The sequence below is a fragment of the Ammodytes marinus genome (assembly GCF_949987685.1).
Source record: "Ammodytes marinus genome assembly, chromosome: 1".
Lineage (NCBI taxonomy): Eukaryota > Metazoa > Chordata > Actinopteri > Uranoscopiformes > Ammodytidae > Ammodytes > Ammodytes marinus.
Genome location: NC_137230.1, coordinates 3,526,047 through 3,647,942, shown reverse-complemented (window position 1 = coordinate 3,647,942; position 121,896 = coordinate 3,526,047). Strand labels below are relative to the sequence as shown.

The following is a 121,896-nucleotide window of genomic DNA, read 5'->3' as shown; positions in this document are numbered from 1 at the left end:
ATCAGCAGGTCAGCGATGTATTTAGGCCATAAACCATTTAGGGCTTTATAGACCAACATCAATATTTTAAAATAAATTATTTGAGTGACAGGAAGCCAGTGTAAAGACCTAAGAACTGGGGTAATGTGATCCACTTTTTTGGTCCTAGTGAGGACTCGAGCAGCAGCGTTTTGAATTAGCTGAAGCTGTCTGATAGATTTTTTAGGAAGGCCTGCAAAGACACTATTACAGTAGTCAAGTCTACTAAAAATAATTGCATGGACAAGTTTGTCTAAGTCCTGCTGAGACATTAGCCCTTTAATTCTTGATATATTTTTAAGGTGGTAGTAGGCTGACTTAGTAATTGATTTAATGTGTTTTTTGAAATTCAAGTCTGAATCTATAGCCCCTTTTACACAAAGATTGTGGCATATTGACGGAACAACATCACTCCAATATGCCGGCTTTGCTTGCATCTGTGTTATTTACACAGAACCAAGCAACGCCGGCCTGCTGGCGCAGCAGTAGCCCCTTTTACACAGCGTTCCGGAATGAAAGAGGTGCTTGTAAACAGCGTCAGGTGTGACGTAAACATTTAGCGCCGCGCCGGTCAGCTGCTTTACAACAACAACAATGGCCGGTGAATTGAGAGCAGAAGTGCTGGAGCTTGCAGTAAGAGGGCCGTATTTTACTGTCCCCACGATGTGCCGGTTGATCTCGCGATGTGCTGAGTCCAACAGCACTGGGACTGTTAACCAAACTGACAAAAATCACTCCGCTGCTCACTGCTTCACCTCTGTGTCTGTGTCTGTGTGTGTGTGTGTGTTTGTGTGACAGGTTGGCTGTGAGCGAGTCTCTTTGTAGGGCAGCGGTCTGCCAATCAGACACACACATACACATACACACAGTGAGTGAAGTCACGTTACTGTAGACAGAAATAAAGTGTGGATATACGCTCAGACTTAGGATAATAATAGCGGTGGCGATCCGGTCGCAGCCTAGCTTAGCCTAGCTTTCCCATTGTACAACTTCCCCTGGGCAGAAATAGACTCATACACTCTGCAAAATGAAGCGTGGGGGTTTGGATTGAGCAGCGGACCTTATGACCAGCTAGATTATACGCCATTCCTTTTATTTGGTGATTTTTACGGGACATCAGGCCGCCGTGGTTAATGTTAAACACACGTCCTTCAACTGCTAACATGGTCGCATGTTTAGAACGTAGGCTATGGAATGTCAAACGCCCCCCTGTTCCGGCATATTCCCGGCTTTCACTGGCTGTGTAAAAGGGGCTTATGACTACTCCAAGATTTCTAGCTTGGTGTGTGCTTTATAACATAACAGATTTAAGCTGTGCGCTGACTTTTAATTGTTCATCTTTGGCACCAAAGACAATGACTTCAGTTTTGTCGTTGTTTAATTGAAGAAAGTTTTGGCACATCCAGTCATTGATTTGTTCAATGCACTTACTTAGTGCTTGAATCGGACTATAGTCTCCTGGTGATATGGTTATGTAAATGTGTGTGTCGTCTGCATAATTATAGTAACATAATTTGTTGTTGTTCATAATCTGAGCTAGTGGGAGCATGTAGATGTTAAACAGAAGAGGCCCAAGAATGGAACCTTGGGGGACCCCGCATGTAATATTTGTTCTCTCGGATGTGAAATTGCCTATTGATACATAGTAGTATCTGTCCTTTAAGTATGATTCAAACCAGTTTAGTACAGTTACCGAAAGTCCAACCCAGTTTGCTAGTCGATACACACCTTTACTATTTACTATACTATACTATAATTTTTTTAATGTGAGTTCATTACTTCAATTACCTCATCTTATTACATCTTAAACATCTCTTTGTACATTGGCTAACCCCTGTTCATTTCATCTCTTTTTCTTCCTCTCACCACACACACACTCACACATACGCTGCACAAAACTGGTTGGATCCGACAAGCATCACAGACACCTCGCTTCCGGACATAAAAAATGTAACCAAATAACACACACGCAAACACGCACGCACACACACACACACACACACACACACACACACACACACACACACACACACACACACACACACACACACACACACACACACACATAAACAAGCACATACACACACACACACACACACACACACATACACACACACACACACACACACACACACACACACACACACACACACAAAGAGCCTTTCAACACCTTCAGCATATACTGTATGAAAGTGTGCTATGACGTACAATGACGTACTGGCATGTCCCCCACATAATGTCACGTCTTTCGCTTGTTTTGTCCTTTACTTGCTGAAGAAATAAAGTAAGACATTGTCCTAACACTGTTTTCTGCTGTTTTGTCTATCCAATGCTCTTCATATATCCACACACTACAGTTTTGCTCAATGTCTGACAGTCCCTGATACTTGCCGCTTGCCCAACCACCGTTCAGATGCATCCTATTTGTTTAGTGATGACTGATTGTCAGCAATTGTGTTCCATTCAAGGAAGTACAGTAATGTTTGTCCTTCGTGTTGGTTTGATGACTGAGAAGAATGTCCAATTAACTTGCAGCAATATCTATTTAGTATTAAGTATGATTCATGTTCAGGACAAAGCACATACATATAGAGCTGATAAGCGGAAGGGGCAGAATTCCAGGTCCTGGGACCTCTCGGCTGAAAAAAAATTAATGGGAGTCAATGGAAAGTAATCTATTATTTTCTGGTCCCAGTCATTAAATGCCTTGGATTACATATATGTTTTGTTTGGGTCTAAATGATCATTTTTCATGTGAACAGTTTGACGGTATGTTGTATGATTATTCGTCTAACGGCTTTTGAAAAAATGTTACGAGAACAACTACAAGTCTTGTCGCCTCTGTGACGTCACCTCAACACATTCCCTCCACTTCTCGACTGACAGTGCTAATGCTAATGCTGCGTCTTCCGCCGACAATCTCCCCACTCGAGAAATTTAAACTATCCACATGTCCACTTGTGTAGTGGTTTTCGCCACGCTGAAGACTTTTGTCTTGTCCTTGAAAGAAGGCGGTAAAGTGCATTAAAGACACAGCCATGTTTCTGAGCTAAGCGGGTGCGAGTGGTGATGTATATCATAAGTGTCAAGAGCAGCGAAGAGCTGTAGTCCACAAAAGCGCTCTGCACAAAACCTGACCGTATCCAGCTTCTACTCGCTAAATTGTTCCATTCTTTGCACGAAAAAATACCATCTAGACCCACACAAAACATATGTGTAATTGAAGGCATTTAATGACTGGGACCAGAAAATAATACATTTCTTTCCAAACGACTACCGTTGTAATTTTTCGAGCCGAGAGGTCCGATGTCCCGGAAGTAGGCGACTTCCGCTTATCAGCTCTATAGCGTTGACGTCTTGCATCTTATGTATGTTTTACTTCAGGCTTTGTTAAAACAGGAAAGGATGGATGGGTTGGTTCAAGACTGAACAATTTTATGTTTTTATTTATAATGCACTTTATATTCAAGAATCTCAAAGTGCTCTACAACAAGTAAAGGTCCTGCATTTATGGTACCCAAGTAGAAGTATGTTAGCCTGGTTCTACCAGACCATCATACTTAATTTCATTCGTACAGAAGGTCTGGAATCGCTCAATTGACAAACGTTAACTCACTTGAAAGCGGGTGTCTGTTGAAGTTTAAAACTATTGGATCTGCCCAGTGCCACTCTGGATCTGCCAACCAACCATGTCATGCGCCGGCTTCTCAGCCACTCCCTCTGTTCGCTGATTGGACCGGCAGAAATCTGTCCGGAGAAAACCTAAGAATATACCGCACACCCAGACTGACTACTGAAGGGAAATGAAAATTGAGCGGAAGTAGTAGGCGGGCGGTGCCAGGCTAGAAGTATGTAGGCTTGAACTAAAAGTTTTAAAGGCCTTGACATTTATGGCAAATTTGCATTTAAAATGACTTTCATAAAACAAGTCAATAGCCAATTCATTTTTGTCAGTGTTGGGTATATAGCCTACAATATTTTTTTTATAAACTCTTCATACTTTTTATGTGCAAAATTCCATATTCATAAAGTAACTTCATTTATCAGACAAATGTAGTGAAGTAAAATGTAGAATATTTCCCACTGGATTATAGTGGACTAGAAGTAAAAAGTAGCGCGAAAAGAAAAGATTCCAATAAAATAAAGTTGTACTTAAGTACAGTAATTGAGTAAAATGTTGTTCATTCCACTACACCTCTGGTATTGCATTATATAACTTAAGGGTTGAATAAGCTGCTTGACACACTGATGAAGATGACTGTCAGGTTTTTATTTAACAAGTAAAGGTCAAAAACTTAAGATATCGTAATTGAAGAAGTGCTAAGTAGTGGAGCTGCCTTATGCACACACTCTCTCTGTCTCTGTCTGTCTGTCTGTCTGTCTGTCTGTCTGTCTGTCTGTCTCTCTCTCTCTCTCTTTCTTACCTGAAGGATACGGTGTAGCTCCACCTTGACTGGTTTGCTTATAAAGGCATACTTGCTTCACCTGGGTCAGCATAGTGGGTCAGACCTCAGCAGCAAGATGGGGACCTCAGGACTCCAATCAACGATATGGCTCACATACTTGACGCTGCTGGTTGGCTCACTCTCTCAGACCGGTGGGTGATGCTACTGCAGATATGGGATAAAACATATTTTAGATTTTTTAGATTTTTGTAGTAGTCAAAAAAATGTAGTAAGAAACTCTAATCAACTTTAATTCAAAACTTTAGAATGGCAGCTGATTTCAAATTACAGATCATATGTTACCGTTACAATGTATGGCTTTTTAAGATAACTACAACAATAGAGTGACTTGTCTATAGCATGTGGGGGCTGGAGAAAGCATCACATAGCTTTAGTAAAGTGTCACAACAGGCCAATACAGAATATCTGATACATATTGTACATATTGTAGGATTTTTTTTCTCCCAAAATGAATATGTGATTGTCTCTTCTCTTTGCAGTAAACATAATCTCTTCGCAAAACCCATTGAACGTGAATTCAGGTAACTGCGTGCGAATGCTCCAATAAATCGAGTTGGGCTCAACTGTTCAAGAAAAGATGAAAACGTAAGTTCATTTATTTTATTTTATTATCATTTTCTTGCAGTTAACGCATCACACATCAGCCGAGTGTGCACGACTTGGGGACACTACCACTGGAAGAGCTTTGACGGCAACTTCTTCCAGCTGGCGTCCACCTGTAACTACGTCCTGGCCGCACAGTGTGAGCAGGACTTTGAGGACTTCAACATCCAGATGAGGCGCCGCACGGTGGACGACATCCCCACCATCAGCTCCATCGTCATGAAGCTGGACGGCACTGTGGTGGAGCTCTCCAGCAGCTCCGTCATTGTCAACGGCAAGACGTAAGTTTGTTCCACACATGCTACCTAAGACACTATCCCTGCATTCCAACTCGAATACTCTTTCTTTTTTCTATTCTACATACTACATCTGACCATAAAAAGAATCTAGGATGCAGTATAGCCACTTGGGACATACTTTTACTTATTTATTTCAACAGGCTCTGTCGATGTGACGCCACTTCTGGTGCGCAGTTGATTGTGGGTCAGGATCGCCCAAATAGCACGCTGTTTTCAACACTAAAAAAATCTCAGCCGGATGTAGTAGACATCCGGGTATTTCTAACCATACTAAATCTGGCCAAAAGAATCGGGACATCCTGAATCTTTTTTTCTACCATACTAAATAGTATATAGCAGTGCTTCTCAAATGGTGGGTTTTTTTTTTGTGCTAGCAAGCGCGATGTGTGCTTGTGTATGGTCATATCCGCGCGAAAGGCCGCGATTTGCAGTAAATAAATTTCCACATGTGTCTCCAAGTGTCTCTGTAGGCTATTTAAAAAGAAATCAAGCAAGTAGACTAATAATAACATTAATTAATTATAGGTTATCGCATCACAGAAGGCCTATTGGCCTATAATAATAAAAAACACTATGTTTTATGTATGTTTTACTATGTAAACTATGTTTACAGTTTATTTATTTTTTGAATGAAATGCAAACCTCAGTGAATCATTTGCTCTTGTTTCTCTGTCCTGAGATTCACACAGACTGAGCAGTCTTGTTTAAATGTTACAAATTGAGCTAATAAACTGAACTTTGCTGCAGAAGTTATCTCAGCTAATTTGTGTTATCTAATTTGATAATAAGGTGATTGTATGCAGAATGCTCGTGCCAGAAACTCATACAGTGGTTTTGTACTGATAAATAAGTAAATATTAGCAGGTTCTCAATAGTATTTCAATTTAGGGGGGGGCGCGAAAAAATTTCTGTCCCCTAGGGGGGGCATGACAGAAAATAATTGAGAACCACTGGTATATAGTATGGGTATTGGAACATAGCCTATATTTCAGAGCTTCTGTGGCACTTGTGGAATGTTTCTATGGGCTATGCTCTGCCCAGGCAGTACGTGTGATTTTCACACTCTATCTAATTATAGAGTTGCTCATTGCCTAGGCCATGTTCTATATTGTTGCCAAATAGTTTCACAGATAGTCAGTGGTGGTGCCTATAATGTGAATTCATGGATATTCCAAAAAAAATATCTTAAATGTTCTGTTGTGTCCCTGTAATATTTGTATTTAAGTATTCTGAAGTAGCAGATCACATTTAAGAGTTATCTGCTACCCTGTTTGCGTGACTGTAAGAGTGTGGAACCTTTTATCATAGGAGTTTTATCTTGCTTTCCGTGTTTATCACCCCTCTTTGTGATAATCACCTGTATGTACCTATTGTGTCCTATTTGCCATATCATGTACTGATGAGCCAATGCGCTCGGTGACGCATTGACGGACTATGGACTAGTTATTGTATGGTGGGTACCAGAGCCGGTGGGGCATGGACCAACATCCTGCTTCACCCTTCCCCACTAGAGATTGCTTCAGAGGGCAAAGAAAGAAAGAAAGAAAGAAAGAATGGCAGACATTGCAGTGCACTTTGGCAGATTAGCGGCACAAAGACGTTTTTATTCTGCGAGTTGATTTTCCACGCACAATTGAAGAGCCAACAAAGGGCTGTGTGGATATTGGGAAAGTCACAGTCACACCTGAGGAAAATGGAAAGTTTTCATGAGCAACAAAAGGCTCAAACAAACTTGTCGTAGTCAATCCTTATTATAATAACAGCTATTAAATGGAAGACACTCACTGGTCTCTGCAGCTCTGCCAAGCTTTAAGCTCACCTGTTTGGTTTTACCTTTACTGAAACCAAGCCACTATAATGTGCACGTTGAATGCAACATTATGCCACCTGTAATAGCAAATGGCAGTAAGACAGTTAGTTATCTGGATTTTGTATATTTTTGTCTGACCTCCTTTATCACTTTTGGAAAGATGGGGACTATCTAACATGATCCTACAGTCCCCCAAAGTGTGTTACTTTGTCTCTTAAAGTAATAAGGCTTTCAGCATGTTCACCCCAGCTCTCTGTGTTTACTGCAGGGTGTCTCTGCCATTTGTCACATTTGGTGTGACAGTCAAGGGGACCACGTCCAGTATCACAGTCGACTCCAAGCTGGGAATTAAAGCCATCTGGAACATGGATGACTCCCTGGATGTATGTATGGAGCACACCTTCACTAACACACACACACACACACACACACACACACACACACACACACACACACACACACACACACACACATACACACACACACACACACACACACACACACACCTGTCCTCAGTTTTGTATTCGGCTGTGTATGCATATGCAGACAAGGGAACACACTGACTATATAGCATTTGAAGTGTTTGAAGGCTGATTTGAACTTATTCTTATTCTTTATACATATTCTTATTCTTATCAAGTTCCATGAAAAGATCAAAACCACAATGAACTTCTATCAAGTCGTTGATGAAGCTTATCCTTCTTTGCCACAGAACCTTACTGTTACGAAACAGTGAGCCATAGTGTTACTCTTGGGGTGACATATTTTACAAGTGTGGTGATGAAAACTGCCAGTGTACAGTTCAATTGTGTCAGCTCGACAAACTAGTAAACTTATTTTTGTTTGGAGACCAACTGAATCAGTTGATTAAGAGTAGAATATGTTCCTTTTATGGTTGAGAAATAAACTCCTCATGGTGCATTCAATTCAAATCTTGCTTTTTCTACTAAGAGCAATTCAATCTATTTGTTTTCCGTCAATTCATTTGGACCTTCCGTAGTTCTCGGGCACTGTGTAGCACTTCAATACATTCTGTCTGATGAGCCATGACTACTGAACTACGGGCTATCTATATTTATCATGATACAATAGTGCAATTCATTTCATTTCTAGTCTTTTCAAAGCTTGATTTAAATGTATATCAAATAAGCCGGAGGTCCAGTGTTCTAACTAGGTGTCCAAAAAATCAGGTCTTCCTCGGCCCGTGGTGTAAGGTGAAAGCTCTCTGAGATTTGTTTTGAGGGATGAATTTAGGTTAAAAAGAATTCCTCTATGGCTGAGTTGATGGTGAGAAGCCTTACAAATATTGGTCAAGGCTTTACTGCCTAGTGGCAGTGAGTCACTGGCTGAGTGTGAGGGATATATGTCCTGGAGCAAACACGAATAAGCAAACAATTTGAATAAGTCTATAGACAAGGAACCACAATGCAAATATGGCGGCTTTAAGTAATCATGTGTAATGTCTTAACTGCAATTATTCATGTGGATGGATGTTATTAAAGAACATAAATAAATATACTAAATTATATTTGTTGATGTAGGGAAGGGACCATTTATCATAGCTCAACACCTCCTGATATGAGACATTGGTATGTGTGGAACTATGCAGTATAGTCACATGTATTGGAACTCACAGTTCATGCTTGGCAATGGCTTCTCTTTGTTTTGGCAGACTAAAGGACAGGTCATGCGCCAGCGGGGAAACAAAATAAGCTATACTCACCTGCTATAACAACTTCAAACCAAGCAGTGCTTAAGCTAAGAGTATACACATTTCAGAGCTCACAGACAGCACATTGCTATCTTAAAAAATTAAAAATGTTTCTGAACCAGTCTCATTTTTCCTCTGATGATCATAAATTTCATGTAACAGCAAAGGAGACCATCAGTGCAGAGAATGCTACTTTTATATAGTTTTTCTTGATGCCTTTGTCATGGGTACGCTCACCCAGGAACAACAGCTGGCATAGTAAAAACACTACTGCTTTTGTCCAAAGGGGGGCGCTAGAATGAACACAAACTGAAAGTCCCTCGTAGCCACTTTAAGTTCCCCTACATGATTTAGACCATATTTCTTGTTCACAAGTTTTCATTTGGAACCTTGAATTCTGATGATCTCAGAAAGTAGATCCACAGACAAGTTGTGATGTGAACTTACAGTAAATATAACCTAATAAAGATACACAAATGGATTATAGAAATACTTTCAAGACGTATATTAAAATGATAAAGCCTGCTTGAAATGTAACAAATGTATTACTAACTTGCCAAATGTGTTAATAGCTACCATATATGTTTGTGTTTGTGTTCACAGATTGAAGTAGATCAGAAATACGCGAACCAGACTTGTGGACTCTGTGGAAACTTTGACGGCTTAGCTAACGATATCACCAGCGACGGTAAGCTCCTCCTGATACGCAACTTACAGGAAATCATTTCAGATGGACATTACTCAATTCATGTCAATGTGTGTACAAACTGCTTAGTAATTGGCCAGTTGCATATAACGGGAGCTCAACATTGGGCTCAATTACAAAATGAATTCATTCACAAAATGATTGCATAAATACTCACCAATTTGAATGACTCTATAAGAGACACCTTTGATAACACTTTTCAGCTTGAAGTCAGTGTGGATTCATCTGTCAGTTTTAGTTTGCACGAGATAAATGTTTTACGACATTTCACCGTTGATTTTAAGATCTTTTTTTTAAAACACTCAATTAAATCAACTGCAAAATGACCCAAAAAAGGGATACAAAGTCAATTGCAATTTTATTTACGTAAGAGACACTGGGCCAAAATATTCCTAGTAACCAATGTTGTGTGCTTGACTGTACTGTAGGATATGAGCTGACAGTGCCAGACTTTGCTGAGATCCACAAGGTGAACGGCCCCATAGAAACATGTGGTGAACCCCAAGACTTCACCGACCGCAGCTGTGGCGATTGGGTAACTCCTCTCTCTTTTTTTTCAAATATTCAACTTTCTGTTATGATGGCTTTGTTCATTACCGTACCAACTACTTTTTTGCAATGTCCTCATTCCTACTATAAGCCAATCTTTCATTTTTGCACTGTGATCTAAAATCGTATTACACCGACATAATACACGCTACACACACACAGTTTCTGCCTGTAAACGTATAGGTGTATATGTATATAATTACATAAGGAACCGCTTGTGCTATTTCATTTTAATACATTATGTGTTATTCTATCCTGATTGAAATATTTGTATTTGGTCTTTGTGACTGAAAGTGTGACGGATAAAGGTTTACATTTCATTGTGAATTTCAATTTCAATAATAGTATAATATTGGTGGAACGGTTTGATTTGAATACTGGATTATTTGACCGTATCTGTATTATGTTGTCAGTAGTTCATCTTATCCAGAGACTTGCTTAATAACAAGAAAAAGATTTGTTCATCTGTTGAGTGGGAACATATTGCAATCGCATCGTATTTCAGGAATGTGAAATAGAGTTTGAATTGTTTTAATAAAATATGAAAATGCTGGGGGTGCCCTTAGCTCAGTTGGTAGGGCGTCCCCCCCATGGGCCTCGGCCAGCAGTGGACCCGGGTTCGATTCCAGCCCGCGGCTGTTCTCTGCATGTCACTCCCCTCTCTGCCCCATTTCAACTCTTTCTCTACACTATCAATAAAGCATAAAAATGCCAAAAAGATATCTTTAAAAAAATATATATATACAGTATATGAAAATGCTGGGCATCCCCTCAATGTGTATGTGTTCCCAAGGTTACGTGCGGTGCGAGAGCCAATCAAATGATCCATATATCTAAAGATTTCCCATGACTCCAAACTGGATTTTTTTATAACTGGAAGATTTCTTTAATTTAAATTTTTTTTTTTTTCAGGATTACTGTGAACAGATCTTCACCGCTGACGCATTCAGCAGCTGCTTGGACCTTGTGGATGTGGACGCCTTCATCAAAGTATGTCAGCAGGACATGTGCATCTCTGAAGACAACATTGAAGATCTTCTCTGCAAAACCATCTCAGAGTTCTCCAGGGAGTGTACCCATGCAGGTGGCCAACCCGATCAATGGAGGAATGCTACTTTTTGCGGTAAGGGTGCTAACGCCTACATATGACTAAAGTCATATGCAGTTCACTTCTTTGTTGTTTAGCCTAAATGTTTTGCAGATGTGTCATATTGTCACTGATATTCAATTCAATTCAGCTTACATATGATGATTAATAAATCAAAAGAATAAGACAGAGGTCAATCAATAGAGAAAAAAATAATACTAAACAACAGTGTACATACAAAGAAACACAGAGCATCTCATTGCACAAACCCTATACAGCCTCAAGAAGTATTATTCATCATTTGAATTGAAGCAGGCACAGATTAGTTTTTAAAGCGGTTCAGTCTGCATTTTGGGACTCTTGGGACTTTACAGCCGTATTAAAGTGTTTGTCTCCACAGACATGGAATGTCCGTACAACATGGAGTTTTTGGAGTGCAGCAATTCGTGCCCTGACAGCTGCTCCACCCCTCGGGCCAGCCAGACATGTGACTCCCATTGCCATGATGGCTGCAGCTGCCCCGCAGGTACGCACACACACACAAACACATTTCACACTTGTGTTAACACTTTACAACAAGGGAACATCAATTCAGTGTTAGTTAATGCTTAGTTAATGCTATTAAATGTTAGTAAATGCTTAATGAACAAATGCTAAGCTACCAAATGCTAAGCTAACATTATCCAATCAGTTATTAATGCTTAGTTAATGCTTAGTTAATACTTATTAAACATCAACTAATAATTCATTCATGTACACTTATTGTAAAGTGTTACCACAGTTGACTATATGCCAGTACACGCAATCTCATTTTAGATCTCAAGCACATGAATGAAACGAGGCAGCATTGATTTTGACATCTCTCCTCACCCATCTTAGGAATGATCTTTGACGACATCGGAAACACTGGCTGTGTTCCAGTGGATCAATGTTCATGTACTCACAACGGCAAGATCTTTACATCTGGAAACGGCTACGATCTCGGGTGTAAATCCTGGTAAGATTGGATGCCTTTCGGATTTTGTGTTTTTTTTAGTTTTTTTTTTAGCAAAAGAGTGAAAAACAAGTTCAATTAGTTATGTATTTGCTAGAATTGTAAATAATTAGTAAAATGTTGATTGTATTTAGTGTGGGCCTTTACAAAAGAGATAGAATAATTATGGGATGACTACAAAATATGAAAGGTATATTTACATATGACCATTCGTATTACTGTAATGCATCTTAAGGAATTCATGGCAACATGCTTGCTTTAGGAGTTTGATCAAATCATTAATAAGTCACAATGTGTGTGTGTGTGTGTGTGTGTGTGTGTGTGTGTGTGTGTGTGTGTGTGTGTGTGTGTGTGTGTGTGTGTGTGTGTGTGTGTGTGTGCGTGTGTTCCTATAGTATGTGTTCCGGTGGTCAGTGGCAGTGTCAGGAGAAGAACTGTCCAGGAAGCTGCTCTGTGGAGGGAGGATCTCACATCAACACCTTTGATGGAAAAGCCTTCACCTTCCATGGGGACTGTTCATACGTTCTGGCTAAGGTAGTAGGCCTACACATCTTCACATACACATCACAGTTAGAATGCTATTGCATAGCAGGAGCAGGGACTGATAACTGTCTGCCCGGAGAATGACAAAACATTATCCTCATGCTGCATGATATGAGGTATCACTTTTTGAATTAAAGAGTAAAATGGGCTTTTCCATGATATTCTAATCATTTGAGATGCACCGTACTATAAAATCAACATTGAGGTATTTGAGTGTGTCGACTGACCAGTGTTTGTGACATTAGTGTAACGTTTGGATTCTATATAATAACTGTCACTGTTTTGTCATGATGTTTGTTGCAGCACTATAATGACACCTCATACACTTTGCTGGTGGACCTGGTCAAGTGTGGTCTGGGTGATAAGAGGACCTGCCTCAGGGCTATAACTCTGGCCTTATACGGCAATTCTGTGGTAAGCTACGGACACACACACACACACACACACACACACACTCACAAATGCAGATTTCCTATTCACCAGTGCAAAAGAAAATACCACTGGACTCCTGTTTGATATCATTTCAAATGTTTCCTTCCAAAATCTCACAGATTGTCAAAATCCAAGCCACTGGACATGTCTATGTGAACCAGATTCAATCTCAGCTTCCACTGTTCATACGTGAGTGTGTTTCTTTGATTGATATTACCCAAGAGACAGCAAACAGCACTGCAACACCACCACATGTTGAGATTAAGAATTGCTACAATATAACAGTAATGTGTCTATTTTAGGGGTCTTTCCCCCTAAAAATGTACACAGTCTCATCTGATTGGTCAAGTCTTGCCTGTAGTCGACTAATAGTCAAATCATTTTTGTTTTCTTCCTGCTCATTGATCCATATTCTCATTGCCACATTGTCTTCCACACCAGACAAAGGGGCTGAAACACCCAGTAACAGTTTGTCTTTTTCACTTGGCATGAGAATTGATTTTATTCTGACTAAGTCTTTCACAGTGATTTCTTCACGCACCGTTTAGGAGATTGTTTAAAAGCTCATGAGTTATGTTCAACGTTTTGTTAACAGTAGGTTATTATAGGCTGATATTTATATCACAATAGGAGATTTCTCATTATTCATTAGATGAGACTAAGTAATTCCAATTTCAAAATTGGCATTGTCAAATTCAGCCCCCCTCCCCCCCATATAGATAGATGTAGAATAATCCTTTCTTCATAACCACATTTTGAGACTAGACTGAGAGATTGTAAATTATATCAGGCTCCTTTGATTATCAATTTTATGTTGCCTTATTATTAGTTTGTTTTCTTCTTTTTTTCTATACCGTTATGAGATTTTTTAAATGATTTAGGTGAAGGCTTCAAAATAAGCCCATTGTTCTTTTGCCTCTCCCTGCACTGTGCCTTGTTACCTTTGTCGATCTGTACATCTTAAATTGTGCAAATCATTCTCAAAAAAGTATATTTTTTTCGGTGACTGACTGAAGGAGTTGCCATAATAACATTGAGTTGTTCCATGTCTTGTGCCTTGCTGTAGCCGAGCTGAGTGTCTTCCAGCCTTCGTCCTTCTACATCCTGCTGAGCACCGACGTGGGCATAGACGTCATGGTCCAGCTGCACCCTATGATGCAGGTCTTCGTCACAGCCAGCCCCGCACATAAAGGAACCACTAGTGGTATGTGTCCACAATATGCTTTCTCTGTCTGGAAAACATTCAGCGTTGACTTGGTATTTACAAATGAAATCAACCAGGAACAAAAAAAGTGATGGAAAAGTTGTTTTGGCTTCAAATGACTTCATTTGTTGTTAAATGTTTTTATCTTTGTAAATGCGTTTCGCTTCTTAAATGTATTAAATTAAGTTTTTACATAGTGATATGTGGAATATACATGGAATATAGAATATGATGTAGAATGGTATGGTCATATTATGATATAAGATATATGCTGTAAAAAATTCAAGTAAGTATAATGCATGCTATATAATCAAAACTATATTCTGTCATCTATGGAACTTCTGGAACTTTTTTGTATAATGTTTTGTTTAATTGCCTATTGTTCTCTGTTCTTTTAAAATCGGGTTTTGCAACAGTTTTTGTTTGAATTAGATCATAAAAGAGTATGTATGGCATAATGAGCCTCGGCTTCAGACTACAACTTTTCGGCCAATGTTCTATTCATATACCTATACTGTGTGTACACTTCTTTGCACTCATGGACCACAATGAATGACATGCTTCCCTACTTACAGGTTTGTGTGGAAACTACAACAACATAATGACTGATGACTTCAAAGTGAACAATGGGCTTGTGGAGGGCACTGCTAATGCCTTCTGTAACACATGGAAGCACAGTGCCAGCTGCCCGGACATCTATTCACGCTTTGGACACCCATGTAGCCAGGGCATCAGCAAAGGTACAGGCCAACTCTCTCCTACAATGTCTTAGCACATGTTATCATCCATAGTTGAAACAAACTTTACCATACCACACTTTATAAAACTCTTTATTTATAAGTTTCTGAAGAACAATACACATGTGTTGACATAACCACAAAGGAAAATACATTTAGTGTGTATAGAAAAGAGGCAAAAAAATAAATATTAATAATAATATTACAATTAAATTCTATTTAATTTAAAAGCTAACAGAGAATAAAAAGCGTTTATATCAGTGCATATGAGCATTTGCAACACTTGCTCACAAACTTCATGTATACTTAAATCAATCTAACACCTTTCTTCTGTGTGTGTTTTTGTTTCAGAGAGTTATGCCCAGTACTGGTGCTCCAAACTTGACGATCCCCAGGGGTCGTTCGCTGACTGCCACTATGCCATCAGCCCCACCTCATACAAAGAGGTGGGTCCTGCACACGCAAAAGCTACAATGACAAATTGAACGGAACCACTTTCCCCCTCACTAACCAGTCCGTGCCCAATGTGTATTCTCCTTTACAGAACTGCATGTATGACAGCTGTAGCTGTGACAAGAGTGAGGACTGCATGTGTGCCGCAATCTCTTCATATGTCCACGCCTGTTCAACAGTGGGGATCTTTATCACTGGCTGGAGAGATACCGTCTGTGGTGAGTAAAAAGACCCAGGATAGGGTTTGGGTTCTATGGTAAGTATTTACCTGAGCATCGAGAGTTGTTTATTGATCTAGTGTCTTCTAGTCAGCTTAAATAAACCTCCACATGCTGCAGTGTTAATGGGCACTGACTGAGGCAAGCAGACACTGGCATATACAGACTGACAATGGCACTTAGCCCACCACCCAGTGACCACCCAATCATTATTATAATCTTGCACTTTATATAGTTAAATGACAGCCGGACTCGCACACAAGAATTTCACTATGCTTTTGCCCTGTGCAATTGTGTATGTGACAAATAATAAAACTAACTAACTAATAGTCATACAAAGTTCCTTCTATTCTATTTAAGGCCAGACACTGCAGGTGAATAGGGTAAGATGTTTCACTAGGGTAAGATGTTTCACTGGGGTAAGATGTTTCACTGGGGTAAGATGTTTCACTGGGGTAAGATGTTTCACTGGGGTAAGATGTTTCACTAGGGTAAGATGTTTCACTGGGGTAAGATGTTTCACTAGGGTAAGATGTTTCACTGGGGTAAGATGTTTCACTGGGGTAAGATGTTTCACTGGGGTAAGATGTTTCACTGGGGTAAGATGTTTCACTTACAGATATGTTCATAAAACTTTGCCTGTCGATTAAGACAAAAATCTCAAACTTGACAATGCTTGAAAAAAAAATGTTTTTGCCTGCAGTGTCTCACCCTAATCATATCTAGCTTACAGCATTTTACTTCTGTGATTAACCATGAACTGATCATGAAGGCCGTCCAAGACCTTTTCATTTCCTAACCCTTTTGCTATTGCATATTCGCAGCACCAAACAATTTACCTATGAGAAAAAACCATCTCATCCTTCTGTCAGATACTCATGCTACTTCTCAACTCTTTTGTCTCCCACTAGGCAAATTCAGTTCATCGTGTCCAGAGGGAACCGTGTACGGTTACAACATGACGTCCTGTGGTCGTACGTGCAGTTCACTCAGCCAGCCTGACTACTCCTGCCAGACAGAATTCCCCCCGGTTGACGGCTGTGGCTGTGCCCAGGGGACATATATGAATGAGAAGGCCCACTGTGTGCCCATTGCACAGTGTCCCTGCTATGTTAAAGACACCATCATTCCTGCTGGACAGACTGTCAGCAACGAGGGTGCCACATGGTAAATACACAATGTAGTAAAGTCAAGAGTTAGGGCAAGTTCCAGATAGCAACAGTTTACTTGATAGTGAGCAGTACTTTGAGATTATGGACCAGTACATTTTGTTGTTCCATTTCAGGGCTTTACCCAGCATGCATTTTACTATTTGAATGTAGAAATAATATGTTGGAAAGTAAGACATCAGTAAGGCAGTGGAACAATAACAAAAAAAAAAGAAGCTAACTCAGTCCAATTTTTCATTCACCTGGTGTGACCGCAAGCATCGCATTGGGAGTAAGTTAACCAACGTGGAAAATGTGATGACTGAAATTGGATAAGAGGTTTCCCCCTGCCAACATGACCTGAATACACCAGTACAATGACCAGTTTATCTCTAAGGAACAATTAGTCAAAAAACAAGGGGACAGTCAAAAGGCAAGCTAAGAGACATTGTAGCCAGTCTAGATCGCAGCAGCGCGTTACCAAGAGGCATAAGGAATTCTATTGGCGGACAAAAAAAAATGATTTCAGGATGATAGACCATGACCATGTTAACTCTGTTTCTCATGTCTCCTCGTTCCTGTTCTATCACAGTATCTGCAAACTAGGAGTTCTCAAATGCTCAGGAAGACAATGTAGGTTTTCCCACACAATACCTTACGCAAATAATTGTATAATATGATTATAAATATCAAAGAACACAAGTGGTTTGATTGTTCAGTGCAGTGCCAAATGACTTTAAATGACAGATGGATGATGCATGTGATCATAATACTCATTGAATCATGAATTTGTTATGTCACCTCTCTCAGTCTCACTGACATGCCAGTCCCCTATGGTTTACTTTGACTGCACCACTGCTCAACCCGGAGCCGCTGGCACTGAGTGTCATAAGAGCTGCTCCAACCTGGACACGGGTTGTGTAAGTAGTACATACTTGTAGCATTCACACCCTCACACACAGAAGTCAAACACTCAAACATACAGTATGTTACGAGAAAGTGAGAAGTAGTATACTGTTTTAAAGCAAAGTGTATTTAATCAAACAACAGAGGCTTCATGTTCTGATCCTAAGAACAGGTTCATCGGTTCATAACTGATCCAGGCAGCATATATGCTTCCTGGGTGAGAATGACAAAGTTCAGTACAGAAGTCAGCTTTCTTATTTACAACAAGGCGTTTAAGTTTAACATAAACACAACAGGGGGAGGCTCTGAGACAGTCTTATCAACACAGCAGGGTGGGTCTGAGAATAGAAGAGGTGTAGCCTGTCTGAAAGGTTGTTGAATACATTTGTCCTGTGGGGAGGGGGATGTGGGTGTGTTCGAAATGTAGACAATGTTAAGAACAGGACTCCAAGATAGATTTCAGTATTATACAAAAGAAATGCAATGTTTCTCATTACACTAATAAGCATTTGAGAAATGGAACATTTCAGTCAGGAGATATACAATATGCAATATTTCTTATTACATATACAAGCAAAGGCCCTGTTTTTCGCTCACATCCTGCCCTCCACTTTTGGTTGTGCAACAGGTCAGTACAGGCTGTGTGTCGGGCTGCATGTGCCCCGACGGCCTGGTGTCAGACGGAGCGGGAGGCTGCATCTTGGCCAACACCTGTCCATGCAGGCACAACGGAAAGGTCTACAAGCACGGAGAGAGTCTGACTATTGACTGCAACACCTGGTTTGTACACTGCATTTAATTCACATACACACTGTCAATACAACGTGTACCTGCTTTGTAAATGCACATACTAAATATTCCTCCAAAAGGTTGCCAACTTCACAGTTCAGATAACAGCTTGCATTTTAACTTGAAGCATTTCAAGGCAAATATTAAGAGATAACATGAGAAGATAACATGAGAAAAGACATCTTCTACATCAACATAAGAAGCTTTGCACTATTGTTTTCCCTTTGCCAAGAATGTATTTAAGATTGTGCATAACCAAAAATGATAACTGGAAGAAGCGTGTTTTTTTTCCTTATATAATCTCCAACATCTTGATGTCACAAATAGCACATGTGGTGAATGTACTGTTTGCCACCTATTGCTGATTTATGATCTCTTTCACACACTCTTAGCTTGTCCTCATTCTAAAATTGTATGAATGCATTTACTTTGTTAAAAAGTTTGTTGATTTGCAGGAAACAGGGCAATTGCCTCTGGTAGTGAGGTCAGATACAATGAGAAATTAAGACAATTTTGCTGATGATCTGTAACAAATAAGCACCCTAAACACCTGGGTGGTTATATGTTGGTATACAAAATGCCATTTCTTGTTTGTTTTTCTAGGCAGTTTGACGTGATTGGACGTTTTTGTCTGTTGTGTGTCTCCCCAGCCAATGCAATAACAGGATGTTCACGTGTACTGACAATATGTGCGATGGAGTGTGTGGTCTCTATGGCGACGGTCACTATCTCACTTTTGACGATAAGAGGTTTGACTTCAGTGGACAGTGTGAATACACACTCCTACAGGTAAAGATGGACTGTTGTATGTATAGACGTTATTTTCCTTAAAACATAGTCACGGAATTCTTTTGCAAAAAAAAAAAACTAAACTGGTGGCTAAAATGGTATGAGCCTAAAGGAATTAATACAACAGCAAGAGCAACTTGTGTTTTTTGTTTCTTGTGTAGCCAAATAAAACCCCCTCACTGTTTTGATAAAAAGTCAGTCAATAATATGCCTATTTCTATCTATGGACAGCCATTTTCTCATTTCATGGTGTACACAGCATGAGTAGTTTTCATCACTTGTTGAATGGACAGAACCCAGTCAAATGAGTTACTCCTTTTTCCTATTTTGTAGATGCATCTAGGATGATTGAGCGTTCCTCTTTCTGTGTGTTTTCTTCAAAATGAAAGCTGCTTTTCACCAGCTCATAACTTAATGTGAAGTAGTTGCAGGAGGAAATATTGCATTAATATTAGTTGTAACTTAAGGTAGAGGTACCGCTAGAGGTAGCATGCTTAGCTAGCATATTTCAATAAAGTGTTGGAATGGCAGACTAAGCTTCTAACCAATAAACACTACTCTGAATAGATATAGCAGAATACATTATTAGAGAAATGAGAAAAGCAAGGATTTGAACTTATTATGAGCTTAATGATGGTGTTCAGTAATTGCATCCTGTCTCTGTGCCTTACTCAGGACTTCTGTGGAGATGACAACGGAACCTTCAGAATTATCTCTGAAAACGTCCCATGTGGAACCACGGGAACCACATGCTCCAAATCCATCAGCATCTACCTGGAGGTAAACTCAACCCACCTGCACCTCACACACTGAATCACAATGTCAAATGAATATTGATGCTACCAAAGCAAGGGTCGGGTAGGATTAAGTAATAATCACTGAGGATATCAATCATAACTATACTTTATGATTGACAAGCCTCATTAATGCATTGGATAATAGCATAGTAGTTTTTCAGGTGATAACTCAATTTGAAAAAAATCCTCAAAACTATTTATTGAGCTATGGTGATTGATGATGACAGCATGTATATTTAATGTTGACACCCCCATAGGATGAGGAATTCCAACTCAAGGATGACGTCTTCCAAGTGGTAAAGGGCAACTCGGGGGCTCAGGTGCAGAAGATGGGTAACTTCCTGGTGGTGACGGTCAAGACAGGACTTGTGCTCATGTGGGACCAGAAGACCAGTCTCTTCATTAAAGTCAGCCCACAGTACCAGGTAAACAACCAAGTTTATTGCGTGTCATGGTTGACAAAATGGCTTTTTCGCAAAGCATAGCAAGTAGTTCAAGCCAGTTCATTTCAGTCTTGCTTATTGTCAGCATACACTTTCAGAATCCTCACAGACATGTAAGGACATTTCATTTTTGCTTTGATCAATATGTTTGATCAACATTTTGATAAGCATTGAGTAAATTAAACTATCTTTAAAAAGAGGTCTCATAGTGCATAAAGGTGTACTATGTAGTTCAGATGAGAGGGATTTGTTTACATTTGCAGAGCCTGCAGTTAGTTTACAAAACGTATTTTCTGACAATTCTTTAAAACATTTAGAGGAACCTGGAATCAATATGAATATGAATCAAACTGTGGGCCATGCTGCTCTAAACAACAACGGTGAAACAGTAACTTTTCAGAAAGCTTTTTCTAACTTCAAACAGTGTTCCAGGGATCACATTTTCCTGTTGGGAAAGTTTGTTAGTTCATTTATGAGAACATACCTTAAAATGACACACGCAAAATGACATAGTGCAACATTAAATCACACAGACAATGATGGAATGATATTCCAGTGACAACAAACAAGTACCATAAATCAGTCATACAATATAGCAGTAAAACAAGTTGGCTAATGGTTCCCTCTCCCTTAGGGTAAAGTCTGTGGTCTGTGTGGAAACTACGACGGCAACAGTAGGAACGACTTCACCACACGTTCCCAGGACACAGTGGCGGACGTGCTAGAGTTTGGTAACAGCTGGAAGGTTTCATCCAGCTGCCCCAAGGCCACACTACTGACCGATCCCTGTTCCTCCAACCGATACCGGGCAGCCTGGTCCCAGAAGCAGTGTAGCATCATCACCAGTGTCACCTTCCAGACCTGTCATTCACAGGTAACTATGGGGATTGCTAAATGTACCTGGGTACACGACCTGAAGGTTTTACGCACAAGAACACAAACATCTTAACTGCCATGCTATTTGGGAAATGATATCAATCTTGGTTCCCTTCTCCTTTACCACCAAGCCCTCATTGCTGAGTGTAATCGATCTGTTGGGTCGTCTGCCCATCTATTTGTCAAAATGCTGGTCAGGAGCGAAATATCTTAAAAAATCGACTTGTCAGACTGTCCATCATTTGACTAGCCTGTTTGTGATTCTTTGTGATTTTGACCCTGGACCTTCCAGCACTACAATCACTCAGATATTTCAACTATTAGCAGCGATAGTTAGATTAATACTTTGGTTACTAATGCCAGTGCTGCTAATAGTACTGCAAGCACAGGGCAACTCTCATGTTTTTTCTGTACCTTTATCATTCTGCAAAAAAGTAAATTTTTGTGTGTTCAAGGTGGACCCTGGACCATACTATGATTCTTGCGTGAGAGACTCCTGCGCTTGTGACAGCGGTGGGGACTGTGAGTGTTTCTGCACCGCTGTCGCTGCCTATGCCAAAGCTTGTAATGAAGCCGGGAGCTGCGTGAAATGGAGATCTCCAAAGATGTGCCGTAAGTTTGGTCCCCCATCACGGCAATCTCCACCACATGATTTAAAGATTTGAAGATTAAGATCTTGGGTGCTAAAACCAAAGCAGGAAATTGTGTCTTTAAAAAAATATTTGAATGTATTTGTCATATTAAGTAACACCCTGATTTCTGCAACAAGATCAAACAAGTACTTTGTTTTGCCTCTCGCAGCTATTTTCTGTGACTACTACAACGCCCCTGATGAATGTGAGTGGCACTACAAGCCTTGTGGAGCTGACTGCATGAAGACATGTAGGAATCCATCAGGAAACTGTTCCAACCTCATCACTGGCCTTGAAGGTACATAAGACTGACTACCAGCACACTTTTGATGGATATGCAAACATGTAATATGTATACATTGTAAGGAATTGAGCATCTTAAATCATTTAAATTAAACACATTCTGGTCAATGTGCGGTTCAGCTATAACTCAAACAGGGAAAAGACGGTATTCAAACTTGCTATGTATCATTCTAATAACTATACTTTCTGCTTTGTAGTATGTTAGAAAAACATTTAGGGTGTTCCAATTATTTTAATCAGTTTAAGTATGCTTAAAAATACCCGGATGTCTACTACATCTGGCCAATATTTTTAGTGTTGAAATCAGCATGCTATTTGGGTGCACAGGAGGTTAAGTCACATCGACGGAGTCTCCGTATGAAAACAAACGGGGATGCGATGGATATAAAAGCAAGAGGCAAGATCAAGGCGCAATGTTATGATGAAATTAATAAGTAAAAGTATGCCCCAATTGTATGCCTACTGCATGCTAACTAGATTATTTTTATGGTCAGATGTAGTATGTAGAATAGAAAAAAGAAAGAGTATAAGAAATGGAACGCAGGGTAGATTGGTTGAGGTGGTTGTACTTCAGGCGGTAGAGCAGGCTGTCATCACAGGGTCATTCATTCCTCCTGTCCACATGCTCCTGAGGATAAGGCAAGCACCTTGCATGGTAGCTTGCTGCCATAAGTGTGTGTGAATGGGCGAAGTGGAGGCACATTGTAAAGCAGTCTGAATAAAAGTGCCATATGAATGCAGCGTATTGCTATACTTGTATTTCGTCTGAGGTTAATCAAAATGTTTTACGGTGTTGCAGGCTGCTATCCACACTGTCCCCCAACACAGCCCTTCTTTAATGAAGATTCCATGAAGTGTGTTGCCTGGGACCAATGTGGCTGCTATGATGACCAGGGCAACCATTACACAATTGGAGAAAAGGTTCCATCTGACAACTGTTACACTTGGTATGGCTCAAACAGAGTAATTATATTTGCACTAAGAAATTAGCGCGCACACAGGAGGCAGTGACACATATATCACATTTGGATATGCACCGTAGTGATGTAGAATAACGAAATGAGTAGAAAATACTGAATTCTTTGAGTAATGATGATTACTTTGACCAATCTGCATATGGTATATTGACAGAATGGCCACTGACCTTTAAATAGTTGATTAATGATTAAGGTCGGAAAGCAAGAAACAACTGCCTTTACCAATGGCATTTAAAAACAGCAGCATATGGTGCTCGCGCTGGCAGATACACAGCACAGGGATTTCTTATGATAAGTTATTTCTAAAGGGAGTGTTGTATTAGCCTAATGAAGATTATTCAGCTATTGCCGTGCTGTCTTTAGGCTGTGGCTAACGCTGATTCTAACAATGCTAACGTTAGTTGTTATAGCTTTGTAAGTCTCCAAACTTTTAAAAGTCTTCCAACAGAAAGATGACACTTTTCAAATTCCAATTTTTTTTTTAAATAAAATTTAAAAAATAACTTTATTTGTCCCCAAGGGGCAATTGAAGGCACATAGAGCAGCAGCATTACAAAGGACAAAGGCCATGTTGTTAAGTTGATTTATTCATTTGTATGCAAGGCTGATACATCATTTGCATTACATGACTTTCGGCACCCGATAAAGCTGCTAACTAGCTCGGCGTCGGACCATAGACTGTAGGTTGTTGTTGCAGCCCACTGTTAGGTGAAGCTCTCTCCAACGTGTAAAAGCCTGTCCAATATCCTCTCTAGTCTGGCTTCTTGCTCGGTCACTTTTACTGTTTTTGTTCCTGGCTTCCTCCGTTACCGTTCTCCTCTGTCTCCATTGTACCTGATCTACACCTCTTATACGTAATAGGTCCATGATCTACACAGCTGAAGGCTGGTGTGTGAACTAACACTGCTAGTGCCGTAAAGCTCCGCACATTCTTGCGAGACTGCAGCGGCTCAGACACCATTCTCCCTGTTTACACATATTGGACTATTAGACTGACTTTGAAAATGTTTCATTAAAATGGAAAAGTTACCCATTGTTGCTTTTGGTATAAAATACCTAAGGCAGAAGACATGACCACCATTTCTTTCTATTTCAAAGCTCCTGTACAATGTCTGGAATACGTTGCAGTTATGATGTGACCAGTAAGTCACACACACACACACACACACACACACACACACACACACACACACACACACACAAAAATGGTTGACACATTGAAGGAAACCTGAATAACTGAGTCGAAAACAAATAGTTTAAATGCAAATTCTTAAACACATGCTACAATTAAGTAATTGTGTGGATTATTATAATCTGATTTAACCAGGTTAGTTTTATTGACATTAAGATATATTTTTCAAGAGAGACCTGGACAAGTAGAACAGCAGCAGAAAGTTACAGTTACAACACAGAAAACTTCACTACTGTCCAAGCATGAGGAACCGTCATAACCACAATGTCCTGCGAAATGAAACGCATGGAAGACACATGTTCGGGACGTATAGAATGAAAAATAACAGGGGAGTTGACCTGAAACGCATTGTAGATAAAAACATACCAGTAACTTACTTGTGTTGTATAAAAAAAGAAGGCCAGTTTACTTTGTAGCATGCAGTGATGAATTAAGACCTCGCAGTTGGTAAGGAACCTAGAGGTTTCATGATACACAGTATCAAACAAGTAAACAGTGAGCTGATGCATTTGTGTAATATTACCGTAATATGCATTGCCGTAATATAAACAGACAATAGCGTAGCTATAACCAGTCGTATATATATACATAAAACCAGGTATTTGTTTTATATTATGTTGATATACCGTATGTGAAAGGTGTAACAATTACACTGTCGATTTGCAGCTTGTAAATGCTACGTTCAGGGAAAAACCTACGAATACGGGGAAAGGATCTACAACACCACAGATGGGCTTGGAAACTGCATAACAGCAGAGTGCGGAACAGATGGGAATGTAACCAGGACCATGTACCCATGCCACTCTACAACCACCCTTGGCCCAACAACAACCCCTTTTATATTCAGTACCACAGAAGGAACGACTACAGGTACGAAAATACAAAAGGCATAACTACTGATCCTGCTTTCATATCTAGGAGAAAAAAATATCCTAACATACATTTCAATGGATATTGTATGTGAAACCATAATAAAGTAGTGAGAAAGTCTGCATGAAATGTTTTGTATTGAACCAATTGTCATCAATTCATGCAATGTTGGATTTCTTTACAGTTGTTCTGACAACGACAACTTCGACAACAACAGAAGAAACAACATCCAAGCCTGTAGAAACAACCACATCAGGAGGAACAACAGTAAGGATTGAGACAACAACACCCCCTCAAAGCACTACTGGGCCAGTAACAACCTCCACTACAACTATTGTTGAAACAACAACACCAGTTACGGAGGTTACAACAACAAGTCCAGAAACAACAACAACAGTTGTAACATCAACACCAACTGTTAGTACAACATCTACTGAAGTACCATCTACCACTACTGAGGGGACTACATCCAAGCCTGTAGAAACAACCACATCAGCAGGAACAACAGTAAGGATTGAGACAACAACACCCCCTCAAAGCACTACTGGGCCAGTAACAACCTCCACGACAACTATTGTTGAAACAACAACACCAGTTACGGAGGTTACAACAACAAGTCCAGAAACAACAACAACAGTTGTAACATCAACACCAACTGTTAGTACAACAACTACTGAAGTACCAACTTCCACTACTGAGGGGACTACATCCAAGCCTGTAGAAACAACCACATCAGCAGGAACAACAGTAAGGATTGAGACAACAACACCCCCTCAAAGCACTACTGGGCCAGTAACAACCTCCACTACAACTATTGTTGAAACAACAACACCAGTTTCAGTAGTTACAACAACAAGTCCAGAAACAACAACATCAGTTGTAACATCAACACCAACTGTCAGTACAACAACTACTGAAGCACCAACTTCCACTACTGAGGGGACTACATCCAAGCCTGTAGAAACAACCACATCAGCAGGAACAACAGTAAGGATTGAGACAACAACACCCCCTCAAAGCACTACTGGGCCAGTAACAACCTCCACTACAACTATTGTTGAAACAACAACACCAGTTTCAGAAGTTACAACAACAAGTCCAGAAACAACAACAACAGTTGTAACATCAACACCAACTGTCAGAACAACAACTACTGAAGTACCAACTTCCACTACTGAGGGGACTACATCCAAGCCTGTAGAAACAACCACATCAGCAGGAACAACAGTAAGGATTGAGACAACAACACCCCCTCAAAGCACTACTGGGCCAGTAACAACCTCCACTACAACTATTGTTGAAACAACAACACCAGTTTCAGTAGTTACAACAACAAGTCCAGAAACAACAACATCAGTTGTAACATCAACACCAACTGTCAGTACAACAACTACTGAAGCACCAACTTCCACTACTGAGGGGACTACATCCAAGCCTGTAGAAACAACCACATCAGCAGGAACAACAGTAAGGATTGAGACAACAACACCCCCTCAAAGCACTACTGGGCCAGTAACAACCTCCACTACAACTATTGTTGAAACAACAACACCAGTTTCAGAAGTTACAACAACAAGTCCAGAAACAACAACAACAGTTGTAACATCAACACCAACTGTCAGTACAACAACTACTGAAGTACCAACTTCCACTACTGAGGGGACTACATCCAAGCCTGTAGAAACAACAACATCAGGAGGAACAACAGTAAGGATTGAGACAACAACACCCCCTCAAAGCACCACTGGGCCAGTAACAACCTCCACTACAACTATTGTTGAAACAACAACACCAGTTTCAGAAGTTACAACAACAAGTCCAGAAACAACAACAACAGTTGTAACATCAACACCAACTGTTAGTACAACAACTACTGAAGCACCAACTTCCACTACTGAGGGGACTACATCCAAGCCTGTAGAAACAACCACATCAGCAGGAACAACAGTAAGGATTGAGACAACAACACCCCCTCAAAGCACTACTGGGCCAGTAACAACCTCCACTACAACTATTGTTGTAACAACAACACCAGTTTCAGAAGTTACAACAACAAGCCAAGAGACGACAGCTGGGGTAGTCACAGGAGGGATACAAACAACAACTGTAATTACACAACCTGTTGTGTTAAACACAACAACTGTTGCTTCAACCATAACTACAGCTGTTGTTGAAACAACAACACCAGTTTCAGAAGTTACAACAACAAGTCCAGAAACAACAACAACAGTTGTAACCTCAACACCAACTGTTAGTACAACAACTACTGAAGTACCATCTACCACTACTGAGGGGACTACATCCAAGCCTGTAGAAACAACCACATCAGGAGGAACAACAGTAAGGATTGAGACAACAACACCCCCTCAAAGCACCACTGGGCCAGTAACAACCTCCACTACAACTATTGTTGAAACAACAACACCAGTTTCAGAAGTTACAACAACAAGTCCAGAAACAACAACAACAGTTGTAACATCAACACCAACTGTCAGTACAACAACTACTGAAGTACCAACTTCCACTACTGAGGGGACTACATCCAAGCCTGTAGAAACAACCACATCAGGACAAACAACAGTAAGGATTGAAACAACAACACCCCCTCAAAGCACTACTGGGCCAGTAACAACCTCCACTACAACTATTGTTGAAACAACAACACCAGTTTCAGAAGTTACAACAACAAGTCCAGAAACAACAACAACAGTTGTAACATCAACACCAACTGTCAGTACAACAACTACTGAAGTACCAACTTCCACTACTGAGGGGACTACATCCAAGCCTGTAGAAACAACCACATCAGCAGGAACAACAGTAACGATTGAGACAACAACACCCCCTCAAAGCACTACTGGGCCAGTAACAACCTCCACTACAACTATTGTTGAAACAACAACACCAGTTTCAGAAGTTACAACAACAAGTCCAGAAACAACAACAACAGTTGTAACATCAACACCAACTGTCAGTACAACAACTACTGAAGTACCAACTTCCACTACTGAGGGGACTACATCCAAGCCTGTAGAAACAACCACATCAGCAGGAACAACAGTAAGGATTGAGACAACAACACCCCCTCAAAGCACTACTGGGCCAGTAACAACCTCCACTACAACTATTGTTGAAACAACAACACCAGTTTCAGAAGTTACAACTACAAGTCCAGAAACAACAACAACAGTTGTAACATCAACACCAACTGTTAGTACAACAACTACTGAAGTACCATCTACCACTACTGAGGGGACTACATCCAAGCCTGTAGAAACAACCACATCAGGACAAACAACAGTAAGGATTGAGACAACAACACCCCCTCAAAGCACTACTGGGCCAGTAACAACCTCCACTACAACTATTGTTGTAACAACAACACCAGTTACGGAGGTTACAACAACAAGTCCAGAAACAACGACAACTGTTGTAACATCAACACCAACTGTTAGTACAACAACTACTGAAGTACCATCTACCACTACTGAGGGGACTACATCCAAGCCTGTAGAAACAACCACATCAGGAGGAACAACAGTAAGGATTGAGACAACAACACCCCCTCAAAGCACCACTGGGCCAGTAACAACCTCCACTACAACTATTGTTGAAACAACAACACCAGTTTCAGAAGTTACAACAACAAGTCCAGAAACAACAACAACTGTTGTAACATCAACACCAACTGTCAGTACAACAACTACTGAAGTACCAACTTCCACTACTGAGGGGACTACATCCAAGCCTGTAGAAACAACCACATCAGGACAAACAACAGTAAGGATTGAAACAACAACACCCCCTCAAAGCACTACTGGGCCAGTAACAACCTCCACTACAACTATTGTTGAAACAACAACACCAGTTTCAGAAGTTACAACAACAAGTCCAGAAACAACAACAACAGTTGTAACATCAACACCAACTGTCAGTACAACAACTACTGAAGTACCAACTTCCACTACTGAGGGGACTACATCCAAGCCTGTAGAAACAACCACATCAGCAGGAACAACAGTAAGGATTGAGACAACAACACCCCCTCAAAGCACTACTGGGCCAGTAACAACCTCCACTACAACTATTGTTGAAACAACAACACCAGTTTCAGAAGTTACAACTACAAGTCCAGAAACAACAACAACAGTTGTAACATCAACACCAACTGTTAGTACAACAACTACTGAAGTACCATCTACCACTACTGAGGGGACTACATCCAAGCCTGTAGAAACAACCACATCAGGAGAAACAACAGTAAGGATTGAGACAACAACACCCCCTCAAAGCACTACTGGGCCAGTAACAACCTCCACTACAACTATTGTTGTAACAACAACACCAGTTACGGAGGTTACAACAACAAGTCCAGAAACAACGACAACTGTTGTAACATCAACACCAACTGTTAGTACAACAACTACTGAAGTACCATCTACCACTACTGAGGGGACTACATCCAAGCCTGTAGAAACAACCACATCAGGAGGAACAACAGTAAGGATTGAGACAACAACACCCCCTCAAAGCACCACTGGGCCAGTAACAACCTCCACTACAACTATTGTTGAAACAACAACACCAGTTTCAGAAGTTACAACTACAAGTCCAGAAACAACAACAACAGTTGTAACATCAACACCAACTGTTAGTACAACAACTACTGAAGTACCATCTACCACTACTGAGGGGACTACATCCAAGCCTGTAGAAACAACCACATCAGGAGAAACAACAGTAAGGATTGAGACAACAACACCCCCTCAAAGCACTACTGGGCCAGTAACAACCTCCACTACAACTATTGTTGTAACAACAACACCAGTTACGGAGGTTACAACAACAAGTCCAGAAACAACGACAACTGTTGTAACATCAACACCAACTGTTAGTACAACAACTACTGAAGTACCATCTACCACTACTGAGGGGACTACATCCAAGCCTGTAGAAACAACCACATCAGGAGGAACAACAGTAAGGATTGAGACAACAACACCCCCTCAAAGCACCACTGGGCCAGTAACAACCTCCACTACAACTATTGTTGAAACAACAACACCAGTTTCAGAAGTTACAACAACAAGTCCAGAAACAACAACAACTGTTGTAACATCAACACCAACTGTCAGTACAACAACTACTGAAGTACCAACTTCCACTACTGAGGGGACTACATCCAAGCCTGTAGAAACAACCACATCAGGACAAACAACAGTAAGGATTGAAACAACAACACCCCCTCAAAGCACTACTGGGCCAGTAACAACCTCCACTACAACTATTGTTGAAACAACAACACCAGTTTCAGAAGTTACAACAACAAGTCCAGAAACAACAACAACAGTTGTAACATCAACACCAACTGTCAGTACAACAACTACTGAAGTACCAACTTCCACTACTGAGGGGACTACATCCAAGCCTGTAGAAACAACCACATCAGCAGGAACAACAGTAAGGATTGAGACAACAACACCCCCTCAAAGCACTACTGGGCCAGTAACAACCTCCACTACAACTATTGTTGAAACAACAACACCAGTTTCAGAAGTTACAACTACAAGTCCAGAAACAACAACAACAGTTGTAACATCAACACCAACTGTTAGTACAACAACTACTGAAGTACCATCTACCACTACTGAGGGGACTACATCCAAGCCTGTAGAAACAACCACATCAGGAGAAACAACAGTAAGGATTGAGACAACAACACCCCCTCAAAGCACCACTGGGCCAGTAACAACCTCCACTACAACTATTGTTGAAACAACAACACCAGTTTCAGAAGTTACAACAACAAGTCCAGAAACAACAACAACTGTTGTAACATCAACACCAACTGTCAGTACAACAACTACTGAAGTACCAACTTCCACTACTGAGGGGACTACATCCAAGCCTGTAGAAACAACCACATCAGGACAAACAACAGTAAGGATTGAAACAACAACACCCCCTCAAAGCACTACTGGGCCAGTAACAACCTCCACTACAACTATTGTTGTAACAACAACACCAGTTTCAGAAGTTACAACAACAAGTCCAGAAACAACAACAACAGTTGTAACATCAACACCAACTGTCAGTACAACAACTACTGAAGTACCAACTTCCACTACTGAGGGGACTACATCCAAGCCTGTAGAAACAACCACATCAGCAGGAACAACAGTAACGATTGAGACAACAACACCCCCTCAAAGCACTACTGGGCCAGTAACAACCTCCACTACAACTATTGTTGAAACAACAACACCAGTTTCAGAAGTTACAACAACAAGTCCAGAAACAACAACAACAGTTGTAACATCAACACCAACTGTCAGTACAACAACTACTGAAGTACCAACTTCCACTACTGAGGGGACTACATCCAAGCCTGTAGAAACAACCACATCAGCAGGAACAACAGTAAGGATTGAGACAACAACACCCCCTCAAAGCACTACTGGGCCAGTAACAACCTCCACTACAACTATTGTTGAAACAACAACACCAGTTTCAGAAGTTACAACAACAAGTCCAGAAACAACAACAACAGTTGTAACATCAACACCAACTGTCAGTACAACAACTACTGAAGTACCAACTTCCACTACTGAGGGGACTACATCCAAGCCTGTAGAAACAACCACATCAGCAGGAACAACAGTAACGATTGAGACAACAACACCCCCTCAAAGCACTACTGGGCCAGTAACAACCTCCACTACAACTATTGTTGAAACAACAACACCAGTTTCAGAAGTTACAACAACAAGTCCAGAAACAACAACAACAGTTGTAACATCAACACCAACTGTCAGTACAACAACTACTGAAGTACCAACTTCCACTACTGAGGGGACTACATCCAAGCCTGTAGAAACAACCACATCAGGACAAACAACAGTAAGGATTGAGACAACAACACCCCCTCAAAGCACCACTGGGCCAGTAACAACCTCCACTACAACTATTGTTGAAACAACAACACCAGTTTCAGAAGTTACAACAACAAGTCCAGAAACAACAACAACAGTTGTAACATCAACACCAACTGTCAGTACAACAACTACTGAAGTACCAACTTCCACTACTGAGGGGACTACATCCAAGCCTGTAGAAACAACCACATCAGCAGGAACAACAGTAAGGATTGAAACAACAACACCCCCTCAAAGCACTACTGGGCCAGTAACAACCTCCACTACAACTATTGTTGTAACAACAACACCAGTTTCAGAAGTTACAACAACAAGTCCAGAAACAACAACAACAGTTGTAACATCAACACCAACTGTCAGTACAACAACTACTGAAGTACCAACTTCCACTACTGAGGGGACTACATCCAAGCCTGTAGAAACAACCACATCAGCAGGAACAACAGTAACGATTGAGACAACAACACCCCCTCAAAGCACTACTGGGCCAGTAACAACCTCCACTACAACTATTGTTGAAACAACAACACCAGTTTCAGAAGTTACAACAACAAGTCCAGAAACAACAACAACAGTTGTAACATCAACACCAACTGTTAGTACAACAACTACTGAAGTACCATCTACCACTACTGAGGGGACTACATCCAAGCCTGTAGAAACAACCACATCAGGAGAAACAACAGTAAGGATTGAGACAACAACACCCCCTCAAAGCACTACTGGGCCAGTAACAACCTCCACTACAACTATTGTTGTAACAACAACACCAGTTACGGAGGTTACAACAACAAGTCCAGAAACAACGACAACTGTTGTAACATCAACACCAACTGTTAGTACAACAACTACTGAAGTACCATCTACCACTACTGAGGGGACTACATCCAAGCCTGTAGAAACAACCACATCAGGAGGAACAACAGTAAGGATTGAGACAACAACACCCCCTCAAAGCACCACTGGGCCAGTAACAACCTCCACTACAACTATTGTTGAAACAACAACACCAGTTTCAGAAGTTACAACAACAAGTCCAGAAACAACAACAACCGTTGTAACATCAACACCAACTGTCAGTACAACAACTACTGAAGTACCAACTTCCACTACTGAGGGGACTACATCCAAGCCTGTAGAAACAACCACATCAGGACAAACAACAGTAAGGATTGAAACAACAACACCCCCTCAAAGCACTACTGGGCCAGTAACAACCTCCACTACAACTATTGTTGTAACAACAACACCAGTTTCAGAAGTTACAACAACAAGTCCAGAAACAACAACAACAGTTGTAACATCAACACCAACTGTCAGTACAACAACTACTGAAGTACCAACTTCCACTACTGAGGGGACTACATCCAAGCCTGTAGAAACAACCACATCAGGACAAACAACAGTAAGGATTGAGACAACAACACCCCCTCAAAGCACCACTGGGCCAGTAACAACCTCCACTACAACTATTGTTGAAACAACAACACCAGTTTCAGAAGTTACAACAACAAGTCCAGAAACAACAACAACCGTTGTAACATCAACACCAACTGTCAGTACAACAACTACTGAAGTACCAACTTCCACTACTGAGGGGACTACATCCAAGCCTGTAGAAACAACCACATCAGGACAAACAACAGTAAGGATTGAAACAACAACACCCCCTCAAAGCACTACTGGGCCAGTAACAACCTCCACTACAACTATTGTTGTAACAACAACACCAGTTTCAGAAGTTACAACAACAAGTCCAGAAACAACAACAACAGTTGTAACATCAACACCAACTGTCAGTACAACAACTACTGAAGTACCAACTTCCACTACTGAGGGGACTACATCCAAGCCTGTAGAAACAACCACATCAGCAGGAACAACAGTAAGGATTGAGACAACAACACCCCCTCAAAGCACTACTGGGCCAGTAACAACCTCCACTACAACTATTGTTGAAACAACAACACCAGTTTCAGAAGTTACAACTACAAGTCCAGAAACAACAACAACAGTTGTAACATCAACACCAACTGTTAGTACAACAACTACTGAAGTACCATCTACCACTACTGAGGGGACTACATCCAAGCCTGTAGAAACAACCACATCAGGAGAAACAACAGTAAGGATTGAGACAACAACACCCCCTCAAAGCACTACTGGGCCAGTAACAACCTCCACTACAACTATTGTTGTAACAACAACACCAGTTTCAGAAGTTACAACAACAAGTCCAGAAACAACAACAACAGTTGTAACATCAACACCAACTGTCAGTACAACAACTACTGAAGTACCATCTACCACTACTGAGGGGACTACATCCAAGCCTGTAGAAACAACCACATCAGGACAAACAACAGTAAGGATTGAGACAACAACACCCCCTCAAAGCACCACTGGGCCAGTAACAACCTCCACTACAACTATTGTTGAAACAACAACACCAGTTTCAGAAGTTACAACAACAAGTCCAGAAACAACAACAACAGTTGTAACATCAACACCAACTGTCAGTACAACAACTACTGAAGTACCATCTACCACTACTGAGGGGACTACATCCAAGCCTGTAGAAACAACCACATCAGGACAAACAACAGTAAGGATTGAAACAACAACACCCCCTCAAAGCACTACTGGGCCAGTAACAACCTCCACTACAACTATTGTTGAAACAACGACACCAGTTTCAGAAGTTACAACAACAAGTCCAGAAACAACAACAACAGTTGTAACATCAACACCAACTGTCAGTACAACAACTACTGAAGTACCAACTTCCACTACTGAGGGGACTACATCCAAGCCTGTAGAAACAACCACATCAGCAGGAACAACAGTAAGGATTGAGACAACAACACCCCCTCAAAGCACTACTGGGCCAGTAACAACCTCCACTACAACTATTGTTGTAACAACAACACCAGTTACGGAGGTTACAACAACAAGTCCAGAAACAACAACAACCGTTGTAACATCAACACCAACTGTCAGTACAACAACTACTGAAGTACCAACTTCCACTACTGAGGGGACTACATCCAAGCCTGTAGAAACAACCACATCAGGACAAACAACAGTAAGGATTGAAACAACAACACCCCCTCAAAGCACTACTGGGCCAGTAACAACCTCCACTACAACTATTGTTGTAACAACAACACCAGTTTCAGAAGTTACAACAACAAGTCCAGAAACAACAACAACAGTTGTAACATCAACACCAACTGTCAGTACAACAACTACTGAAGTACCATCTACCACTACTGAGGGGACTACATCCAAGCCTGTAGAAACAACCACATCAGGAGGAACAACAGTAAGGATTGAGACAACAACACCCCCTCAAAGCACTACTGGGCCAGTAACAACCTCCACTACAACTATTGTTGTAACAACAACACCAGTTACGGAGGTTACAACAACAAGTCCAGAAACAACAACAACAGTTGTAACATCAACACCAACTGTCAGTACAACAACTACTGAAGTACCAACTTCCACTACTGAGGGGACTACATCCAAGTCTGTAGAAACAACCACATCAGCAGGAACAACAGTAAGGATTGAGACAACAACACCCCCTCAAAGCACTACTGGGCCAGTAACAACCTCCACTACAACTATTGTTGAAACAACAACACCAGTTTCAGAAGTTACAACAACAAGTCCAGAAACAACAACAACAGTTGTAACATCAACACCAACTGTTAGTACAACAACTACTGAAGTACCATCTACCACTACTGAGGGGACTACATCCAAGCCTGTAGAAACAACCACATCAGGAGGAACAACAGTAAGAATTGAGACAACAACACCCCCTCAAAGCACCACTGGGCCAGTAACAACCTCCACTACAACTATTGTTGTAACAACAACACCAGTTACGGAGGTTACAACAACAAGTCCAGAAACAACAACAACAGTTGTAACATCAACACCAACTGTCAGTACAACAACTACTGAAGTACCAACTTCCACTACTGAGGGGACTACATCCAAGCCTGTAGAAACAACCACATCAGGAGAAACAACAGTAAGGATTGAGACAACAACACCCCCTCAAAGCACTACTGGGCCAGTAACAACCTCCACTACAGCTATTGTGGTAACAACAACACCAGTTACGGAGGTTACAACAACAAGTCCAGAAACAACGACAACTGTTGTAACATCAACACCAACTGTTAGTACAACAACTACTGAAGTACCATCTACCACTACTGAGGGGACTACATCCAAGCCTGTAGAAACAACTACATCAGCAGGAACAACAGTAAGGATTGAGACAACAACACCCCCTCAAAGCACTACTGGGCCAGTAACAACCTCCACTACAACCATTGTTGAAACAACAACACCAGTTTCAGAAGTTACAACAACAAGTCCAGCAACAACAACAACAGTTGTAACATCAACACCAACTGCCAGTACAACAATTACTGAAGTACCATCTACCACTACTGAGGGGACTACATCCAAGCCTGTAGAAACAACCACATCAGGAGGAACAACAGTAAGGATTGAGACAACAACACCCCCTCAAAGCACTACTGGGCCAGTAACAACCTCCACTACAACCATTGTTGAAACAACAACACCAGTTACGGAGGTTACAACAACAAGTCCAGAAACAACAACAACTGTTGTAACATCAACACCAACTGTTAGTACAACAACTACTGAAGTACCATCTACCACTACTCAGGGGACTACATCCAAGCCTGTAGAAACAACCACATCAGCAGGAACAACAGTAAGGATTGAGACAACAACACCCCCTCAAAGCACTACTGGGCCAGTAACAACCTCCACTACAACTATTGTTGAAACAACAACACCAGTTTCAGTAGTTACAACCACAAGTCCAGAAACAACAACAACAGTTGTAACATCAACACCAACTGTTAGTACAACAACTACTGAAGTACCATCTACCACTACTGAGGGGACTACATCCAAGCCTGTAGAAACAACCACATCAGCAGGAACAACAGTAAGGATTGAGACAACAACACCCCCTCAAAGCACTACTGGGCCAGTAACAACCTCCACTACAACCATTGTTGAAACAACAACACCAGTTACGGAGGTTACAACAACAAGTCCAGAAACAACAACAACAGTTGTAACATCAACACCAACTGTTAGTACAACAACTACTGAAGTTCCAACCTCAACTACAGCTGTGGTTGAAACAACAACTGTTGTTACTTCAACTGTAACTACAAGAACAACAGCTGAATCCACAACTTCTATAGCCCCAATAACACAAACACTTCCAAGTGCCTCAACAGTTTACACAACTCTTGGAACTACTACCCCAACCACAGTTGTTTCCTCATCGTCAGTATTTACCACAACCGCCCCTTTTTGCGTCTGCATTGTCAACGGAACTTCACATAATATTGGTAGGTGATTCTCTGCTTTAAATTTTCACAATTATCTTTTACTTTTTATGCTTTCACATTAAATTGTATCGGGCATTTTATTTGGCAATGCGCTTTTTAGATCTAAAAAACGGACTATGACATATATGAATGAATGATTAGAAATTACTTGTCGATAAAAAATTTTGAATTAACATTTTCTAACCACTGACATTATTCAGCCAACTCATTATATTCAATTCTTAATCATTAGTATTTTATTCGTACACCCTAAAGTGAGTCATCCTGCTGAGTTATTACCAACAAGTCCCTCATTGTTTAATGATTATCATATCATTACTCACCTTTTTGTGCATCCTCCAGAAATCTGGTAATTCACAGCTAAATTGCCACTTTGGGATTTAAAGAAATTCCTTCTTAATAGCGGAGCCAGTGGGACACTGGGTCACTATAGATTGAAACTACTTAACTATTAAATGTGTTTTTAGATGAATCTTTATATTGTATCTCTTGGCCCTACTGCATGTATAATCCCAATCATGCAAACACTCCCACCCCCTTGCAACTATAATACAGGGTGCTAGCCTATTTATTCGGGGCAATCCTGGGGTTCAGTGTCTTGCCTAGGGACACAAGAAAATGGGGATTGAACCCCAAACCTGGTGATCAGTGGACAACCCTCTCTACCACAGGCACCCCTAAGCTGCACTTCAGATTCATTTAGTAAAACCATTTTTACCAAATATAGGGGTTTGAACTGTTACCACAAATGCAGCAGCTTGTGTCCTTTTTTCCCGACGCTAAATGAGGTGGTATATATATACATTTAATAATACGTATTAGAATAATTGAATAATCAGTAATCCTTTAATTTTGTGCACTAAACATTCATCTCCACACTTTTCAGGGTCCATGGTATACAATGTCACTGATGGCTTAGGCTGGTGTTATGTTGCGTATTGCAATACATCTTGTAAAGTGGAGACACAATCCAGTCCATGTGTCTCAACATCTACTACAACCGAATTGCCTAGTACCACAACACCTGTCACAATTTCTAGCACAACTCCTACCATCAATACTACTCCTTCTTCCACTCCATCAACAACCCCATCTACAACTACGCTTGACTGCAATTATCTGTATCCACCAAGAAAGGTATGTAAAAATGTTCCCCCCCAGATTGTCAGGTATTATTTTTGCATATAACCCATTCGAATCAAACTAAATAACATTTTATGAATAATATCAGAAATTTAAAAATGAAATGCAAAATACTGGACGACATTAGGAATTGTATATATGACATTAGAGATAAAGTAAATTGCAGATGGTTATTTTACGGATCAATTGTGCAAAATAAAATTGTCTTACGTATATTACATGCTGGATCATCAAAAGGTCCAAAAACGTAAATTACGAGTCCTCAAATGCTCCTGGCAGTATATGTAATCTGCTGCATTGTTTTTGGAAAGCACACGCCCCAGAAACCAGTAAGTTTCCTCTGCGGAAAACTGTAAACACAGTTGGAACCTGGTTTAGAAACTTTTCGATTTCAGTCCGCCAAAGCGCTGCTGTCATGTAAACAAATGGCCCGACACGTCAAAATACTTTTGCTTATTAGGTTGAAACCTTTGCTATGTAAACGGCTCCATAATGTACACTAATCTTTCTGGTACCCCTCCCCCTAAGTGCACTACAGGTGTGCCAGGCTATATCTACAACAAAACAGTGCATTTGGCACAGCTTGTGCCCATGCCCTGGCCTGTTGTAGGAAAGTAGATTGAAGTATTAAAGCCTCTACACCCCTTTTCAGAATGGCGAGTCCTGGAAGGTCAACGATTGCACCAATGCTACCTGCATCAATGGCAACACCACACAGACAACTATGACCTGTGCTGCAGTACAACAACCCATCTGTGCCAATGGACGCAAAGCTGTCATAGTTTATGATAATGAATGCTGCTACCACTATGAATGCGAATGTAAGTTTACAAAGGAACCTTTCAACACTGCTTATCACTATTGACATGTGTATGCCGCAGATGAGTTTGTGTTAGTGTGCTTAGACTGTTGACAGTACGGGTTAGGCTATTCCTCTAAATATTTTTCTAATCTAGCCATAAATAATTTATACACTAGTGTTTAACTATTTTACTTTTTCAGTTCAGTTATGACCAAATGGTCACATGGTGGCAATCAGGGATCAAGAATGTATTTGTTTCTTTATTGGGCAATCACCTCACCATACACTTAATGCCATCAAAATTGCTTCAGTAGTAGCACGACAAAAGCAACTTGCTACTAAAGCGATTCCGCAGTAGATAACTTTGTTCTCCCTGTCCTGCAGGTGTTTGCAGTGTTTGGGGCGAAACCCACTACAAGACATTTGATGGAAAAACCTTCAGTTTCAACGAGAACTGCTCTTACTACCTGGTCAAAGAAATCATCAGTCAATATAACCTGACTGTTATATTAAATAACAATGACTGTGATCCGTCAGACAGTACTTTCTGTCCCAGGACTATCACTGTTACATATCAATCTTCCACGGTAGTTTTGAAGCAGTTGATGATTTCAGGAACAGCAACGAATGCGGTAAGCCACCATTCAAATTGCCACAACATATGTTGATTAAGTGTCTCTTTGTTGATCTGATCTTAATAGTTAATTTGACAATGAAAGTGGTGTAATGCCTGGCACAAATGGAGTCAGAATGAAGCGGTGCTTGGTTTCGTAGCATTCTGTAATGCGTTTTGTCTCTTTGCCCTCCAGGTTAACGTGAATAATAAACGGATCTTCCCCGCTTACAGCAATGCAGCCCTGAGCCTCATCAGTACAGATTTGTCCATCACGTTGGAGATACCTGAGATCAAGTTGAAAATAGTCTATACAGGCTCCTCATTCACCATTGCCCTTCCTTATTCCATCTTCAATGGGAAAACTGAGGGACAGTGTGGTGAGTTACCGGAACACTTGATCCCTATCCTAACCCTATTGAGTCACTTTTAGTAATAAATCAAGGGGGTTAAAGAAAGGAGAAACAATCAGGCACTGGTCTATGTATAGATTTAAATGTATAGTGCTACTAAGGAACACATCTGTTGCTACTGGTCTTGACTCCTTGTATGAGGCCCCAATGCTTTGGCTTCATCCTGCTGCTTTCCCTCTTCCAGGGACCTGTGACAACTCCCAGAACAACGACTGCCGTGCTCCAAACGGCGTGGTGGAGAGCTGCCCAGACTCTGCAGGCCAGTGGCTTGTCCCAGGAACACCCTGCGTCACCCCTACTACCTCACCAACAACTGCTTCCCCCTCCTCAACCACATCTCCATCCTCAACCTCAACACAGACCCCCTGCAAACCTGCCATTTGTGATACCTTAACTAGCAGGTGAGTGGACAGTCACCAATGTGGAGCATGAGGCATCAGGTGCCTACAGTATAACAGCTTGTCTCGATTGCTTTGGCACATTTCTTTTTCCATTTCACAGTTTACTTCTTCAAAGCACACAGTTTACTTCTTCAAAGCACACACTGCCCTTAACAGAAAACTAAATGACAAACACAGCACGTTGTCTGCACAATGACACCGTATTTTCAAAAACGTGTCACACACCGATCAAAACCAAACATTTCCATCAAAACCTATCATTTGTGCAGATACACTGTTGACATCTGATGGCTAAGGACAATTTGATAATGTCCATGCTAATAAAACGGGAGCGTATCTATGTACCCAGGGATCAAGGGGGTAATATGTCAGGGTAGTATGTGTGTATACTAACCACCCAGCTTTGATGCCTGAACATAATCGCACATTTTAGGAACACCCTATTTGGTGCAATATAAACCTGGGAACATTGAGCCTTGAGCACATTGGGATGACCCCATTAAAACTGTGTGACCGGAGAAATTAACTTCTAAACACTGTAATGCAGTACATAACACCACTACTAAATGTACCCACAAAATACACAATAGAACAGAATTGCACAACTGAAGCGGAAACCAACTAGCCTAGCTGTTTCTATTTCTCGTCACTCTGTGTATGCAAAGTCTTCTGATCCCTTTTCCTGACTCACTGTCCCGTCTCGTATGTATCTCCTCTAGTGTATTTGCACCGTGCCACCAATTCGTCTCCCCAGCACCTTACATTACATCCTGTACGACCGACAACTGCAATGGTGCCAATGACACGTGCTCCAGCCTGCTGGCCTATGCCACTGAGTGTTCTAATGCAGGAGTTTGTATCGACTGGAGGAACGCTACCAACGGAAAGTGTGGTGAGATAAACAGTCAATAATGTTCACAATACTACATTTGTTGCAGGGAGTTCTGAAACCTGTGTATAAACATGTCTCCATCTGACAGATCCCAAGTGTCCAAACAACAAAGTGTACATGCCCTGTGGGCCCAATGTCGAGGCTACATGCAACAACAGGTAATGTCAACAGTCCATTCTTTTTTATTTTATCAGATGACCAATAACGTATGCTCATATTTCTGATGTCATTGAAGCATTAAATTAAATAATGTTTAATTTCCCTTGGGGGGAATGCTGTATGTCTTGTCAGTGTGTTTGAAAAAAATACCTTTAAAAACATTCAACGGAATTGTGGGGTCAAACGGATGCCGATGTATACACAAGTGGTGTGTAATTTAAAGGTCACCTATTATGCAATGCACATTTTCATGTTTTTTCAACATTAATATGGTTCTTCAGTGCGACGAGAGACTCCCAAAGGATGAGAAATAACAACCTTCTCTCCATTTTTCTCCACCTCCACTTTCTGAAAACCTCTGGTCAAAAACCCTAGTCAGATTTATCGCCCCTTGTGACATCATTTTAGTTTTTTGGACACTACATCATGAAAGCCCAAAATACAAATCGGAACCTGAAAATTTGCTTAACATGTGACTTCTAATACCAAATTATCAGCGAAAGACACTTCCAAATATAAATATACTGTATATATTAATAAAAGACCAGTAATGTATTTGCGATGACAGTTTGGAGAATAATTCAGATTTCCACGCTCAGAACCCTGTTGTGTGACGTTTCCTAAAAACATTTTTAGTCTTCAATGCTCTGTTATAACCAGCCATTCCATTTCTGACAACAGATACAACGACAAGTACCACGCAGATAATGGGACTGCTAACAACACTAAGGAGGGTTGCTACTGTCCTACTGGCACCATATTATTCAATACAGTCTATGACACGTGTGTTACTTCTTGCGGTAAGATGAAATCCCATAGAAAACTTGGTTTGACTGGGTCATGGAATATTTTTCACAAAAGCATTAGCTGTCACACCTACAAATCTAAACAACGTATGTTTCTGTTTGAATTTCAGATTGTGTTGGACCTGATGGCAAACCCAAACTGGTGAGAACTCTGCCTGACTCATAGATTTGTGTACTCTAGCAAAGCATGAGCTGTGGGTCTCATCTGGTTCCTTTTCTCTTACTCAGCCTGGTGACACATGGAAAAGTGGCTGTGACACCTGTGTGTGTGACGAGGATTCTATGAGCATTCAGTGTGTGCAGCCCTCGTGCCCGACAACATCCACACCCAACTGCATTGAGACTGGCCAACAGCTGGTCTACACCAAAGACGCTTGCTGCCCAGAACCATCATGTGGTGAGTTGCCCTCTCACCGCACTAGATGTGATTTTGTCACCTTGTTGTTCATGTTCAAATTTTGCCACTTGCAAAGATTAACCCACATGCTTTCTCTTCATGGGATTGGTTTAGAACTTTTGATCTTAAACTCTATCTCACTCTCTATTGATTTTGCAAATGGTTATCTTATCTGCATTGAGAAAAAAACATGTTAATGCACCTGCTCATACACACAGAGCACACTGTCATCAGAATACCATCGAAAGACTGCCTTTAAGACAAGACAAGATGTATACAACTGTATGGTTCCTTGAAGTTATTGTTATCAAAGGCAAATTAAGACAAATCTCCAACCTCACATACTGATTGTCAGCCTGTCCTTTTGTCCCCAACAGAATGCAATCATACTCTGTGTCCCGCTTCTATGAACTGCGAGCCGGGCTATCAACTCAATATCACCAGCGGCATCTGCTGCGAATCCTATGAGTGTGGTGCGTGACTCTGCTCTATTTTATATTTTATATATCATATATTTATTGTTTCTGTCCATTAAATACATAGATTGATTAGCCTAGCATAGCACACATCTACTTATATTATCTAACAAACAAGATTCATTGTTAATGCATGTCTTTTTCTGTTTCTGCAGTTCCTAAAGATGTATGTGTGTATGACATGACTGAGTACAAGGTAAACACACATTCCAAACTCCTGATATCAATATATCTGTCAAGGTTCAGGTACTATACGAAGAAGGATCCAAATTCAGAAATAGGCCGGCAGAGCAGGTTGAAAATTAATTTTTGATGCCCACTGTGTAAATGTACTGTTGTTTATATTATAAATAGACACTGAGGTCACTTTCACTCCGCATTTCACTTTAGTGCAGACCGAAGAGAATAAAGTCCCTTACCATACAAACGTATTTCAACCAGCAGTTGTAAGCATGAAGTCATATGTATGGAGAGGTAACTCATTCGTTGGTCAGCTTTTGTGTTCGTGAAAATCAACACAAACATTATTCCTTAGAGTTAACTAAGCTTAATGCGTCCCAAAACAGGTTTGGATCCTGGACGAGCCCCCATTTGTCAGAAACCTGCTCAGATAACATGAAGGAGTCCACACAAGAGATTAACTTAAAACAAGATATATTTATTCAACCTAAGGGCAACGCCAATCAAACCATTGAGTGGAGTTCAATTAAGTCAGTAATGAGATCAATGTATGCTGTGGAGGTGTTGGAAAACCGAAAAACAGACATAGCAATGCCTGGTGTATGCCGGTTGCAGGAAGGGAGAGACAGAATGGACATCTGGGCCAATTTTAAAGCGTAAGGGCCCGGGTAGGCTTAATCAGTTCAGGACACTTCCATGCCAGCCAATAGTCTTAGGAGGTGCAGCAAATACAACCTGCACAACAGTGAGAGGGGTGGAACACCCCCCTCTTGCCAGAGCAATCCCCCCATCCAGCAACATTGGATCCAAAGAAACAATTTAAGGATAGGGAATCACTTTAAAGTTTACCTAAACAGGTTTGGATCCCGGACGAGCCAACATTTGTCACAAAACAGCTCAGAGTTTAACTTAAAACAATAGTTATCATTTAAAACTTAGCCAATCAAACCATGGAGTGGGTAAATCAGAGTCAGTAATAAGAGCAATTAATGGAGGTGTCATGTAATCAGTTCATGACCATACCATGCCAGCCATTGCTCTTTCTGACACCAGCCAAACTAAATAAATATGTAAGGTGCAGTAAAGTACAGTATGGCCTGTTGTCAGTCACCAAAATGAACTTTTGTTTTACCACTAGGTCCACAAAACAGCTGTAATGTAGTATTACAGTCAACAAACATGTGCATGGAATGACTTACTTGTCAGCCAATGTAACTCTAATGTTTACACCTGGTTTGTTAGAACTAAATCAGTGTGAGACCAGAGCTAAAAGGTCACAATAGACAATTGTTTCCCCTTTACTGAAGAGTAGTTTTAGAGAAGTTCCTTCTTATATCTTTAATAAACCTGTTTGAAAGTAAGGCACTGATCAAATTTTTTATATATTTTATAGCCTGGTGAGAGGATTCCCGACCTAGAAACACCATTAGAACCACCACTTGAAGCCCCGTCAACACCAGCACCATCAACAACAACAACAGGAGCCCCATCTGGAGCTGGACAAACAACAACAACAGGAGCCCCATCTGGAGCTGGACAAACAACAACAGCAGGAGGCCCATCCGGAGCAGGGCAAACATCAGCAACAACAGTTGGAGCAGGGCAACCACCAGCAACAGGAGCACCATCTGGAGCTGGACAAACAACAACAACAACAGTTGGAGCACCAGCAACAGGAGCACCATCTGGAGCAGGACAAACAACAACAACAGCAGGAGCACCATCTGGAGCAGGGCAATCCACAACAGCAGGAGGCCCATCCGGAGCAGGGCAAACATCAGCAACAACAGTTGGAGCAGGGCAACCACCAGCAACAGGAGCACCATCTGGAGCTGGACAAACAACAACAACAACAGTTGGAGCACCAGCAACAGGAGCACCATCTGGAGCTGGACAAACATCAGCAACAACAGTTGGAGCACCAGCAACAGGAGCACCATCTGGAGCTGGACAAACATCAGCAACAACAGTTGGAGCACCAGCAACAGGAGCACCATCTGGAGCTGGACAAACAACAACAACAACAGTTGGAGCACCAGCAACAGGAGCCCCATCTGGAGCTGGACAAACAACAACAGCAGGAGGCCCATCCGGAGCAGGTCAAACATCAGCAACAACAGTTGGAGCACCAGCAACAGGAGCACCATCTGGAGCAGGGCAAACATCAGCAACAACAGTTGGAGCACCAGCAACAGGAGCACCATCTGGAGCTGGACAAACATCAGCAACAACAGTTGGAGCACCAGCAACAGGAGCACCATCTGGAGCTGGACAAACAACAACAACAACAGTTGGAGCACCAGCAACAGGAGCACCATCTGGAGCTGGACAAACATCAGCAACAACAGTTGGAGCACCAGCAACAGGAGCACCATCTGGAGCTGGACAAACAACAACAACAACAGTTGGAGCACCAGCAACAGGAGCACCATCTGGAGCTGGACAAACAACAACAACAACAACAACAGTTGGAGCACCAGCAACAGGAGCACCATCTGGAGCAGGACAAACAACAACAACAACAGGAGCACCATCCGGAGCTGGACAAACAACAACAACAACAGTTGGAGCACCAGCAACAGGAGCACCATCTGGAGCTGGACAAACAACAACAACAACAGTTGGAGCACCAGCAACAGGAGCACCATCTGGAGCAGGACAAACAACAACAACAACAGGAGCACCATCCGGAGCAGGGCAAACAACAGCAACAACAGTTGGAGCAGGGCAACCATCAGGAACAACACCATACTATCAGATCCCTAAACCAGGGCCCTGCCAGCAGTGTACCTGTGGCCCCAATGTGGATCCCAAAACTAAGCTGCACATCATTAGCTGCAAACCTATGGTCTGCGAAACAACTTGCCCTGAGGTAAGCTCCTTCACATCACATACCAACAATCACACACACATTTTCTTCTCCAACACACGATACCGGACCTGGATTCATGGGTACATTCACACTCGTTTTTTATGCATTGGCATTAAAAATAGTGTATGACCACTGACCAGGAAGTCTTAGTAGCATGATTCAGCTTTCAGAACGTTCCATTACGTGTATATACTCTCTTCATCCCCTTCTCGCTTCCTCTCTCTCTCTCTCTCTCTCTCTCTCTCTCTCTCTCTCTCTCTCTGTCACCAGGGTCAAGAGTATGAAACTTCAATGCACACATGCTGTGGGAAGTGTGTTCCGAAGAGCTGTGTCTTTATCGCTCCTGACAACACAACACAATACATTGAGGTCAGTGCTGAAGCTGTGAGCATTTTACTAGACAAGAATATGAGAAGAGGAATGTTAACTGTAGCAAGATATTTAAATCTAATTTCTTTTAAAAAGTTTGATAATGAAAAATTAAAATTAAAACCTATTAATGTCACCATCACATTTTATAGTGTTAGTTCTTGGTAGCCTTTAGATTTCTACTCCCCAAATAGAGTTGTATTAATGGCCAAGTTGTGGTTTATTGAATATCTGACATTGCTTCTGCTCTTGGTACAGGTCAACGACACATATTCCTCCCCTAGTGACAAGTGTACCAAGTACACCTGTAAGAAGATCAACGGACAGTTTGTTACCACTGCGGAAACAAAAACTTGTGCTCCCTTTAATCCCCTGGACTGTGTACCTGTGAGTTGATCAAACCTTTACAGCTGTTCTCTGCCTCATATTCTGTCTATTGTCTGACACACAGTGTGACTCTGCATGTCTTCCTCCTCCAGGGCACAGAGGTAACTGATGCTGAAGGATGCTGCAGATCATGTAAGTCAGTGGAGTCACAGGATTTTAAATAACAAATCCTAAATGCATGCCTGAATGCATTTATAAGGATGTAAAGTTGTCTTTGGAGGACAAAGCTGTGTACCATGTGCTTCTTTTAAGAGCCTGTAGGGAACCATGGTTAGAACATTTGCTGTGTCTTCTTCCAGGCAAGCCACGGAGCGTTTGTGAAGTCCAGAGTGAGATGGCAGTCATCGAGGTGAACGGCTGCAAGACCCTGCAAGAGGTCAACATGACGTCCTGCTTTGGACACTGTGGAAGCTCCTCCATGTGAGTCTATTCATCACCAAATTTGAAGCTAAATTTAGTTAGCTTCAAATTTTTAGTTAAGATTTTTTGAAAGTTTAGTTCTCCGTCAAATGTTTTAGTTGTTGTGGAAGGTGGCTCTCTGCATTGGCTGCCTCAATGCTACAGTTCACGTGGCACTGTGAGCTCATGGAGACCATAGATGGAGACAGTATTGGTGTCACAATGGCGTTACTTTTTTTACATTATCCGTCAAGATCCGCAGAGATCTTCTCCTCTCAAAAATAAACTGACTTGATTATAAGAGTTATTACACAATAACACAGTTTCAAATAAAAAAACAGCGTTTCTTGGACAGACACAGGAGAGTAGCGGGCTGGACATGCTTTCATTGGAAAACCCTGTAACTTAGGTTACTTTTGTGTTAACTATTTTACTTACAGTATGCTGTGTTCCACTACTGGGTTAGTACACTATAATAATGTTGCTGCTGCTGCCACCTTGTGGGAGTAGACACTTAGAAAAAGGTAGTCTGTCGTCAATATAGGAAATTGGAAAAGAAGGATGGAGAATGCCCTTCATTTAGTTTGCACTAATACATGCTGCAGCCCACCAGCTGCAATCAAAAATACAATGTTATTCTCTTTCCCCCTATATCATCTTAAACATTGTTATCGCAAATTTCCATCAAATATTGTGATATTTTAGGCTTCATCGCCCATCCCTAGAGATGGTTTAAAATAGAAGTCTCAGATACATTGAATTATATGCAATAGGTTATCTGAACACATGATGAGACCAGGCTGTTGTGATCCTAGCAGAAGATAAAGAGTTGTGTGTGTGTGTGTGTGTGTGTCTGTATACAGCTATTCTGCGGCGGCTAACACCATGATGCACCAGTGTGAGTGTTGCCAAGAGGCCAGAACCAGCCAGAGGCAGGTGGAGCTGAGCTGTGCTGATGGCAGTAAGGTCCAGCACAGCTACACTGTGGTGGAGACATGCAGCTGCAGCAGGACACAGTGTGTGGAGGGGACAACACCCAAAACACAGCGCCGCAGGAGACGCTGAACCATCACCCACCCCGACACTGAGACCAACACCTAACAGTCACTTTAAGTTTAAACCTTAGACCTTATTCTGCTCAAGTTCTTATTATTTATATAGGCCAACATGTTTTATTCTCAGTGTCACAACCTAATACTACTGTGATGTAAAACTGTCTTTAAATTTACCATTTGGACCTGGATGAAACTTAATAAAATTATATTTCTGCAATATCATCACTTGTATGGACATCCTTATTGATTAATTACATACCCTGCGTTCCAAATCACATACTTTTTCTTTTTACAACACTACATACTAAAGTACAAAAGAGTTTTAGGGCCACGTGAGAGAGAATAAAAATCAGATAATTAAGATTTTTTTTTCCATTGTCGAGAAATGTTGAGAATAAAGACGAATACTCCAAAATGCTATTGAAGTTAGGGGGGCATTTATGTATTTACAGCATTGACGTGCATGTATTGGGACATCCTAAATCTTTTTCTGGCATACTAAATAGTCGTGAAGTTAGGGTATTGGAATGCAGGGATAGTCTAGGGTTAGGGTATTTCAGTTGGGTTCAGCCTTTTATGCAAATAACTACACACCTGGAACTCTTGTTCTTGTTTTCTGGCTTAACAACTTTGCAGTTCATGCCAGGAATTTTAATAAATAAAATAAAATCAATCAAATTTGATCACCAAGGTGCCTGGGGGCTGTGCAGCACTGGATTGAAAATTGCAGAATCACATGACAGAATAAAATGGCTGACATTTTAAGAATCTTCAACAGTGATGATTTTCGAGATGAGTGAGAAGTCACAACTATAAGACATCTTTGAATTGAAAGCTTGACCACACGGCACATTAGCAACAAGAAGACATCGTAAGCTACAAGAGTCAATGGAAAACGTAATGGTGGAAAACTACAAATAAATATAAAAACAAATGATGTGGCTAAGAGAAGAGTTAACACAGGTACAGCTGTTTGCTGTGCCCATTAGACCCAAATATGACACACCAATGAGTTTACCCATCCGTTGCTTGTCCTCTTTGTACAAGTTGAACCCGATTATGGCGCTGTAGTAAAGGTCATGAAGGTCAAAGACATTGGGAGACAGCTGCTACAGACAGCCATCATGCAGATAGCATTTCATGGAAGTCTGCTCACTGTCACATTACAACTCACTGTTCAAGGGGCAACAAAAAAATTAACTCTCAAAATAGCAGTGGATATTTTAGTTCATTGAATGGATGGAAGTGTTTTGGTCTCTAAAGCTCACCAGACAATATCCTGGTCTGATCAGGGAAGTGCCCGTTTCACACTGCACCTTCATGGTCTGTACATACAGGCATTTTTTTAAAGTGACGTCTGACCTACAGCCTTCCTTCACTGACAGTAGATGGGCTACACCAAAACTTTGTAAAATAAATGTTGTCATCAGTGTGAATGTGGCCTTCTGTGGGGATATTTCCTCTAGACAGCCACCCCTCGGGTCACTTCTTCATTCTCATTTCTCCTGTCACCATATAGAATCTCTTTCATTTAATAATACAATATAATACATCCATAGCAATTGATCTGATTTTTGAGAAGCACTTGACATTTTACATATGAAACAGAGGACGTTCACTGCAGGTTATTATAGATAGGTAATCCACACACACACAAACAGAAGATGGACTAAACATGACAAATGCAAAATCAATATTTTGTTTTGACACAAAGGTGAACACGCTTGACTCAATGCTTTAAGAATCCACTGTGTGTTGATGTGGCTTTAAGTATCGTTAGGCCGACAGGGAGTCAATACAGGGAGAGGAGGAAACAGATCTCTGGCTACCAGACATGGCAGCAGCTATCAGCTATATGTGTGTGTGTGTGTGTGTGTTCGTGTGTGTGTGTAAAGGGTGTGCAGTCTCTCCATGACTTAAGACTGTTTTGATGTCTCGCGTGCGTACGTGCGTGCGTGTGTATGTGTGTGCTGGTAGTGAGCGTGTGTTGTTGCAGTTAGAGCTCCTCAGCCATCTGCAGCAGTGAGTTGATGGCGTGGTCCTTGTTGCCCTGCTGTGCCTCCAGCACAGTGCGCACCACCTCCTGGTCCAGGTTGGGGAACATGTCCTGCAGAGCCTTGGTGTCCTCCTCACTGCACACAGCCTCAGGCTGGACCCCGGGAGGGGGCATGGCTGCTGGCATCGCCATCGGTACCATACCTGGAACCATGCCCTGGTTGTACACGGCAGGCACACCTACAGACACAGGACACACACACTGCTGATGGAGCAGATACAAGCTTTGGAAAGCATTTGTACTTTACAAAAACTGAGCTGTGACAAACCTGATGACATCACCATGACATTAATAATGAAGTATTTTCAGGTTTATTGAGCAGGGAAAATACACACTAACAAAACATGAAATAATGTCTAAAGAAATTGCCAGAATTAGTAAGGAGTCAATTTTACATCTGCTGTCCCTGGTCTGGTGATAAGACGTCACCATGAAAAGAAAAAAAGATTTAGCCCAATACAATAAAAGTTAAACAAATGTGTGTGTGTGCGTGTGCGTGCGTGTGTGTGTGCGTGCGTGCGTTTAATGTTGACAGTGATGACTACTTGTTAGCCACGTCTTCAAGTTTAAAAGAGGAATACGTTTTAACATTTCTAATGTGCATTGGAATAAAGTTGCACCCACGTGTAGGTGTGTGTCTCATGTGTAGGTTTGTGCATGCATCTGTTTGTGTGTCTGACCTGCAATGGGCACATATCCCACTCCTTGCTGATACACAGATGGCATGAGGACGACAGGCTGGGTCATCATCCCGGCTGGTAAGGACTGGAACGAACACACACACACGATTAAGTCCATTGTTAATACTGAATCTGTATTACTATACAAAATGCCTGCATCAAGAACAACATTTACAGTACATCCTGCTTTAAAGTTGGGTGTTTGATTCAGGAATGATGTATTTTGACTTCCTGTTCACACTGAACGTGGGGAAGTGTCACACCTGAACTTGAAGATTAGCAAATAGAAGACCAGTTCCACAATATCACATTCCACATAGTTCAATGGAAATGTCAAATCTGAGCTGAAATACAAGTTGCTGTGTTAAGATCTGGATGGTCTAAATACATCACATTATATTGATAATCAAGGAAAGCAAACTTTAAATCAAACTCAAAAGCAAGCGATGTGTGGCAACTATCCCGTACTGCGCGAGTGGAGGACGAAGGTCACAGCTAGTTTAAAACCTGAAATTTTTTTACACAAACAAATCGATACTTGAGCTGACGACACGATACAGATATCGTGAAAATAAATATTACGTTATACTGCTGTTACGTTATATTAGCACAGCCCTTAAAGGCCTACTTCACCGGTGGGAATATGAATGTGTATTGAACTCTGGGATCCTATGTAGTATAAATATGCAACATTTTTAGAAATCGGTTCATCCTAGCCTGAGAAAAGGCAGAAAGAGTGTTTCATGGTTTCACTGTCTAACCCTACATTTTCCCATGTGTGGCATCACACTTGGGAAAATGTAGGGTTAGGATTAGGAAAATTAGGACAGGACAGGTGGGCCAAGGGAAGAAAAACCTCATTCAGAACCTTTCAGTCTATTGTACTCACAGCAAAAGACATGACCAGGTTGATCATGCCCTCCTTGTCGTCGCCCTGCCTGCCGCTCAGGGTGAACCACTCGTCCACCACACTGCCTTCCCTCAGGCCTTCAGGGATGCTCACATGGGTCCAGGCTATCCGGTCGTCCATGGAGAACGCTCTCTGGATGGAACAATAGCACAAACGCATGGAAACAGACCACAAGCCACATGCTCATTGAAGACACACACAAAGGCAAAAAAAAAAAAGACTTACTGCTTGTATAAAATGTGCATGTGTTTAGGGGAGAACGGGGTTAGTAGGCACACTTTTTACCCTAGTGAGAATTGCTCATCACCGAAACCTATTTCAACAGTCATTCCTACATTAAATTGAAGCTTAAGGTGTTGGCTTGAAATGTGTATCCAGTGTATATCTGGTGCCGAGATATAACGAATGTGACAACCAACTCGTGTGACTTATAACCCCGTTCTCCCGACATTATCTCTTTATGGACTAATGAAATAAAAGCCTAAAAAAGTGTCCTATAACTGTTTGTGTAGGTGTATTCTAACTATACAGGATTCAGACAATTATAGATTTGGAAGAATATTTTGAAAAACTGAAACTAGTATATCCAGTCTTGTCACTTGCAGCAAGAAATGAGAAAAGTGAACTTAAAACAGGTGGGGTAAGAGATTCTGGAGAATGTACAGTTGTGTTCAAAACAATAGCAGTGTGTTTAAAAAAGTGAGTAAAGATCAAAATCCTAATCATAGCTTTTATTTCCAAACATGCAAATGCATTGGGGACATTGCACATTCTATTCCAACTCCAAATATGAAGAAACATTTGTCAAATGTTTCTTCATCTTCATCAAAGTGAAGAAAAAGGAATATTAGACTGTTCAAAAAAATAGCAGTCTGCATTTTTCTTTACAACTCAAACATTTACAGTATCAACTGAAAAATGCTTGAAGCTTTAGCTTTCCTATGAATCACTGAACTAATATTTAGTTGTATGACATCTGTTTCTGAGCATCTGTGTTGCAGGGAGTCAACCAACTTATGGCACCTGTGAACAGGTGTTTCAGCCCAGGACGATTGGACTACATTCCACAATTCCTCTGCATTTCTTGGTTTTGCCTCAAAAACAGCATTTTTGATGTCACCACATAGGTTTTCATTGGATTAAGGTCCAGGGATTGGACTGGCCACTCCATAACGTTAATCTTGATGGTCTTGGGCCACCATGCTTCACTGTCTTCAAAGTGTACCGTGGCTTGAATTCAGTGTTTGGGGGTCGTCTGACAAACTGTCTGCGGCCCCTATTCAAGCCAGAGTACACTTTGAAGACATTGAAGCATGGTGGCACAGACATCATGTTATGGGGATGTTTCTCATACTATGGTGTCGGGTCTATTTATCGCATACCATGGATCATAGATCAGTTTGGATACATTAGAATACTTGAAGAGGTCATGTTGCCTTATGCTGAAGAGGAAATGCCCTTGAAATGGGTGTTACAACAAGTCCACGACCCCAAACACACCAGTAAGCGAACAAGATCTTGGTTCCAGACCAACAAGATTAACATTATGGAGTGGCCAGCCCAATCCCTGGACCTTAATCCAATAGAAAACCTATGTGGTGACATCAAAATTGCTGTTTTTGAGGCAAACCAAGAAATGCAGAGGAATTGTGGAATGTAGTCCAATCGTCCTGGGCTGAAACACCTGTTCACAGGTGCCATAATTTGGTTGACTCCCTGCAACACAGATGCTCAGAAACAGATGTTATACAACTAAATATTAGTTCAGTGATTCATAGGAAAGCTAAATCTTCAAGCATTTTTCAGTTGATACAGTAAATGTTTGAGTTGTAAAGAAAAATGCAGACACTGCTATTTTTTTGAACAGTCTAATATTCCTTTTTCTTCACTTTGATGAAGATGAAGAAACATTTGACAAATGTTTCTTCATATTTGGATTTGGAATAGAATGTGTAATGTCCCCAATGCATTTGCATGTTTGGAAATAAAAGCTATGATAAGGATTTTGATCTTTACTCAAATTTTTAAAACACACTGCTACTATTTTGAACACAACTGTATGTTGACATAATCACTTATATTTAGGGCTGTCAAGCCATTAAAAAAAATAATCTAATTAATTACAGGCTCTGTGATTAATTAATCTAAATTAATCGCATACTTTTATGACACTTTTATGCCTGTTTATAAACAGCTGTATAGCCTGATACAGTTTGTTTCTCTCTCTCTCTCTCTCGCTCGCTCTTCGTCTCTCGTAACTTCTGTCTCCACAACAGACAGCGCTGCACTGCCACATATGCCTATGCCGATTCATTCACCATCGTCGTACTCATAGGCAAAAATATTGACACACACACACACACACACACACACACACACACACACACACACACACACACACACACACACACACACACACACACACACACACACACACACACACACACACACACACACACACACACACACACACACACACACACACACACACACACACACACACACACACACACACACACACACACGGCGGGCGGCGGGCGACGAGACAGCTGGCAAACAAAATTGAGACACACAGATGAAGATTGAGAGATAGGCTACTGTTTTGAACCTATATTGTTGCACCACTAAATCAATAATGCCCAGACACTGCGGAGAATAAAGTAAGATGTCTTCCTACCTTCATGCTTATTTTCCATAGAGCCCTCGGCCCCGCCCTTTCCTCTGCTTCTCTCTCCCTTTCACCCGTGCGGGCTGTAAGCTACAGGTGCAGCTCACCGAGCTGCGCACCACTTTTGCACCGGGTCAAAGGGCATTATAGAAGTGTGATTAATCTGCGTTAATTTTTCTGTGATTAATTAATCAAAATGAATGCGTTAATTTGACAGCCCTACTTATAATCACTTAAAAATCGGCTTCCTGTCCGTACTGAAAACAAATCTGGTGTTCATACAAAGTCTAGGCTCTGTAAACTGGTATGTAAACAAAGGGAATGTAAACAAAGGGGGCCCAGAGTAGCATTCACAGAGCACTCACAGTATGGACAAGGAGCAGATCGTGAGGAGATATTCACTGATTTGGACAAAAAAAAAAGTGATTTAGGCATCAACAAACATTCTCCAGAATTGCTAAACCCCAACTTTAATTAATCATGAGGTGCAGTTGAGCTGATTCTGACCATTCAAAAGTCCCTACATTACATTACATTACATTACATTTCATTTAGCAGACGCTTTTATCAAAAGTGACTTACAACTGGAGCACACATTCATACACCGATAGCAGCAGCTACCGCACAACAAACAAGCAATTTAGGGTTCTTTTCAATTGCTCCCAAAATATTGGGAGCAAAATATTGGGAGCAATTTAGGGTTCAGTGTCTTGCCCAGGGACACTTGGACATGTGGCGGGGAGACGGGGGATCGAACCACCGACCCTGTAGTTGTGGGTCGACCCCCCTACCCACTGAGCTACATCCCCCCATTACATACACCTCCTCCTCCTCCTCACCTCATCAAAGATCTCCAGGTAGAAGGAGTCCACCCCGGGAGGCACAGTGCACTGGATGACCTTGTTCCAGCGAGGATTCTTGGCTCCGTTGTGAGCGGTGGGCGTCTCGTAGACGGCGTAGCCCAGTCTGACCCGGCAGTATGGATCCATCCGGGTCATTCCGTAGTTTTTGGCGAGCTTGGCCTAACACAGCAAAACAAACAAAAGGTTGGCTTCACTTCACTGTTGCATTCTAGTTGTACCGCCGTCAAAGATGAGCTGGTGCGGCCGTGTACTCAGTGCAATTTTTTAGTGCTAGTAGGATAGGGGTATATTTTTTTTATAAAATATGTAATGTAGTGCTTTTCGTAAACTTTTTTTTAATCCTATGTTTTTATATCATTGTATCTTGTTATCCTTTAAATGTTTAATTCCATGTCTAGATATTGTGTCTTGTTTAGTTTAGTAGTTGTTATTGTTCTTACCTGCCCAGGGACTACAGGTGGAAAATAGCAGTTTGCTAAAACCTGGTACAATGCATCTCTCCTTGCTCTAAACAAGCTTAATGTTTCTTTTGTACATTGTCCGAGTTCAAATAAAGTTACATTACATTATGTTGGTGTTAAGTGTGGGGATTTTCAAATGTGCAAGGATGGGTCTACACATTACTAAGCTAGTCTTCATTATTATTTTAGTTCTGAATGTCACATTCACATGCACACAATGACACAGGGTAAAAATAAAGGTGGAAGGTACTGTCAATCATAATATGCTTCTATATTGAAGAAGTACTTGTTGAGGATTGATGATTTAATTTGATTAGTGTGTCATGCAGAGACATTATGCCTACTCTCAACAGGCTTACAAGACAACAGGCTAAGTTACAAGACACCATTATTAATACAAAAAGAAAAGAAAACAAACAGTAACAATAATTAACCAAAGTAATACTGAGGAAATAAACCATCTGGACATTAAACTTTTAAAGATTGAAACTAAAACAACCGTTCCATGCTGTCATCATCAGTGCTCCCATATATTCCAGGAGTTTAAACCAACAGTTCATTCATCAAAGGTGTTCTCAGCTCATCATTAAAGGGACAATAGGAAAATGAAAATGAGATTTATTCTTCATTTCTCCTCAAACACAAACTTCACAAAGCTGTAGCTCCTCCTCCATGATGTTCAAATCTACCGACTTCAAGGGCCAGAGGAAACATTCCTGATTTAACCATCTCCATGACTTCTTGCTAAATTGGCTTCAACATAAAACTCTGTAGTGAAAATGCTTGATTTGTATATACAGTATGTCAATTAATTTCAGTTTATACAAGATGTATTTTCCCCACTTTTCTTCGAAAACAAGCAAGTAACTTTATTCCAATTGTGTTCACACACTGTATGATCATTTATTTCCTTTATTTCTACAGGTAAATCCCATTGAGACCGGAGACTCTTTTGCAAGGGAGACCTGTTCCCATTTCCACGTTACCATTCACACACACATTCATACACCGATAGCAGGCTAACTATCAACATTCACACGAGGCAAGTGTCTTGCCCAAGGACACAACAACCATGACACAGGTGGCAGGGCGAGGATCGAACCGCCAACCCTTCGATCATTGGCTCTACCACCTGAGCCACAGTCGCCCCATACCATTCATGTTGATGCAAATCCTCCAATCAACCTCTGTGCTCTGTGAAGTGTGTTTACCTGGACCACAGTGATGCTGAGTCGGCCTACGGTGGCCATGGAGCCTCCATACTGCAGCTGCCTGGCTGCCTGGGCGTCCAGCTGCACCTGCTGCTGCACCTGGGTGGGAGCCATCCGCAGGAAGTCCTGGGGAAGCTCCCCTATATACACCTGAACACACACAACACATACAACACACACAATGTCACCAGAAAGCACACACCCGAGTCAGATGGTGGTAAAAAGAGGATAAGAATAATCACTACACAGAGGGTGGACATCTGATGGGTGTACCACGAAGCAAATTCTATATCGCCCGGCATTTTTTATTTACTTCAGCTGGCTTGGAAAAAAGACTCAACTTGTGAAATTGTTCATTGTTAAGGTATTTTATCACGGGGTAAGCGATTCAACTAGTAGGCATATGTAAACAAAAGGAATGTAAACAATGCAGCTTGTGCACACAATACGGAAAGGAAGCAGACCTGAGGAGATATTCACTGATTTTGACAAAAAGTGATTTGTCAACTAAAATCCTCCAGAATTGCCTACCCCACCTTTAAAGCCTCTTAGTGGCCACCCTTCATTTTCTAATGTGACAAGCAGCTGCTCATTGTAGAGCTCTTACACTTTAAACATGACACAGCAGATTTAAACACGACTATCTCAAGAATTTAATTCAGGCCTGACACTGTCCCATAATAAAGGCTATCTGGTCATAACGTTAGTATTCGGTCTGTTTTCACATATTACTATAACTGACTGACACAGTCAAATTGTCAGTGCGTCAAAGCAGCAGCTGCTGCTCTCTGCGTCACTTCACTCCGCTCCTAATTACTCACACACCAACTCCGTTTAAACAATACTGGACATTTGGTTGCCGAGGACAGTGTGTATCGTCGGTGTTGTAGGCATGGACTGTATAGAGGAGGCCGCTGTGGTCAACTGTGCGTTGTTAAGTGAGTTAACTGTCAGATTAGCCTTAGCAGCTAGTTCCGGCTAGCCGTGTCTCTCCCATCCCTCAGAATGAGTGCGTGAGTGAGACCGGGGCCCGCTGCCTACCTGTCCCCGCTGTGTGCTCACGGTTGTCGCCATGTTGACTCCCGGACTCTCGAGTCTTCTTTAATCACAGAGGTATACAGCAGTTTCACTAAGAACCTCAGAGCTGTGCCAGGATTACAGTTGACCCGGAAGTTTTTTTTCTCTCCCTCCCTTCTTTTCTTCTTTTCATGGTGGCTGTCAGTAGGCTTTTCGGTGCATTACCTCCACCTACCGGATTGGAATGTGGAGCGTGGGATAAGCAGTGGGGGAAAAATCAAACAAATACTAAAGTTGAGTCTTTAACTTAATTCTCTCTTAAAGGTGCAGTGTGTAATATGACATCATCAAGAAAGTTCTACAAAGTTCTAGAATGCAACGCTCCCTGGGTAACCCCAACCCTTTCAAATAATAACAGAAGCTACAGTGGCCTTCAAGGACAAGAACAATTCAAAATTTTAAACAATGCACCTGATGACATTCCAACTATGACACTTTCAAGATGGCGGCACTAGGCCTTGGTCCAAGATATGCAGAAATATGGAAATATATGAGACCCTTTCTAAGGGAAAAATAAATAATAATTAAAAAGAAAATCAGCTATTATGCACTAAATTAAATGTACTTATGGATATTATAATTACTTTCTACAAAATCTGCTAGGAAATAAAACCCAAAATTCTACACACTGCAGGTTTAAGTCTTAAGTATTTCATTATAGCATTCCCTTTGATGCATCTCATAGTAATGCATTCCCTGCAGTGAAACTTAGATTTAGCTTACAACAAAATATATTAGCATGTGTTCATCCACAAAATCTCTTTTAGCCTAACCATTCTGTTTGTAGCCTACTAAATACTTTTGCTCTAGGCTACTTAATATATATTTAAAATATTGTGTTTCTCTCTTGCCTCTTCATCTCCATCTGTGTTAGAAACAAGCTTGGACCTTGTTTCATTGCTGTCATTAGGCCTTTTTCATTAATAGGCTGGCCTACATTCCTTTACTGCTCCCAACAATAACATGTTGATCTAATTCCAAATGTGCTTACCCTACAAATTATCTGTGAACTCATCATGACCCAGCAATTTGTCGGATGAAATCTTTTTTGTGACAACATCAAAATCCTATATATTGTACTTACCAATTTAATTCTATTTCTAGTCACTCTACACCTCTGTCTAAAATGTTTCTCCTTACCAGCTTGTTGTGTATTTGTAGGCCTATTGTATATTGTGTTTGTATTGTTGTTTTTGTTTCTCAACATTTGTTTCTCGACATCATTGTAAATGAGGGTCACCCCTCAATGATATCTGGGGCCGTATTCACAAAACATTTTAAGTCTAAGAGTAGGTCCTAACGTGCTGATTTAGGAGTAATTCTCAAAAATAAGGGGCGTTTGCGTTTCACTCCAAATTTTTAGACTCCAAACTTTTTAAGATAAGTGTAATTCACAAAGCATTTTCCTAAATCAATGAAAAGCCACTAAGAGTAAATCACAGCAGGGCCGGCGGTAGCCAGGGGCCAGGGTGGGCCGTGCCCACCCAATCAAAAAAAATATATATATTTTATTTTATTTTTTTGGGTGGAAGTCCAGACAATAAAATTCAGACTATTAATTAATACTAAAGAATATACCATTACCATGCATTGCTTCTAATTGTATTATTGGGTGGGCAGGACATCCTGCCTCCAAGTTACCCACCCGCTTATAGTGGTCACTGGTCAGCAGAGCCGGCCCGAGGCATAAGCGAAATGAGCGGTTGCTTAGGGTCCCGACTGCCAGGGGGCCCCCCAATTTTTTTTTTGTTTGTGTGTTTGATATCAACCTCATATTATGTAAATGTAAATTATCATACAATAAAAGGAATACAATGTTTTGGTAGATAGTTAATAGCTTAATAATTTAATCAGTTCATCTGGGAGCAGTGTTAATTTTGGCAGCAAATTCTGATTTAGTCTTAGTCTTTTGAATATCACACCATTTAGTCTTAGTCCTATTCTAGTCATCTAAAATCTTTTAGTCTTAGTCTAGTCTTAGTCTACTAAATATAAGCAGATTTTAGTTTGACTAAATATACAGCGGACTTTGTCGACTAAGTGTTTTTCTTCATTGAATGGTATTAAGGTTTGAATATGCAATACAGACACAGATTTAATGGTTGTAATACAAAACATGTATGCTATTTCATTAGTAATAATCTCACATAAAATCAGTGTACCTGACTGGATAGGGGGGAGGAGGGGCTTTAAGAGCCTGTGCCCGGGGGTCCATTATCTCATGATCTGTCTATGAACCAACTGGATTCCACAGTCTTTTTTCTTTTTGCGGGGAGCATGCACAAGCATTATTTATTAAAAAAATAAAAATAAAGAAAATATTTTAAAAAAGTGGGGGGCCCCACACTAGGTCTTGAAACGGGCCCCGAGATCGTTAAGGCCGCCCCTGGGCAGCAGCAGCAGGACGCAGTTGAGGTGCTGATAAATTTGAGCAACTGCGCCTTCCTTTAAGCAACACTGCTGCCGCTGTGTGTGTTCGGACTTCTTTTGCATCAAAGCCTTTTAGATAATACAATTAGAGGTTTTAATTGAACGCTGTCCATGCGTCGGAGTTGATTGTAACTTAAAAACAGAAACTAACGGACGGAGGCGGCAGTTTCACATGGCTCTGTGTATTCAAACTCGAGACAGAGACTACTACAAACAGATCGCGGAACTTAGCCGTTCCCCTAGACATCGTTAACGGGCAGGATATCCCTGACTATCATTTTTGTCCATCATACCGCAGAGTTTTTCAGCACTGCGGCTCACTCCACCCTCTCACACCTGCGCGGTCTCCCGTCGATTTTCACCGACACAGGGTTGAATTCGCTGCTTTGCACTGATTGGATTTCTTCCCAACTTGTCCCACAAAAAGAGTAGTTCTGATTGGATCTCTTCTCCATTCGTCCCGCCCTAACAGTTTCGTCTAGTTCCTATTCGTAGACTATAGTGTCAGTTAAATTAGTCTCAGTCTTCGTCATCACATCTGCCTTTTTATTTAGTTTACGTCCGTGAAAAAGGTTCGTAGACGAATATTTTTCGTCATAGTCTTAGTCTACGAAATTAACACTGTCTTGGAGGTAATCCGAGGTTAACTGATCACGTCACGTTCAAGTCCATGGCATGCACAGTGTGTATTGAGTTTATTTAAAAATATTTGAAAATGGGGCTGCCCTCAGTTGCCCGTGCACTGTGTATTGTTTATGGCCTATTTCAGCCTTGTCTGTGGGAAAAAAGATAACTGGACAACAGAGTTCTTCTGCTTCGTTCCTCTCACTGCATTTAAATGAATTCATTATATTACAGAAAAATATGTCCGGGAAAAGAAAAAGAGCACCAAGCCCAACCCAGAGGACCCTGCATAATATTTATTTCAAATTTATATATCTATGGAAAATCCATGTGTCTTTCTTCAATAGCTTCTAATTCATCAGACCCAGTGTCTCCAAATTATTTGTTCACACAAAATTCCTCAGATTTAGCCTCTTAATTTTCATCTCAAAGTGCTCCAGATTCATGCATTTCACTTAAAAAAGGTTAAAAAATATCTCCCGGGGGTTCATACCCCCGGACCCCCCTAGCAGGGACGTGACATCGGCTGGCTACTATTTTCACCCAGCTGGACATCGTAGCCAATAGTGGAAAGACAATATATCTATATAGTGTGTATAGTATATAGCTCTGGACTACCACCATCCAGGTTGCCCAGTCCCAAAGCTTTCTCTTCTATCAGCTCAGGCTGCCTACAGTTAATACTGCGATAAAAAAAAGATACATTATGTTGTATATAATGTATATTATATGTTATTCATAAACATTTTGAAAAAAAAACATGCAAGAATCAAATCTCCCACACAGCAACACTCAAAGTGTATTTGCATATTGTGTTCTACACAATTCACAGTAAATGTGCCAAAAAGCAGACGCAGAGATCTTACAAGGGCAAAAAAATTCGGGTCGCGCGCTCTGCGCGCGCACGCATATTCGGTCTCTCTGCCCAGTGTGCCCACCTAAAATTTCTACAGGCCCACCCTAATCTGACTGTCAAAAACCGGGCCTGAATCACAGACAACCATTTGATGGTGTTTTGGAGAGATTTAATGCTAGTGAGCTTTATAAAAGGTACCTTTAATAGCTGTAAGGGTTTAATGATCTTAGTAAAGCTATATTATAAATCTATTATATTAGAAAATAGACACATTTATATTTATTATATTTATATAAAAAATATTTATTTTAAAATAAGTAAGTAAAGTTCCTTTACCTGCAGTTGCTTTGGGTTTACGATGCACTGAAAGTTACTGTTGGTGTCACGTTTGGGTTTAATTTCCTACTAGAGTAGGCCTAGCCCAGTGGTTCTCAATTACTTTCTGTCATGCCCCCCCTAGGGGACAGAAACGTTTTCGTGCCCCCCCTAAATTGAAATACTGTTGAGAACCTGCTAATATTTATTTATTTATCTGTACAAAACCACTGTATGAGTTTCTGGCACGAGCATTCTGCATACAATCACCTTATTATCAAATTAGATAACAAAAATTAGCTGAGATAACTTCTGCAGCAAAAAAATTCAAAGTTTCAGTTGTTTTTTGTAACATTTAAACAAGACTGCTCAGTCTGTGTGAATCTCAGGACAGAGAAACAAGAGCAAATGATTCACTGAGGTTTGCATTTTATTCAACATTTTTTAAACTGTAAACATAGTTAAGGTGGTGTTTTTTTATTATTATAGGCCAATAGGCCTTCTGTGATGCGATAACCAATAATTCATTAATGTTATTATTAGTCTACTAACTTGCTTGATTTATTTTTAAATAGCCTACAGAGACACTAGGAGAAACACGTGGACAGTTATTTACTGCAAATCGCGGCCTTTCACGCGGATATGCCCATACACAAGCACACATCCTAGCAAAAAAAAAAAAAAAACATTTTATTTTATTTATTTTCTTTTTTTTGTTCGGTTGGAATTCAATGCAGCCCGCGCCCCCCCTGACAACTCACGGCGCCCCCCCAGGGGGGCGCGCCCCACCATTTGAGAAGCACTGGCCTAGCCTATATGTGGCGCTTCGCAGCATCTCCTCCGTTCCACAGGTCCGCTACTGTATAGTTGCGCGTCTCGCCTTTTTCCTTCCGCATGCACTTTACGATTTTGCCGGCTGTTGTTTCTAAATTGTGAATTTCCTGGTTTGTCGCTGTCTGACTATTGCGGCATAGTCCGCCGTTGAGAGAAATACAGTGAGAGTGCATGGCGTGCAGCTGTTCAATGAGGATATTTTTTCCGATTCAAATCATTGTAAAATTTTCAATGAATAGACCTATGTGGCGCTATTGTAGGTTAATTGTGAACGAATGTGTGGGAAACCCTGCAGTATCTTGGTTTCATGTTAAATCAGTGTCACTTGTCATTAATTGTATATAAAAACTCTTTACTTTAATACAGCGACACAATATGGATATCTCCCACAGTGTTTCTATTATAAATTCACTCTTAGCTCTCATTCCCTCTCAGCCAATCACTGTGGGCATAGAAGGTATGAACATGACATCATCCATAGCAACAGGGTCAACACCGCCCTCTAGACTTAGCTTAGGAGTCCCTCCCATTCCTTAGTAAAAGTTGGTCTTATCAGCTTTGTGAATAGGTTTTAAGAAATTACTCCTTACTAAGAACTTTTAGTGCTCCTTAGGAGTACTCTTAGTGCTAAGATAAAATGTTTTGTGAATACGGCCCCAGATCAATGTCAAAATCACTAGCTCAAAATACGCATAGCACTGGCAGGCCTGACAGCTGGCAAAAGGATGGTTGCGGTGCGATGGAAGCCTCCCCACTATACCTTGCCATCAGACACTGGGTCCTCACTTTTTTGGATGCAATTTATCTTCTTCTTGATCAGCAGGATTTCAACAGCATTAACCTGTTATTCATAAATACAGCATTTTACTGTTCCTTAACCTTTATTTTACCTAACAGTAAAGTTTTTCAAAAATACTGCACTTTCCTGTTAATTTACCATTAAACTTGGAAGAGACAACTTCACTTGAGCTGCCTGCACATGTGAAGTTGATACAATGTGCTTCATTAATCCTCATCCATTTTACTAATTATTTGGTGAATAGCAAATGTATTTAATTCATAAACCGGTGCACAGTCTATCAGTGATAGTGTTTCAGTCATGGCATCAGCAAAAATCAAATGATTTGTTTAAGATTGGTTGACTCCCAAAAAGTTCTCAGCCAACTTTTAGCTGAGGCCTTTGCACAAAACCAAGATAAGGGATGAACCTTATCCTGGCTTGCTTTGGCCATGATTCAGTTGCACACAACCTGAGACATACTGTAAGTTACCATGGAAATGTATCCATTATGTTTAGCCTGATCCTGAACAGGCTGAATGTAAAGGATAAACTTATAAGTTGCCTGATTGGTTCAGTCAGCTGTTACTCCAATCTGAAATCAAGGTGTTTAACAGTTATTCCATGATCGTCTGTGTACAGCTTTATTTTTATTAGTCTGTTTTAAAGTACCAAAAGGCCTGAAATATTTCACTTTGTGTAGTGAATCTATGGAAGTTTCACTTTCTGAATGGACTGTCCATGATATTCTATTTTTTTAGATGCACCTGTAGACTGCTCACTGTCAACAATTTTATCATTAAACAATGCGGGGGCATCAAGATCATTTATTTGGTAGAGAATACAGGTCCTCTATGGAATTAAATGCAATCTAGACAATACTCTGTCAAGGCTGGCTTTATCAATCATCCTGGATATCTGAATTCCACTTTTGTGCAATGAAAACCTATGTTGAGTTTTTTTTGTATACCTTGTTTGAATGTGTAAGCTTTAGCTGCCATGCTACGTATAGCTCTAATGTACGAGATCATACCAATGTTTGCAAAAGTGGAGGCATGCATGGTCTCTGTACATTAGAGCTATACGTAGCATGGCAGCTAAAGCTTACACATTCAAACAAGGTATACAAAAAAAAACTCAACTTAGGTTTTTACATTGTTCATACAATCATCGACTTTATCATCATTGAGCAATATAGAATGCACTTCTCAGTTTTTAACATTTGAACAGATCAGTGAAGTGAAAGCCTGATTGGTCCTCTTATCTACATACTGTATAGGGCAATGATTGGTGCTTCGCAGAACAATGTTTCATTTGGGACCACAGAGTCAGGTAAAACAGTGTAGGCCTAATCCTAGATTTGTTGCTTGAAATGTTATCCTTTGAATAGTATTGTTGCTCAGCTGGCTAGCTAAAATTCTTTCTGCGTTATACACTAGCAATTAACTGAACTTAATCACATTGTATAAATTGAAACTTTTACCCTACATTTGCTAATGAGTAGGCCGCTTCTGTTTTATGTCTACGCCTGAGTTGGTTCTTCAGATGAATTTGCTGTACATGATGTCAACTGCCACACATATCAACTTCTTCTACAACTAAACCAACCAACGAAGTGTCCAAAAAAGGGGAACATTTTGATTGTGCAAAACATTTGGCACCAGTTTATTCATCATTTTTAACTTAGCACAAATAAGATCACATTTTTGCCAAGAATTTCAGTGCAGATATAAAAAGACATGCATACTAAATATACTGTGACAAATGTCTTTGTGTCCGTTTCTTCCTCACACAAAAAAAGAGCAGAACAGCATCATGTGCTTGCAGGGTGTGAGCCGACCAGCCGAAAGTAAAAACGCATTTATTTATTTTTACACTGAAAATAAAATGTTACCTGCTCCATAACATCACTCAATGGGAACTCCAGAGGATGAACCCTTTGCTAGCCTAGCATCAAATAACACACACGAGCACTCACACACAAACACGGGCCTAGAGACAGGCTGCTTCACACGAGAAAAACACAACAAAAAAGCACAGCAGGAGGCACTGGGAGGACCGCTCCACAACATAGCAGACACAAACAAAAGGGAAAAAGGTCTGACTTAGGGTCAAACTCATGTTTTTGCAAAAGTCTAGTGGTTATGTCAGTCAGCTCTAGAAAAATATATCCTCTTTTTTGTTGTTGTTGCTAGTAATAATTCTAATGTATGGTTCAATCATGTTCAGTGGCAGTCTTACTAGTGCCCCTGTTTGGCAGCACAGGGGACATTATGGGAAACAACACAACGAGACCTCCTGGTAATCAAGGTCAAACAAGGTTTTAAAGGTGAAATTTGAAGCATCAGAGAAGCGCAGAAGACAAGGACTGGACACTGATGAACTGTGACGCCACATCAACATGCTAGGATCTATAAAAAAAAAAGAAACAGACAAACACAACAGGGAGACAAACCTAGGTTAAACAGCAATGGAACACATACAAGAGAGAGAGAGAGAGAGAGAGAGAGAGAGAGAGAGAGAGAGAGAAGAAGCCGAAGCATTGATTAAAGTGTCAACACTTAACAGTCAGTGTGGGGGACAGAGTGAGGTCGAGACACATGCTGCACAGAAATGTGGTGGATGAGGAACAGCAACGACACACATATCAATGCCCACAGCATGGAGGTACCATCAAAACACAGCTCATCACATTTAACGGCCATTAGAATAAAACTAAGACTTTTTTCTCAAGGATCTGGTAAAACCACTTAGAATTTATGTTAACCATGCACTTAAAAAACAATGTAAACAATGTATTGCTACCTCACATTCGTAGGTGGATGTGGACTATGATTTTCAAAATGGGGTATTTACTACCAATACCAGCAGATACACATGTTATATCCAATTGACTTACTACCATTTTATGCCATTGAAGTAACCATGAGATCTCTGGTTCGATCCCCGGCACAGGACAGGAGGGTGTTAGTAGTAAAACTAGTAGTGGCTGGTATTACATCTTGCGGTGCCCACCATCTCTGTCATTGTGTACTTGAGGTAGACACTTAACCCCAATCTGCTCCAGGGGCCACTGTACTACGGCTGACCCTGCGCTCTGACCCCCTCTGGAGTGTGGTAACTTGAGAGGTGATATGAGAAAAGATTAATTTCAATGGACTAATAAAGAAAACTTAACTTAACTACTTTCATTTCTGTGGGTCATCAATATTTTTTAGAAGACTCTACTCTTATTGAAAATTGATTCAAATTCAACCAAAATGCAACTTTGACAAACGTTGCTGTTTGCTCTGATGGATTTAATCATTTGTGAACGTTTCTAAACTTTGCCATTGCCTTTGCATGCCATAAAGAAAACCAATGGCTGCCTGGAATAGAAGGAACAATTCATGTGAAACGACGTGCAGTTGAAAATGTCCAGCACATATCTATATTTCTGTCATATTCAATTTGTCAATTCCTACGCCTCCGACTATGACACATTCTATTTACCCACCAACTAAAAAGGGGAAGTTTGGTTATATTCTCTATTACATAGCTCAACAAACAATCCACAAATCCAACTAACAAGTGTGTGTATCTAAAGCCTGAGGTATCTTAGTCCCTTGTGCCATTGTTGCCTGAAAATGATTAGAAACACATCAGTGAGCCACACTGTTGCACTGGCAGACATGTTCCTTCATCACCATGAACACACACACTAGTTTATTTGGACTTTATCCCCCCTGCTGAAACACTAAATACACCGCCAAATGTGGACTAATTCCTCACTGAAAATAGTCCCAAAAAAGTACACAATTTACTCAAAATTGAGTAATCTTTTAAGGACACAATTTCCAAAATGAAACTCTATATTTGTGAGCTGTTTCTTAAGATGTAAGTCTTTAGTGGGCCTGAGCCATGCACAACAGACAGACAGACAGACAGACAGACAGACAGACAGACAGACAGACAGACAGACAGACAGACAGACAGACAGACAGACAGACAGACAGACAGACAGACAGACGGAGAGTAGGGAAGTTAAAAACTACAGAGAGATGGTTTGGGTCTTTTGGTTAAATTGAGTTAAATTAAGCATTTAAGTTATCTCTTCCTTTTAAGGAAACGCAGCCATGGTAACCTCTGATGTGATTGTAAGAATAGCAGTATGACGGACACATTTTTATTATGACAAGTTATCCCAGCAAAAGATAATTAGATGGCTCAAATGTAGCCAATTTCCTAAAGAACGTAAGCGATTTAGTTGGCTTTAAAACTCTAAAATTCAGCGACATTTGTAGTGTACCTAAGTTTTTAAATTGCTACAGTGCAGTCATGTATCTGTAAAGTGATTAATAGCATTATCCTAGCTGCTAACAACGACAGAGAGGAAAGTTTGTGTCCATTATTCAAATAGATTTTCAACAGTGTGAAGAATGATTTTATCAGTCACCTTTAACCTGACCACTTCTAAACAGAACTTCACAAACACAGAATCAAACAGTAGTGTTAAAGAAAAACACAGCTATGACTACAACGTTCCACAATACACAATATTTTTATGATATATTATCAAAGCTCTAGCATGAGTTAAATCTTACACAAGGATGAATTACCCTGCAGCAGTGAGGTCATTTTCACTTCACAAACTTTTACGCTGACTCAATCTTTGGACTTGGAATCAGTTTTAAAACTATAAACAAACCCAGGACTTTGTAAATAAAACATGAGTTGAATATTTTTTATTTTTTGGCATTTTTATGCTTTATTGATAGTGTAGAGACAGAGTTGAAATGGGGCAGAGAGAGGAGTGACATGCAGAGAACAACCAAGGGCTGGAATCGAACCCGGGTCACCTGCTGGCCGAGGCCCATGGGGGGGACGCCCTGCCAACTGAGCTAAGGGCGCCCCCTAGTTGACTATTTTTAATAAATAACTTTTAGAATAAACTATGCCCCCTCTGTGTTTTGGATAGAATTAGGAATTTATTCAGATGAAGGCATGCATGACATAGAGGGGCTTGTAGTAGCACTAATGGGTCCTACACACACACACAAACACACACACACAATGCTACAATGACACGTACAACGCAGAACAAGCAGGGAGACGACACACACCAGGAGATCCAATGGAGTTGTTGGACTTCAACATTTGTCTTTCCAAATAATTTCAATTCAGATAAATAATTTAGGCAATAAATAGTTCCCCAACACATATAGGAAGTATAAAACCTATATAAAAATAGAAAAGGCATAATAGTTTAAATATACATCTCAACAGTTGTCTTGCTTCCTAGTTCTATAAAAAAAGAAATATTTGAATATGAATCCTCCAATTGTAGAAGACAGTCAGTGAGAGACATAGTGCTATAGCACCCTACAGGTTAGCTCGTTCTAGCTAGCAGAACACTAAGGGATGTTTAAGAAAAACACCTAGATTCAAGGTAGAAATAAGAACCAGAGAATGTTTTATACACAAAGCATTTCTTCTGCATTAAACAGTCTTGGATATTAAGATGAGTGGAACAAGCCTATGATGTTTGGTTTTTATTGCCAAATTCTCACAGAAATCCTCGCTACAGCTGACAGTGTTGTTCTTCACAGACCTTTGACCTGTCACTCAATGAGCAGTAGGAGGAGCCCCGCCAAAACACGCTGTCGTCTGGAAAAGTTAGTGTGTCTCACTAGCCTTCAGGTAAAGACAAGTACAATATATGTCATGATCTGCATGAAAATATCAAATCCAGCCAATGTTTTTCTATACAACACAACCCATATGCAAATGTTTAACCATTCACCTGAGGCCACGTGTTGATTGAAAGCCATAGCAACAGCTGCTACACCCAGACAACATGTCACAATCAGTGGGTCACGTTAGAAACAGGTGGCAGTCCTGTGAGACACTGAACAGAGACAACGTGAGGACATTTGTGTCCAAATATCTCCAGTTTTTTGGTGGACCTCCTCTTTATGAACAATCTGAGCTTCTGTACATAACCTTACATTGAACTTTACAACTACTTTTAGGTGTATCCCACACACATTGTCTCCATTTTAAGAGACGATACAAAACCAAAAATACACAATTAGGGGGACAACCACACGTTTTGTTTTGTGAAAATGTCACAGAAAACCTAGTAATGATGTTTAGCTCTGTAGGTTCAAAGCTGCTGCCTAACTGTCAGCAGCTTTACGTTCTGTATGTGGATGGTGTGAGGGAGGGGAGGGGGAACAAGTTAAAAAAAAAAAAAAAAAAAAAAAAAAAGGATTTGGCACCGGACTGTCAATGTGCAACGCAACCTAACAATCAACTCATATGTGTATAATATACCACAGCAAACATTTCAACTTAAATGAAAATACGCCATTTTTTCTCTTATTTCTTAAAGGAAAAAACAAAGTGCATAAACCACAACATAACACAGGAAGAATCCAGTCCGGCCTGATAAAACCTTTTTCATGTACCCTTGACGTGTGTCTTTTCCTGGACATATTCTAATGGCCCAGGAGAGGCAGTGCAGCAGACATCACCCTGTAATGCACACACACGTTTTTCTGAGTGGACCAAGTCTTAGTAGGTTAATCAGACTCAACTTACCATGACACCACCCTGCCTAACTAAAGCCTGCAGTGCCTCTCTGAACCTTTCAGTAGGGCTTGCTGTCGTTCTTTGAGCGCTTCAGCTGCACTTTCAGCCTCTTCATACCGATCTGGAACCCATTCATGGACTGGATAGCTGCCTGGGAGGACACGGGGTTGTCATAGCTCACAAAGCCTGGAAGAGAATACAAACACTCCATTGGCAACAGAAGACAGCTTTGCAATCTGGCAGTGACAAGAATGATTGCAAATTAAACTTATCCCCACATTATCTATAGGAGTACGCCATTCTGCCAAAACTTCTACAAAACAACTAGGACAGTGGTTGAATCAAAATAAGGGAATGCTTAAAGTAACATTTCTCTGTCTTAAAACAAAAGGCAGGTGCCTGTATGTAAATTAAAAGTTTTTTTGTGTGTTGTATTCACTCCTCCTCCAAAAGAAGGACTTTGGCACTTGAAGGACTTACTGAAGAGAACTATAGGCTACTTCATTTGTCAAAGTCATACTGCTGAAGCACCTTATTGGCTTTAGATACACTTTCGAATATCGAATATCACTCAATCATTGTCAACCGCTTGTCCGGAGTCGGGTCGCGGGAGCAACAGCTCCAGCAGAAGACCCCAAACTTCCCTTTCCGGGTCCAGATTAACCAGCTCTGACTGGGGGATCCCAAGGCGTTCCCATTGTGGAGATAAAATCTCTACTGCTAGTCCTAGGACTTCCCCAAGGCCTCCTCCCAGCTGGCGTGCCTGGAACACCTCCCCAAGGAGGCGCCCAGGGGGCATCCTTACCAGATGCCCGAACCACCTCAACTGGCTCCTTTTGACGCAAAGGAGTGGCTTCTAAGGGAATCGCCAGGCACCCTCCTGAGAAAACCCATTTCGACCACTTGTACCAGCGATCGCGTTCTTTCGGTCATTACCCAGTGTTAATGACCATAGGTGAGGGTGGGAACGAAGATCTAAAGCTTTGCCTTCCAACTCAGCTCTCTTTTGTCACAAAGGTGCAGTAAAGCGAGTGCAACACCAACCCCTCCTCAGATTCTCCGGCCAATCTCACCCTCCATTGTTCCCTCACTAGTAAACAAGACCCCGAGGTACTTGAACTCCTTCGCTTGGGGTAAGGATGCATTCCCTACCTGGAGTATCCATCAGTTAAATATTGAAAACTATGGCCTCAGATTTAGATGTGCTGATCCGTATCCCAACTGCTTCTCACTTGGCTACAAACTGATCCAGTGAGAGCTAAAGGTCACAGACTGATGATGCCATCAGGACCACATCATCCGCAAACGATGAGAAGCGATGAGATACTTAGCCCATTAAACTGCAACCCTTCGGCACCACGACTGCGCCTGGATACCCTGTCCATGAATATCACAAACAGGATTGGAGGCCAACCCCCACAGGAAACAAGTTTGATTTACTGCCGAGAATCTGGACACAGCTCTCGCTTTGAGCGTACAGAGATTGGATGGCCCTGAGAAGGGACCCCCTCACCCCATACTCTGTCAGCACCACCCACAGTATCTCTCTGGGAACCCGGTCATACGCCTTCTCCAGATCCACAAAACACATGTAGACCGGATAAGCATACTCCGAGGCCCCCTCCGGGAACTTGCAGGATTGAAAAGCTGGTCCGTTGTTCCACGGCCAGAACAGATTCCGCATTGTTCATCTGTGTATGGACTATCGGCCGAACTCTCCTTTCCAGCCCCTTGGAGTAGACTTTACCATGGAGGCTGAGGGCGATGACCTTGTAGTTGGCACACACTCTCAGATCCCCTTTATGAACAGGGGAACCACCATGCCTGTCTGCCACCCTTTGGCGTTTCTGGACCCCCCCGGGGCTTTGCGTGATACAGTATGACAGAAATTAGAATAGTATCTTTTTTATATTATTTAAAATCCGTTCATTGGATTTTGCACTTGTTTATGGTAAAGACTGGGGGTAGGACTTGACAAGACTTGCACAATAGCTCAACAAATGGAAACACTCCCAGCACAGCAGATGGAACCACAGAGACAGCTAAAGCCAATTTCAAAGGAAGGATATATGAAAATTGGGCCCTTAAAAGTTTGAAGTTGGAATACAGTTATATTTTCAACAGAGCACTACAAGATCCAGGGGGGAGTAATATCGTATTGACGCAAAGAAGGCTTATTCTCCATTATGTTGAGTAAACTCACCAAAACACTTGCTGAGGTTTGTCTGTTTGTCAATGAAGACTTTAGCAGAGATAACATTTCCAAAGGGCATAAACATCTGGAGCAGGTCCTGGTCTCCAAACTCCTGGGGCAGGTGGTAGATGAACAAGTTGGCCCCTTCTGGACCTGCCAATCAATAAGTCAATTTTACCAATCATATTAAACATAAAAACAATTTATTTAAAAGGTGGAGTCAACATCAGTGAATATCTCCTCACAATCCGGTACCGTCTGTAAACAGGCATGAAAAATAAGGGGCCCACCGTAGCTAGCGACATGCCTGTTTACAGAGCCTAGTCTGTGTATTCACACAGATTATTTTTTAAGCATACAAAATGGACAGGCAAGGGATTGTGACAAGATTTTTACAGATTTTGACAAAAATTTGTTGACAAGCATGGTCCAGAATCGATGACTCCACCTTTAATTATATTTTCATAAATTTACACAAGGCATATATCGAAATTGGACTTTTCGCATATCTCCTCTCAAGTTTTCTACTTTGGAGAGGGTCAGAGCGCAGGGTCAGCCATACTAAAGCCTCCCTGGAGCAGTTTGGGATTAAGTGTCTTGCTCAAGGACACAATGGTAGAGATGGTGGGCACCGTAGATGTAATACAAGCCACCACTTGTTTTATTACCAACACCCTCCTGTTCGGTGCCGGGGATCCAACCAGTGACCTCATGGTTACTGGTCGGCCCCTCTTTCCTCTAGGTCATCATCCCGCCTTCAGAAGAAGAGGGCTCTCCTTATATACTTTAGAGTTGTTCTGCTGACATTTTCCGTGTTTTCACGTGTCCGCTGCTCAATTAGAGCAGTGGCAGCAAATGCTTTGTCTTTACTTGAATATAATAAACTTTTGTTGCTACATTTCTCTGGGTGTATATGCGTTTCAAAGGAGCAATCAATCTCACAGCACTGCTGCTGTGATTAATCTGTATGTATTTAAGATGATTATCTTAAGAAACAAAATGCAAATGAAAATACTTATGCCATGAATTCAGTCTAATTAAAAGACAGTTCAGAAAGAACTGTAATAGTCCATCCCCTTCCCCCATCCCTCCCTCGCTTCTCTCTCACAAGCAAACCCAAAAATGTATGAATGAAATGCATAATTTAAAATATAATTAAATTATTTTTGTTAAAATGTACAAGTTTAACAATTGAAATGATAGAACTGCTGTGATTAGTATGTAACTTGTAGTTTATGTGGAGCAGCGCTGAGGTTACAATGTAGAATCTGTGTGCACGCCCATGACCCCAGGGGGCTCCATAGGACCACATAAGGCATTCATGATTAAAAAAAGATATACATACTGTATGTATATAGAAATCAAATGAGATCATTGGAGGACATTTACACACAAACAAGCACAAGCTTTCTGTTATGGACTTGAGTGTGTTTTAAACGGAGCTGATAGTATGATCATCTGTGGTCATGTCAGAGAGAAGTGGGGAGCGTCTTACCGGTGCTGGGTTGGTCGCTGGCTGATGCAGTAGATTTAAAACAAGACAAAATCCTTAGCAGAAGGTCAGATCAACACACAGCACACACACCTCTCTACAATACTGCTGCCCACAACAGTACTGTCAAACAAGTATCACAAAATACTATGGAATTCTCCATTCCCATTCAAAACTGTTTCTTTGTAATCAAGCATTGAACATGCTTAACCATGTTGTAAGTATAAAAACTATTTCTTTAACCTGCAAAGGGTACAGTAGTTCTTTAGTAAATAGCTCACCAACTATTCCTGCTCTCCTAACAGCCCTTTACCACTCCCAGTCCCCTCATCCTGTGCCCATAGAACCCACCTTCCTTCTGGCTGCCTGCGGCGGACACACTCTGTTGGGACAGCAGGCTCTGGTTGTAGAGGCTGGGCAGAGCTGCAGCAGCAGCGTACTGCTGGATGCCTGAGTAGGCCTGGCTCAGAGCCTCCATGGTGCTGCCCGAGCCGTTAGACAGACCAGAGGAGCCCAGGCTGCCATTCAGTGCTGCCATACCTACAACAGGGTGAAAAGAAATCAAGAAAATGGGTGAATATGGGTCCCATTTACAAGACAACCTCATTTGCTCTGTAAATCATTATGACAAAGGTCATAATTGGCTAGTTTCCAATGCCCATACTTTCCTGCTATTTAGTATGGTAGAAAAGATGTAGGATGTCCCAATATATCTGGGCAGATTAGGCATGCTTAAAACTAGCTGGACGTCCCACGAAATCCGGTCGTAATTTTAAGTGTGGAAACCAGCATGCTTTTTTGGGCATTTCTGACCCAGAATCCACTTCACAGTGAAAGTCACTTCACATAGACTGAGCCTCCGATTAAAAACAACCAGCGATGAGTTGGATATATAAGCAAGAGGCAAGTTCAAGGTGCGATGTTATGATGAAATAAATAGGTAAAAAGTATCCCAATTGTAGCATACTGCATGCTGATTACATTATTTTTATGGTCAGCTGCAGTATGTAGAATAATAAAAAGAAACGAGTATGCCATTTGGATCACAGCGAAAGATTAACATCAAGCATACTGGCCCATGGTCATGTGATGACTGTGATCAGCACAGGTCTAGCTGAGGGTCCGTACCTGCCAGGGAGCCCATGTTGAGACCGGCTCCAGCCCCAGCAGCCAGAGACTGCAGGGCCCCCAGAGAAGCCATGGTGTTCATAGAGGAGTTACTGCTGGAGGTGGGAGAGGAGCCTGCATGGGGGAAAGAATACCAATGTTACAATAACACACACTGGAATGCTGTGTTGCAGTGCTACACTTTGTGTCTTATAGTTCAGCAATGTAAACATTTTCACAGGATCATTTTAGAAAAATGTATGATATGGGGCGCCCTTAGCTCAGTTGGTAGGGCGTCCCCCCCGGACCGGGCCCAGCAGCAGACCCGGGTTCAATTCCCGCCCGCGGTCGTTCTCTGCATGTCACTCCCCTCTCTGACCCATTTCACCTCTGTCTCTCTGCACTATCAATAATCAATAAAGCATAAAAATGCCCAAAAAATATCTTTAAAAAAGTAAAAATCAAATTTATGATATAGTATATGAAAGGAATTAAAACATAAGTAAACTCAGAAAAACTTTGTTAGGAGATTTAATGTTTGATAAGCAAATGTTGTCAATTCCTGCAGGCTTTTGACAGTTTATTCTGAAATGAAATAGTTAACATATTACAGTATTTATACATTGTAGACACCTGAGAGTAGGATTTCTGAGACCATGTGTTGGAGGATTATGTGGATGGATATTTTTTACCTGAGCTTGTTAGTGCACTGAGCGGGCTACTAGATGATGTCATGCCGCTGGAGCCTGTGGGCGGGGCCTGTGTGGCAGAGGCTGCTGCTGCTAAAGCAGCCAGGTTCTGCATGGCATTTAGACCTGACAGACACACACACAGTTAAGCTCAAGACTCCATTCAACGCTTCCTTTTACCACTACTAAAAACACATATACGGTATGAGGTTTGCTAGCTGTATGCATGTGAGTCTGGACTCACATTTTGACATGAACCTCATGAACAATCAGGCCAGGACTGAGATTATTATTAAAGGAGTAGTTCAACTTTTTTAATTTTTAGCTTTTTGACTCACTCCCCGGCTCAAGAAAAGACGACAAAAAACGTTTCTTTGTGTGCATTATTATATCTAGAAATGGGAAAAGGTCGCTCATCCAGGTTAGCTTAGCTGGTAGTCATGGGGAGCAGGTCAAAAGATAATCTTTACAACATCACTTGATGTTTCTGTGTGCTTGTTGGGACTTATTCATTTACCAGGTCACTCTATATTTTTAAATGTTTTGTCCTTTTAGAATCAAATACATCCTGGAAAAAACACCACACTGTGACACTATTTGGTTCTAAAAAGACATAAAGTGTGGTATAGTCAAATGTTTCATTATAATAGATTTCGGTTTCAGCCAGGAATTTGTGTGTGTGAATGGGAATATTTTCTCGACCAGGGTCTGCAACCTCTGAGAGATAGTCCAGACGGCATGGATATTTGATGTGTGTGTGAGAGTGTGTCTGTCTGTCTCTTTGTCTGTGTGTGTGTGTGTGTGTGTGTGTGTGTGTGTGTGTGTGTGTGTGTGTGTGTGTGTGTGTGTGTGTGTGTGTGTGTGTGTGTGTGTGTGTGTACCTGATACAGGGTGCAGGTTGTTGAGTGCATTCCCTGTGGAGGCTGACTGCTGCAGCAACTGTAGGTAGAGCTACAGCCAGGAGGAGAAACAGTATGAGAAAACAACAGGCTGGAGTGGAAGAAAGTGACAGCCAACTTTATTTAAACAGATCAAACTGCTCTGTCCATAAGCAGCATTACAATGAACACACATGGAGAGCGACGGACACACACTCACTGCTAGATACTGTGGCCCCAGGCTGTTGAGCCCAGTGAGATTGCCCCACATGGAAGCAGCACTGAGCTGCTGCATCTGCTGCTGCAGCTGCTGGGCCATGCGCTTCTGCTCCTTGTCCTTCTGAGTGTCTGCAAACTTCACCACGATGGGTGAGGAACAACCCTATCAACAAAGGGGGGATTTTTAACTCTGACAGCCTCATAGACATGTCGTTAGCCTCATAGCATAATTGCCTAAATCATATTTACTCTACTCTACTGTTACTCTACTCTGCATCTACTTTACCCTTACTCTATAACCCTTAAAATATGACTTAAGCAATTATGCTATTAGGTTAACGAAAAGTAGATGTAGAGTAGAGTAGATGTAGAATAGAGTAGTAGGCAATTATGCTATGAGGCTAACGATATACAGAATTAAGTTGCAATCTAAAAGGTGTCAGCATTTCTGGAGAATGCTTGTCACTTTTTGTCAAAATCAGTGAATGTCTCCTCACGATCCGCTTACCTGTCCGTTATGTGTGTGCATTGACGGGCATGTTGCTAGCTACAGTGGGCCCCTTCACTTTGTTTACATACCAGTTTACAGTGTATTAACATTAGATTTTTTCCTGGCACACACACAGCACGTACAGGTAGCGCAGCGTGAAGCAATATTCACTTATTTTGACAAAAAGTGATTTTGACAACAAGCATTCACCAGAATTTCTGAAACTGCATTAAGGTCAAATAATAAAACAATATTTCAGAAAGCTCTGCTTGTTGAGTGATGCTCAGCTGTTTTTCTTCTTAAAAATATTAACAATATAGAAAATGTAATAAACAGAATTTGAAGTTGAAAATCACCTCCATGGTCTGGGACTGGTGCATGGACTTGATGGCCGACTGGGCCATTTGTCTAGCTGTGAACGTCACGAATGCACAACCTGAAAGAGAGAAGAACAATATATCAGGATTCATACAGATCTTTCTCTGAGGAATATTCTGTTTTTGAGCTCTACAGCATGGTGTCAGCTAAGTCAGAGTTCTTCACCTTTAGGACACAGCACAACTACGACTGGTTCGGTTTGAGACCCGAAGCTATATTTTTATTTAATTCATTTTTCCTCACTGGCCATTAGCTCACCAGGCTAATACAAAGCATTGGTTATGCTATTTCAGAACTTTTCCAAAGTTTATTGTATATCTACTAGCAACTAGGGTTGCAAAGGTGTAGAAAGTTTCCAGTAAATTTTAACTTTTTGTGAATATTCAAAATTGGGAATTATGGGAATTAACTAGAAATGGGGTTTATTTAAATGATCTGTATCATATCCAAACATAAATATAAACATATTAACATTATGTTTTGTCATAGGCAGACATCCACGCACAATCATACAATTAAAAAACATTACATTTCAACAGATTTAGATGTAAGTAAAACTTTATCAAGTTTTGATTCTTTTATTGAACAATCAACAATTTCACTGAAACAACAAAAAGATGAATGTTGAGTAAAATGTTAGTCAACTCCCGAACCCACCCATTATTTAAATAAGTAAAATCCCCCCCCCCCCCATGTGATGTAGAAATGCACAGTGCATGTAGGGGGCGTGGCCTCAGTACCCCTGCCGAAAGCAGTGTGCTATGTGCATGTGATTGAGAAATAGTATAGATATTCTCAAGTGTGCTTGCATGAAAGCTGGTTGTTTTAGTCAAGATTATGCTTTAAAATATTTTCCCCAACTATATTCAAAACCATTGTTAAAGCCTCTGTAAACCTGTAAAGTCTAAAATAGTACAAATCAATGATATCAAAGTTGTGTGTCTGGTATTACGTTTACGGTGCCCACCATCTCTACCATTGTGTCCTTGAGCAAGACACTGCGGCTGACCCTGCGCTAAGACCCCCTCCGAAGTGTGGTAACTTGAGAGGGGTTATGCGGAAAGACAAATTTCAATGTAAACATTGACTAATAAAGTAACTTAACTTATAGTGGACACAACAAGTGTGTAAGTGTGTGTGTTATAAGAATAGTGTATGCCCTACCTCGGCTCAGGCCGTCCGGGCCTCTTAGTATCCTGCACTCCTCTATCTGTCCGTACGGAGAGAACATGAGTCGGATGTCGTTCTCGTTACACTTCTTGGAGATCATTCCGATGAACAGCTTCCTGTCCTCCACTGCTGTATTTAACACAACACAACATCAAACACACCTGCTCTGTGTCAAGGTTAATGGGGCAATACAATGTTCAACATGCACACGTTTAAATGGCCTTTTAACAGTGAAGAAGTAAATGATGAATGGAAAAAGTTTGACCATTCTAAAGTACATTAGCATAATACAGGGTTATGACTGTTCAAGCAATAAGCTTTAATACGTTTAGCGTTATCATTATTGACAGATTCACACAGAGTCGTCAAAGGAGAAAGAAAACAGATGGAGATGCTAGAAAATCCTTACCATTGTTTTTCTCGCTGTCAGCTGGCTTCATCTGGATTGGGTGGTGCATCTGAACAAGGCCACAAATAACATTAGTATTAAGTAACACTGTTTCAAACAACAACACAAACAACAGGTACAGCCAATAGCAAATTACAGTAAGAAGATTTGTTTTATTATTGGACGGTTTTGAGTTCCAAATGTAATTTATAAAGCTCTTGCAGACCTAATTGTTAACTGTGAACACTCCAAAAACTGAAACACTGTGCGAATGATTCAGTGGAACAGAAAATCTATTTTCTTGATTTAAAATGAAATCATCAGTACAAAGGAACATCCATTAATAAGTGTATTGATTGGACATTAGAAAAGAACACACCCTGGGTCCCACAATTTGCACTACATGTCATGACAACGAAGCTATGAAGCCAAAGGAACTCTCTGTAGACCTCTGCAATAAAATAGTGGCGAGCTATAGATCATGGAAGGGTATAAGTTGTGTGTAGTTATGCTGATAGTAGTCAACAAACGGGCTGGCTACACTGTGAATATGGTTCAGCACAAACTCAAATGGATGATTTGAATGAAAAAAGAACATATGAATCTTAGGGGGAAGTGGACAAAGTGGGAGGACACAGACACTTCACCTGCGTTCCAATCCCCATACTTCCTGTTATTTAGTATGGTAGAAAAAATGTATTCGATTTGGAACGCAGCTGATACTAAATATCAAAGAAATACTGGTTGCATAAAGCTAGGAAAGGCCCATCATACATTAGTCCCACACCTGGGCCAGGCCAGCACACACCGCTGGTCCTGGTGAGACACCACATACAATTACTGTTTCAGGACCCTTTATAATCAGCCGCGGCCAAACTTTGATGTATGAAAACTCCAGAGATCTTTCAAGACATCCATCTTGTGGAAATGCAAGTAGTTCCAAGAGGTGATAAAAAGGTGTCTTATGCCACGTTTCCACTGAGCAGCACAGTTTGCTTGGGCAGGGCACGTTAAAGCTAGACCTGGCTAGACCTACCTTTCTTGGTAGGCAGGGTTTATGGCAGATGGCGAGAGTATATACAAAAATAATATCTGGCCTGCAAAAGTAAAATGAAACACATTTATTATCAAGTTATTTGAAATGTATTCATGACCTTCATTAATCACACCTGTGTGTTGTAGCCCATTAAGTGGTTCATATTCCAGATGCATTTTTCATTAATTCATTCCTTGAATAAGCCTTTGATCATGTTCCAGCTGGCCATCTAGTGGCTAGAGAAAAAAAATTAGGTGCCGCACGGTTTGCTTATTTATGTACCCTTTCCAACTTCTGACAGTGGAAACGCAAATAAAAGACTGCTGAGCCGCACCGTACTCAGTGGAAATGAGGCTGTATTGGCAGGTTCTAATTAAATTCCCTTACAGTTTGACCTTCGCACTGCTGACAGTTCAGTCAGCACAAACTGTAAGTGCTGGGACGTAATATTAATAAGAAGAATGGCAACAATGTACTGCATAAGAAGAATAAAAAACAGGCTTCCAACAGTCATTGTGTTTCCATGGGACAACTGGATTGGATTATCACATATACCGAACTTGGCACTCGACCGCGTCACTTGTCTGAGTATACATGGCCTTTCAAATATTCGATAAATGTCGGATGCATGGCTGTCTCCACTATGCTAGGTGGCGCTGTAGCCCTTTCAACAAGTGTTTATAGAGACACGTCCGGTTCTTTTCCAACAACAACACTATTTATTACATCGCCTCGTTCCACTTCCTTGTGAAATCCTCCGCAGGGATTCTCGAGCAAGCGCAGAACACAAACTCCGATGTGCGATATCCGATCCCTATATACAGTGGAGGAAATAAGTATTTGATCCCTCACTGATTTTGTAAGTTTGCATACTTACAATGAAATGAGCGGTCTATAAATGTAATGCTAGGTTTATTTTAACAGTGATAGACAGAATATCAAAAAGAAAATCCAGAAAATCACATAAAAAAAAAGATAGAAATAATTTTGCATTTCATTGAGAGAAATAAGTAATTGATCCCCTATCAAAACATTGCTTAGTGCTTGGTGGAGAAACCCTTGTTGGCAAGTACAGAGGTCAGACGTGTCTTGTAGTTGATGACCAGGTTTGCACACATCTCAGGATGATATTTGGACCACTCCTCTTTGCAGATCCTCTCCTAATCTTTAATGAGGACCTATGATACTTTTTGACTTTTATGACCTATAAACGTTCTTATAATGATTTATAGTCATGTTTAACCATACTAGCTTATCAAATAATGACGTACATGCATTTAGACGTATTCCCTGCTGACTGTCTGGGGTGGCTGTGCAGAGCACTAAACTCTAGGGCAGCCGGATATTCTTTTCGTCACGAAAGCGGATGTATGGTAATGCTGCTCAGGCAAGGTCCGGCCATGCCCCCACCTTCCTGCTCGAAATCTCCCCATGCGCTGCTGAAAATGTTCCGGAAGGAAGGTAACCAATCACAACGGAGTGGGGTTTGCAGGAGTGGGGAGGGGGCGGAGAAGCACAAAGCCAAGGTGTGGAGCAGACTGCTGTGCTCGCTCAGATGAGAGGAAGAGTGTACCAAAAATCTACATGGTTTTTTGTGATGTGATTCGTGTCAGGTTGCTCTATAGCAGTTTTTAACAAGAACTTAAGAACAGAAAAGTAGTATAATAGGAGATCTTTAAGGTTTCGAGGCTGTCACTTGAGCTTCAGTTCCCTCCACAGATCTATTGGATTAAGGTCCGGAGACTGGCTAGGCCACTCCATGACCTTAAGGTGCTTCTTCTTGAGCCACTCCTTTGTTGCCTTTGCAGTATTTTTAGGGTCATTGACGTGCTGGAAGACCCATTCACGACTCATTGTTACGGACCTGGCTGAGAGAAAGGTTGTCACCTAGTATTTCATGGTACATGGCCCCATCCATAGTTCCCTCGATGCAGTGAAGTCCAATTGTCCACTTGGAAGAGAATCACCCCCAAAGCATAATGCTTCAACCTCCATGCTTGACTATGGGGATGGTGTTCTTGGGGTCATAGTCAGAACTCCTCTTCCTCCAAGCATGGCGAGTCACTATGATACCAAAGAACTTGATTTTGTTTTAATCTGACCACCTCACCTTCTCCCAAGCATTCTCTGAGTCGTTAAGGTGTTCATTGGCAAACTTCAGATGGTTCTGTACATGTGCCTTCTTGAGCAGGGGGACCTGGCATTACGGCATAGTGTGTTACCAATGGTTTTCTTGGTGACTGTGGTCTCAGCTGCTTTGGGATCATAAACAAGCTCCTCCAGTGTAGATCTGGGCTGATCCCTCAACTTTCTCATGATCATTGATACCCCACAAGGGGAGATCTTGCATGGAGCCCCAGACCGAGGGACATTGATGGTCCTTGTGTTTCTTTCATTTTCAAATAATCGCACCAACAGTTGTCTCCTTCTCACCCAGCTTCTCGCCAATGGTTTTATAGTCTATTCCGGCCTTGCGCAGGTCTACAATCTTGTCCTTGATGTCCTTAGACAGCTCTTTGGTCTTGCCCATGATGGAGATGTTGGAGTTTGATTTATTGACTCTGTGGACAGGTGTCTTTTATACAGGTAACAACTTGAGACAGGTGTGTTTTATACAGGAAACTAGTTGAGATTAGGAGTACTTTTTTAAGCATGAGAACTAATCTGTGGGAGCCAGAATTCTTTATAATTGGTAAGGGATCAAATACTTATTTCACTCAATGAAATGCAAAATAATTTATATCTTTTTTTAATGTGATTTTCTGGATTTTCTTTTTGATATTCTGTCTATCACTGTTCAAATAAACCTAGCTGTAAAATTATAGACCGCTCATTTCTTTGTAAGTGGGCAAATTTACAAAATCGGTGAGGGATCAAATACTTATTTCCTCCACTGTGCAGATAGAATGCCGACTATGAACAAGTTATCTGGGAGCCGTCTTTACGGATTCTCTTTTTTGCATAGGAAATTTCCTTTCCTATCGAGATGACCCGGAAGTAGTCGGCGGATAGGCGGTTCGAATTCTCAAAATGCTTAGGAAAGGGGCCTTTAACCCTCCTTTAGCATAGGTTACTCCGGACCAACCTATGCAAAAGGAAAGGAGATAATGGTATCCCATAATCCTTTACGGCAGCAATATTTAAAGCAACAAGCCACCGACAGAGTTTACCGACTGTACACGAATACGAACAAGTGGTAAAACAGAAGAGAGGAAAAGAGAAGAGAGGAAGATTTAACTCGGCAAAAACAAACCCCCCGCCCATAAAGATAATAAATAACTCATAAAAGACCAACATCATAATAGTTATTTTCGTAGCACATAATTTACATAAAATGCCAACTTCACATTTAATTAAGATTACTGGGGGCAGTTCATTTCAACATCAACATAAGTGTAGCCTCTTTTTTTTCACATGTGAATTGGGCTTCAAGTGGACTTAAATATTCCCCTTGGTGGGGGCGCCCTTAGCTCAGTTGGTAGGGCGTCCCCCCCCATGGGCCTCGGCGAGCAGCGGACCTGGGTTCGATTCCAGCCCGCGGTCGATCTCTGCATGTCACTCCCCTCTCTGCCCCATTTCAACTCTCTATCATTTCAGCCTTAAACCACGGCGTTGATAGCTTTCGTTTCAGCACTAGGCTATGTGATTAACTATGAGCATTAAATACATGTTGCGTCTCAGATGCCGAGGACAGCAGCGAGGATGACCGAACCAGAGCATAGAGAGAGCGGAGCAGAGGAATAAAGTCACACATCAGAGTTCGGTCTATTTGCACTAGGCCTATACTGTTCATTTGCAATGAAGTAAAGTGTTTTAATCAAAGCGTTTTTATATTCGTATATGATTTTAATAATTACAATTTATTTCCTTTTAAAAACAAGATCTGGTCTTCAAATCTTTTTTCCAAACATGAGTTTTGAAAAACGGGGGTTCGTCACCTTTTATAACAGGTCCATGGACGTCACATGCGGTTGTTGCGGTGACCGCCCATGCTCTGCGATTGGCTTGAAAATATTGCAGTATTTCATCTGTGCGGTTATCGCGACAGCCCTACCGATGACGTTTAGGGTTAAGGTATAGGAAAGGAGGCTTATAGGTTAGAAGATTGGACTATTCGTAGAGGCCCTAGGTGTTCTTATCCGACTTCGCTTGTCCGTTAATGTGCCGATTTTTGTGCAAAGTAGATCGGATAAAGGTGTTACCCGATTATGAGTCTGCATGTAAACGCACTGACTATAGCTGACTTGAACCCCTAACAATAGACACAGATGCTGAATCATATCCCACAGTTTAATGGAAGAGCGCCACTCTGTATTTGATGGTTTGGTTCATGTTCACGCTCAAAAGACTAATCAACCTCCACACTGGAGCAGCATCCCCACCTTGTATGCAGCTGTTAATGACCCACTACAGAGAGTGAATAGCATGTTTCCATAGAGACCAGGGGCCTCATTTATAAAGCTTGCGGCGCACAAAAACCTTGCGTAGACGGGAAGAAATTTGCGGGAAAATGTGCGGTGACAAACGTTGGTATTTATAAAGACATTATTTGCGGAGAAGTGTGCGTATTCCTACGCCAACCTTCGACCATGCGTAGAGCTACCGCAAGGTTTTCCTGACTCGGGGAATCAGCGACACTCAATGGCAACACCACGAAATAAAGCTCAGTCATCAGAAAAACACAGACAAATTATGCTTGGCACCCAATATATTTAGTCAATAAAATATATAAGCTTACCTATAGTTGCGAATATATGGCTACTGTAGTCTATGGCATGCAGTTGTGATGTAGGTTGAATTACTTATCAAGTAGCCTAGGTCTACATGCTTTGGTTATATTTTATAAGTTGAATCTTATAGCGCTACTTTATAATAATATCCTATACGTCGGGAGGTGTTTCCGTGAGTGCACAGCGGGAGAGCAAATTTTAAAAGGTGTGTAAAAAGTAGTTTTGTACAAAGTTAAGCCCAACAGTTATTAATTAAAACTGTAATTTTGTTAGATAAAATCATGTTATGAATTTAGCAAATCATTACACGCATCTCTTTCCCATAACAATTCACCCTGGAAGATTAAACTATAATCTGACGTTGTTGGAAATGTGTGGACCTCACGGGAGATAAACAATTCTCTCGAATTGACTATAGGCATTATTTCACTGTCACACCATATTTTATATAGGCCTACATATAGGACTACAGGTAGGCCTACGCTAATACGTGATATTTCATACAGTACAAAGTTGGGCGAAACTGCTTTACAAAGACTACAACGACTGTGCCAATCATGATATGTGATAAGCGCGCGGGTGTGTATGTGTGTGTGCCAGTTTCTGCAGCACATGCACGACGTCACAGGCTTTCTTCCTTCACAGTCGCTTTCTTTGTGGCCGCGTTGCCTCCCTTTTTTCCTCATGTCAGTCAAAATTCCGTGCTTATTAAGTGCGTCATCATATTCAGGAGCTATTTAGCATTCACCATGTATGGTAGATTGTGGGATGAAACTGGGAGGTGAAGTGGGAGGACACGGGGTGGAGATCGTCTGCGCACAATTCACCGCAGGTGGGTATTTATAAAGGGAAGATTGCGTGCAACTGTGCGCCGCACAGTTTTATAAATCTGAATTTTTTTTGCGCAGCACATTTTTGGCTTTCTGTGGACGCAATGTTTTAGGATGGTTTCTACGCACACCGTTATAAATGAGACCCCAGGGCAGTTGCGGGAGGCTGGCGCTTACCCCTGGTAGAATCTTCATGTTGTGCAGAGCGTTCTGTGCTTCCAACGCTGATTTGCGAGTGTAGTACGTTATAAAACAGCAGCCTGCCAGGAAACCAAAGAAAACATTGTGTCACACTCACTTAGTATATACTGTGAGCTCAAACAGCTGCTGTATTAGAGGGTATGCTGGGCCCAGTCTCAACAGTTTGATCTTCAGAGAGAGTTCAGAATGTACAATGATTATCACAATTACAATAACCATTAGCAGTATTAGGAATTACTCACACAAAGAGATAATTACTTTTTTGATTTCCAACAATAGACTGAATCAGACTGAATTTTATCCCCCTTCCTCCTAAAATATGGATACTGGAGCTAACGATATAATACAGATATCCCGAAAATAAATATCACGATATACATTGCCATATCGATATTTTAGCACAGCCCTATTACGGACTGACCTTTGCTCTGTGGTGGATTTTGGCTGCGGTCCCGGAGAACATTGATCTCATAGACGGCTCCGTACGGCTCAAAGAGCTCTCGGAGCTGCTCCTCAGACCAGGAGCGTGGGATCTGGCCCACAAACATCTTGATGGCATCCACGTCTGGTTGGTCTGGGTGCTCCAGAGACCCATTCATCTTCTTCCCGCTACAAAAGAAAAAACTCATGCGTATTAGACAGAGGTTAACAAACATCTTGACTTCCTTGATAGCTACCTCCCTGCCAACAATCCTAAACGTATGAGGCAGCTGACGTTTTTTTGTAGAAGAAATAGGGCCGGGCAATATGAGGGAAATATGCGATGACATTGTTGTCGAAATAATGCCATGGCGCTTACAATAATTAACCAAATACTCAAATATACAGTGTTAATGTCTTTCAGGCACCTGCCTCTTTGGCCTCCGACTTGATATGTGGCCTTTTTGCAAAGGGTGTCTTTTTTGTTGTTGGTATATTTTTTCTCTTTATATATTTAATTGTTTTGGCCAATGGCATCAATTCTCAATTAAATGTGTGTTGTTATAATGCCCGATTAACCTGCATTGAGTTCAAATTCACCGTCACAGTAAGAGCCCCTGCACCTCCCTCTTCGACTGCCCTAGTCACAACCACCACAGCGTATTGGAGCGGCCGGTGTTGCGCCGAAAGCTGTGACCTGCCAGAATGTGTGACCCTAGAGGGCGCTGTTCTTATTTCTTAACTGATTTCAATAGACTGTAGGCATATAATGACCCAGTCTCACAGTGAAATGGTTTAATAATTATGTTGGTCCACAGCTCAAAACATAGTAGTTTTCCAAAAACAGCCCTGCAATGAGACATTATAAGTAAGCGATTTATTTATGTTAATATAAGTGTTAAATCGCTCTTTATTCATACAGTGATCACTTATATAGTGTGCGCGTTTCATAAAGCCAATTTCTCAGTCACCCGCTCTGCATGTAATCGGCAAATAAACTTTTCGGGGCCTACAATGGCGGAGCAGGTAAAAATCCTTCCCAATGTCTGTTTGATGGTTTTTATCATGTTTTATCACACTCTCTATCTGAGATGATGCTAGATAACTCGCTGCTTGAAAACCGCAGTGCATTAATGTGGTGACGTAGTGACGACGGAGGGGACTGCTAACTGCAGTCACTGACAGGAAGTTAGCTAAACTGACCATTCCGCTTACTGAACCTTTAAGTTTTTCGCTTCCAATTTAAATGATTGAACAGTGGAAAAAGTATAGCCTACGCATTTCAATGTGATGGGTAACTGGGTTGGTTATTCACCTTTTAACATTTTTAACAATCTGACCATTTCAGTGCTAATTTTGAAAAACTTCTACAATTTGCACAATGTACCAACGTTTTTACATGGCCTATATTTCACTATGAGACTGGGTTAAATATAAGCGCCCACACACACATTCTGGCAGGTCACAGCTTTCGGCGTTACACTGGTCACGTCAATCACCACCTTCATTGGTGACTAGGGGTGTGAACGGTTACAAAAATGTCTAAACGGTTACACGGCTGCAGTTTTTTCGTGTACACGTTTAACCTTTTAATATGGATGGGGGGGTGTCGACGTAATTATTATTTTTGGCCGATGCTGTTGGAGTGACAGTGCACAGTGAGAAACAGGCAGACAGACAGATAGACGGGAGCTATATCCCATTCCAGAGACCGCGTCCTTCGGTCTATGAAGGCTATAGCCTGTGAAGGCCGATTCGAAGGCCGAACGAGCGTTGTTAAACGAGATAGTCTCCACAGGTCTCCGTTTACGACCATTTCCGGTTTGCGTAACAAGCCGTTACCTTGCGTGACGACTCGCCGCTTCTGTGCTGCCTAGCAACCCTGATTGCTGCCAACGGAGACAGCCTTGTCAACGGAGGAAAAAAGAAAAATAAGTTGAATACCAGACAAAAAGAAAAAAAAGTACAAGAAAAAAAGAAAGGAAGATAAAAGTTAAGAAGATGGAGCAACACGTTGCTGTTTTGTTATTTTTTATTTTATTTTATGCCATCTCTGAAAAAAACACAATGAATCTTGGGATATGTTGGGCCGCGAAGGATCCATCTGTTGCAGCCTTCAAAACCGTGAAACGAAGGCTGCATTTCTCGGCCGCATATGAAGGAGCCTTGCAAATGGAATAAGCCTTTGCACGCCGCTATGACGCAATCGGTCTTCAAATGCAGCCTTCGTATAGCCTGGCTCTGCCTGCCTACATACATCCAGCCAAATTTAATTTTCCCTTCAGTAGTCAGTCTGGTGATGGGGCGTTTTAGTGGGATCCTGCTCGAACTGCTTCTGTGTGTCCAATCAGCGAACAGAGCGAGTGGCTGAGAACGATGACGTCGAAGTCGCGCTCCAGTTTCAGTTGAATGCCGCGTTCCTTAATACTCGGAAGAAGGAGATTTCCGACATGGTAGTTCCGAGTTCCGACCTGTCTGTGTTCCAGTGCATCTGCTCGCGAAAGTATGGACGTTAGGCTCTAACAAGTTACCGTTGCCAGGTACCGGTAGATCCATAGACCAGAATATGTAGTGAAGTCGGAAATTTCCGAGTTCCCTGTCCAACTGGAACGCACCGCCAGAAGCCGGCTCATGACATACGTGATGACCAAACGTTATGCGATTGTTGGTTGGCTAATCTAGAGTGGCACTGAGCAGATCCAATAGTTTTAAACTTCAACAGACACCCGCCTCCAAGTGAGTGAACGTTTGCCAATTACAGCACTTCCAGACCTTCTGTACAAATGAAATGAAGTACGATGGTCTGGTTGCACCAGGCTAGCCTTCGTAGGCTGTAACCCCTGAATTGAAATTCACCCAGAGAGAGGCAGAGAGGCCTTTATTTCATAATTTCTGGGTGTAAATGAAGTAATTTTCCAAACTTAAAAAATAAAATAAAAAACGGGTTTCGTTTATTGATTTTTCCTTAAAGGTTATGATTTACTAACCGGCTTCACGTGTACACGTGCACACCTGGTGACAGTCAGGTAACGATAGTGTTCGCCCAAAGCCTATAGTTGTTGCCTGTTGTGAAATTAAACCACTATTAAAATATCTCAATACAGGAAGCGGAAGGCGATAATGACATACAGGCGAAACGTACGAGCGGGTGTGATTGTGTGGATGAACGAGAGATGTGCGCGTTTGTGACGGGAGAAGGAACAGGTCATGTAGCAAACAACTCTTTATAGCCCATTTGATTTTAGTTCTTTTTGCGTTTTATGATCATATTTCTATAGGAAATCCAGCTCCCAGTAGGCTCCATGATGTAAGCCAGTGTCTCCAAATGATAGACTACCAGACAGGACGCACAGGAGACAGTTGTTTACAGAGCACAAACATCATCAGATTTAGACTCTTAATTTTCCTTTCAAAGTTCACCAGATTGATTCATTTAACCTTAAAATTTAAAAATAAAATCTTCATGTGGGGAGGGAGGGGGGGGGGGCAAGATCTGCTGGGTGGATTGTTAGTAGATTGGATCTAGTATAAAGGACGATAAGAGTAATAGATGATAATAATAGTCGTAATATACGAACAGTATTAGACAATAAAAGTAGATTCTTTGACTTAGGCAGTGTAGGCTACTTATTTGTGTTTGTTTGATATTTTCATTCTTTTAAAGTCACCAGAATGCAGGAAACGATGTCTTTGAAGCTCAAATTTTCTTCAAAAAAGTGTTAAGAAACTGACAATATAACAACAGAAGACGAAGTGAGTGCTTTGCTATAGTACTGCTCTTCTCACATGACACCACCTCCGTTGCCAGGTAACACATCTTCTTCCTACTGTTGTGCCAATGCAAAATAAGAATGTTCTGCTCATCTCCGTCCTCACTCTACTCGGTTCTGCTCTCTTTCCCTGCGTTCCAAAATCACATACTTTTTCTTTTTACTACACTACATACTAAAGTACAAAAGAGTTTTAGGGCCACAGGGGAGGAAAAAAAATCTGATAAGGAAGATTTTGTCTCATTATGTCGCGAGAAATGTCTAGAATAAAGACGAATACTCCAACATGCTATTGGAGTTAATGGGGCATTTATGTATTTTCAGCATACTACAATTGACGTGCATGTATTGGGACATCCTAAATATTTTTCTGGCATACTAAATAGTAGGGAAGGGGACTGGAACGCAGGGTTAGTGTTAGTGCCTGTTGCATGACAGCCGAGTTGGGAAGAGTTAGAAGTGCTCATTCTAGAGATTTTTAGTGTTTAAAAGTCCATTGAAAAGCAGGGTGCAACTTTGGAAGAAGAGTTGTACACTTTATGTTCCAAATGAGGTTTAAAGATAGAACTTCTTACCTAGGTCTTTCAATGAAGACAAAAATCATTCAGAATCAACCCTTCTTCATAATGGAATCAAAACACTACGTGTAAGTAACACCGATATACATCAGAAACATTTGAGCTTGACAAAACAAAGGGAAGAGGTACTTTTATCCTATTAATACCCCTGATGCACTACAACACAGCTCGCCACCTCATGATTACAACATATACTAAATCATAAAATTCACAATAAAGAAATGAGACCAATCCTTTCCCGTTGATTTCCAGGACACAGGACAAAAAAAGTCATAAAACACTGGACAGAGGGGGTTACTTACACAGGACTAGAATTTAAAGAGCAATGGTCCACCATCATCTCAGGGAGAAAATCCAGTTTAAAAGACGCCATGATGACAAAATCACTGTATTTTCCTTTCTTCTTCTTCTTCTTCTTCAACTCAATGAAGTGAATGGGCACAGTGATCAGAGGGCGGCTGTAAACTCCAGATGACACACTTGTTGGGCGATTCCCTGGGCGAAGGCTACACTAAAGGCAGTCGAACAGTACACAAAAGACAGAGAAAAAAAACAGAGTACCACGACAAACCCAAATCTACACGGAGAACCCCCGTCCACCGGAACGCAAATACAGCAAACTAAATGTGGCTGGAGGAAGCAGCTTTGTTTGAGGTGTAGGGGAGAGAGCAACAGAAAGGACAGACACGACGTGACACGCCTTCAGGTGGGCTTGTCCAGGTTCCAGTGCATGGACATGCTGGGATGACTGGGGACACACACAGTGGAATGACCATTTGGCCTCCAACAATCAAAATGCTGATGATACCACAGCTCTTTGTGAACGTTTCTCCTAGAGCAGCAGATCTGGCTGCAGCGTCAGATAAACAGGGTGTCAGATTGATGGTGATAAGGCCCAGTGGGCAGAAGGGAATGAAAGAGGGAGTGAATAGTGCTGGCCGGCCACTAGCTAATCCCTGGACTAGCCCCACACCAGGGTCTGGACAATTAGGTTCCGGCCGTGAGGGGGGCTGTGTTTACCCTGTTGTCCTACAGCCTGCATTGGTTTGTGTGGGACTCGTGTGTGCGTCAAAACAGAAAAAGGAGCCCATGTCACAGGACACTGGCTTTATGCACACCACAGCAGCACACACATCGTCACATGATGCCACATTTTGTTCCACAAATTGGTCAATAATAATTGAGCAACATGCACTCAAATCATCCCAGAAAGGATGTTCTCTAAAATCACAACCATAACATCCTTCCAGGTGTTGTACCAAAAGGAGCTTAAAAAAGAGCTAAATATATCTTTTAACAATTGATCATAACCCCCGATGCTAATACTACCACTTTTTTCAGTAACGAGTAATCTAACGTGTTACTATCTCCAAATCAGTAATCAGATTAAAGTTACTCATCAAACTCACTGTGTTACTATTTCTGTCATTTTCCTTAGTGTAACATTTTACATAAATGCACAAATGACTGCGATTGCGATTTAATGTAAATAAATGTGCATGCATGTGTCTCTAAACGCTCCAACCGCTCCTCTCGTCTTTTTGGTAGCGCCCCTCGTCTCCTCTGGCAGTGTGTGTGTGTGTGTGTGTGTGTGTGTGTGTGTGTGTGTGTGTGTGTGCAGAAGCATTACGGCCGAGTCGCTGAACTGTGGCAGAAAACCAACGTTTTTCCCCCCATTGAAATATAGCGTCTGCTGTGGAGATATTTAGGATTCGGGTACGGTGACGTTGAAGAGATAGAAGTGTTTAAAACTTGGAAATTTATAGTCACTTGGCGACCGGTGGCCGCACACACCCAGTCTATCAACACATGAGACATCGCAGAGAAAAGTCAAATTAATGCATGAGAGTGAAGGGCCAAGCAAAGTGTATTTGCACTTTGGAGGAATGCATTTAATTTCATGGGGGGAAACACTTATTTTTTTATTAAATTTTTTAAACAATAATTTTTATTATTTTGAAAACAGTATGCCTATAGGCATACAAGCTTTATTTTTTTTTATATTTTCAATGATTCTTAATATGTGCATGTTTTAAATTGAGATATATTGGTTTTAAAAGCTGTAAAGTAACTTTTAAAGTAACTTGTAATCTAATTTAGTTACTTTGTAAAAAAGTAATCAGTAATCCAACTTAGTTACTTTTTAACCAAGTAACTAGTAAAGTAACTAAGTTACTTTTTTAAAGTAACTGTGGCTATGGCTAGCGAAATGTTTCAAACTTGTCCTGTGTTAGAACTCTAGTGGAGATGTTTCAGAGTTCCTAGGGCACTTCAAATCTATGTTCTTTCACACCTATAGCTCAGTTAATTTGGTCAATATAATAGAACATATTTAACTAGTTATTACCAGAACTGAAATTAAACCATGTTTGATTTTTTTTCCTTCAAGACCAGATGGTCCAAATTACAGGTTTGAAAGCATCCCAATATATATGTATAAAAATTAGGGCTGTCAAATTAACGCGTTCATTTCGATTAATTAATCACAGAAAAATGAACGCGATTAAAACAATTAACGTAGATTAATTGCACTTCTATATTGCCCTTTGACCCGGTGCAAAAGAGGTGAGACGATAGCGGAGCTGCACCGGTAGCTTGCGGACACGGCCCGCACGGGATTAAAGAGTAAAGAAAGAAGCAGGGGAAAGAGGCCGAGGGCTTTATGGATGTGTTATCATTTAGCAAGAAGCAGAAGTTACGAGAGACGGGGGGGAGAGAGAGAGAGAGAGAGAGAGAGAGAGAGAGTAGCTTATACAGTTGTTTATAAACAGGCATACAAGTGTCATATAAGTATGCGATTAATTTAGATTAATTAATCACAGAGCCTGTAATTAATTAGATAAAAAAAATGAATCGCTTGACAGCCCTAATAAAAATACATTTATATATGTATATATATATGTCTACACGTATACTGTATAAGTATACAGGGCAGCTCAAAAGTTTGTGAACCCTACAGAGATATTCCGTTATATTCCTTAAAAGTACTAAACTGAATTTAGAAATTATCATTTATAGGGGAGAGTGGCCTAAGTTGTGCCACTTTTTACTCAAAGTGACTTTAAAGTGAGGCCTTGACAGTAAAGTCTCCAACGCAAATATGCACATATATTTCAGGGTGTTGTGCATCCCTGGCAATAAAAACTTTGGATCTGGAATAAACTGTTGAAGAAATATAGCTTTCGGAAAAAAAGTTGTCTTGTGGCACAACTTGCCCCCGGTGTGGTGTAAGTTGTGCCATTGGAGAAAATACCATGGGGTAAATTGTGCCATTGATATATATCTCATAAACTGTAATGCAAGACAAATCCATTAGACAATCACTTATTTAAGGTTTATTTAAAGTAAATATTTTACAAAGATTGAAGGTCAACTTTCTTAAACAAGACCTAGCAGATCTAGGTGGTTTTGCCTGCAAAGCTAACAATGACAAAGTCACCATCATCATCTTTCTGGCCATCTGAACTCTTGTCAGTGGTGTTGTTAAGTGGAATTGAGATGTCAGTCTCTTCTGAGCTACTGTAGACAATCACTTTCTTTTGGTGACAAGCGTATACAGCCATGCCAATGGCACAACTCTCAGAAATGTACTTTGCACTAGCTGCTCCGCCCTTGTAGAACCAACTGCCACCTGGCATATGCGATTCCCTCTCCATTTCTGCCTTTAAATCAAGGCTCAAACCCATCTGTACACCCTGGTTTTTCCTCTCCATTAACTATCTTACCTCTGCACTACTATCTTTGTTCATATGTGGATGTCTGGGCTTTATGTCTTTTATTTTGGTTATTGTTATTTTACCTTAATTTTTTACCTACTGAATGCACTATGTAAAGCACTTTGGACAGTGCAAACTGTTATAAATGTGCTTTTATAAATACATTTTACTTACTTACTTACTTATAACTCACCTAGGCCCACAAATCACCCCATCCCCAGAATTTTGGATAATAAGCATGATGCAGCAGTTTAGGGCTGACATCGTGCTAACTACACTCAACAAAAATATAAACGCACATTTCAGGGTGGCCTTTTATTGTGGACAATCTAAGGCACACCTGTGCACTAATCATGATGTCAGATCAGCATCTTGATGTGGCACACCTGTGAGGTGGGATGGATTATCTCAGCAAAGCAGAAGTGCTCACTATCACACATTTAGACAGATTTGTGAACAATGTTTGAGAGAAATGGTACAATTGTGTATCTGGAATGAATTTTAGATCTTTAAGTCCATCTCATGAAAAATGGGAGCAAAAACAAAAGTGTTGCGTTTATATTTTTGTTGAGTGTATATAGACACAAAGTGTAGCATACTAAAGCACTAAAACATGTGTCAAATGTTTTGAAACGTGTCTATAATTGTTCAGACAGTAATCAAAAAACCTTAATCATGGAAATTTTACTTTGAAAGGCAAAAAATTGTTTTTTTTATCTTAAATGTGCTTATATCTTATTCCACGTTTCTCCCTTCTTTACAGGATGAGTTTAATGGATAGCTCTTCTTAAATATGTGGTCACATTTCCAATTTCTTCTATGGTTTTCTAGAAACAAGGGGTGGCACAACTTGCCCACAGGCACAACTTAGGCCACTCTCCCCTACTACAATTCATTACATTGACTTTGCAAATAATGGATTCAAACAAAAATAAATTATACATTGTCATTGTTCATTTAACGAAAGAGAATGATTTAACAAAAAGTCCAATTTCATGGGTTTAAAAGTATGTGAACCCCTTCAGTTAATAACCGCAACCAAACGCTTTCTGTAACGACTACTCAGTCTCTCACATCTGTTTTGGGCGATCTGTGCCCACTCCATCTTACAGAATGCAAGTTGACTGAGGTTGGACAGGTTTCTGTCATGAACTGCCTGCTTCAGGTCCAGTCACAGCATTTCAATTGGATTCAGATCTGGGCCAATCCAGAACACATATCTTCTTCTTACTCGACCATTCCTTGGTTGTTTTGCTGAAAGGCTTTGGATCACAACTTCTTACCTGATGGTTGAGCTTTTGTTTCAGGTTATTACAGAAAGAATGATTCTCTGGGCTACGTGACATATTTGTTAAGAATTGCTTAGTACTGTTAACTTAGGGGAAACACTCCCTAACTATGACTATGACTAAAACCAAGTGCTATGAGAGTTTTGGAAAACAGTGTCAATCAGAGGGGGAAGTGGGTTTTTTGGTTTGGTCACATTTGACTTGGAACCACTGCATTTCCCCAACATCACAGTAGTAGTAGTAGAAGTAGGCTCCTTACCCCTCTAGTGCCAAGTTGGAGACATCCAAAGTAGGGAGGGGGGGTGTGGGATGTCCAGTCTGCTCCAGAGACACATACAGGGGTTCAGGGTCAAGGCTATCCATCCAGGGCCTTGGATACTAACATATACACACAGGACCTACAACACACCAGACAGGACACAAAAAAAACCACTATTACAAATATATGAACACATTTAGCAGGGACAATTAACACATGAATTAGTACATAAAAAGGTGGTCATGTGCCCTTCAAAAACAAGCCCTTCAAGTGAGTTTGCGTTTGTCAATTGAGCGATTCCAGACCTTCTGTCCAAATGAAATTAAGTACGATGGTCTGGTAGGACCAGGCTAAGGTAATACCCTATCCTGGGGTATTTCAAAATAGCTACGGTATTCCTCTAATTACTGTCAGTAAAAAAATGTGCTGTGTAATGTAATGTGCAGGGCATGTTTGTAATAAATGCCTTAAGACACGTGTCCGTGTCCAGCACCAATGCCTGTGTTTGAAGATGCTCTAAAAGTCATGACAGAACTCCTGTAAATCATTGAGGCCTAATGTGTCAAATAAAGAACCTGTCAGAAAAGGACAAAGCTATTTAAACAAAGCGCTCCTACTCTCTATGTGTCACGTGACAGCCTCTTCTCAGAAGAGATCATTAGAAGGACAAGATGGCCAACGCAAACCGCTCCTGAAAAGATGACAGAGCTGCTTCATTGTGTATAGCATCTCAAATGGAAGAATGCAACGTTAAATGCTTTACAATGAAATGATATTCAGTGATTGTGTTGGTTCCCTTTGTTTGGAACGTGTATCGACTTAAATTGCGATGTGTTCGATAACTGATCTGTAAAAATGCGGAGGTAGCTTTGTGGTGATTAGTTCAATGTAATATTTAAAATGTAGTGTTAGGTGAGAAACTACAACAAGGAGGCTACAGTACAAGAAGAAATAGTTATTACCCAACGGTTATACCGTGGACCGGGGGGAGAATTTGGGGGAAAGTTTAAATACCCAGAGGCACACAAGCTCTCTACAGATGCAACACGGCATTTTTTATGGAAAAGTAAGACCTGGGAAAAGGACAACACAATGTAAAACCAGTGCATCAGAATAGGCCTTTAAATGCTGACCCATAAATAAAAACTAAATATTTTGTAAATCATTTGATAATTATTGAACTACTTTCTCTTTTTCTATTTCTACTTTCATTCATTACAGACATGTATACAAATATGAATGCAACTGAGAAAAGTGAACCAAAACAGTGAACGAGTGAATGAGAAAAAATTACTTTATAGGTTAGAGGTGCACTATGCAGTTTCAGGGGAGGGGGATTTATTTACATTCGCAGAGCCTGCAGTTGGTTTACAAGACCTATCTGCATGCAATTCTTAGTATTGAATAATTCCATCATCAAAAATGTAGGACTAAATTATTTTGTGGAACCTAGAACCAAACGTTAAGACTAGAATATGTAGTAAACCAAACTGTGGGCGCTGCTGCTGTAAACCACAACAGTGAAACAGTAACTTTTTCAGGAAGCTTTAAAGGAAAACATTTTTTATTCAGTTATGAGTATATATCTTAGAAATGCTTAACTGTGGGGGCGCCTTTAGCTCAGTTGGTAAGGCGTCCCCCTCCCGGGCCGGGCCCAGCAGCGGACCCGGGTTCGATTCCCGCCCGCGGTCGTTCTCTGCATGTCACTCCCGTCTCTGCCCCATTTCACCTCTGTCTCTCTGCACTATCAATAAAGCATAAAAGTGCCCCAAAAAATATCTTAAAAAAAATTAAAAAATGCTTCACACACCAAAAGTTACACAGTGCACCTTTAAATGCAAAAAAAAATCCATAATGTTGCCAAGACTTAGAAGCATCATGGTGTCTGTGCGTGGAATGAACTAGAGTCTGAGGAGTAGAGCAAAGCTTTGAATATCTGAGAGTATTTCGCACATAAGCTTGGAAGCCAAAACATGGGTTTGGGGACAGCCCTACTTACTTTCCATACTAGTGTACTTTTAGTGCCCACACTGCTAACTCGATGAGGCCATATGTTTGTGAGCTGGACCAGGGCTTCTGTCTCATCAATGATGAGGACAATGTGGAACTAGACAGGAGCCATGCCCACTAGCTACAACCAACAAGTAGGCCACAATAGTAAGCACCTATTCCCATATCATAGTTTGGAACAAAAAGGACAGATCTGTGTATGGAAAACTTTGCCTGATGCACAACAACGTTATTCCCAAAAAGGATAATATGTCGTATAGTGTGCTTGGCTAACATGAGACAACCAGGGCCCACGTTCATACAGCATTCTTCTCCTGAGTTAGCCTATGGGAGGACTTTGAAGTCGCCTTTTGACCATTTTTAAAGGGTTTCTCAACGTCACTCACTGCTGACCATATAATATAATCATAGACTGCATTGAAAAGGCTGGCAAGATGGCGGCCAGTGCACACGCTTTGTGCTGAGCTCTGAGAAGTTTTGGGCATAATTGTTCACCTAACAGGAAAAGTTGACCAGATGGTACGCTAAAAGACTGTTAAAAATAGAAAGACCCGATTTAAAACATTAGTCTAACAAACTTGTTACAATTTTGAACGTTTATAAGGAAAACCAACGACCGGCTAACTACTTGATGTAAGCTAGTTACCTTAATGCTACCTGCGCGGCAACCAGGCGACATCATGTCTAAGCGAGCGAGTGAAAGAAGGGCAAATCTTCTGATGGAGTTTGAAGAGGCACAGGCAAGTCCTCTGAGCTCACCATTACCGGAAACCCCCAAGGCAAGTCCTAACCCAAAAAAGATGTGTTCTAGCCGTGAGGATGAAGTGTCCAATGCGGACATATTGAAAGCTGTCCAAGAGTTAACATGCAGATTCACTTCCCTGGAAAAAAAGATAAGCAAGAACACAGCAGATATCGTCACTATCAAAGAAAACGTCGAAGGGATGGAACACCTGATGAAGACAACTGATGATAACGTGCATGCAGTGAAACAGCGGCTGACAGAGCAAGACGTGAAGATTGAAGAAGCTGAGCGCTACAGCCGCCGTTGGAATCTGAAACTTTTCAACCTTCCCGAAGCCACCAACGAAACCGCCGAGGATGCAAGGAAACAGGTCTTCCAGATCTTCGGCCACATTGCTCCAGATGAAAAAAGCAAGCTGGGCTTCTTAATCGACACAGTGCATCGGGTCGGACGCACCAGGGAAGACGGGAGCCCTCGTCCGGTGATCATCCAATTTACCATGCGCAACTTCAGGCAGAAAATATGGAGAGCATCAGTCAACGCTGCAGTAATGAAGGAGAAGAAGATTCGTCTCGCAGAGGATCTGACTTACATGGAGAGACAGTGTCGTAAAAAACTTTGGCCGCTTGTTGACAAAGCTCGCAAGGAAGGGAAAAAGACGTCATGGCGGGGTCCTGACGTGATCATCGATGGAAGAAGAATCGCAGCCGACACACTCAACAACACAGCTTAACTGAACATATAGCCCTCGACTCTGTTTTCATGTTGAGAGCATACTGTTAATGGACTCACATAAGGTTGATTGGTAAGTGAATATGTTAGACCAGTTAACACGTTTGGTTTCACATATTGGTCTTTTTGCAACCCGGTTATGGTTAATACTGTTACTCATTAATGCCTGGAATTCTGAGAGTTCTTTCACATTCCTTGAGATACTTTCATAAGCAAACCTATTTTATCTCAAGACTCGAATTTATTTGTTTCTACGTTTTTTATTTTCTTATTTTACTCACCAGTTACCGTACTCCTCTCTTTATTTAGTTTTTATTTTTATGTCAGAATTTAAGTTCAACTCCTTAAAAATAGTTTCCCTCAATGTCAGGGGGATAAGAGACATTACTAAAAGAAAAGCAATATTCCTCTTTACCCGGAAAACAGATGCCAACATTATATTTCTACAAGAAACACACTCTTGTGTCACAGACAGCAAATTTTGGAAAGGACAGTGGGGAGATCAAGCATATTTTTGTCATGCTTCACATCACTCAGCAGGGGTCGCTGTTCTATTTAACAAGTTCACAGGTGATGTCTTGGAGACTTTCAACTCTGGAGATGGCAGATGGATTATAGCTGTAATCAAACTAGACAATTCTCTTTTCATCATTTGTAATGTATATGGTCACAATGGAATAGCACAAGCTAAAACAATGTTTACTGAAGTTTATTCTAAATTGAGGGATCTTCAAGATAAAAACAAAGATGCATATTTAATTATTGGAGGTGATTTTAATGATGCTCCAAATGACTTGTTGGACAGAATTCCAGAAAGAGTTTCTCAAAATTCGAATTTCAAAGCCACCCTCTATTTAAATCAGAAATTGACAGTTACTGATGCCTGGCGATTCTTTAACCCGGATTGCAAAGAGTTTACATGGTGTAACGCTAGACGTACACAACAATCTAGAATAGATTTATGGTTAACATCCACTTCTTGCTTACAATATATATCTGAAGTTTCTCATTCATATGCTCCTTTATCTGATCATAAAATGATTTCATTAATCTTAACTGGTTCAAAAGAAAGTAATAAGAAAGTACGAGGATATTGGAAGTTTAATAATAACTTGCTTAAAGACAAAACCTTTCAAGATTTAGTCAAACAAATGGCTCAAGATATATTTACCAAAAAAGAAATGAATAGTGTACAGAAATGGGAATTCTTTAAATTTAAAATTAGAGAAATTGCCATTAGTCGTAGCAAAAACATCAAAAAAGCAAATGATGCAAAAGAAAGGGATATTATGGAAAATTTAAGTATCTTATTAAATAAAGAAAACCTGTCAGAAATTGAACAAGCAAAACTAATGCAACTCCAAAATGATATAGATAAATTATATGTTGATGCAGCTAAAGGTGCCTTTGTACGATCTAGGGCTAAATGGTTAGAAAAGGGAGAAAAAAACTCAAGTTATTTTTTTGCACTCGAAAAACGGAACCGCAAAAGAAGTAGTATTTCAGCGCTGAAAATAAATGATAATGTTGTAACCAACCCCAAAGAAATAGCAGAACATGTTGGCACCTTTTACAAAGAGTTGTATAAATCAAAATTTGATGCTGAACAATGTGATGATTTTATAAACAACGTTAAAGAATTTATCCCTTCCATTTCAGAACACTTTAAAAATAACTGTGAGAAACCCATCTTGAACTGTGAATTTGTCGAAGCCTTGAAACATATGAAATCCGGGAAATCTCCTGGGATTGACGGTTTATCCACTGAATTTTACTTATTTTTCTGGAATATAATTGAATCCCCGCTCATGAATATGTATAAAGAATGTGTTGCTAACAACGAAATGACTACAACAATGAAACAAGGATTAATTAGCCTGATGCCTAAACCAAACAAAGACCCTCTATGTATAGAAAATTGGAGACCCATTACTCTTCTAAATATAGATTACAAATTATTCGCTCTTGTCTTTGCCAGACGTTTAAAAAAAGACCTTGGCGAAATTATTAATGAAACTCAAACAGGCTTCATGTCTAACCGTCATATAAGTAACAATATTAGATTAATTTTGGATTTGCTAGATTATTCAGAATACGTGGAATCACAGGCAGTTATTGTATTTCTCGACTTTTACAAAGCGTTTGATACAGTAGAACACCCATTTTTATACAAAGTTTTAGATTTATTAGGATTTGGTGCTAACTTTATTTCAATAGTTAAAATGCTTTATAAGGACATAAATAGTAATTTGTTGATATACCCTAGCACTTCTAAACGATTCCCTGTCGGTAGATCTGTCCGCCAAGGCTGCCCAATTTCACCATTTTTATTTCTGATTGCTGTAGAGCTGCTTTCATTGAAGGTCCTAAATAGTGCTAATGTAAAAGGCTTATCCATATTTCAAAGAGAGATTCGAATAACGCAGCTGGCTGATGATACGGTTTTATTTTTAAAAGACAAACATCAAGTAGAACCAGCAATACAACTAATCAATGACTTTTCAAAGGCTTCGGGTTTACATCTTAATATAGGTAAATGTGAAATTTTGAACCTTTATGATACAGATATTGAGAGCATATGTAACATTCCGGTCAAGAAATCCGTCAAATATTTAGGTATTGATTTAACAAGAGAAATGACAACCAGGCAACAACTCAACTTCCTCCCTAGACTTAAAAAAACACAAAATATAATGAATATGTGGCTTCAGCGTGATCTATCTATTTTTGGAAGAATTCTTTTAACCAAGGCGGAAGGTATCTCAAGATTAGTCTACCCTGCTCTATCTCTTTTTGTTCATGATTCAACTTCCAAAGAAATTAACAAAATTCTAACTAACTTTACTTGGAAAAACAAGAAACACTACCTTAAAAAAGATATACTTTCAGGATCCAGAAAAGAAGGGGGATTTGAATTACTAAACTTCATTGACTTAAATAATACATTCAAAATGAAATGGATCAAGGAATCTCTTAGGGCCCCCAATTCAATTTGGTTCTTTATTCCAAACAATATTTTTAAGTCATTTGGTGGTCTTCGCTTCATTCTTACTTGCAACTATAATATCACCAAATTACCTCTTAAATTGTCTAAATTTTATCAACAAGCCCTCCTTGCATGGAAGTTATGTTATTCCCATAACTTTTCTCCACACAAAAGTATCATTTGGAATAATGAAAACATCACAGTAAAGAAAAAATCTATATTCAAACAGAATTGGATTGACCGTGGAATTGTTTATGTTAATGATCTTTTTGATACTCATGGTGAAATGCTTAGTTATGAACGTTTCCTTCTCATTAAATCCTTTCCTGTTACATATAAAGAATTTAACTTAGTAACTAAAGCTATTCCAGACGGATTATGTCTTCTCATGAAAAATCATCTTCAATTTCAAGAAGCTCTTAGAATAGAATCCCTTTTGATGATAAATGGTGTTGATATAACGAACCCAAAATGCAATAACAAACATATACGGAATGCACTTTATGACAGAAGGAAAATATCTCCAAGGGGGAAAGCCTTTTGGGCCACCATCTTTACTGACATCATTTGGCAGAAGAATTGGTTGCTCCCATACAACTATTGTATCACAAACAAGATTAGAGAAGTTCACATCAAAATTTTACACAATATATATCCAACAAATTTATATTTTTCCAAATTTTTAGAAACGGACGACAAATGTAGCTTTTGCAATGTTGAACCAGAATCTTTAATTCATTTATTTTATTCTTGTTCCCACTCAATCACCTTCTGGATTCGACTTGAAAATTATTTATTGTGTAAAATGAATGATGCTATTAGAATTACTTGTCAAAATGTCCTCATGTACTTTGAACATAAATCCACTAACATTGAATTTATTGTTAATTTATTTATTCTATTCGGAAAATTTCACATACATAAATGCAAATTTGCTAAAGTTTCCCCCAATTTTATAGGTTTTCTGGCCGAATTCAAAGAATATATTAAAACATTGGCACTAATTGATACTAAAAAAAGTAACAAAACTATCAGTATATATAAAAATCTTTTTGAGGAGGAGTGATATTTTTTATTTTATTTATGGTATTGTGCTGTTTATTTTTTTGTTTAATATATGTATGGATATATGTCTATATGCATGTATGTATATTACATTTGTATTGTATTTTTATGTATACAATAAGAATATAAGATTTATGGAGTACTTTTCATTAATGTAATGAGAATTGTTCAATAAAGTTGATTTAAAAAAAAAAAAAAAAAAAAAAAAATCATAGACTGCATTGCTGACAGGTTGTCACAGTGGGAGGAGTGACAGTGGCCACTTCCGCGTTCGGTGACTTCACGTGCTTCCCCTGTCAGATATCATACGAATCTTCAAAAATATCAACATGGCCCGTACCGTTACTGGTTGTAAGCATGTTGTAAGGGTTTAACTAGCAGCCGATACACACAGCCCAGCATACAAACCACACCAACTCTATCATGACGTCATTCCATCAACATGTACTATCGGGTTACTATCAGCTTCCAACATACAGCTGCCATGTTCCAAAAGTCCCGTTCAGCCCATACAAGTAGAGCCCACAAAGCCTTTGACAGCCACTGCCGCTAGCCGAATGAACATGCCAACAAGTACTTACACATGTACAACACTGTGGGTAATGTTATGGTGACGTTAGCTAGCAACAAAAGCATTTCATAACTAAAAAATTACCAACTTACCCGTGTTTTTAACGCCACTGTTAATTTGACTTGTGCTTAAAACAATGTCGCTTTGGCTGCTTGCTTACAACATAACGTTAATAATACTGAACGCGTGGAAATAAACTGACAACTACATGTGAATCACTTTGGTCTTTCACTAAAGAGATTTAGCCAGCAGTCACTGCTTGCTATGGTAAAATGGCAGATCTTGCTGAACCGTTACCACTCGACAGCTGCAAGGGGGACTGGGGGAGAGGGGGGCGACACAATATGGGAGATTTGCTTCAAGGCGGATATGAAGAGCTGTAGGTAGTATTGTACTTATAATGGAACAACTTTTTCTTACAAGCAATATTTGATACGGGGTGCTCTTTGAGACGGTAGTGAAAGTGCACGTGACAGTTCCCTCGGTTAAAGTGGAACGTGGTACGGTCCATGGAGGGGATCCTGGTCTGGACTACTGTATTATTTCATCATTTCCCACAAGCTCTTCATGTGGTTATTAGTTTTATTCCTCATGATGCAAGGGCGAAATTAAACAGGTAAAGACGAGTCCAAACATGCACCAGTTCAGTAAATATTATTGAATTATACAATTACTATATTTTCAAAGCAACAATATTATAATAATAATAATAATATTATTATTATTATTATTATTATTATTATTATTATTATTATTAATAATAATAATAATAATAATAATAATAGACTAATAAAAAAAAGTTGTTTGACTAAATTTCGTATCTAGGCCCACACAGCATCAACATAACAAATATCAAACGTCAAGAGTCAAAGGCCAGATCACATATTCCTAATGTGGAATTGTTTACAGAAATATTATAACAAATTTATTGTGAAATATCTAATTATTTTATATATAATATATTGTAAGATAAGTACTGTAACTTATATCAACTCTTTATTCTCTTTAATAATGGATTCCAAAGTTCAGCATAACTTAGTACCACACTTAGCAACCAGTGGAGTTCAGGAACATTGGAAGTTGGAGCTTATTGTTTACATGATGACAATGATTGACAATGTGACTTTGCTGACCAGTGTTAAGCAGAACTCATACAGTTCTTTTTAGCACATTGGCTTTTGCATTCCACTGGTGACTAGACATGTGTATCAAACAGAGGCTGAAAAGAGGAGATTCAGCAATGGCACTGTAAGAAATACATTTTTTTTTTTTTTTTGGACAGTACACCATGAAAACCTTTAAATCATGCAATTGCCCTCACACTTCATGATGTAGCATATTCCGTTGCTTCAACTAGACTGTAGTTTGCAGTGATGTAGCCTATGTATAACTAGGCTTCCTCCCTGGCCCTGGGTTTAACAACAATCACTCCTAAAACGGTCTAGAGTTTTAAATTACTTTATTGCTCAGTACTCAGTACAAATATAATAGCACAGTAAATGTATTATACATGCAGATGTCTTAAAACAGACAAATGAACTGCAGTGGATTCCGATTGGTTGACGTCACGTTGGCGAGTGTTCACATCACGGGAGAGAATGATTGTTTTTGCATTGCAACTTTGAGTCCTTCCTCATTGGATGTGCTTCACTCCCTCTTCCTCCACTGACAAACAGCTGTACAGGTGTGTGATGCAGGTAGCCATTGTAGAAGTCAGCCGCGGTCAGGCTTTTCTTCAGGAGAACAGTCTTAAATCCCACCCAGCCGTCCTGTAAGGAGGGGACATACATGTTGATGTCAATATTGCACATTTTTCAATTTAATTGATCTACTTTTTACTTTCTATTCTATTTTATATACAGCGTTTTATTTTGTACCCTTGCTAATACTATTTATCTAATGTAAATATTGTTTATCTTTATCTTATTCTACTCTATATTTTGTGTATCGTTCCTATTGCATCGTTGGTCGGAGATAAACGCCATTTCCATTCTTATGCATGTCTTGCATATGTATCAAAATTGACAATAAAAAAGGTTTGACTTGATATAAAGGAAAAGGCAATGTTATGCTATTGTCACCACATACTAAACACTACAGGGTTACAATCAACCTTTATTTGAAACAGGCTCTTTATGAGGGACAGGCATTTATTCTACATTTTCCTCTTTTATCAGAGATATATTTTTTTAGTAAGAATTCCATTTTGTATTTCCATTTACTGTTGATGCTGTTTGCTGTCCATCCGTACAATCTCTAAACATCCTCCGTGTTGACCTGCTGTAACTCTTTTCATTCAAGAAACAACTGCACTAAGTTCTACTTTGATTTGTTTCTATCATTTGGTAATTTTATTTTAGATTTTATTTGACATGGACATGACCATATCATTGGACGAACCAGATGCATTGTTTTCAGTGTATTAGCGTAAATGCTAGTTTTCAACACCTAAGAAGCTGCTGTCAATACAACAGAGCACTGACTCAGAGAGAATGTAAGTCACGCCAAAGACAGCGGTGAACTAGAATGTTAAAGAATGAGGAGACATGATTTGGGTTAAAAGATGTGATTTTGTTGTTGGACTGATTTAATTAATGTTGTGGAAATATACATCATGGTTATTCTTTAGAAGTTTTGTTGGTGTATTCAAAGCCTTTCTTAGGAAATGATAGGGAGAGAGGTGGAAATGACATTCAGTTGCAAATGTGGAACACATTCCTCTACAGTGTTTTCACAATTATTGGACATAACTTTATTATAATCGATGATAAAGATACAAGATGAGTGCCGGCAAGACTTATCTGCTCACTCTAATTAAAAAATAATAATAATATAGGCCTATATATGGTTCAATAATTCACAACCCTTTAAAAGGGACCAGGACCTTTCTCTGTTGATAAGGAAGAGGAGTTTATTGTAATGCAATGATCCTCTCTGAAGTTGCCTCCTGAAGCTCTGAAGAGGGTTGGAAAAAGTCCAGGTTTGATCCTTGTCAAAATCCCCTAGGTTTATCTGGCTCCACAAAACTTATGTGAGCAGACTGAGGTCCAACATAAAATATACACTACAAGTCAACCCTTGAGTCTAAAAAGCCCATCATCAATGTTCCCATAAAGAACTTCAGATTCACTCATTTGGACCGTCTCTTGTATGAGAAGTCTCATGGCCCAGGACTAGAGGCGTTCTCACCATGGTGGACCCTGGCATGAGAGGTTTGGACGACCCTGCTTTAATATGACATGAAGACTATGGCGGCCAAGTTTGTCTCAAAGGTTTAGGGGAGAATGGGGTTGTATGTCACAGATTGGTTGTCACATTTGTTATATCTCAACACCAGAAGGCGCTATCTGTGAAATGTTGGCATGGAAATATCCAGAATTGCGATCACAGGTCAATTACATAGTCCTCCTTGGAGTTAGACAACTGAATTTAAGGTGAGAGGACTGTTTGTGTTTTTCATGTCAAATTGAAAATATCTAGCTCCTCAGTATTTTTCTTCAAGGCTTTTACGCAATGGGTTTATAACAAAACACTTGTGACCCTTAAAAAGTGTGAAGGGAAAGCTATAGTTAATATTGTTGCTAGCTAGCTAACTAGCTGTTGGATGGTTGTAAGCCTTGATAATAGTGAGAAATTCCAGTTGGGGTTGGTCGTCACATTTTTTGGGGGGTTGGTTGTCACATGTTATCCAAAGGCTGCAGCCAGGAAAGGAACCCAATAACGAAAGAAAATATAAAGCTGTATCCTCACTGACACCCCAGAGAAGGAAAGAATAGAGCAGGAAAAGGCAGCTAGCATGCAAAAGAAAAAAAGGGCTACAAAATCAAAACGACCCAGTGCATCCCAAACTAGACCAGCTGCCAAGGCTACTGCACCCCAGTGCACTCCACCCCAGCTGGGGAAGAAACAACAGAAGAGAAAGAGACGGGAGGAGCAGTCTTCATCAGATGAAGAGGATAGTTTGTGTTTGGTTTGTATGGAAACGTTCTCCAACAGCCGTTCAGGGGAGGTAAGGGAGAAGTGTTGTATGTGCAACCAGAGGGCACACAATCTCTGCTTTGTGGGAGTGAGCAGACCCTACATTTGTCATCACTGTAACCCAGATAGTGATGTGTGTATCCTAGTTCAGTAGGCTATTATTGTTAGACCTATTTTTTTTGTTCTTTATGTTGTTACATAGGCTGGTCTTAATATGGCTTTCCTGTTCGTTTATTCCTTGCACATTTTGTGTTAAGATGCATTAAGTTATGTAGGCCTATTTGTCAACTTGACAATGAAATTACACTTTCAAATTTAGTTTTGCTTTCTTGCCTTCTTTTTTGTTTGATAAGATAACATTGTGACAAACAACGCCATAGTGTGCGAAAACCGACCCCTTGATGGGGTTGGTTGTCACAAATGTGTCAGGGTGTCTTTGATGATACATTTCTTCTTTATTACAATACGTTGGAAACCGAGAGGGATACACATTTCAAGCCAACACCTTAAGCTTCAATTTAATGTAGGAATGACGTTTTGGTGATGAGCAATTCCATTCAATGCCTACCAACCCCGTTCTCCCCTACCTGTCACCCAGCTGTCACATGATTTGAGTAATATTTTCCAAGTTTGCACACACACTACAGGTTATCAAATCTAAAATCTGCTGTCTATAACATTCAACTTGGAATGAATGAATAAAGCCCCATAGTCTACATATAGATGGATGTTTTGACGTGGGTGGAGTTTACAGGTTTAGGTGATTGGGAGTTGGACACACCTTACAGCAGACAGCCAGAGTGTTGGTCTCCTTCTGAAAGCTGACGGAGCCAGGGACTGGAGACCTTGTGGGATCTGCAAACAGCATGGGAGGATATGACACAGATCAGGGTCTCAGCAGCACTTAGGGTGCTGATACCCTGATCAATAGTAAAGAAAGAAGAAGCAAGACCTGAAACAATAGTAATTCAAGGAAATATTTCTCATAACATTAGACATGTTTTGGCATTTTTGGAAACATGCTTTTAACCCTAACGAAAATCTAGTTTTTCAAAACTTTTCCAGAACATTCAGCTATTTCCAAACCAAATCCAGGTCTGGAAAAAGTTTCCACAAATTGTATAACTTTTCTAGGAATTTGATGACCCTGGGAAGCCTGTACACACACACACACACACACACACACACACACACACACACACACACACACACACACACACACACACACACACACACACACACACACACACACACACACACACACACACACACACACACACACACACACACACACACACACACACACACACACACACACACACACACACACACACACACACACACACACACACACACACACACACACACACTATTTAGACTGTCACTCAAGAGGGTGCAGCCTCTGGTCCTGAAAATATTCCCGTTCTAAAGTGAACTTTTACTGATGAGCCCAATGTTTGTGAACACATAGTATCACATATGAATGAATGGCTCACAAAGCTCACATGGTTTGTTGTGACAGTGATCATTTTGCAACAAAACTTGCAAAATGTCAAAGTTCTTGATTGCATTTCATATAGATTTTTATTCTTAATTTATTCCTTTTGTTTTATGGGGCATTTTTATGTTTGTGCGTTACATGTATTTAGTATATTCAATTGAATTGAATTGAATTGAGACATATTCAGGGATTTGAATAAACTTACCTGATAACGAAATGTGACATTTCCCTACACAGTGGAGCAGCTTGATTGTCCTACCCATCCACATGGTTCTCAGAGGTATCTGGTGTGTTAGAGAGAGAAGGCCCAGTCAATACAATGAGAGTTAACCCCATTAGTGTACACCATGGCTCTCACCTAACAATAACTTTAGATCAGTAACATCACCCTGGATCCAATGGCCCGATACAGACGGTCTATCTGCTCACAGGTCTGCTCCTCCCACACCAGCCAGCTCATGGACAAATCAATCTTTGGGGCTGTATGGGGGGGAGGGGAGGGGCATTCATGTAGAAGTTGGAAGAATTCCTTTTGTTTTATCTTAAGAATGATTCAGTCTAAATACTAGGTGCATCTCAAACAATTAGAATATCATGGAAAAGTTTGTAATCGTAATTTAATTCAAAAAGTGAAACCTCTTTATATATAGTATATTCAAGATTAATTAGATCATTTCATATTCATGACTCACTTTGTGTAATGAATCTAGAATATATGAAGGTGTCACTCTTTGAAGTAAATGACGTCATTTGTTGAGATGCACCTGTACAGTATGTAGCTCAGAACTACGTACCAAATGTTGCCCCTGCGTTCCTTTGCTCCACACTGTGTTCCATTCTCTCAGACAGTGTCGTTAAAGTGTCCATCAGCTGAAATCCAGAACACAAATATATCAACTATGGCTGTGTTCGGAAGGCCATACTAACGTCCTACTCATACTCATTTTAACGTCAATTTGAGTATGTGACGGTTGTGTATGCGAGTTTGGGTAGGCGAGAAATGCCCGGATGAGTACTACGGTAACTTCCGGGAAGATTTTGGGTATGGATCGATTGGATACTTTTCCTACTCAACCGCCCCACAATGCATTGCGTCTTTCCAAACGACAAGGAAGGTTTTTTTTTAATTCTTTACTTACAATTCTGAAGTTCCTGCACAACACAGGACTGTATGTCAAAATCTAGTTCTATACCTTAACCTGTGGAGGGCGGTAATACACTAAACAGCGTCTGCCGGAATCTTATAAGAAGAAGAAGAAATTCTTTCAGTGTGAATGTTTCGACGCACCTCGCATACACAATCGATCTTTAAGTAGACAGTATGTAGTATATAGATGTTGAGTATGCAGGAGGGAGGATGTTAGTATGGCTTTCCGAACACAGCCTATGCCACCCTCCTGTTTAGTACAAGGTTAAGGAAGCAGTGCCCTCTCCTCACCAGCTGTGCTCCCTTGGTGGCCAGCTGTGCTCCCAGCTCGTCAGCGGTGCACTGCTCGGGGACCTGGTGCAGCTGTTGGTTCAGTATGGGACCCACGTCAAACCTGGGAGGCAAGGACATGTTCTCAATGCTTTGTGTTTGTAGTGAGGGGACCTATAGGGCTGGGCCATTTAACCCTCAAATCAACATCACAATTGAACATTTGACCTCCATTGTTTATTTGCCCTCATAGATAACTGACAAGGTTTTTACTGTAAATATGCTCAACTATTAAAGCTGGGATATTTGATCTAATGAAATAGTACATACAGTATCTCACAAAAGTGAGTACACCCCTCACATTTCTTCAAATATTTCATTATATCTTTTCATGGGACAACGCTGAAGAAATGACACTTTGATACAATGTAAAGTAGTCAGTGTACAGCTTGAATAACAGTGTAAATCTACTGTCCCCTCAAAATAACTGAACACACAGCCATTAATGTCTAAAGTGCTAGCAACACAAGTGAGTACACCTCATAGTGAACATGTCCAAATTGGGCCCAAAGTGTCAATATTTTGTGTGACCACTATCATTTTTCAGCACTGCTTTAACCCTCTTGAGTTCACCAGAGCTTCACAGGTTGCCACTGGAATCCTCTTCCACTCATTCATGACGACATCACAGAGCTGATGGATATTAGAGACCTTGCGCTCTTCCACCTTCCGTTTGAGGATGCCACACAGATGCTCAATAGGGTTTAGGTCTGGAGACATGCTTGGCCAATCCATAACCTTTACCCTCAGCTTCTTTAGCAAGGCAGTGGTCATCTTGGAGGTGTGCTTGGAGTCGTTATCATGTTTGAATACTGCCCTGCGGCCCAGTTCCCGAAGGGAGGGGATCATGCTCTGCTTCAATATATCACAGTACAAATTGGCATTCAGTGAACTGTAGATCCCCAGTGCTGGCAGCAATCATTTAGCCCCAGACCATGACACTCCAACCACCATGCTTGACTGTAGGCAAGACACACTTGTCTTTGTACTCCTCACCTGGTTGCCGCCCCACACTCTTAACACCATCTGAACCAAATAAGTTTATCTTGGTCTCATCAGACCACAGAGATGGTTCCAGTGATCCATGTCCGTAGTCTGCTTGTCTTCAGCAAACTGTTTGTGGGGTTTCTTGTGCATCATCTTTAGAATAGGCTTCCTTCTCGGACGACAGCCATGCAGACCAGTATGATAGTCCAGGCAAAATAGCGTTTTTCATAGAATAAATTGTAAAAGAATTTTTTTCAGCTCAGATAATTTCTATGAGGTGTCCAGAACAACATACTAAAAGTCCTAAGAAATCCTAGTTGGGGAAATATGTTTAATTCTCATCAATCCGAGATGTGTGCCAATAAGGCGAGACACCAATAAATCCCAATGGGGCTATTTTTTTCCTTTAGTCCTATCAAAATGAAACTTTACACAATGAAAGTATCCATGAAAATTTAAATGTTTTGTATTACAAGTTTCTTTGAAAATTTATTTTAATGTGCAAATGAGCTATACACTAATCGTACACGCCCAAAATCAACCCAAATAGGCTTAATTTTTTCCTTTACTCCTACCACAATAAAACTTTACATAGTAAAAGTATACTTGAAAAGTAAAACATTTTGTATTACAAGTTTCTTTTTAAATGAATTTGAATATGCACATGAGCTCCACACTTATTGAATATCCAATCATACTGCCAATGGGTGATGGCGATGCTGCTTTTAGACCCCCCCCCCCCCCCCCCAGCTAGTGTAATTTTTTACTTTTTTCAGTGCCATTCCCTTTCCAATGCCAAATAGACGAGACGTAGAATCACAGCCTGAAATGGCATGGAGAAAGAGGAGATTGTCACACACCTTGGGACCAATTAACTCGCCTTTTGGAATTTTATTTATTTTGACTATCGTTAATTAATTTTGATCAATACCAGTATTTTTTATATGAAATAACAGATTTTTGTTTATCAATTCCACATTTTTCTTTACCGGAAATCAATTGTTAAAACTGATCAAAAATAAATTATTTGACAACTTTTGTATGTGCAAAAGTTTGTGAACCCTAAGCTGCATTGCTTAAATGGAGCAGGTAAACACAATCAGGTGGGCCAAATTGAGTGATGAAATGGACCAATGTAATGAGAGATCTTTAGGGAAGTAATTGGGCGGCACCAGATAAAACAGAGATAAAACCAGGTCAGTTTAGGCTCACCAAAGTGAACCCATACAGGTCAGACATGCCAAAAGGGAAAGACAATCTCAGAGGATCTCAGGAAGAGAGATGTGATGTTGCACATTTGTCTGGGGACAGCTATACATTAATTTATTTGGTTCTTGTGCCATAAACAGCTTGTGTGCATTCAGATCAGTATGATGCAACAAGAGTACTAACAAGTCTGTGTCATCACCTACTGAAACTGTGTCTTTTGTTCTGGCAGAGGCAATGGCAGTTTGGACAATGAGCACATCTGCATCGTGCTTTGCATGGTTTGTGATACACCATTTTTTGTCTTACAAGTTTCTTTGAAAATGAATTTTAATATGCAAATGAGCTATGCACTAATCAAATATAGGCTACCCAAAATATATCTGCATAGGCTTCATTTTTACCTTTACTCCTACCACATTAAAACTTTACACAATGAAAGTCTACATGAAAAGTAAAACATTTGTATTATAAGTTAACTTATAATGGTCAAGGCTTTCCAGAAGGGGTTGGTCGAACGTCAGAACAGGGGTCACATCATACTGCAGAGCTTGAGTTGCCACAAACCTCAATGTTGAGTATATGCAGGATTCATCACTGGGATCAAGATCAATCATTGGAAGGAATGTTACTGAAGCTCTCCCAGGGTGTTCATCTAGAAGATGCAGGATCTGCATCATACCAGACCATGATGGCCTTTGAGAGTGAAGGAGTAGGGATGTCTTCCACAAAACATCCAGCTGTGATGTTTTGTTATCTGCTGGCAACAGAGCCAGTGGCTGATACACAATAGGTTCACGTATAGGAGGAATCATAAAGTACTGAATGTGTATGCAACCAACCGCAGCAATATCTGCAGCAGTCACTTGGATCTTTAAAGGAAAAAATTAAGCCTATGCGGATATATTTTGGGTAGCCTATATTTGATTAGAGTATAGCTCATTTTCATATTAAAATTCATTTTCAAAGAAACTTGTAAGATAAAAATGGTGTATAACAAACCATGCAAAGCACGATGCAGATGTGCTCATTGTCCAAACTGCCATTGCCTCTGCCAGAACAAAAGACACAGTCTCAGTAGGTGATGACACAGACTTGCTAGTACTCTTGTTGCATCATGCTGATCTGAATGCACACAAGCTGTTTCTGGCACCAGAACCAAAGAAAGCAACAAAAACAAGACGGATATGGTGCATAAAGTAGACAAAGGAGTTACTTGGTCCCAAGGTGTGTGACAATCTCCTCTTTCTCCATGCCATTTCAGGCTGTGATTCTACATCTCGTCTATTTGGCATAGGAAAGGGAATGGCACTAGCCTGGAACTCCAGACCTGCCACTAGGCGCTGGCAAATTAAATGTGCTGCGCCTGTTGGTCTGGGCACTCTCCATTGAAGCTCATTAAATATGTCAAGAAATCCTGAGCTGCGTTTTAATTGGTTCTATCTGATATGGGCGGGCCAGAGCCCTATGTATGGTGCTCTGGGGCCTCGACCCTTTACAATTTGGAAGACGGCACTCAAATCTTTCATTAGCAAGTAAGAGGAATGTTCTGTTTTGCCGACCGACCACGGCAAAAGTTCAATTTAACAGTTAACCCCGCTGTTCGCTAAACGAACAGGGCTTAATACGTCACATTGTTCATTGCTCTGATTGGATGTAGTGCTATCAAATTGCGTGCAGTGGTATTTGAAGAGACAAATCTAATTCATGAGAGGCACCTGTTATACCCCTGGCAGGTAAGCCAGGCAGTTTTTCAGGATAGAGGCCAATCTAAAAGCAGCATTGCCATCACCCATTGGCAATAAGTGTGGAGCTCATGTGCATATTCAAATTCATTTAAAAAGAAACTTGTAATACAAAATGTTTTACTTTTCAAGTATACTTTTACTATGTAAAGTTTTATTGTGGTAGGAGTAAAGGAAAAAATTAAGCCTATTTGGGTTTATTTTGGGCGTGTACGATTAGTGTATAGCTCATTTGCATATTAAAATAAATTTTCAAAGAAACTTGTAATACAAAACATTTAAATTTTCATGGATACTTTCATTGTGTAAAGTTTCATTTTGATAGGACTAAAGGAAAAAAATAGCCCCATTGGGATTTATTGGTGTCTCGCCTTATTGGCACACATCTCGGATTGATGAGAATTAAACATATTTCCCCAACTAGGATTTCTTAGGACTTTTAGTATGTTGTTCTGGACACCTCATAGAAATTATCTGAGCTGAAAAAAATTCTTTTACAATTTATTCTATTTTTGGCCCCAAAATGCCTTACTTTGCCTGGTCTATGATGCAGAGTGCAGCGTATGGTCTGAGCACTGACAGGTTGACCCCCCCCACCCCTTCAAGCCCTTCAGCAATGCTGGGAGTACTCATATGTCTATTTTCCAAAGCCAACCTCTGGATATGACGCTGAGCACGTGCATTCAACCTTCGTAAACTGGGCTGCAGGGCAGTATTTCAACATGATAACAACCCCAAACACACCTCCAAGACGACCACTGCCTTGCTACAGAAGCCGAGGGTAAAGGTTATGGACTGGCCAAGCATGTCTCCAGACCTAAACCCTATTGAGCATCTGTGGGTCATCCTCAAACAGAAGGCGGAGGAGTGCAAGGTCTCTAATATCCACCAGCTCTGTGATGTCGTCAAGAATGAGTTCCAGTGGCAACCTGTGAAGCTCTGGTGAACTCCATGCCCAAGAGGGTTAAGGCAGTGCTGGAAAATAATGGTGGCCACACAAAATATTAACACTTTGGGCCCAATTTGGACATTTTCACTTAGGGGTGTACTCACTTTTGTTGCAAGCACTTTGGACATTAATGGCTGTGTGTTCAGTTATTTTGAGGGGACAGTACATTTACGCTGTTATTCAAGCTGTACACTGACTACTTTACATTGTATCAAAGTGTCATTTCTTCAGTGTTGTCCCATGAAAAGATATAATGAAATATTTGAAGAAATTTGAGGGGTGTACTCACTTTTGTGAGATACTGTATTTTATCGTTGTGATTTGAAAAAAAAGGGGAAATGCAAAGATGAACTATTTATGGATATTTATAGATGTTTCCAACTAAAATCAAAGCTTGGCTTGAAGTGAAAATCAAGTTATCTAAAACAGTTGAATATAAATAACTTCAACACTTCATAACAAGTCAAATAAATGGTTTTAGATATTGCCATTTGACGAGTAGAAAAATAACTTGAATCTATTGTAAACATATATTTTAAATATTTCCGTGTGTAAGTAAACAAATAACTTGAATCTTTAGTAAACAAATGTTTTAAATATACATTTCTTATTAAAAAAAATGGAAATAAATCACTGCTGATTAAGAGTAAAAAAAAAGCGGGGTTTGGACAGGGCTCAAATCGAAATAACCGACACGTGCAAGTTTAAGTGGATTACGGGGTCTGAATGTCGTGTGTGGAGTTGTCCCTTTGTGTACCTGTCAGGGCGGATCTGCATGATGCTGACTCCTGTCAGCTTGTCCCCATGCAGGATGGTGTGGAAGACGGGGGCAGGGCCGCGCCACCTGGGCAGCAGGCTGGGGTGAACATTCAGGATCCCACTGAGAGACACACAATACACACACTTAAAACACAGCTTCTAATGGCATTATTTGTGTGTGGATTAGACTCAGTTATGTGTGAATATAGGTGGTAGCCAGGGCTCCATGCTAACACCATCCAGTTGCTCTGGGGATAATGCGTATACATTAAAATAAAACGTGACTTTTATTGAACCAAGAGTTGTGCATCTTTGTTTGAAGCTTTATGTAGGAATTAAGGTTAAAAGGTTAAATCAGCTATTCTAATCCAAAAATATGTTTGGGTCAAAATCAGTGAATATCTCCTCACCGTCCACTATCTGTCCATACTGTGTGCAGCGCTGAAAAAAAGTAAGGTGTTAATACACAGCCTACGCTCTGTAAACTGGTTTGGAAACAAAGGGGGTTGGAAAAACACAGTCCACACTTCTCCAACCAGTGTTATCATGTTACTGTTTACCTTTGTTTTCTCTTCCAAAAGAGTTGCCAGTTACTGATGTAGCCACACATAGAATCAATGGTTAGAAATACTTGTTGAGTGTTTTGTTGGAGGCATGCAACAAAGGCTATCACTTGAAAATTGCTTAAAATAAGACATAACCAACCATAAAAGAGTGGATTGACATTGATAGTTTATAATACTGTATATTTACGATAGAAAGAATCATGTTTAAGAACTCAAAATAAACGGCAAAGAGGAAATAATCAATGGCCAGAGCTTGAAAAAACTGAGCTATTCTTAGAATAAATTGCAGCAGCTTTGACAATTCAAGTACAGTGGCTGGTAGGCTATGGGATTTCTATTAGCCATAATCAGGTTAAAGGTCCACATCAATGCACTGCGGTCTTCAAGCAGCGAGTTATCTAGCATAATCTCAGATCCATAAGTGTGATAAAATATGATAAAAACCATCAAAACAGACATTGGGAAGGATTTGTACTTGTTCCGCCATTGTGGCGCATACACATTCACCCATCTGTCGATCTGCACATGGACCGGCAGTGAGACAGGTGCCGGTTTGTAGCGTTCTCTCTTCTGATTGGTTATCAGTAGTGGGATCCCCGAAAAGTTTATTTGCCGATTACATGCAGAGCAAGTGACTTAGAGATCGGCTTTATGAAACGCGAACACTATATAAGTGATCACTGTATGAATAAAGCGATTTAACACTTATATTAACATAAATAAATCGCTTACTTCACCTTTAAAGTTCACAGTGTCACTGAGGATGCTGTCCCAGACATAGAAGACTTACTATGGGAACTTGTTGATGAGTGTGTCTGGCAGCAAACAGCCAAAGGACACCACCACTCCGACGTCAAAGCGTCCGTCCACAGTGTGAGGAGGCCAGCTGTGGAGAGGGAGCTGGTTCTGCTGAGCAAACCTCTTGACTGGTACATCCCCGGAGAGAGTCACTACTTCAAGAGACTCCACTATGCCTTCACTGGAGCGCCTACACACACACACACAACACAGGGCTTTACATAGCTATGTCATGCACTCACTCACTTCTTTTATTCATTTAAAAAGGTGCACGATATAACTTCTGTTGTGTCCTTTACTTTAAGAGATTAAAAACCATTGAAACATTTAGACAGCGATGTAGAATGGCTGCAATGAAAATGCAAGATGAGGATGCCCAACACATTGTTTACTATGTTGCACTCTATATTTCTACATGTTATGTCATTTTAGAATCAAATACTATAAAGAAACCAAGAAGCGCCCATTATGGTCAAGTATGTATTTGGTTCTAAAATGTCATACTGTTGCGTAAAAATAACATAACGTGGTAAAGTCCAAACAATAACACAAGAGTGTCTAGTGATGTTGTTAAGTCTATCTTTTGACCTGCTCCCCTTGACTACCGTGTTTGAGCTAAGCTAACCTGGATGAGAGACTTTTGCCCATTTCTAAATAAAAAAATACACACAGTTACAGGAACCCTGGTTTCTGTCAGCTTTTCTTGAGCCGGAGAGTGAGGCAAAAAGCTAAAAATTTAAAATGTTGAACTATTCCTAGAATAAAAACTAATTTTCCCACAAATAAATAAAACATACATATAAACGTAGCCTCTGTAGCCTATTTACATTGATATGGGTGATGATTGTGCTCTGGTGCTCTGTCCTAAGATCTTCACCTGTCAACCTGTGTCTTAATGGTGGGGTAAGCAATGCTCGAGAATGTTTGTTGATAAAATCACTTTTAGTCAAATCAGTGAATATCTTCTAAAAACCTGCTTCCTGTAGGCCAATGTAATGTGAGAAAAACAAAGGGGGCCCACAGTAGTGTGTAAACATGCCCGTTTACAGAGCCTCGGCTGTGTGTATTAACACCACATTCTTTTTTTCAGGGCACTCACAGTACGGACAAGAAGCATATCGTCAACATTCTCCAGAAGCTTGCCCCGACTTTAAACAGACATGTAACATGACAGTAAGCAGCTGTGTGACTGCATAGCTCCTACCTGCTGGATGTGAGCAGTTTGAGAGACTCCACGGCGAAGTGATCTGATCCAAAGAAGAGCAGTCTCCATGGGGGTCGTGATGAGGCCGTGAGATGCCTCCGCACACAGCCCGCCCCTGCTCTCCCCCTCCAGCCTGTGGTCAGCTGCTGGACGGCCCTCACAGCTCGGCCGCCCGGCCACATACTCACAGCGGAGCAAACACAGTCCAAAGAGTCTAGCGTTCAGGAGAGGGGATTTGTCCTAAATGTGTCGGCGTAGGGCGCCGCCATGTTTTCCATGACACTTCCGCGTCCGTTTTCTTCTTCGCGGTTAGTTTATGTTGGTGATAGAAAAACAGGTGCCACCTAGTGGACACGGAGGGATTATGCTCAGGTTACTCACGTGACGGTAGACCCTTTTTTATAGACATAATAAAGAATGTATTATGCCTATGCTTTTTTTTTGGTATTTCACAGAAGATTATTACTGAGTTTGAGCGGTTTGGTTTACAGTGTGGTTCTAGTCCGTAAATTGAAGCTATATAATCATCATGCCCAATCATGATGTGCATACGTGCTCGTGAAGAGGACAGATTTAGGCTTATTAAGTGACATCTGAAGTGTACAAAGTAAGTGTGTGTTCTAGTAATTCTATGCTTTCTAAAGCTTTGGCTCAATATACTGTGAGCTGGAACGATCTAGAGATGTTTTTTTCAAATTTCAAAGAGAAAAAATAGGCTACAAATGAATTAATAAAATAAACTATTAATAGTTTAGTTTAGTTTATATTTTATATAAATCGGTCGGTCCCTAATATGTACAGTAATATAAGAGGTTTGAGCCCAGAATGTCTGCCATACTTTTGGTGGAATGTGTCTTTAATTAATGATTTTTCTATGTAAAATAATAAAAACATGAACAAATGCTGTTAAAATAACTATGTTGTGATATTGCAATATATAACACAGTGATTTATTAGATGTTATGGCCCATCTCACAGAAAATCAGTTAACTGACAATATTTTCTGAATGAATAAGTGGGACAGACTGATCAAATATGATTTTAAAAGTAAACGTATTGACTACATCCCAGTCTCTGTGTCTGACCTTCTCTATCCATCTAGAGAAAGCTGGAGAACGTTTTCAGTTGACTGAAAGCTTTTGTTACTTGGTTTAATATGAGTTGTTAGAAATGTGA

General features: G+C 40.6%; 4 protein-coding genes across 5 annotated transcripts; 1 reads left to right on the top strand and 3 right to left on the bottom strand.

Annotated features, from left to right (window-relative positions):
- The first annotated feature begins 4,526 nt into the window (after positions 1 to 4,526).
- On the top strand, positions 4,527 to 49,493 carry LOC307264420 (uncharacterized protein). The gene is made up of 52 exons (XM_080045831.1): positions 4,527 to 4,615; positions 4,964 to 5,005; positions 5,110 to 5,368; positions 7,465 to 7,579; positions 9,511 to 9,595; positions 10,042 to 10,148; positions 11,075 to 11,285; positions 11,650 to 11,775; positions 12,129 to 12,246; positions 12,639 to 12,777; positions 13,090 to 13,200; positions 13,338 to 13,407; positions 14,285 to 14,422; positions 14,998 to 15,162; positions 15,511 to 15,605; positions 15,704 to 15,830; positions 16,742 to 16,997; positions 17,571 to 17,611; positions 17,789 to 17,898; positions 18,513 to 18,664; positions 19,324 to 19,462; positions 20,138 to 20,242; positions 20,517 to 20,684; positions 21,337 to 21,576; positions 22,034 to 22,190; positions 22,380 to 22,508; positions 23,313 to 23,460; positions 24,589 to 24,632; positions 25,349 to 25,552; positions 25,737 to 26,059; positions 28,885 to 29,002; positions 29,661 to 30,577; positions 35,365 to 35,486; positions 36,448 to 37,907; positions 38,794 to 39,044; positions 39,703 to 39,871; positions 40,237 to 40,484; positions 40,662 to 40,845; positions 41,063 to 41,279; positions 41,999 to 42,171; positions 42,260 to 42,329; positions 43,012 to 43,130; positions 43,247 to 43,278; positions 43,365 to 43,533; positions 43,911 to 44,006; positions 44,165 to 44,205; positions 45,583 to 47,061; positions 47,332 to 47,430; positions 47,689 to 47,817; positions 47,910 to 47,949; positions 48,117 to 48,237; positions 49,080 to 49,493. Exons 1-52 carry the CDS (start codon positions 4,540 to 4,542, stop codon positions 49,279 to 49,281), a joined length of 10,656 nt encoding a protein of 3,551 aa, XP_079901957.1. The 5' UTR covers positions 4,527 to 4,539; the 3' UTR covers positions 49,282 to 49,493.
- A 381-nt stretch (positions 49,494 to 49,874) lies between these two features.
- Positions 49,875 to 59,300, bottom strand: tollip (toll interacting protein). The gene is made up of 6 exons (XM_080026642.1): positions 59,162 to 59,300; positions 58,121 to 58,270; positions 56,425 to 56,607; positions 52,897 to 53,049; positions 52,008 to 52,092; positions 49,875 to 51,506 (listed from the first exon to the last, which is right to left on the bottom strand). Exons 1-6 carry the CDS (start codon positions 59,192 to 59,194, stop codon positions 51,268 to 51,270), a joined length of 843 nt encoding a protein of 280 aa, XP_079882768.1. The 5' UTR covers positions 59,195 to 59,300; the 3' UTR covers positions 49,875 to 51,267.
- Positions 59,301 to 66,688: 7,388 nt separating this feature from the next.
- On the bottom strand, positions 66,689 to 105,776 carry celf1 (cugbp, Elav-like family member 1). 2 transcript variants are annotated; one of them, XM_080026192.1, is made up of 15 exons: positions 105,643 to 105,776; positions 97,442 to 97,580; positions 87,831 to 88,018; positions 87,386 to 87,468; positions 80,634 to 80,682; positions 80,219 to 80,353; positions 79,033 to 79,112; positions 78,188 to 78,349; positions 77,971 to 78,040; positions 77,093 to 77,215; positions 76,422 to 76,535; positions 75,645 to 75,833; positions 73,811 to 73,954; positions 71,617 to 71,793; positions 66,689 to 67,445 (listed from the first exon to the last, which is right to left on the bottom strand). In XM_080026192.1, exons 2-14 carry the CDS (start codon positions 97,543 to 97,545, stop codon positions 71,666 to 71,668), a joined length of 1,569 nt encoding a protein of 522 aa, XP_079882318.1. In that variant the 5' UTR covers positions 97,546 to 97,580; positions 105,643 to 105,776; the 3' UTR covers positions 66,689 to 67,445; positions 71,617 to 71,665. The 2 variants fall into 2 exon arrangements, with proteins under 2 accessions (XP_079882318.1, XP_079882319.1); XM_080026193.1 differs by having other exon boundaries at positions 80,219 to 80,350.
- A 1,228-nt stretch (positions 105,777 to 107,004) lies between these two features.
- mtfmt (mitochondrial methionyl-tRNA formyltransferase) lies at positions 107,005 to 120,952 on the bottom strand. The gene is made up of 9 exons (XM_080053727.1): positions 120,721 to 120,952; positions 119,509 to 119,706; positions 118,151 to 118,273; positions 112,468 to 112,570; positions 111,824 to 111,899; positions 111,418 to 111,509; positions 111,235 to 111,313; positions 110,310 to 110,383; positions 107,005 to 107,319 (listed from the first exon to the last, which is right to left on the bottom strand). The coding sequence occupies exons 1-9, from the start codon at positions 120,900 to 120,902 to the stop codon at positions 107,137 to 107,139; spliced, it is 1,110 nt and encodes a 369-aa protein (XP_079909853.1). The 5' UTR covers positions 120,903 to 120,952; the 3' UTR covers positions 107,005 to 107,136.
- Between the last annotated feature and the right edge of the window lie 944 nt (positions 120,953 to 121,896).

Bases quoted from the DNA above. Each gene is read 5' to 3' on its own strand.
- mtfmt (XM_080053727.1), bottom strand. From the start codon at position 120,902: ATGTGGCCGGGCGGCCGAGCTGTGAGGGCCGTCCAGCAGCTGACCACA. The intron at 111,510-111,823 runs GTACGTAGTTCT...CCCCCCATACAG, and splicing joins GAACGCAGGGGCAACATTTG to CCCCAAAGATTGATTTGTCC. The intron at 107,320-110,309 runs GTGTGTCCAACT...CCCTCCTTACAG, and splicing joins CTCTGGCTGTCTGCTGTAAG to GACGGCTGGGTGGGATTTAA.
- LOC307264420 (XM_080045831.1), top strand. From the start codon at position 4,540: ATGGGGACCTCAGGACTCCAATCAACGATATGGCTCACATACTTGACG. The intron at 12,778-13,089 runs GTAGTAGGCCTA...TGTTTGTTGCAG, and splicing joins GTTCATACGTTCTGGCTAAG to CACTATAATGACACCTCATA. The intron at 43,534-43,910 runs GTGAGTTGCCCT...TGTCCCCAACAG, and splicing joins CTGCCCAGAACCATCATGTG to AATGCAATCATACTCTGTGT.
- celf1 (XM_080026192.1), bottom strand. From the start codon at position 97,545: ATGGATAGCCTTGACCCTGAACCCCTGTATGTGTCTCTGGAGCAGACT. The intron at 87,469-87,830 runs GTCAGTCCGTAA...GTTTCCTGGCAG, and splicing joins AAATCCACCACAGAGCAAAG to GCTGCTGTTTTATAACGTAC. The intron at 75,834-76,421 runs GTACGGACCCTC...ACCCTGTTGTAG, and splicing joins CAACATGGGCTCCCTGGCAG to GTATGGCAGCACTGAATGGC.
- tollip (XM_080026642.1), bottom strand. From the start codon at position 59,194: ATGGCGACAACCGTGAGCACACAGCGGGGACAG. The intron at 52,093-52,896 runs GTGAGTACAATA...TGTTCGTTCCAG, and splicing joins ACCTGGTCATGTCTTTTGCT to TCCTTACCAGCCGGGATGAT. The intron at 51,507-52,007 runs GTCAGACACACA...CTGTGTCTGTAG, and splicing joins GGGATATGTGCCCATTGCAG to GTGTGCCTGCCGTGTACAAC.